We start from the raw sequence: 144,179 nt of genomic DNA, 5'->3' as shown, positions 1-144,179 counted from the left end.
GCAAAAAACCTCATGGAACTTCCGACACTATCTACTAGGTCATTTATATATATTGTGAAAAGCAATGGTCCCATAACACTCCCCCGTGGCACGCCAGAGGTTACTTTAACGTCTGTAGACGTCTCTCCATTGAGAACAACATGATGTGTTCTGTTTGCTAAAAACTCTGCAATCCAACCACACAGCTGGTCTGATATTTCGTAGGCTCTTACTTTATCAGGAACTGTATCGAACGCCCTCCGGAAATCAAGGAAAATGGCATCTACCTCGGAGCCTGTATCTAATATTTTCTGGGTCTCATGAACAAGTAAAGCGAGTTGTGTCTCACACGATCGCTGTTTCCGGAATCCATGTTGATTCCTACAGAGTAGATTCTAGGATTCCAGATACGACATGATACGTGATAAAAAACATGTTCTAAAATTCTACAATAGGTCGATGACAGAGATATAGGCCTATAGTTTTGCGCTTCTGCTCGACGACCCTTCTTGAAGACTGGGACTACCTGTGCTCTTTTCCAATCATTTGGAACCTTCCGTTCCTCTAGAGACTTGCGGTCAGTACAGCCGGCAGCTCCGCCCACGCACTGCGCTTTTACACTTTGTGTTCGCGACACTACCGCCAGCTGTATACGAGAACATAGTCATCCCATGACTTGGCGGTGTTTACGTCGCAGTGGGCGTTTTACAATAAGCTTCCTTCTCCGATCCGGCAAATTTCTCAAGTCCTTTCCCGATGCATTTCCACGCAACATTAACAAACTTTCAATTACCATATGGCAGATATCGAATGCCATTGAAATGAGGTAGGGGAGAGGGCAATACGTGGAGGACAGTGCAGCACGATGTTTCCTGGTCGGTGATTCAAGCTAGTGACTGATTTTAGGATGCTCTGAAGGAACACACGCTAGAAACCCTCATTAGCAATTTCTGGCATTTTTTACAATTGTCGTTGTTATTGTTCTTGTTGTTAGACATGAGGTTCTGTTTTGTGCAGCGTCTGTAAATTTAAGAGTTCTACACTTTGAAGTGCTGTATAATATATCAAAATTATGTTTGTAATTCTTCAGTTACAGGTTTTAGAGCGAGTAAAATTTTCTATGTTTTTGTAACTATTTATCACAACATGTGGACGGTTAAGCCGCACTTCTCTGGTCGTGCACCATCTTGTACCTTGAAACAGAAGGAGGTCTTTCACCAGAGAATATGTGATTCTTACAAATAAACTGAGTTGCTTTAATGTCTTAACAAATTTCTGTGTCTCGAAAATAGTAGTTTGTATTCGTTGCCAACTGCATCTGTTTCAAAATGTATGTTCCTTGATACTGGTTTCTGATAAGACGTCTTCTTAACTTTATTTCTCTTACTGACCGTTAGTATACAGTGGAGTAATAACGTAACAAACAGATTACTAAATGCAGCGCTGACAAGATTTTTCTCGATTACAACTCTTTATTTTATTTCAGTACCTTATTTGTGCCTAGATATATGCGCATGTTGTACGTTTGCAATAACCTTAGTTTTCCGGAGTAGTTGTTGTGGTCTTCAGTCCTGAGACTGGTTTGATGGAGCTCTCCATGCTACTCTATCCCCTGCAGGCTTCTTCATCTCCCAGTAACTACTGCAACCTACGTCTTCCTGAATCTGCTTAGTGTATTCATTTCTTGGTCTCCCTATACGAGTTTTACCCTCCACGCTGCCCTCCAGCACTAAATTTGTGATCCCTTGATGCCTCAGAACATGTCCTACCAACCGATCCCTTCTTCTAGTCAAGTTGTGCCACAAACTCCTCCCCAATCCTATTCAGTACCTCCTGATTAGTTATGTGATCTACCCATCTAATCTTCAGCATTCTTCTGTAGCACCACATTTCGAAACCTTCTATTCTCTTCTTGTCTAAACTGTTTATCGTCCATGTTTCACATCCATACATGGCTACACTCCATACAAATACTTTCAGAAACGACTTCCAGACACTTAAATCAATACTCGATGTTAACAAAGTTCTCCTCTTCAGAAACGCTTTCCTTGCCATTGCCAGTCGACGTTTTATGTCCTCTCTACTTCGACCATCATCAGTTATTTTGCTCCCCAAATAGCAAAACTCCTTTACTACTTTAAGTGTCTCATTTCCTAATCTAATTCCCTCAGCATCACCCGACTTAATTCTATTACTTTCCATTATCCTCGTTTTGCTTTTGTTGATGTTCATCTTATATCCTCCTTCCAAGACACTATCCATTCTGTTCAACTGCTCTTTCAAGTCCTTTGCTGTCTCTGACAGAATTACAATGTCATCGGCGAACCTCAATGTTTTTGTTTCTTCTCCATGGATTTTAATACCTACTCCGAATTTTTTTGTTTCCTTCACTGCTTGCTCAATATGCAGATTGAATAACATCGGGGAGAGGCTACAACCCTGTCTCACTCCCTTCCCAACCACTGGTTCCCTTTCATGCCCCTCCACCCTTATAACTGCCATCTGGTTTCTGTACAAACTGCAAATAGCCTTTCGCTCCCGGTATTTTACCCCTGCCACCTTCAGAATTTGAAAGAGAGTATTGCAGTCAACATTGTCAAAAGCTTTCTCTAAGTCTACAAATGTCAGAAACGTAGGTTTGCCTTTCCTTAATCTCTCTTCTAAGACAAGTCGTAGGATCAGTATTGCCTCACGTGTTCCAATATTTCTACGGAATCCAAACTGATCTTCCCCGAGGTCAGCTTCTACTAGTTTTTCCATTCGTCTGTGAAGAATTCGCGTTAATATTTTGCAGCCGTGAATTATTAAACTGATAGTTCGGTAATTTTCGCTTCTGTCAACACCTGCTTTCTTTGAGATTGGAATTATTATTGTATTCTTCTTTTCCGGAGTAATTTTTGCCATTTCAGAATGGCAGAAGAGAATATATTAAACTGAAATGTGTTGCAACAGGTAAGTCTCCCCAGTACGACATGTGAAGTAGTCTAATTTTTGTGGGGGACAGTCCAACGAAACCCGAACATCCGACACAAAGGAGCCGTGGAATGGTTCCATTCAAAAGCGATGACCACAAACGTTGAGACATTTACCCCACTGAGAGACCAGACGACCGACTCCTGTTTCCACGAACGCGGTCGGCTTCTGACGGATCCACAACCGCACGCTCTCTTCCACTTCCTTGTCCCGCTGGAACCGGCTCACACGCGTGTCTTTCTTCAGATCGCCAAAGGCGTGAAAATCACACGGTGAAAGATCCCAAATCGCTGAAGGGTAGCCTTCATGTAGTTAGTAGTACGGGAGCGGGCTGTAGTCTCCCCACTCCTTCCTAATCACATCTACGGTCTACATTACTCTTTTCTGAAGATTTGAGAGGAGCGAAAATTGCAATAAACTTTCTAGTTTACTTAGCTTTTCGTCTAGAGTTGCCTACAGTTCTTCTTTTCTAGGTGTCTGGATCTTGATGCTGAAAATGTCACATTTTAGGTCCTCACAGTTGGATTGACCTAAATAAATTTCAAGATTGTTGTTGCACATTGTTCGCACAAAATACAAAAATACGTCCGATCACATCAGAGGACTCCCACACTCTGCAAAAATAGCCATATCGCAAAGGGTTTACAGTTTTTCTTGACGAATGAATTTCTGGTAGTTTCTGTTACATTATTACTTTCTATTATTGCTTCCTAAATGAATCGACAAATAAACATAGTAACCAGTACAGTATTGCGTAATTAATAATAGAAATTTTAAGCGTGCCAATAGTTTGTAATTTCAAATGTTTCTGAAAAATAATTTTAACTGTACATTCAGAACTAGTACTTATGGATTATAACATCGAAAATGAAGTAAATCCTATTCATAATTTTTAGCTTGAAGTATAGCATACTGTATATAAAATTATCCGAAAGTTTTCAGAAAAGCCGGCCAGAGTGGCCGGTCGGTTCTAGGCGCTACAATCTGGAACCGCGCGACCGCTACGGTCGCAGGTTCGAACCCTGCCTCGGGCCTGGATGTGTGTGATGTCCTTAGGTTAGTTAGGTTTAAGTAGTTCTAAGTTCTAGGGGACTGATGACCTCAGAAGTTATGTCCCATAGTGCTCAGAGCCATTTTTTTTTTTTCAGAAAAGCAGCTGGGATAATACTGACCTGTCCAAAACTGGAAAAATAATACTGGTGTCGGCAACTACTGTTGAGGAAAAGCAATGCTAGAGGAGGATGTCCCGTTACAGGGCGTCAGGGGGCGACAGAGGCGATTCCGTCTGAGAGTCGCATCGCAAAGGGCAAAGCCAGCAATGGAAACGTCGCCACGTGTCTCCTGCCGAAGAAATCCGAAGCTGTTGGCACAGGAGCCAGTAAGGTAGTGATGACCACCTCTTCGACTGCAGGGCCTCTCTGCTCGTCGAGTTCCTATAGCGTGAAACAGAAATCGATGGGCAGCACTATGAAGGCGCTTTGCAAAAGCTGCGGCGCGTCACAGGCAAAACGCCCAGGGAAGCTGTCTGGCGGAATCATCCTCTTGCCCAATGAGCCCCACCCCTCTCCCAAAATAAATAATAAATAAATAAATAAAATAAAATAAAATAAAATAAAATTGGACGACAGCTACGCTTCAGTAGAAGTGTCCTATTAATATTGCCCCACGTAATGTATTAACTCTTTCGTACTGCCCTGACTTCCAAATATCGTTGGTACATCCGTCTGACTATGTCTCTGTATCCAGTACAGGAGACACAGGAATTCATTGTAAATCGTCGTCTGGAGAACTACGTGCCTAGTAAGAGGATTAAGGACGGAAATGTCCTACAATGACCCACAGTCACCACAACCACTGGTCCAATCCCAGTCTGGGCATCAAGTGCACTTACCAGCCCTGTCTTCCTAAACATTCTGCTACTCCCCCACTCGGTGGGAGGAAGGTGGAGGGGGTCAGGTTCTTGGTGACAGCATCTACATCTACATCTGCATCTATACTCTGCAAACCACTGTGAAATGCATGGCAGAGGGTACATCCCATTGTACCAGTTATCAGGATTTCTTCCCATTCCATTCACGTATGGAGTGCAGGAAAAATAATTGTTTAAATGCCTCTGTGCATACAGTTTCTATGTGAGTGATATAGAGGGGGTTGTAGTATATTCCTAGAGTCATCATTTCAAGCCGTGTCTTGAAACTTCGTTAGTAAACTTTTCAATACAATTTACGTCTGTCTTCAGGAATTCGCCACCTCACTTTCTTCAGCTCTCCCACAATTCAAACAAACCTGTGACCATTTGTGCTGTCCTCCTCTGTACACATTCAATATCCCCTGTTAGTCCTATTTGGCACAGGTCCCGCACCCTTGAGCAATATTTTAGAGCCAGTCGCACAAGTGGTTAGTAAGCAATCTCCTCTGCAGACTGACTGCGCTTCACCAGTATTCTATGAACAAACTGAAGTCTACCACCTACTTTACTCACAACTGAGCCTATGCGGTCATTTCATTTCATATCCTTGCGAAGTGCTACACCCAGGTATTTATACAAGTTAGTCAATTCCAACAGTGACTCATTGATATTACAGTCATAAAATAGTATGGTGTTTTTTGTTTTGTGAAGTGCACAGTTTTACATTTTTTAATGTTTAAAGCAAGTTGCCAATCTTTGCACCATTTTGAAATCTTATCAAGACCTGACTGAATATTTATGCAGCTTCTTTCAGACAGTACTTCATTATAGATAACTGCACCAAATGCAAAAAGGCTGAGGTTACTATTAATATTGTCTGCAAGGTCATCAATATACATCACAAACAGCAAGGGTACTGACACACTTCCCTGAGGCACACCCAAGATAACATGCTGTGCCCTTCCTGCCAAAAGTCCTCAATCCCATTAAAAATTTCACTTTATATCCCATATGATTCTACTTTTGACAATAGGGGTAGGTGTGGTACTGAGTAAAATGCTTTTCAGGAATTAAGATATACTACTTGTACCTGACAGCCTTGATCCAAAGCTTTATACATGTCATTTGAAAAAGTGCAAGTTGGGTTTCACGTGATCAATGTTTTCAGAATCTATGCTTGTTGGCATGGAGGAGGTCATTCAGTTCAAGATACCTCCTTATGTTTTGCCTCAGAAACTGTTCTACAATTCTACAACAAATCAATGTCAAGGATATTGGAGTGTAGTTTTGGGGATCATTTCTGCTACCCTTCTTGTAGATGGGTGTGACCTGTACTTTTTCCAAGAATTAGGCATGGCTTTTTGTTAGAGGGATCTATGACAGGTTAAAGTTACAAGAGGGGCCTAACTCAGCCGCAAATTCAACATAGAATCTGAGAGAGATTCCATTAGCCTCTGGAGCTTTGTTCAACCGTCAACTGCACGGCTGGGCCAGCCTCGGTACTATGAACTCACAGCACAGGCCAATAGATGGCACTGCCAGCACAGGTAGTCAGACTGCGACCTTACAACATTGGCCGTATTGCAGTAAATGAATGTGCCAGCCTACATGGAAATACGAAACATGAACCCAACAACGGAGACGCCAAGTTTTGTACCTAGGTTATATCAAAAGTATTTTCATCCCACCGAGTGCCCAGTTTGGAGGGGTCCAGCACGATTAGGGCGCAGAGATTTCATATGAGTCCCTGCTGGTGCAACCTCACTGGACCGACCTGAATATAATGTTAAACCATCTGGAAAATGCTGAGCACGCAAAGGCTGTTGCACTCTCGGTTCAAAACACCCTAAGGTTAGTAGAGATTCGTGCACCTGTGAAACGACCTATGCACGGACCGTACAACTACTACCACCGTCATACCTTAGCAAAATATGTGTCCGAGAAACCGAGGATTTTGTGGTCCTACATAAGACAGACCGCTAAGTCGCTTCCATGCAGTCACTCGTTGACCAGTCTGGTGCGGCAGATGAAGTGAAAGCCGATGATTTAAACGCGCGTTCAAGAAATCGTTCACTCGACCATCGCACAGACTGGCGTGTGGAGTGTATATTGATAAGCATTCCCGGCGTAGAGAAACAACTGAAAGGGTTGCAAACAAATAAATCGACAGGTGTGGATGGAATCCTAGTAGAATATTACTGATGTTTAAAAAAATAGAATAGTACCATAAAACTTGTGTAATCACCTCTGCTGGTGGCAAAGCTCCTGAAATGGTAAAATGGTGCATAGAAAATTTTCTCTTGTTAATAACGGAATTTCATTCCGCCATCCGGCATCCGATTCCCGTCTGACCGACGGCATTGTTGAGAGGCCAGTCACCTTTCTCAAAATTACACAGTTTGCGTAATTGCACAGCCCGGATACTTATCGAAAAGATCGGTAAAAGAGATCTCAGGGACGCTGAAATAGAAGTTTGAAAAAGTAAATGTCGATTGAACACTAGTAGCGTTCGGCTGTGGTCACCAAAGAATTCGTCGGCAACTGTACTTCGCTGCAGCCTGAAAAATTTCTAAAAAAGCAACCTTATAAATTGAGATGTGGCATTAATGGAAGAGGAAAATAGGTTGCTTGATTCAAACACCGCTCATATCATTAAATTAACGTAACTATTTAACCAAAAGTTACAGATATGTGAGCGACACTTAACATTTTATAGCCGCGCGGAATTAGCCGAGCGGTCTTAGGCGCTGCAGTCATGGACTGTGCGGCTGGTCCCGGCGGAGGTTCGAGTCCTCCCTAGGGCATGGATGTGTGTGTGTTTGTCCTTAGGATAATTTAGGTTAAGTAGTGTGTAAGCTTAGGGACTGATGACCTTAGCAAAAAAATGGCTCTGAGCACTATGGGACTTAACTTCTGAGGTCATCAGTCCCCTAGAACTTAGAACTACTTAAACCTAACTAACCTAAGGACATCACACACACCCGTGCTGGAGGCAGGATTCGAACCTGCGACTGTAGCGGTCACGTGGTTCCAGACTGAAGCGCCTAGAACCGCTCGGCCACTACCAGCCGGCCTGACCATAGCAATTAAGTCCCATAAGATTTCACACACATTTGAACATTTTATAATACAGCAATGAAAAACAAACGAGAGAGTGAGATAGCTCACAGCGCCAGCTTTTATATAATCCAAAACAAGTTACAGCGACTGCCTTCAGCTTTTACAGAGCAATATGTAAACATTTCTCTGGAACATTCTTTACCGGAACAGCAAAAACTACATCCCCAATAGTAAATCATTACCCTTTGTATTTACTTTACAGATTTATTTACACAGAGTAAATTTATTCTTAATGTATTTTAGCCCTAATTAAACGTTTGGGGCATATTCTACTAATTATTCAGAAAGCAACATTTTATTACCTTCTTGAACACTTGTTTCTTATTTTGCCTCTAGAAATACAACAAGGTTTCAACTGTGGTAAGATTGGTATACATTGTGTTACAGAGGAGTAAATAAACGTCATATTTTTATTTTCCGAGATAATTCTTAGTTACAATCTATTACAATAGAATTATTGACAAAATACGCTGTCCACTAGGCAGATCTTTTAGAGAAAACGTTCGGTACATACACTGTACACTTTGCTGTCTTTGTGTACCTGTTTCTTTAAGTTTGTTCAAATACATTTGTCTTTGTAGAAAATGTTCAGAAACTTTTAATAAATATACAGAAGTACAATATTACAGACAAAAGTTCTTTCTGAGTTTACCTCCTCTATTAATCATGTCTTTTTTTAATCCTTTTGTTTAAGAATCTTGACGCACTTGTCTGTAACTACAAAACACTGGTTGATACGTCACAAGACTTTTTCAATTTGGCGCGCTACGTTGAGCAGGAGGCGGGTCCGTTGCCTCGAGCAGTGACCTCCGGCGGCGATTCCATGAAACCCGCTGCCCGGCTGGACGCCCATCGTGGCTGAAACGGCTTCCCCGTTGATACACGAAAATCAAAGCAAAGCAGTATCAGCTCCAGAAAATTAGTTCAATATCGCAGAGCTGCGCTAGAAAAAAGTTTGGTTAGTACAACAGATTTCACTTTCATTATTGTCTTTCGTGTGTATTGTTCTTGTGAGCCAGGTCTATCTTTAGGGAACTTTATTTGTCACTAGTTTCTAGTTGGCACCACTGTGTACACATCATGGCGTATTTACAAACTACGCGAGTCGGTTTCTTGTCCGCTGAGTACGTCAACAAACTGCAGTCGATTATGGTGTTGAGTGTTCACCGTAGGCATTTTAAGAAAGTCTCTGCAGAGGCACTGCGTAGAATTGTTACATAAAAAAATTTTCACTCAGTGTATAATTGCAAAGTGTGTGTGCAGCGACAATTAAATCACGCTTTCAGACGGTGTTTGTTTATTGACGAGGTGGTTTTTTACTTGTCCATTGCCTGCCCAGTGGGATAATACTTCTTGTAAGTTCACTAAGTCACTTTTGTGTGCGGATACAGTACGTGTGTCAACGTGCGTGTGTGTGTCGAAGACAAGTCGTGTGCACAGGACTTCTCCCTGCGTTGGCGGGCATGCAGTTTACAACGGTGAGTTTTGACACTTCACGTAACACTTGTTTACTTTATACATTTTAGATTCATAACGTCACTCTCTAGAGTATCCTATTGCGATCATTGCCCACCAGTTCACGTCGCAATCTTCACTTATGAAAACACTCACAAATAAATGAGTCCCTTCTTGTTATGCACACAAGTGTGTACGTTCCCTGGATCGCGTTTACTTCTACAAATTAACTGACACAGTTTTTAAATTTGTCTTTCTTACAAGTGGCGTACTTTACATGTATAATGTGTCGCTCACGTGTCTTTGGCATGTTGTCCCTGTTTGTTACAATCCATTGCTCGTCCTCTGATGCTCACAAAATTCTTTTACCCTCTTTTTATGTTCGACCGATTGAGCACCATTACCTACGTTACCGTCATGTTACCGTGTAACCACGAAATAATCCTGTTCTAGGTACGGATCACCAAAGAGCAAAGCACAAGCAAAATCCAAACAACACAGACCGCGGTCACCGTGTTAACATATGCCTCCGAAATCGCATGTGGCAAAAATGTAAACTCCTGCTCCACATAAATTCATAACTCAAGGTCTCACATCTCTCAACATGTAAGGGATCAAGCTGATTAAATTGTGCCAGTGTACGTTTGCACAGCAGTTCTCTAATTCAAAATGGAATTCCTATCAACTTACGTGAAATAGATAATTAAGAGATTGGCATATACATAAATATTCGAATACAAAATAAAGTATCAGTTCAGTAGCACTTTGTAATGGCTTCTGTTTGACTTGTGAACTAGAAATACTATCTTTCATGCTGCTTACACACTAATATTTATTGCCTAAGTGTAGTTATTCCATGGCCTGTACATTTTCCTTTCAATAAACGATCAGCTCAATTTAGTGTGACTCTATTAGCACAGGTGTGATAAGAGAATGCATTCTGTTTGCATACAGTTCACTACCAGGTTTAACTAATATAAGGGTATCGCATATTTATGCCATAGATACTAAACCTGAAAAAAAAAAAATTTACTACAGGTGACTATTTACACTGACTATTACTGTCTCTTGTTCTATATGTATACACCTAGTTGCAGGTAGCAGTTCATCTGATTGTGTTGATACTAGTTAACAAATTATAAAAACATAATTTTGGTTCTCATTTGTCTTTTATTCATCACTTTGTCATATCTACACTTTAAATGATCTACGCAAACTATCTTCCAGAATAAACTTGCCAAACTTCTTGAGTTCATGTAACTAATGCTGAAAATATTTTCACTGACAAAATACTCAGTCCTTGAAACTTCCTGGCAGATTAAAACGGTGTGTCGGACCGAGACGCGAACTCGGGACCTTTGAAGGTGAAGGTCCCGATTTCGAGTCTCGGTCCGGCACACAGTTTTAATCTGGCAGGAAGTTTCATTTCAGCGAACACTCCGCTGCAGAGTGAAAATCTCAGTCTGGATACTCAGTCCGTATTTTCATATTTCACAGTTTTAGTGCTGTAGTGATACTTTCTCATAACATAGTCATTTTTGACAACATAACCATACTTTCATGAAAACAAACAGAAGAAAACTTCCTAACTACTACTTATATTCAGCAAATACTTAAAACTATAAAATCATTACTGCTTCTAATATCAAACAAATGTCAGTAGTTTTATGCACCTTGTAGTGCTACTTATATATGTGTGTATCATTGGTAATATTTATTTCCGCTGGCCGCCGAGGCCGAGCGGTTCTAGGCGCTTCAGTCCGGAACCGCGCTGTTGCTACGGTCGCAGGTTCGAATCCTGCCTCGGGCAGGTTAGTTAGGTTTAAGTTGCCTCGGGCAGGTTAGTTAGGTTTAAGTTGTTGTTTTTGGGGGAGGAGACCAGACAGCGAGGTCATCGGATTAGGGAAGGAAGGAAGTCGGCCGTGCCCTTTCAAAGGAACCATCCCGGCATTTGCCTGGAGAGATTTAGGGAAATCACGGAAAACCAGGATGGCCGGACGCGGGATTGAACCGTCGTCCTCCCGAATGCGAGTCCAGTGTTTAGGTTTAAGTAGTTCTAAGTTGTAGGGGGCTGATGACCTCAGATGTTAAGTCCCATACTGCTCAGAGCTTTTTTTATTATTATTAAAAAAATAATCATGTTTGATACGCCCGAGAGCTTAGTGGTTAAATAATTTTATTTATTTATTTATTTTTTCATCCGCTCTCTCGGGGGTATCAAACATGAGCGAGACTGGCGTTTGCTTTATGTAAGTATGCGGCAGATCGTTTACCACTTGTTCAAATGGCGTAACGAATTCAACCCATTTGGTTTTCAGGTGAGGTACATACATTCTAATGAGGCGGTTGAATTCTCTAAAAATCCATTTGGTAGGATTTGATTCGGGATGAAAATTACTTATCGAAATCTGCTTGATGTCATATTCTAGCAAAAAACTTTCCCGCTTTCTGCCAGTGAAATTTGGTGCGTTAACGGACAATATGTGGCGGAGTTCGCGGCAAACAGTCGCACATATTTTGTACATAAGTCGTACAAAGTGACCAAGTATTTGACTCCACTTCTTCCTTGTGGATGTGAACCAGATACGCCGATCGAAATCATTTCACCAGGTTTGTGAGTCAGAGCTACTTTAGCTTTTAGTGGTTTACTTTCCTGACACACTGTACACGTGCGTATGAAGTATGCACCCACCGGAGCAACTTTGGAATGTAACAGTACTGTGCCATCTTTCGCATGCATTTCTCGAGACCAAAGTGTTCCCATGTTATATGTGTGTGCGCGCCATACAACAAGTTCTTTAAATCTGTCTGGAATGCAAAGACACCAGGAATCAGGTTGGTTTCCTTGCCTATGAAACAATACATAATTGTGCACTTGGTAGTACCATGATAACTTACGATTAGGCTGTTTTGCGAGCATACCGTTTACTTTTGCTCATTTTGTATCTGCATCCCGTAGTGAGTCTATATGTTTGCACGTTTGTAGATAATACTGTTTATGCAGTGGATCTTTCGTTAAAAGCACGTTGAAATCGGAAGTCTGGATACAGCATCCGCTACCACCTTGCCCTTGCCACTGTTACGGACTACTTCATAGTCGTACTCCTATGGTGGGATGGTCCATCTGGCTAGGCCCTGGTGTAACAACGTACACCTCAGCGGAGAGGTCAAGGCTTGGTGGTCAAATACACTTTGATATGTTTACCTTGAATGTGGTATACTCTGTTCACCATAAGGATAAACCTTATATAAACATTACGCCACGTATTCTTCCGCGTTTGCTTGAATCTCGTTAGATTTTTTCGCGTGGAGCGGAGCCAAGCTGTGACCAGTACAGCCAAGTACGATCGTAAGGATACGTTTGATGCAGACTGAGCGATAAGGCGGGACAACAGCATTTAACTTGTACAGCACTGGTCAGCCAGCGGCCCAGCTGGTCTGCAATGGTGTGAGCAGTTGCAGTTCAGGCGTGAAAAGAGGCGGCTTCGAATGTCATTTAATTTCTGAAGAGAATGAAATAATATTCGGCAAAACTCCCAGCACTACTGCGCGCTTCTTAGGTGACCAGACGAAAACCATAAACTGTACTCGTTGTCACCTGACGTAGTACTCTTAGGTACAAACAAGAGTGATGAATATTCCTAACTTAAGCTTTTTGTGGGCGAGGTGTGCGTGATGCAAAAGCATACTGCAGGGATTTCACCGCACTATTGAATACTGAAGCCACTGAAGGTATTAATTTCAGTCAGTCGTCTGGTAATCTCTCAGCTCCGAGAAATACATTTCAGTTCTGGAACTGTCACCTGCTGTGTTGATAACAAGCCTATCAACAACAGAATGCACGAAGCCACCAAGGCGCCGCATTTTCTCCTCTTCTTTTAAGTCTTGCCGTTCAATATCCCACCAGCGTTCTGCATAGACGCGAGAAAAAGCTGCGTGCGTTAGTTCCATTGCGCCTGGCAGCTCAACTGTATTGCCATTTCTCGCGGCAAACCCCCTTAACTTGGCTCCAGATCGCTTGTGTTGCGTTCATGTTGTAATGGTACAGCGGCAAAGGTAAGAATGCCGCATTTGTATGGTGTGCTCGATGCTGTGAAAATGATTGTTTTTCACGTTTCTACGATGCTTATCTACATTTGTCGTATAAAACGATGGACATAGTCCAAATAAAGAGTATTGGGTTTTTCATTTTAGCCGTAAAAAATCAGATTGGCTGCTTCCTTAATTTGAGCAACTTTTATTAAGTCTTTCATGAAATATCGGTACTTAAGAATTTATATTGAAATGAAAACAGGAATTTCGCGTGCAGTATGTAATTAGAAAGAAGAAGACGTGCATTATTCATAAAAAATGATTAATTTTAATTACCAGATGCAGGTATTTCAAATTGAACGACAAAAAAATGAGTACGGCGAGATTTGAACGAGCGAACATTATTCACAGAATGTTGAAATGAAATGATCGTATGGCATTGTTGGCCGGGAGGCCCCACGAGGGGGAGTTCGGCCCCGCCGTATTGCAAGTCCTTTTTAGTTGACGCCACTTCGGCGGCTTGCGAGTCAGTGATGACGAAATGATGATGAACACACGACAACACCCACTCATCACGAGGCAGAGAAAATCCCTGACCCCGCTGGGAATCGAACCCGGGACCCCGTGCGTGGGAAGCGAGAATGCTACCACAAGACCACGAGCTGCCGAGTATAGATCGTTATCTACAGAATTTTATCAGTCTATTACTCTTAAGATTTCCGGTATACGACCAATGGTCGAGTTAGTGTTAGTTTCCATCGGGTTTATTCTTAATGATACATTTTAAAGGACCAAGGCCTCGTATGCTGTGGCTAAGTACGATCTCTCTCATTCTGTGAGCACGCGGCTTGAAAAAGTAATCGCCTTAATTTCACGTTTACCCTCGACGCCTTCTTCCTGAAACAGTCACGCCCTCAGACCAGAACAGGACGCGCCTGTCGCAATGAAGAAATCCTTGTGCGTGTTCAGCAGGTGGTGCAAGATATTCGGCTTTACCAGCGCCTGTTGAACTCCGCTGAATGCCTCCTGTCTTTTGTCACGCCAGTGCCATATCAAATTCTTTCTCAATAAATTCAGCTGCTGAGGGTCATTCGTAGTTGCGACTCGTGAGTATACGGTTTGGTAGTTCACAAATTTTTAGACTCAGATGAACGAGAGCGTGTGAAATAGCGTCTGCTGTATAACGGTTACGATTATGAACTAATTTATACAACTGCACCCACTGTCAATAAAAACAATATGCATAACTTGTCTGACCAAACAAACACTGTCTTTTGTGAAATTTTCTTGTTTTGTACGTAATTAAGTAGAGTTTAGGGCAAGAACGAAGTAATGTTTAAGCTTTCACTACTCTCACTCTTGTCAGCCAAATATGAATGTTGCTAGAGTTTTATCACTCACTGAGTGTCAGCTTCAGCAGGAAAACGGCACAATGTTCTTATGACATGTCCTATCCTTCCTTATTGTCCACCCAACAGTTAGTATTAATACACGTTACGCTGCACTGTAGGTAGACATTAGATAGAGAAAACTATACAGCAACATGATATTCAAAAGAACATCCGTGCGTCTGTTTTTCAGTCTCGCAAATGGCTAAATCACTCGATGATTGAAGTTTTTAGTATGATTCACAAACTTTTTCTCAATTGCAAACATTGCGAATATCAAAAGCCGGTTCTCTGCCATTGTATTTCGAAGAAAGGTTTTTATCCTATACATTGTTGAGAAACAGCGGTCAGGTTGAACTGTCGTAAGAGCAGTTGTTGGAAGTATCCTGAGTAGTTGACGTAGCTGCGGAGACGTGTGTACATCCAGTGTGTTGTCTAGCAGAAGCGGCGGCATTGCAACGGACGGCGCCATCTGCGCGTTGAAAGTCTTCTCCGCTGTACACTACTTCTAGCTCTGTTCTCAGTTGGGCCTTCGATAACCGTGGGTACGTTTCAGCAATAATGCCAAGTTCTCTCTCTCTCAGGAAAATTTGTCGAAAATAGAGGCAGTGAACCCACTTTTAGCAATTCTGACGCAACAAGATGATTCGTGAATGAAAATTTTTCATTCATACGATTTATTATGGCCTCACAAAGTTCCTACGCATCTGCCACTTTATTTTCTGATTTCCTGTTCTTTTGAATTTGTTCGCCCAAGATGGCGAAATTTCTTCAGTGGCAGTATTTGTTATTCCTGTAATTACATCTTCAAACTCCAATAAATGTAGCCTAGGGTTATTGCTTGAAGATGCCGATGTTGCAGTTTCCTGAAGAGAATGTCTGCATGTGGCGTGATGCTATGAAAAAATTCCAGCCAGAATAAGAACTCAGGATTTGCAGAGCAGGCCGTAACTTTCTCTGCACGATCAGAGAAGGTAATCTCTTATAAACACTCGATCACACTTTCCTGGTTATCTTTAACTGTGATGACTTTCCGAATGTTAAACAGCCATCTTGTAGCTCCTACGCGTGGTAGTCTAGTCTGCACAACTCTCTAGGACAGTTGTTCTGTGTGGCGACCGGGAGAAAAAAGCTGGAAAGTCGGAGAGATTAGAAAAAAATATTCTAGCAGATTTGTACATATAGATGCACCTCTTTGCAGGACCGGAATAATTGATGAGCATAGCAGCGAACATCATCATCATCATCATCATCATCATCATCATCAGCCAATTCAATCACTAAATGATGTGGCCTCTTCGAGTCGTGTATTCAGGTAGGCTTTCAGCAGTCTTCTCCAAGTGGGACGGTCTTGGGCAGTTCTCTGCCAGGTGTTACCAGCGACCTCCTCGATGTCTTTGCCCCACCTGTCTGGGGGTCTTCCTCTCGGCCTCCGGTGCTCTCTCGGACTCCACTCCAGTACCAGCTTCGTCCATCTGTCGTCTTTTCTTCTTGCGACGTGGCCAGCCCACTGCCATTTCCAGGAACCTACTGTCTCTAAGATGTCGTTAACCTTCGTCACAGGCCGGATGTCATCTGCCCTTTCCCTATCCTTTCTTATATAGCGCAGCATTGATCTTTCCATGGGTCTCTCTTTCCTTTTTCTAAATGAGTTCAGTGTCCATGTCTCGCAACCATACGTCATCACAGGAAGAATGCATTGATCAAATACTGCTTTCTTCAGATTTACTGGCATTTTTGATCTGAATACTGTCGAATTCTTCCCAAATGCTTGCCAGCCGAGCCTGATGCGTCGATAGATTTCTGGCCTTACGTCTCCCTTCATATTTATAATCTGGCCAAGGTAGACTTATTCACTGACCTAATAGACTGTCCTTGACTTTCACATCTCCAGCTGGGACCCATTTGTTGGACATTACTTTTGTTTTGGAAAGGTTCGTGTTCAAGCCAACCAGCTGCCATTCTGATGCAAGATCTGTAACTAAGTTTTGGAGCTCCGCGAAGTCTTTGGCCAGTAAGGCAATATCATCAGCAAATTTTAAGCCTTCTTCCATTAATTCTAATTCTCTTACCTTCCCAGCTCAGCTTTGACATAGCCATTTCCAATACAGCGGAGAACAGTTTTGGGGAGATGGGGTCGCCTTGCTTGACACCGCTCATGATGCGGAATTCTTGATTCGCCGATGTTAACATAAGATGAAGAACTCGTAGATTTTCCTGAGCACTTCAATGTATGCTGCTGCCACTCCTTGCTCACTCAAAGCTTGGAGGACAGCTACGTGGCTAACGGACTCAAATGCCTTTTCAAAGTCAACAAAGGCAATGCAGACAGGGAGTTGGTATTCGTTCGATCTGCTTATGACTTCAGTAACGGTCAGAATGTGGTCAATATTGCTAAAATTGCTTCGGTATCCTGCTTGTTCTATAGGTTGGGCTGAGTCTAGGGTGGAACTAATTCGGTTTAACAAGATCTTTGTGAAAATTTTGTACAAAATTGAGAGCAAGCTGATAGGACGGTAGTTTTTAATATTGTGAATACTTCCTTTCTTGTGCATCAAAATAATCTTAGCCTTGTTCCACGATAGTGGGACTGAAGCACAGTGCAGGCAGGATGTAAATACTTTTGCCAAGTGATTTACTGTTACCTCTCCTGCCACTGCTAGTATATCCTTGTCTGAACACCCTCAATGTCTCGGTTCATAACATCGACACAACCATAGTGTCGTGCGGTCACCTTTTCCTGTGTAATTCAGAATTTATCGCCTTAAATAACGTCTCAGCGTCTTGTGCGTCAGGGTTAATGGAGCTCCAAAGTCTCTCCACGACAGATCCATGACGTTGGGACCTATAAACAATCACCAATTGTTGCGCCGTAGACACATTTGTTGTTTCGTCCGCCATTACAGCCAAATAATGCGCAGTTAACATTTCTTGCGTTATTATTTCTCTGCATACACTTAGCACACAATCCAGAAGTTTCCAGAATGAAATTTTTCACTCCGTAGCGGTGTGTGTGCTGGTAGGAAAGTTGCTGGCAGATTAAAATTGTGTGCCGGACCGTTGCCTTTGGCGGGCAAGTGATCACTTTGTTGAATGTAGGAGACGAGGTAGTGGCGGAAGTGAAGCTGTGAGGATGGGGTAGCTCAGTTGGCAGGCGGCGCGCTGCGCAGCGGTCCGCACGTGTTTGTTTACTCCCTGCGAGAGGTGCTGCGTTAGTGATGGGGAGCTCGTGAATGAGTCGTTCAAATGAACGCTTCGCTCCAGTGAAGTTTGAAGTAGCCACTCAATTTCAATGAACTGGTACTTCAAACTGTTCACAGATAGCACACTGCACACTTTTTTCTAGTTCACTCATTCTCCCTTCACTTCAGTCCTCCCTCTACCGCCTGTCGACGAATCGCGCGGTGTTAGTGGGGAAGGATAGGTTTAGGAGCGGTTGGTGGTGCGAGGGGCGAGGGGAAGGCAGCGTCAGCTGCTTCCTGCAGTGCTGACATCATTACCCGTGACTATTTGTGGAGTTACACTCCGCGTCTACGGGTAGCTTGCCGTTGGCAGCGCTTGCTGACAAATGAATATTAAAGATACAAAAGAAGAGGCTGGCTGTGTGAGCACGCACAGCCATCGTGAATATAAAATACTTTGTGAGTTGGAACTGAAGCATGCGTGGAATACACGCTTGAAGGATAATCGTTCATGTAGGAATGTTTATCTCGTACACATTATTGAAGTAATTACACTAAATGTCAATTTCAGGATTGTCCTAATTAAATTTTAAAAAAATACATATATAATTATGAATAAACAGCAACCGATTTGGCGAATGTTCAGAGATTTCCGTTTAAAAACATGATTTGTTCCACTTTTTTCCTGTCAGGCGATTTCTTCTGTCAGTTATAAGGTGTCCTGTCTTCGAGAACACACTTTCACACGGCATGGAGGTTGCAATAATACACAGTCGTGTTTTTGCAAGTTCAAAGAGCGAGGGGTACTGACAGCCGTTCAGACCACCACTGAAGTGGACTGCCTTGTCTCTGTTGCAGGGGCTCTTGTAAATATTTGTCCACTTCCACTATTGCAGCAGCTCTCGGGTGTGGATTACTCTGCAGTCCGGAAAACACTTCACCAAAATCGAGCCAGAGACTAGAAGTAGATTCAGTGGTTGGAACTGAGATTTTTGCAATAGCAGTGGATGTGTTCGTCACAAATTTCTCTAATTTCACCTTTTCAGCAGAAGTTTTATCAGAAAAACCACCTAATTTGAACCGGGGATCCAATGAAGTTGCTTCTGCGAAAATGAAATTTTCCTCGATATTTCGAAATCGTCGTTTTAGGTCTTCAGCTAACTTTTCGGCCATTTGTTGCACGTCCACATGAATTTCAGTGTTATTAAGAAACCTGGAACACCACTTTATCAACGAGCGACTAAGGAGTATGACTTTAGAAGCAGTGACAACATTTTCACTTGACATTTCCTCAGTGCAGTCTTTGAAAACTTTCAACAGGTCACAGCCCTGTGTTACACTTGCAGTGTTCTCTGCAGTCAGATTTGGAAGATCCGGATAATTCAGAGTGATACCTGTCATTAGGGAATTCATAACCTCGATTATTCTTCGCAGTATATCATAGGTTGAATTCCATCTTGTAACAGTGTCCTGTTTTAGTGTCAGAACTGGCTCTTTTAACTGTTCCTGTATCTTTTACAGTTTCGTGCAGGTCTGCGAACTTCTTTTAAAAAATTCAACAATTTTTTTTTTACTTTATTCAGAATGGGTTGAACGTGCGGAAGCCCATTCTGAACAATTAAATTGAGTTTGTGTGCAAAGCAGGGGATGTGTTTCCAGGCTGTGAGTTTTATAGCTGCCACAATATTAGCAGCATTGTCGCTAACAACACACACGACTTTTTCTTGAATGCCCCATTCCCTTGTGACACGTCGCAGTTCTTCGGAGAGTTTTTCTGACGTGTGCCTTTCGTCGTATTTAAAGCACTCTAGGAGGGAAGACGCCAGCTCCAGGTCTTTAACGTAGTGTGCTGTCACCGACAAATAACTGTCATTTGTGGTTCAAGTCCACCCACCCATTGTCAGCACAACCGCTTCCGCAGAATTACTTTTGACTCTCACAATTTCTTTCATCATGGCGTACTATTGTTGCAGTAGTGTATTGGAAACGGTCTTCCGAGCTGGCATTCTGTAAGCACCATTCAGTTTACCTACAAAACTTTTGAAATGTTTGCTTTCCACTATGTTGAAGGGCAAATAATCCTTTACAATAGTCTCCAGAAGTGCAAAATCTATCTCCTGATTTCTTTTGTTCGAAAGAGGTTTCGGAAAATACATAGGTAATGTTCCGTTATTTTCTGGCACCGACTGCTGTTCGCTTCTGGCATTTGCTGATGTTGGTTCCGTATTGTCCGGCATATTTGTCCAAGAAATGTCGGAAGATGCAGGAGCAAGGGGCGCTAAGCGCCTGACTGACAATGACACTGTTGGATGCAGCACTCGAACATGACGCGCTAGATTAAATGTATTTCCTCCTTTCTATGAAATACACTTAGAACAACAGTTGCACTTTGCTTTCCCATCACCTACATCGCCGAAGAAACCCCAAATTTCACTACTTTCACGCGATCGCGAGTCGCTAGCCATTGTATTAGAGTGAACGGACACAAGAACTGCTTTCCGAATAAAATAAAGAGGGATTTTACCTGAAATCGTACGAATTCCTACAGGTGACAGTTTACGTTTTGAATTTGGAGGGATATTATTCTCAACAAAAATAAAATCTACAGGAAAACTTCTGAATAATCACTTAACGTAGGTATATGGACTTTGTGACAGTGGTAAACATACTCATTCTATTTTGGATTAAATTGTAAAATCCCCCCTGCGGGTTCGGGGGCTAGAATAGGCCCGCGGAATAGGCCCGCGGTATTCCTGCCTGTCGTAAGAGGCGACTAAAAGGAGTCTCAAATGTTTCGACCTTATGTGATGGTCCCCTCTCGGGTTTGACCTCCATCTTTCTAAATTATTCCGAAGAGCGAGCCAATTGGGGAAGGGCGCCTTACACGGTGCACTGTATCCGTTGTGCATTGAGACCTTTAGCCGGCTTTTTCGTCGTTGCAATGGTGTCCCGCTCGTTTTCCATCTCTTGGACGGGGATACGTCACTGGGTGCGATTACCACGCTGCACTCTGCAGTGTTGCTTTTAACTGCGACGACGACCTTGGACAGTTTTGCACCTAAGATCCAGCACGGTAGCCCGTCCGTTGTGGTGGGGCCGCCATGTACCCTGTTGGTTGTAGCCCCCTGACAACAGGGATCGCTCAACTGATGCCTGCGCCGTTAACTCCCCACGTATGCCAAGGAGTAGATGCCCATCTCCCTGGGGCATCAGGACTCCCGGCAATGGCCGTCCTGCCAGGTGGCCTTTGCTGTGGCTGGGTGGCGCCCGTGGGGAGGGCCCTCGGTCGGAGTAGGTGGCATCAGGGCGGATGACCCGCAATGAAGCGTGGTACATCATCTCTCGCTGGCGGCCAGCCGCCAGCAGTCTCTAAGCGTTCTCGGGCTCAATTTAATGCTCAAAAGTACGATCCGAAAACGTTCCCTTCTCTCGCCACGCCGTGGGAGGAGTGTAAGTCTCAGGATGGAGGTAATAGTTATTCGCCCCGATTCTTAGTTTGCACGAGAGCTGATGGGGAGTCTTTTCTATCCACAAAGCCTCAGTTCTTCGTCGAGCATTTAGAGGACAAGTTTGGGGAGGTGCAGGGCTTGTCCAAAATGCGCTCTGGGTCAGTACTGATACAAACGGCATCCTCCGCCCAGTCACGCAGGTTACTTGCTTGTGACAAGTTGGGGGATGTTCCCGTTACCATTACACCACATAAGAGTTTAAATATGGACCTACTTTTGCAGTCTGATGACGAGCTGCGCGCCAATTTAGAGCGTAGAGGGGTTCATTTCGTCCGGCGCGTTCATCGGGGTCCGAGGGACAATCAGGTTGCTACCGGTGCCTTCATCTTGGCCTTCGAGGGTGATACATTACCGGAGAAGGTCAAGGTGATGGTCTACCGTTGTGACGTCAAGCCCTATATCCCTCCCCCGATGCGGTGCTTTAAGTGCTGGAAGTTCGGGCATATGCCTTCCCGCTGTACTTCCAGCCTCACATGAGATTGCGGACGCACATCACATCCCAATACTCCATGTGCCCCGCCTCCCATCTGTGTCAACTGCGGAGAGCATCATTCCCCTTGCTCGCCTGACTGCAAAGTCTTTCAGAAAGAGCGCAAAATCATGGAATATAAGACCCTGGACCGGCTGACCTATACTGAGGCCAAAAGGAAGTATGACAGACTCCATCCTGTGAGAATGACATCTTCTTACGCAGCTGCTACAACTACTGTGCTAGCCCCATCAGTTTCGAGACTTCCAGCCAGCTCGATAAGCAGTACGACTCCTCCTGCCCCCTTGCCCATGGGGGGCTCTACCCAACCGGTTGCTCCTGCACCACCTACCTCAGGAGCGACCTCCTCCCACCTGTCGGGGACGTCCGTCCCCGCTTCTCAGCCGGAGAAGCGTCTAACTTGTTCGGCTACTCTCGCCCGTAAGAGTTCCCTTGGGACCCTCCCTTCCCAGGGTTCCACCAGTGGGAAGGATGACGGCCGACAGTGGCAAAAGTCCTCACCAGCGGCCGGGTGTAGGGCTTCACGATCCTCCTCCGTCCCGGAGACTGAATCGGTGAAGCCTTCCCAGCCGGTGAAACCCAAGGTTGAGCGAGAGAAGTCCAAAAGAAAGACCTCTAAGGCCAAAGAACTTGCGGTGGCACCAACCCCACCGCACCCTTCGGGCTCTGCGTCTGAGGGTGGGGTCGAGATTCTATCGTCCGCTGACGACCTTGATCTCGCCGGTCCCTCAGACGCCATGGATGCCACTCGCACGGGTACTGAATCGGTGGCAGTGAGTGAACAAGCGGCGTAAATTGCCTTCCCAGTCCTTTCACGCCTTTCTCAGCCATGGACAATATCATCCTCCAGTGGAACTGCGGCGGTTTTTTCCACCATCTAGCTGAGCTCCAACAACTTATCAGCCTTCACCCTTTCTTCTGCATTGCTCTTCAGGAAACTTGGTTTCCAGCAATGCGAACCCCCGCCCTCCGTGGCTATCGCGGTTATTATAAGAACCGGGCAGCATATGAAAGGGTGTCTGGTGGCGTCTGCCTCTATGTCCTTCACACTCTGCACAGCGAGTCTGTCCCTCTCCAAACACCTTTAGAGGCTGTCGCTGTTCGGGTGTGGACGCCACAGGCTGTTACCGTCTGCAGTCTTTACCTTCCACCGGATGGTGATGTCTCGCAGCATGTCCTGGCTGCGCTGATAGCCCAATTGCCTCCACCTTTCTTGCTATTGGGCGGCTTCAACGCCCATAACCCTCTGTGGGGTGGGTCAGTGGCAACAGGTCGAGGCGCCACCATTGAGCATTTATTGTCGCAGCTCGATCTCTCGATTTTAAATGATGGTGCTTTCACACACTTCAGTGTGGCGCATGGCACATACTCCGCCATTGACCTTTCAATCTGTAGCCCTAGCCTCTTACCGTCTGTCCAATGGAGTGTGCATGACGACCTGTGTGGTAGTGACCACTTTCCGATCTTTCTGTCACTACCACAGCGTCACTCTTCTGGGCGCCCTAGCAGATGGGCTATGAATAAGGCTGACTGGGACTTGTTCTCCTCCACTGCCGCATTGATGCGGTGGTTCAATCGGTCACCACCGGCATCGTTACTGCCGCCGAATCTGCCATTCCCCGCTCCTCTGGGTCCCCTCGGCGGCGGACTGTGCCTTGGTGGTCGCCTGAGATCGCTGCAGCGATTACAGATCGCCGGCGGGCGCTACAGCGTCACAAGCGACATCCCTGCATTGAACACCTCATCACCTTCAAACGGCTGCGTGCGCGGGCCCGCCGCCTTATCCGCCAAAGCAAGCAGCAGTGCTGGGAGCGGTATGTGTCCACCATTGGCCTCCATGTCACTCCATCGCAGGTCTGGGCCAAGATTCGACGCGTCTACGGCTATCGGACACCTGTCAGCGTCCCTGCGCTCTCACTGAATGGAGCCGTTTGTACTGACTCCGACGTCATTGCCAACCACTTAGCAGAGCATTTTGCTATGAGTTCCGCTTCTGCGAATTACCCCCAGACCTTCCGCTCCATTAAAGAGCGGATGGAACGTCGGAGCCTTTCTTTTCGCACCCAAACTTCTGAATCCTACAACGCTCCATTCAGTGAGTGGGAATTCCGCAGTGCCCTTGCCGCTTGCCCTGATACCGCTCCCGGGCCAGATAGCATCCACTGTCAGATGCTGAAACACCTTTCAGTGGACTGCAAGCGACGCCTCCTCGACCTGTACAACCGTCTCTGGGTCGAGGGTGAGTTTCCGTCGCAATGGCGGGAGAGCATTGTCATCCCCGTTTTGAAACCGGGCAAGAGCCCTTTGGAGGTGGACAGCTACCGCCCCATTAGCCTCACCAACGTTCTTTGCAAGCTTCTCGAACGGATGGTGAGCCGGCGCTTGCATTGGGTACTGGAGTCTCGGGGCCTTCTGGCTCCGTCCCAGGGTGGGTTCCGTAAAGGCCGCTCCGCCGCCGACCATCTGGTGAGCCTGGAGTCGGCCATCCGTACTGCGTTTGCCCGCCGTCAGCACCTGGTCGCTGTCTTTTTCGACATGCGGAAGGCGTACGATACGACTTGGCGTCATCACATCCTTTCTACGCTTCATGGATGGGGTCTTCGGGGCCCTCTGCCGATCTTTATCCGCAATTTCCTGTCGTATCGTACCTTCCGCGTGCAAGTCGCAGCCTCGTATAGTTCCTCCCACGTCCAGGAGAACGGTGTGCCACAGGGTTCTGTTTTAAGTGTCTGCCTGTTTTAATAGCCATTAACGGGCTCGCTGCGGCCGTGGGAAATTCTGTCTCCGCTTCCCTGTATGCTGACGACTTCTGCCTTTACTACAGCTCTATTGGCATTGCAGCTGCTGAACGTCAGCTACAGGGCGCAATCCGCAAGGCGCAGTCTTGGGCTGCAGCGCATGGTTTTCAGTTTTCGGCTGCCAAGACCCGCGTTATGCATTTCTGCCGGCGCCGAACGGTCCTTCCTGAGCCGCGGCTTTCTCTTGACAACGAACTTCTTGCTGTGGTGGAGACCCACAGGTTTTTGGGGGTGGTTTTCGATGCCCGGTTGACTTGGCTGCCTCATATCCGGCAGCTTAAACAGACGTGTTGGCGGCATCTAAACGCTCTGAGATGCTTGAGCCACACCCGCTGGGGCGCCGACCGATCTACCCTGTTGCGGCTCTACCAGGCGTTAATCCAGTCCCGTCTGGATTATGGGAGCCTGGCTTATGGCTCAGCATCCCCATCTGCGTTGCGGGTGCTGGACCCAATTCTCCACAGCGGGATACGCCTTGCCACTGGTGCTTTCCGCACCAGCCCTGTGGACAGCGTACTAGTGGAGGCAGGTGTCCCTCCACTGCGGTTACGACGCCAACGTTTGCTGGCCGCTGATGCTGCCCATGTTTTAAGCTTGCCCGGGCATCCAAACTATCGTCTCCTGTTCCCGCGATCGGTCGTCCATCTGCCAGAACGTCGGCCCCGGTCTGGTTGTACAATCGCGGTCCGCGTCAAAGAGCTTCTCTCCGGGCTTCGGGTTTTCACTGTTCCACCTCCTTTCCGGGCCACTTTGCATACACCCCCATGGTGTGTTCCTCGCCCTTGCCTTCGGCTGGACTTGGCACAGGGCCCGAAGGACTCAGTCCCTCCAGAGGCCTTCCGCCGCCGCTTTTATTCCATCCTGGCCATTGTTTACACTGACGGTTCGATGGTTGCTGGTCGTGTCGGATATGCGCTCACTGTAGGGGACCATTCCGAACAACGTTCCTTGCAGGATGACTGCAGCGTTTACACTGCTGAGCTGGTCGCCATCTTTCGTGCCCTAGAGTATATCTGTTCCTGCTCAGGTGAGTCCTTCGTTCTCTGTAGCGATTCCCTGAGCGGTTTACGAGCTCTCGACCAGTGTTTCCCTCGTTCTCGTCTGGTGATGGCTATCCAAGAGTCCCTGCATACTCTTGCCCGTTGCGGCCGCTCTGTGGTCTTTGTGTGGACCCCCGGTCATGTCGGTATCCCGGGCAATGAACATGTTGACCGCCTGGCGAAAGAGGCCACGAGTAAAGCATCTCTGGATGTTGGCCTCCCAGAGACTGATTTGCAAGCAGTCCTCCGCCGAAAAGTTTTTGCGCTTTGGGACGCTGAATGGCGCGATCGGATCACGCCCAATAAACTCCGTGCCATTAAGGAGACGATGACTGTGTGGCGGTCATCCGTGCGAGCCAACCGCAGGGACTCAGTCATCCTTTGTCGGCTCCGCATTGGCCACTCCCGGCTGACACACAGTTATTTACTGCGCCGGGAGGACCCTCCTCTATGTCGCTGCGGGGCGGCTTTGACAGTGGTCCACATTTTAACGCCTGCCCCCTATTAGCTGTGGTCAGGCAGACATTTGCGCTGCCTGATACGCTCCCTGCCCTTTTATCTGATGACCCTGTTATGGCTGGCTTAGTTTTACGTTTTATTCGGGCAGGGGGTTTTTATCGTTTACTCTGAGTGTTTGTTCTGTTCTTTTGTGTCGATTCTGGCCATCGGCCTACGATTTTACGCTGAGTTTTTAATGTGTTCTCGGTGGTTGGCTTTTCATCTCTATGGTCGGCCAACCACCGTCAAACTCTGTGTGATTTTAATTTGTTTTGTCTGATCTCTGTAGGAGTATTTCTTGTCCTGTGTCGTCTGACGCCTTTCCTGCTGTTCGTTTTTATTCTCTTTGGGTGGTTTTAATTTTTTGGAAAAAGGGACCGATGGCCGTCGCAGTCTGGTCCCTTTAATCCCTGAAACCAACCAACCAACCAAATTGTAAAAGGAACATGAAATTGGACTGCATTTCGTTGGTAGCCCTAGTTTTCAGTACATGAATAAGTTTTCACTTGGCAGATAAAGAGTTTTTTGGGCGCTTCATGAGAAAATGTCGAGCAAGATTAAATGTAATACCTTCTTTATATGTGACAGGCTTCTATGTTTATCATTCTTTTGTTCCCTTCGACCGTGCTCTATTTAAGTTAACTCAGACGCTGTAAGAGCATAAAACGTTGCGTGCACGTTACTGCATAGTTCGGCCATCTGTTGATAAAATTATGAAGTGTTACGAAGCTTTATTGTACGAGCGAGGCGAAGCGAAGCGAGCGTAGCCGCGGCTGAGCGGCGAACTGGGCAACTTGGCCAGCCTTCCGTACTTCACGAATGAACTACCTCATTTGAACGCTTCGCGGCAAAGAGTGAAATGAGTGAAGCAGTTCACGGGAATGAACGAGTTCGATCCATGTCTATAGTGCGCTCCCTGTTGTGACATAGAGCTCCTACTAGATGTGGCGTTCGGTACCGACAGGCGACGGTGAAAATCACGTTCGACGATTCCTACGCGCGTCCAGAGGCTTATGAAATGGAACGGTTTGTGAGAGACATGCATGTCGATCCCCACGAGCTGATAGGCATACACGTGTCTGTCACTTCCAGTGTAGTCTGCCTCGAGAAGGAACGACCTAGTGCGTCGTTCCAGCAAAGCTGCCGCCTCCGCCGCTGTGACGGTAACGTGAGCTCGGTAACCGTGGACAAGGCGGGTGTGGGTGTGCGTGTCCGAACTGCCGTTCCAACGCCCGGCGGCGCTCCTTACTGACGCGCTGCGGCCATATGGAACAGTCACCACTAACAAGGGAACCTCCCCATCGCGCCCCCACTCTGATGTAGTTATAAGTTGGCACAGTGGATAGGCCTTGAAAAACTGAACACATGTGTGGAACTATGAAAAAAATAAGCAAAATATACAAACTGAGTAGTCCGTGTTCAACATAGGCAACATCAAGGACAGTATGAGCTCAGGAGCGCCGTGGTCCCGTGGTTAGCGTGAGCAGCTGCGGAACGAGAGGTCCTCGGTTCAAGTCTTCTTTCTCTTTTTTCGCAAAGTTATGATCTGTCCGTTCGTTCATTGACGTCTCTGTTCACTGTAATAAGTTTAGTGTCTGTGTTTTGCGATTAGTAGACGAAAGGACGTGCCTCTCCAATGAGAACTGAAAACATTTGATCGCAAGGTCATAGGTCAACCGATTCCTCCACAGGAAAACACTTCCGATATATTCTATATGACACTGGTGACGGCGTGTGCGTCACATGACAGCAATATGTTGTCGACCCACCTAACTTGCACACTTGGCGAATGGGTAAAAAGATTCTTCTACCTTGCCAGATTTAGGTTTTCTTGTGGATACATAATACGGCGCAGTTACCTCGCATCGGACGGACGGACAGAAAATAGTTGTCTGAAAATAAAAAATTAAACTTTTCCCTCGAGCCGGCCGGTTCTAAGCGCTACAGTCTGGAACCTCGCGACTGCTACGGTCGCAGGTTCGAATCCTGTCTCGGGCATGGATGTGTGTGATGTCGTTAGGTTAGTTTGGTTTAAGTAGTTCTAGGGCTGATGACCTCACAAGTTAAGTCCCATAGTGCTCAGAGCCATTTGAACCATTTTCACTCGAGGGAAGACTTGAACGAAGGACCTCTCGTTCCGCAGCTGCTCACGCTAAACACGGGACCACGGCGCTCCTGAGCTCAGACTATCCTCGATGTTACCTATCTTGCGCACGGACTACTCAGTTTGTATATTTTGCTTATTTTTTTCACAGTTCCACACAACTTCTTCCTGTTTTCTCGATCGATCTGTGTTCCGTTTTTCAAGGCCTATCCACTGTGCCAACTTATAACTAAATCTGAGGGGGGTGCGATGGCCCGCATCTCGTGGTCGTGCGGTAGCGTTCTCGCTTCCCACGCCCGGGTTCCCGGGTTCGATTCCCGGCGGGGTCAGGGATTTTCTCTGCCTCGTGATGGCTGGGTGTTGTGTGCTGTCCTTAGGTTAGTTAGGTTTAAGTAGTTCTAAGTTCTAGGGGACTTATGACCACAGCAGTTGAGTCCCATAGTGCTCAGAGCCATTTGAACCATTTTTTTGGGGTGCGATGGGGCGGTTCCCTTGTAAGGTACACGGAAGAGAAGTGGAACACCTTCGAAAACTGTCGCGTGCTAAGTGGCGTCCGACAGGTACGCAACGAACTGCGCAAACACGTGCCGGCTGTGGACAGGAAGGCCACGTGCGCTCCAGCTGCCTCCGGCGCCGCCTCGTCCAGGTGCCACGTACGGAACCGGTGCAGACAGCTGTGGCGACCGCATTGCCGATTACGTACCTGGGAGCGGTGCGGCCGGTGTGCACGGATGTATCTTTACAAGCGGAATCTACCAACACCGCCGTTCCCGTGACTGAAACACCTCAGGACAGAGACCAGGTGTTGGAGCACAACGGCCGTAACGGCGCCCCGTGGCCGAGCCCTCCCCCGCTCGGTGACGGGGCTGCTGAAATGGAGGCGGAAGACGCTCCAGACACCGTCGACACTCTCGGCCGCACGGAACCGGCGCCCCCACACGGGGAGAGCCGCAGAAGGGGCGCGGGGAAGCGACCTGCCGCAAGGGAAGGGTATCCGAGCGGCCTTACTATCACCGAGAGGCCGTCATCCGCATCTGCTCACTCCGCATTTACACGTCCCAATCCTACTGTATGTGTAACGTATCACTATGTTTACGACGTTTCTCATCGAGCCGTATACTAGCTATGCAGTGTCCTTTTCATTTTGTTGTTAGTGTCCACTTGTCATCCCATTACGTCATAATTTTAAAAAGGTAGTTAGTTTCATTGGTCACTTACGGACGAAGGAGAGGCAACTTATTTTGATAGGTTATTGCGGTGGATGGAGAACGTGACCGCTGTTGTCCATTGGCTCTTGTGTTATGTACCGCGATTGCTGGCCACCGTCGAATGAGGAGTTTACTGCTGTTTACCAACTGCTGGACGTCAGCAGTTACTCGCCGGCAGCGCTCGTGCCTCGTGTTGACAGCGCGGTCTGTTGGGTTTTTTGGTTTGTTTTGGGGAAGGAGACCAAACAGCGAGGTTATCGGTCTCATCGGATTAGGGAAGGACGGGGAAGGAAATCGGCCGTGCCCTTTGAAAGGAACCATCCCGGCATTTACCTGGAGCGATTTAGGGAAATCACGGAAAACCTAAATCAGGATGGCCGGACGCGGGATTGAACCGTCGTCCTCCCGAAGGTCTGTTGGGCTCTGATTGCTGGCAGCCGAGTCCATCCTCCCTGTTCATGTTGTTAGGGTGTTTAAGTATTTCCATGGCCTCTCTGATTTTGCGTTTCGTCATAATTAGCTGCTTGGCCAACACACAGGCTTCGCTGAATATTATTTCTTTTCCGCAGTCTCGGTGATGTTCTGCCACTGCGACTTGTTGTGTTGCCCTAGACGAATATAACGCTCGTGCTCCCGAATGCGCGTTGCTAATGGCCTACAAGTCTCGCCGATGGATGCCTCTCCACATTCGCATTCCACCTTGTAAACGCCTGCAGTGTGTAATGCATCCACCTTGTCCTTGGTGGAGCCTAGCACGTCCTGGATCCTGCGACCACTATAGAAGACAGGCTGCACCCCAACGCGGCGAAGGTGTTTGCCTATTCGGTCAGTAACGTTTTTCACATAAGATAAGCGCACTGTTGGCTGCAGTTTGTCTATTTCTTGCTTATGTTTCTTATTTGTGTTCGTCGATGAGGCTGTGTTTATCGACTTACGGCTGTAGCCATTGGTTACAAACATTTTGCGTAGCCTTTTAAGCTCAGGTGTGATGTTTTGAGCATCACTTAGTCGCTGCGCACGGATTGCCAAATAACGGATGGCAGAGTTCTTCTGCGCTGGGTGGTGGTAGGATTGGGCGTGCAGTGCCCCAGTCTGCCCCACGTTTGAAACGTCCCCTTTCAACAATTATACATGGCTGTGCTTAAACTGACACACAATATTTTTTTTGGCGCAACGCAATCTGACTTTCAATAATCCCTACAAAAGAATGGCCCTGACTAACATTAACCTATACCTTTCACAAATCACTTACCTCACAAAAATCTTCGTTACTCGAACTACTGCAATACAGCGAGCGCCACTACTGCCAGCTAAATAAGAGATCCTAACTACTGAAGGCACTAACTACAGATAGGCATAGTTAGCAAATGAAAGATTTTGATAGAGAACAAACATTGTATTTACCTTAATAGGCATAATATATATAGCAGTTCATGACATCCAGTCTTACAAATTTCAAAACTCCGCCATTTCTCTCCCCACATCCACCACTGCTGGCGGCTCACCTCCAACTGCGCAACGCTACGCGCTGTTCACATCCAGCTGCCCAACACTACAATGGCAGACAACAATGCAAACTAGCCACAGACTGCACACAGCACAGCCAGTGATTTTCATACAGAGCGCTACGTGGCGTTACCAATATGAAAACCTAAACAGCCTACTTACATAGCCCCCATGGTCATCACAAAAAATTTTGCAAATTGTTTTGGGCAGTGGCCAGTAATGATTTTATAAAATTTTTCATAATTACAATAAAAAAGATATCAAATGCACACACTTATTGATACAATGTTGGTCAAAAGCTAAAATTTTCTCACAGTCCATAAAGACAGTCCTGATCACTCATCACAGTAAAATTGTAGTGTTTTTTTTTCCCTCAAAGTCTGAGTAGTAAAAGAGAATGCACACGGAAGTAGTGAATTTCCATGCAGTCTTGAAGAAGTAGTGTTGTCTTTCCAACGGAAGGACAGTGCTGACTCTTGACATGCAGACAGGTAATGGGCCACAACAGAGCAAACCCACAGCAGAGTCAGTCGAAGTTTTGAAGAATATTGGTAGGTAGGTCATCACAGAGCAGACCCACTGCAGTCCTGGTAGAGATTATGGTATTGGTGGGCCAACAGAGGTGCAGACCCACTGCGGTCCTTGTAGAAATAATGGTATTGGTGGGCCATCAAAGATGCAGAGCCACTGTAGTCCTTGTAGAGACTGCTATCAACCATCTATTGCGACTGTGCAGGTGCACAATCACCATCGAAGAGTCTTGCGGACAATATAGCAAGTCCATAAACCACCACTTGTGTATCCTCCTTCCTTTCCGGGCTGCATACCTTCCCTTTCCGCATCCTTCCCCATCCCCCATCTTCGCCCCCCCCCCTCACCTCTGGCTCTTTCCTTCCCTTCCCTTTCTCCCCCTCTGGGAGTATGGTTTGTGCCTACGTCCAGAGACGGACGCTCGAATCTGTTCCAAATTCTTTGCTTTCTGCGCTTGCAAGTCTTCGTCCATCCTCTGTCCTTCTCTTTTCCGTACTTCTTCTCTTTGCCCTTTTCTCCGCTGCGGCGTTTGAGACCCCTCTTCTTTCCCTTCCCTTTCTCTTTTTTCCTCCCTGTGCGTGTCTGAAGGCCGACCCACACATTTTTGTGCGTAGCCGGTGACGGGGTAACGCGTAATTCCCCGCCCCAGGTAGACAGGTAGGACACGTACGTACCCCCTGGTAACGGCCAGGCCCAGGGAGGGGTGATTACCCGAGCTGATACCTTCCGAAAGTGCCGATTGGTCCCTCCGTCCGTTTGTCGGGAGGTGTGACCTGAGGTGTGAACAATCACCTAAGGCGGGAGTGCCCTCAGAGAGGGCCCCCACAAGGGAGGAGCGCGCCATCGGAGACGCCGGTAATCGTGGGGGATTCTTCCGCAATGGTTTCCTCACCTTCCACTATGTCTGCTCACAAGCGTAAGTTCACTGAGTCTCAGCCACAGTCAGTTCTTCCATCGTTGCCACAGTCCCTTGTTGTTTCTCGGTCTGACGAAGGTCACGACTTCTCCACGGTCAACCCTTTCATTATTCAGAAAGGTGTCGACGCAATTGCAGGTCCTGTAAAGTCTTGTTCCAGATTACGGAATGGCACCTTGTTGTTAGAAACAGTCAGTGCCCTCCAGGCACAAAAATTGCTGCGTACTTCACTGCTCCACACCTTCCCTGTCCGGATTGAAGCGCACCGCACTTTAAATTCCTCGCTTGGAGTCGTTTATACACGCTCCCCGATGGATTGTCTGACGAAGAAATTCAGCACTACCTGTCTGATCAGGGCGTAACGGCTGTTCATAGAGTTATGAAAAGGGTTGGCATGAACATCATTCCAACCTGCACTGTCTTCTTGACTTTTGACAAAGTTCAACTCCCATCGAAAATCAAAGCAGGCTATGAGATAATTTCCGTTCGCCCTTACGTCCCAAAGCCTATGCGTTGCTATCGGTGTCAGCGGTTCAATCACACCAGCCAGTCCTCTTCCAATCCGGCCAAATGTGTTACGTGTGGCAAGGATGCCCATGAGGGTGCTGGTCCACCTCCATCCCCTCGCTGCATCAACTGTATGGGTGACCACGCTGCTTCCTCTCGAGATTGCCCCATTTTTAAAGACGAAAAGCTCATCCAGGAAATAAGAGTGAAGGAAAAGGTGTCGACCTTTGCTGCTCGAAAATTATTCGCCAGTCGACAGCCCACCGTGCCTCAGACAGGAAAATACAGCTGCTCCTCGGCCAACAAAGGAGGCGGCCACGCAGACTTGCGACCTCACCTTTAGTACCACGGTCGTCAGATCGGCCAGCGCAAAGATCGCCCATTCAACCTCACCACTTTCGCCTGCCCACTCTACGGCTCACCCTTCATCGGGTTCTGCTAAATCTCGAGCCCAAAAGTCAGACATCAAGGCTTCGAAAAAAGAGCATACTCGTGAAGATTTTTTACGTACCCCAACTTCACAACCATCGGTTCCTCCTTCATCTAAACATATTTCCAAGAAGGCTAATAAGAAACCCAGTTCATCTCCTTCTCCACCAAGGCGTGTCCCATCTACAGCACCACCTGGCGGAAATCGCCCTCGGCCGTCTACTGTGTCGCCGAGACGCACTGCTGGCGGCCGATCAACCGGCCGATCGCTGGTGGCAGGAGCTGCTCCTGACCAACCTATGGATCAGGATCTTCTGCCTTCGGCTGAATGCCATTCCATGCTGTCGGTCGCAAGCTCTGAGCAGTCGTTGAGTTGACGGCAACCTTGGTCACATTCCTCCCTTTTCTGTTCACCCTACGTCCATTATCCACTGGAATATCCGCGGCATTCGAGCCAATCGGGATGAATTGTCGATCCTCTTACGATCCTACTCGCCGGTCATCTTCTGTCTTCAGGAAACAAAGCTGCGTCCCCATGACCACTTTGTTCTCCCCCATTTTCAGTCCGTCCAATTTGATCTCCCCTCTGTTGAAGGCACTCCAGCCCATGGAGGACTCATGATTCTTCTCCATGATACTCTCCATTATCACCCAATCCACTTAAACACTTCCTTCCAAGCTGTCGCTGTCCGTCTTTCCCTTTCTGGATATAACTTTTCTCTTTGTACTGTGTACATTCCATCGTCCACACCAATGGCACGAGCTGATCTCCTTCATCTTCTTGGTCAGCTTCCACCCCCCTATTTGCTGGTTGGGGACTTCAATGCCCACCACCCACTTTGGGGATCTCCACGTCCTTGTCCACGTGGCTCACTATTGCTAGACGTCTTCCACCAAGCGGATGTAGTTTGCCTCAACACTGGGGTCCCTATATTTTTGTCTGCCTCCACGACAAATTTCTCTCATTTGGACCTTTCGGTCGGTACTGTTCCGCTAGCTCGGCGCTTCGAATGGTTCGCCCTTGACGATACACACTCGAGTGACCACTTTCCATGTGTCCTTAGACTGCAGCCTCAACTGCCATATATGCGCCCGCGACGCTGGAAGTTTGCCCAAGCCGATTGGACACTTTTTTCGTCTCTAGCGACATTTGATGACCGTCACTTTCCCAGCGTCGACGATGAGGTCACACATATTACCGACGTTATTCTTACAGCTGCGGAACGTTCAATACCACGCACCTCCGAATTGCCCCGGCGCCCCCCAGTTCCTTGGTGGAACGAGGCGTGCCGTGACGCAATACGTTTAGAGGCGACGTGCTCTCCGCGTTTTCCGCCACCATCCTACTTTGGCCAACTGTATCCGCTATAAGCAGTGCCGTGCGCGATGCCGTCGCGTCATCCGCGATAGCAAGAAGGCAAGCTGGAAATTCTTTATTAGCTCATTTAACACCTTCACTCCCTCCTCGGAAGTTCGGAGTCGGCTTCGACGGTTATCAGGCCCGCCTAGTTTCTCCCCGGTCTCTGGGCTTTCTGTCGCGCATGATACATTAGTGGACCCCGTCGCAATTTGTAACTCATTGGGTCAACACGTTGCTGAGATTTCGAGCTCTTCAAATTACCCGCCAGCGTTTCTCCCGAAGAAACGTGCAGCGGAAGTGCGACCTCTTGCTTTCTCCTCTCAAAATCGCGAAAGCTACAATACTGTTTTCTCCATGCGGTAACTCCAACATACACTCTCTTCTTCTCGCTCCTCCGCCCCATGACCGGATGGTATCCACGTCCAAATGTTGCTGCATTTATCAACCCATAGTCTGCGTTACCTCCTTCGCCTTTATAATCGAATTTGGACCGACAGTACTTTTCCCAGACGATGGCGGGAAGCTATCGTCGTTCCTGTTCCGAAACCTGGAAAGGACAAACATCTCCCCTCTAGCTATCGCCCCATTTCTCTCACGAGTAGTGTATGTAAGGTTTTGGAGCGTATGGTGAATTGCCGTTTAGCTTGGTGGCTGGAGTCCCGAAGTCTTTTAACACCTGCCCAATGCGGATTCCGAAAGCATCGTTCTGCAGTTGACCATCTTGTTGCTATCTCCACTTATATCGTGAACAATTTTCTCCGGAAACGCCAAACAGTAGCAATATTTTTTGATCTGGAGAGAGCATACGATACCTGTTGGAGGACAGGCATCCTCCGCACACTGTTCTCTTGGGGCTTTCGAGGCCGACTGCCCCTTTTTCTTCGCGAATTTATGGCAGAGCGCACATTTAGAGTGCGGGTAAACACCACTCTCTCCCGTACTTTCTCCCAAGTAAACGGGGTACCCCAGGGCTCCGTGCTGAGTGTTGTACTGTTTGCCATTGCCATAAATCCAATTATGGATTGTCTCCTTCCTGATGTCTCGGGCTCCCTCTTTGTGGAAGATTTTGCGATCTACTACAGCTCTCAACGGACCAGCCTTCTTGAACGACGTCTTCAAGGCTGCCTCGATCGCCTCCACTCTTGGAGCATCGAAACAGGCTTCCGCTTTTCTCCCAGTAAGACCGTTTGTGTTAATTTTTGGCGTCGTCAGGAGTTTCTTCCACCCTCCTTACATCTAGGACCTGTCAACCTTCCGTTTTCGGACGTCGCTAAATTCTTGGGTCTTATGTTTGACAGAAAACTGTGCTGGTCCTCCCACGTTTCCTATCTTTCGGCTCGCTGTCTACGATCCCTCAACACCCTCTGTGTCGTGAATGGTACCTCCTGGGGAGCGGACCGAGCGGTCCTTCTCCGCCTCTATCGCGCCTTAGTGCACTCGATATTGGACTATGGAAGCATAGTTTACTCCTCTGCTCGGCCGTCTATTCTTCGTCGTCTCGACTCTATCCACCACTGTGGATTACGTTTAGTGTCTGGAGCTTTGTACACCAGCCGTGTGGAAAGCCTTTATGCTGAGACTGCTGAACCTCCGCTGTCCAATCGGCGAGCAGTCCTTCTGAGTCGTTATGCTAGCCATCTGTCTTCCATGGCTGCTAATCCAGCCCATGACATTTTTTTCGAGGCCCCTTTGATGTAGGGTATGCAGGCCGCCCCTCCTCCCTACTACCACCGGGAGTCCGCTTCCGTCAACTGCTCCATTCTCTTTCCTTCCGCTTTCCTAAAACCTTCTTGACAACTTGGGGTACAGCACCGCCTTGGCTCCGTGCCCGGATCTGCCTGCTCCGTGACCTTTGTCGATTTCCCAAGGATGGCACCCCTTCACTTGTTTATCGTTGGGCATTTGCTGCTCTATGTGCACAAATGATGGAAGCCACATTTATTTACACCGATGGCTCGAAAACATCGTTAGGTGTAGGGAGTGCCTATATTGTTGGCGACACCCCAAATCGATTTCGGCTTCCCGACCAGTGTTCAGTTTATACTGCGGAGCTTTACGCTGTTCTCCAGGCTGTCCACTACATCCGCCGCCATCACCGGATACAGTACGTTATCTGCTCAGATTCTCTCAGCTCTCTCCTCAGTCTCCAAGCTCTTTACCCTGTGCACCCTCTGGTCCACCGGATTCAGGACTGTGTGCGCTTGCTCCACCTGGGGGGCGTCTCGGTGGCGTTCCTCTGGCTTCCAGGACACGTTGGAATCTGTGGAAATGAGGCGGCCGATATAGCGGCCAAGGCTGCATTCTCTCTTCTTCGGCCAGCTATTCAATCGATTCCCTTCGCCTATCTACTGAGCGTTTTATGTCGTCGAGTTGTTCTTTTAGGGGCCGCCCATTGGTCGACACTTCCCCATAATAAATTGCGGGACGTGAAAGCTCTTCCTTGTGCTTGGAGCTCTTCCTCCCGAACGCGTCGTCGGGAGGAGGTAATTTTAACTAGACTCCGGATAGGGCACTGTCTTTTTAGCCATCGACATGTTTTAAGCGGCGATCCTCCCCCACTCTGTCCCCACTGCTCTCACGGTAAGACACCTTTTAATTGAGTGCCCCTATTTTACTCCGTTACGCGCCCGTCTACAGCTGTCGCCTGATATATCGTCCATTTTAGCAGATGACACGCGCTCGGCCGATCGCGTTCTCGAGTTCATTAGTGCCAGTGAAATGGCGTCAGTCATTTGAAGCTTTTTTTGGGGACAACCAACCCCTTTCTGAAGTGGATTTTTAAGCCATCCTTCTGCTTTTACTTTCTCCAATTTTTTGAGTTTCGTTCCCATTTCTGCTGGTTTCCATTTTTCGGTTTTTACTGTTTCCTAAGTCACGGACCAGGCGCTAATGACCATAGCAGTTTTGCGCCCTAAAACAAACAAACAAAAAAAAACACTTGTGTACTCACAAAACTTTTTGGAATGTCCTTAGAACCAGCAATTCTGTTATCCAGTCCCTTGCTGAATTATCAACACACGTGCAAACACTAACAGTCCCTACTTCTCACATATTGTCCACATATTATGACCAACAGAAACTTGTGCAGGGAAATGTAACTTACAAGTTGCTTAATTTGATGAACTGGTGTCAGTTACAATTTTATAACATAAGAATACAATAACAAAGGTACAAAATACATCATTAAAGAACATAATAGTACAGATAACATTTGTAGTAAAACAGGCTTTACAAAAGAATAGAAATAAACATCTACATCAGTGTTACAGGAATTATGACATAAGTAAATATATAAAATAATGAGAATAGTTTTCGAAACATTAATTTCACACATGAGCATTGAAACAGAACAGAATTAATAATGTGTAAAACATCTTCACAAAGAAAATGACATATTATAAATGCGAATTATATTTGAGGATAACAGTATTCCTCATCATAGTGAATGTAACTTAGTACTAGAAAAATTCTACAACATAAATCTTATTAGCCAAACACATAAAGACAGGAAAAAGACAAATACACAAGGATACATAAACACATAGCAGAATAACACAGGAGAAAAGGAGAGGGTTTGTTTTCAGTGTAACATTTGGTACTGCAGTCCAACCCAAAACTTCATTCCATAGATCTTCCGTCTTATTTCAATATTTGTTCCCCCCCCCCCCCAAAAAAAAAAAAATCCTATACGAGCATGCTTTCTGTATTCTGTTCACATCCTCTTTCAAAAATAGTTTTTCTCCACTGTGCACTACTTTTTTGGCGAAACCATTTTCGTATAGCTTCTCAATGCATTTCTTCCAATTCATCATAGTTAGTTTCTTATATAGTCTACCCCCTCTTAAACTAACTTAAATCTACTGAGCTCAGATGCTAAACTAAGGGACGAGGCAATGCAGCAGCACAAAACAATTAACACAAACAGCAATGACAAAAAATTCAAATTGGCAAAGCAAGCTGCAGTATATATAAATTATCAAAGCAATTGCAATATTACAACTAATATAAGGCAATGTGCAGCAAACAAGAAAAATAAATCCGTAGTAAAACTGGCTTAATAGAGTAATACAAAGTGAAATTCAGTAACATTATGCCTGGCAAACAGCAGCAGCAAATGAAATAACTTATACCTAAACATGACAAAGCTCAAGCAGAAAAAATAGCACACTAAAGACAACAATGCAGATAAGGGAAATGTATAATCACATCTTAATGTCTACATAATCAAAATGGTGCACCACAAAAACTAATTCTACAAAAAATTACCAACTACTTGAAAAGAAAATTATATATGCAGTTACTGTTATTAGTCCCTTCTTATTGTTCTTTCCATTCCAAGAGCTCCTTTTTCGAAGAATGTGGATCATAAAATAATTATTTAATAGATCTGTTGACAGAAAGTGTTCACATTAGCAAATGCATTTAAGTTTATTTTATAAAACCAATGCTGCAACACAGCTGGAAACTAGATATCAAATGAAATAAGCAACTATGAAAAGCAAAGCATAAAAATATCATTCAACAGTCATGTGACATTCCATAAGTTAGTAGAAATTCTCTCAACTCTCGTAGAAAGACGCTTGTCATAATCGGGTGTGCAGATGTAAGTATCTTTCCAAGTAATGAGCGTGTCGTATTTGCGATGCTTTCTACAAAGGAATGTCAATAGTGAGGATAATGGCCTCCTTTTTTTCCAACCTGTGCCTCTGAAAGGCACTCACTAATGGCTTTTTCTCCAGGCGACTGGCACACCTGGGCACCACCTGGGTCACTTAGCTTCCTTACCGAAATATTTACGACAGCAGTTTGCGCTACAGTGACAGTCTCATATAAAAAAAAATTTCAGAGGTCGAGAATTTGCGTTACGAATGTGTAGAAACAAAATCCAATAAATATAACAGCATCCAAAAACGTTTTGCCGGCATTGTAATACATTCACGCATTTACATACATTTCATAACTCTTAAAGTACGATTCTTGGTTTCCAACAACCTTTTTCACAAACCGGAGTCCCTAACCAGTGCTCATTATTCCTTACCTTATTACACATATACATATTCGTCGACACTACTTCAATATTTCATCATAACAAATACGTAGCATAATCAAATTCCTCATATAGCATCAGCTTATTGATCATAAACATACCTCAACAGCATAATACACATTGTCATCGTAATAATAACATCATAACACCTCAGTCAAATCTCAAAATCGTCGTAGCTTCCTCCAATAATATCAAAACCTAAAGAAAATTCTCTGGTCATTTCAATAGTGTCATCTACCTCAAACGTACTTTAAAAATCATGATCCCATACCAAATACATCATTCAAAGCTCTCATAGTATCACAATGGTTCCAAAAAAATATGAACAGTTCCCAAAGTATAGACAAAATACAATTTTATAAATGTGAAGTTATCCAACTGTGTAATTACATAAACATCTGTCACTGATGTAGTAAAAAGATGTTTGTTGCTCTGTCAAATAATCAGATAGCTGTGTAATTTATGTGTTAGAGAAATATGGTACCGATGTGTAAAGCGGTATAAACAAATACCATATTAGCTAGGGCTCCTTGTGCTTGCCAAACACATGGCACACAAAGTAAGCGTGTACCCCCCTGACGATTAATTTAATTATACCGTCAGGTGTTACACATTACAGCAATGGAATGAAATGTATTACGGAAAACCTTTGTATCATTGTACTTCAAATATCTTTAAAAATAAATGTTTTAAGTACAAAATTAATCACTCAAATACGTGTACTGTAGCGCTAAACTGTGCGTCTTGTTGTAAGATAATCTCTGTGGAAGTGTCGTAGTTATCGTCCTCCGAAAGCTAAGTTCTGCAGAAGTCAATGTACTTACCTCATGATAAACAAAAGTGAAATGCTTTGCGTATAGATATTTGAGTTATTACGCTTATTGCCATGATGAAGAAAGTACTGTGCTGTAACGTATTGTTGTGCTACGGAAAAGGCTGTCTCCTTAAAGCTATACCACAAAGTTACTATTAAACATGTTTTACTTTCCAGAAGAATTCAGAAAAACTGTGCAGATATAAAGGAGATACAGCACAAAAGCAACAATGTAAATTGTGTTACACATTAGTAGCATCGTGATATAACTGTGTAGCTGTCAAAGAAACCAAATGCTAAGTTATCTTTAATCCCACAGAAAGTACTTCAAATAAAGAATGTCTTTTCAAGTAAACTAAAATGTTGCATGAAAATCTCATTAGCAGTGCCGGTATATGTTCTAAGTATGTGAGCCTTATAGTCGTTACGTAATCGTGCAACTAACAAGCAAGAATGTACACACACAATAACACTGTGTCGTCTGTTCACAATAACAATGCATTCGTAATTTCTGTTTAAATAAGTTCTCTTGGTTCTTGACTGGATATTTAACTTCAAACATTGTTGCATGTTAACGGATTCTAAGTCTGACAAAGCGTACTAGTAATATAAAGTGAAAAGTTATATGGCAAAGACAAAGTTAAAAAGCAGATTATTTTTCAATAAACGGTTTTACATGTGACATGTGGTGTAAACCTTTACTCTTCCTAGTACGCAGAGTTTCAACTTCAACACAATTATCACGTGGTATACGTCGGATTCTGTAAGGTCCTTTTTGTCTGCTGCAGATTTTATATTTTTAAGAGCCAAATCAATTATGTCTTTGTGTCGAAGTTTACGTGTATTCGGGAAAGGTACAAGCTCTCTGATTCTGTTCGGTGGTTCTTCATTCTTCAGTACAAGAGTAGGTGGTAAAGCAGTGGAATCATGAGGCATTTCATTCAGCACGTTTTGAAATAAGTGTAAATATCTGTCCCAATGCTGATGCCTTCTGTGACAAAGTCTGCAAAGCTTATTGATTTCTTTCATAATCCGTTCGGAGGGGTTACAATATGGTGAGTACAATGAAATAAAAACAGGTTTGATTTTATGATTCCGAAGCATGCGTGACCAAACAGCAGATCTGAATTGCGGTCCATTATCTGAAATGACTTTAGCAACGTGGCCAACTTCACGTAAGAAATTTTTAACTAAGGCGTTGGATACAGACCGTCCAGTGGCTTTACGTAACGGAGTGAAAGAAACAAATTTTGAAGTAAGTTCAACAGCGACTAGAACGTACGAAACTCCATTCGATGTTCTGACAAGGGGTCCCAAGAGATCAACAGCAGCAAATTCTTTTAATTTAGAAGGAATGATAGGAAACAATGGAGCACGATGTGACATAGTAGATGGTTTCGCCTTTTGACAAAGTTTACAAATAGACAAGACTCTTCGAATTCTCTTTTCCATATTGTTAAAATAACAAGTCGTTCGAAGAATATGATAACATTTTCGTGGACCAAAATGTGCGTAGCTGAAATGAATGTACCAAATGAGCTTATTAACAAAATCGTCTGGAATGCAAAGTACCCATAGCTTGTCGTCAACAGTGCAACGTTTGAAGAGTATGTTGTTTCTAACAAGATAATAATGCCGAATCTGAGTGTGTGTCTTTTCATACCATTTACCTTTGATGTCTCTCCAAATCGGATCTTTATCTTGTTCATGAGCAATGTCCTTTAAAGATGTGGTGATGAAGTTTTCAAAGGCGACTTTCTGAATGTAAAGAATACTGAAATTTTTCTCGAGGTTGCCTTCTGTGTTACTTTTCTCAAGTCCAGCCGGTGCGTGTGACAGTGCGTCCGCAACAATGTTCTCCTTGCCGGGAATGTAGACTATTGTGAAGTGGAATTCTTGCAGAAACAATGCCCAACGTTTTAACCTGTCATTATTTAATTTTGAAGACATAAGAAATTGTAATGCACGATGATCACTGTATACTTTTACGTGCTTACCAGAAAGAAAGAAACGGAATTTGTTAAATGCCCAAACGATAGCTAAAGCTTCTAATTCAGTAATGGAATAATTTTTTTCAGATTTTGTTAGCACTCGGCTAGCAAAAGCAATGGTTTTCTGAACAGTAGTGTCATTTTCTGTGGCTTCTTGAAATAAATGGGCACCAAGACCGACTTAAGAAGAATCCGTGCTAAGGCAGAAATCTTGTGACAGATCTGGATGAGCTAGTATTGGCGCGTTAAGTTGCGATTCTTTCAAAGAATTGAATTCCAACTGTGCTTGTTCGTCCCAGTTCCAAATAGTATTTTTTCCAGTGAGAGAACAAAGTTTTGGTGTAACTAGAATTTGCATATTCAGTAAACGACGGTAAAAATTTACGAGACCTAGAAAACTGCGGTCTTGTTTTTTTTTTTGTGGATGGAACTGGAATGGCTCTGATTGCTTCTAACTTTTCAGGATCCGGCTGAATGCCTTCAGATGAAATAATATGTCCCAAAAACTTCACCTTTGTCCTACCGAATTCAGACTTTTCCAAGTTAACTGTAATTCCAGATTCTGCAAAAATACGTAACAAACTGTTGAGTATGCGATTATGTTGTTCCGATGAGGCTTCTGCTATCAGAATATCGTCCACATATAAGGTGATGTGACGTTTTAAGAACTCAGGTAATATGGAATTTAGCCCGCAAATGAATGCTGCCGAAGAAATGTTCAAACCAAAAGGAAGTTTCCGAAACTGATAACAAACGCCGAAACAAAGGAAAGCTGTGTATTTTCTACATTCTGGATGAAGTTCGATGTGATAAAAGCTGGATCTGAGATCAATGGAAGACAACACACTTGAACCATTAAAATTTTGAAGAAGTTCTTCCAACGTTTGCGACCTGTCTGTTTCACGAATAATGATAGTATTGATTTGTCTCGAATCTAAGACAAGCCTGATCGATCCATTTTTCTTCTCAACAACATGTAATGGATTGTTGTATGAGCTTACTGCAGGCTCAATAATGCCCTCGTCAAGCATAGATTGTATTTCTGTTCTAACACGGTCCCTATAATGTGCTGGAATTACGTATGGTCTAACACAAAATTTAGTATGCTCACGAACACGAAATTGGTATTGAAATCCCTTGATTGTTCCTGTTTTGTGAGTAAAAACTGTGGAATGTGCTTGTAAAATCTCAAAAAGGTCCTGCCTATCACTGTCATTACAATTGTCAATTGTTTGAATTTTATTCTGAATTAACTCATTAGTGATTGTTAGTGTCTAGTTCCGTAGAAAATTCCGAACTGTTGTCTAACAGAAGGTAAAGCCGATTAATTTCCTCGTCATGGTTTGAGAGCCAATCTTCAAATTTCAAAGCTATTGACTTACCTTCTTTCTCTAAACTTATTTCAGCATCGTGAAAGTTTAAGATTGCTTTGTATTCATTCAAAAAGTCTACTCCCAGTATAATTTCCGTCGACAATAGTGGAACAATAAGAAAGTTCTTAGAGAAGCTGTGGCTTCGACAAAAGAATTCTAAGTTGGTTTGTTGGCGTACATCTACACTTTTTCCAAAGATTGCACCTTGTGATTTAATCTTATGTAACGGAAGTGTGGGGCAATCGTTCGATTGGTTGCATTTGCTAAAGGCTGTTTCAGTAATTACTGAAATGGAACTGCCAGAGTCAAGTACTGCCGTAAATTTTACGTCATTTACTGTAATGTGAATCACAGGATATGCAATGTTATGATGTTTTACGTCGTGTTCCTGGAGTAAGATGTCCCTAATGTCTTCCATTTTTACGTAATTACTAGCTACGGCAGCTGCGTCGTCAGTTTCATAAGTACGTTTTGTGGCTGCCAGCGGTATGAGTCATTGCCTATTGTGTCTTTGTTGGCGCGCGTCGTTATTGGGATTTGGAGACCTAACTTCTACAAATTCACCTTGTCGAGAGAGCCCTGCTCTGTTTGAATCCCGCCAGTTCTGATGCAATTCAGGTCTGTCGTTACGATCATATCGTCTGTCGTCATGTCGGTAGATTCCATAGTTTCTTTCTTGTCGGTCACGTGGTGGAGAATTTCTCACTGAATCGAAACTACGCGCTGGACCGTTGCATCTAAAGTTATTCTGTCTCCCTTGATAATAATTATTTTGGTTCCCATATTGTCTGTTTCTCTGATTGTCTCTGTGATAGTCATTACCGCGGAGAGGTGATCTTTCCGTGTAGTTATTACTACTGTGCCAACGGTTGTCATACAGGTGGTGTCTGTTTTGGTCACGATTTGTGTTGTGAGAATAGCCTCGTCGTGTCCAGTTATTATTTATTTCATCGCGGAATTGTGACGGATCTGACCTGTAATTGTTGTGCTCCTGTTTTCGCGTTCCGCGATTCTCAGTGTCAATTTCTAATTCTTGTAAGAGTCCCTGAAAAGCTTCAATGTCGTCTTTGCAACGTCCTGCCAAAATAATATGTCGTAAATGTTCAGGTAATTTGATTAAGCAAATGCGGATGAGTTCTGAGGGGCTGTATGGGTTTGACAGGTACTGATTCTTGTGCAACATGTCTGCAAAATATTTCACAAGACTGGAAAATTCAAATTGTTCGAAAAGTTTCATCATTGTGATGCTATGTTTTACTCGGTCTTGTGTAGCTTGTCACCAATACGCTGAGAGGAAGGCATGATAAAATTCTCCTTCACTGTGACAATCATGAATGACCGATCGCATTCTTACAGCTGGTTCATTCTCCAAGTAGCCACACATAAATTCTAACCTGTGCTCCAATGCCCAGTTGGGAGGAAAACAATGAGAGAATTGATGGAGCCACGCTTGTGGATGAATGTCGTTGTCAGAATTCTTAAATGTTTTGAATTTACGTGAAGTAATGAACAGCTTATAGTCAAAATCATCGTGTCGGCGAGTCGCACATCGCTCATTGTTACTTCGTTTCGGCGGTTCCATCTCAAAATCCAATGCGCCTTGCCAATTTCTTTCATAATTTCCGAAGTGTCCTGTGTTATTATTTTGTGGTTGTTCCGTATTTCTATGTCCCTCTTCCCGTACTGGAGCGCGAGTGTCCTCTGAAATATGTAATTCTTGTATTACTTGTGCCAACTGATCTTGTATTTCCCAGATTTCTCTTTTGTACCGTGTATTGATTTGATTTTGTTTGAAATTTCTAATTTGTTCATACTCTTCAGTGTCAGTGAAAGCTACAGGTCTTGTGTCATTCAGATCTTCATCTACCTTTGTAGATAAGTTAGTGAACTGATGTGAAAGTTCGGCTACTTTATCCGTTAGTGAAATTATTTGCTCTGTGTGTTTTTCTGAGCCAAGTTTCAGAGTGTCCATTTGTGTTGAAATCGTATCTACTGTGCCCTTTAAGTTTTCCTGAGTTTTTGCAAGTTGCGTAACCGAATCGGTAGATGCAACTGAGTCAATTTTAGCTTGCAAGGTGTCGTGATTTTCATGAACAATAGTTTGCAGTTCTTCTATGGCTGCTTCGTGATTCTGTAATGCATTTTCATGACGCGAAAAAATAGGTTGGAAATGCTCACAAATTTGTGTTTTTACGTCATTACAGACTTTTTGACATTTCGATTCAATGTTATGTAACTCAGTAGTTAATTCTTCACATGTTTGTTCAAGTGTGTTGTCTAACTTCCGAAGATTTTGTTCCATTGTGTCTAACTTTTGAAGATTTTGTTCCATTTGTTTCTGATTTTGTTCAAGCGTTGTGTGTAACTTTTGTAGCCTTTGTCCCATTTGTTGCATTAACTGTAATAACAGTGCACTGGTGTCTGAAACATGTTCCTCAGTGCTATTCGGCAGTGCATTTGAAGCGGTAATATTAGCATTTTGAAAAGCAGAAAATGTGTCTTGATTTATTTGAGAAAACGGTGAGTATTTGCAAGATTGTGTCGTGTCATTTCGGAATCGTGAGTCGAGCTGTTGCTTCGATCGATAATGCTTCCCTGTTCACTAATTGTTTCACTGCCTACACCATTATTTGCAGCTCGCTCCATTTCCCTATGCACAATTACCAAATTACTACTTTGAACATTAGTTAATTCATTACATGGTGGCGCTAACACACTGCTTTCGTCTTCACTGCCATTTCTCAGTTTCCTTTGGAGCCTAGTATTACGTTTTTCACACGCCATTATTGTCACAATATTTCAGACGACAACACATAAGAACACAATTTAAAGAGCAAAAATAAGAGAACACATTATCATAGCACTGAAAATAATATCTAGTTAATTGCAAGCGCAGCTGCGAAATACTTGGTGCAAATTTACATGCATGCCACAACTGTTTTACTGTACAACAATGAAAGACTGCAACTACAAAGGAGATTCTCTCTACAATTACGCGCTAGCAATAAAATCTACACTAATTACACAAACTAGAAGAAAAAATCAGAAGATTCCAGTGAGGTATCCTCGGCTAAGGGTCGACATATGAAACGTCCCCTTTGAACAATTATACATGGCTGTGCTTAAACTGACACATAATATTTTTTTAGCGCAACGGAATCTGACTTTCAATAATCCCTACAAAAGAATGGCCCTGACTAACATTCACCTATACCTTTCACAAATCATTTACCTCACAAAAATCTTCGTTACTCGAACTACTGCAATACAGCGAGCGCCACTACTGCCAGCTAAATAAGAGATTCTAACTATTGAAGGCACTAACTACAGATAGGCATAGTTAGCAAATGAAAGATTTTGATAGAGAACAAACATTGTATTTACCTTAATAGGCATAATATATATAGCAGTTCATGACATCCAGTCTTACAAATTTCAAAACTCCGCCATTTCTCTCCCCACATCCACCACTGCTGGCGGCTCACCTCCAACTGCGCAACGCTACGCGCTGTTCACATCCAGCTGCCCAACACTACAATGGCAGACAACAATGCAAACTAGCCACAGACTGCACACAGCACTGCCAGTGATTTTCATACAGAACGCTACGTGGCGTTACCAATATGAAAACGTAAACAGCCTACTTACACGTTCTCCTGTACACTTCGACGTCTAGAAATTCTTTTCTACTTCCAGCGCGAACTGTATCTTCCCGTGCATATTGTTCAAATATTCGTGAAACTTGTGTATCTCCGTTTCACCATGAGGCCATACACCGAACGTGTCGTCCACGTATCTGAACCAGCAACGTGGGCGTAAAGGAGCTGAACCGAGGGCCGTTGCTTCAAAGGCTTCCATGCGTATGTCGGCTGCCAGCGGAGACAGGGGAGACCCCATTGCTACGCCGTCTGTCTGCTGGTAGTATTTTCCTTGCCATTTGAAGTACGATGACGTCAGGCACAACTCCACCAGGTCGGATATGCCTGGCGGGACACGCTCCTGAAGGATGTGGAAGGTTTCATCTTCTGGCACCTTCGTAAATAGTGATTTCACGTCAAAGCTGACCATGATGTCCGTAGGTAAAATTGTTTCCCCCTTTAGGCGTTCTATAAAGTGTGTCGAGTTCTTCACATAAGAGTCCGTCTTGCCAATATACGTCTTACTTTGCAGGCTAGGTACTTTGCCAAATTGTAAGTAGGCGAACTGATTCCATTCACTATTGGCCTCAAAGGGCAACTTTCCTTATGTATCTTTGGAACATTGTAAATTCTAGGAGAGACACCGCAATAACCTATCAAAATAAGTTCCCTCTCCTTCTTCCTTGAGTGACCAATGAAACTAACTACGTTTTTAAAATTATGACGTAATGGCATGCGCAGTGAACAGTAATAACAAAATAAAAAGGACACTGCATAGCTAAAACGCACCATTAGACCCAGAAGAAGGCCGCTGCAGTCGTGGCCGAAACGTTAGTTTTTTCTCCAGCAGCACTACTAGTGTATTCATTACGACGCGGTACCAAACCCAGAAAACTATTATGTCGACTGACTCTGGCCGCGGAAGCCTACGCAATTATAATAGTTACTCATGTTTCTGTTTACTTGTGTACGTGGCCCATGATTATTTTGCGACCACTGATTACTGCGGCCTTGACTGCTGATGCTATTGTATCGGTTCCAGTTTCGATGATTATGATAGCCGGCGTAGCGCCGGTTATTATTCCGCCTCTGGCTTTGAAAGAATGCCTGTTCGCTTTGTGGACCACCCACCGTTGCTGCCATTCTGGCTTGGTGTCCGGACTGCGGCCGCGTCCCTTGTTATTCGCAGACTGCGAGCCGTTGTTGGCAGTGCTGCATGTTGCACCTTCTTGTGTGAGGTCCACGGTGTCGAGCACTCACAAGAAGGGCTCAAGGTGAAAATCAGGGACTGTTTGTAATGTACAGACGGTAGCAGAGCCACGATGGGGAAGGTGTAGGCACATTTACTTGGTCCAAGCCTTTTTGACACAAATTTATTATTTAACAATAATTGGTTATACATCCAAATTAATACAATTAACAGTTTAAAAGGAAATTTTAGCAGTAATTTTTTTTTAAACATTCTCTAGAAGAACATGCACCCCACTGTGAAACATTACATAAAGGTACTCTTAGTAAAGGATATATTATATCGTACAACAGTGCAACATGTACAAACATTAACAAATACACCAGAAAATATTGAACTTTTGATTTCTACCACATATAAATCAAACCTTAAAGAAATCCACTTTGGCAAGAGTGCAACAAATTCCCTACTGCCTGCTTAAAAAGTGGCAATGATAATGTTTTTTTGTTACCTCCTGACTTCACTTAAGCTTGCGTAAACCCTACAGAAATGTCAGTCATGTGACATCAGTTCACTTTTCGTGACAAATACACAAAATTTCTGAATTATTTTATATCAGTCAAGTAAGCTACAAGACAGAGATAACATTAACGACTGGTGACATGAGTAAACACTGGCAAGTTTTCACTTTCACGACGGTTGTGTTATCTAGCAAATCTTCACTTAAATACTCGCCCCCTCCCACGTGTTCCAAAATCAGTTCAGTCAGTCTCGAGAAGAAACACAACTTAATACACAAATATGGTAATATCAAGAAATAGATGGGTTTATCGCAAGCAATATTAGTAGAATTAAGAAATTTGCAATTTAAACGCACCAATTTTAACAAAGTCTAATGTAATTATAATTTGGACAGAACTTTCAAAAAATGATCGATGATACTGGATACCGTGCCATACACTATGAAACAAATTAAGAATTATTCACAGTAGACACCTGGCACATGATGATATTCTCTGAAGTATTTCAAATCACAAAATGTTGGCTACAAGTACCAGCCCCACAATAAAGTAACGATCATGAAATATAATAAAGGTATATGAAGAAAATTTCGGCCTTAGCCAGGTGACGAGAACCACACCAATGCAGTATCCTGTTACACTCGAGTGCTAGGCCCGACAAACAACAGCTGGCCACGGAGAACCTCGCTAGGCGAGCGAGCATTCCGTCCTGCCCACATCACACTCGTCGCAGTCCTTACTCGGCAGCCACCAGTTGACTCCCCGCCGCCATATACCGACCGAGTGCTCCTCCCAAAACCGTTGTTTCGCCCACCAGCGCCGACAGCGCTCAGCGATCACGCCCCCTGTCGCTGCGGCGAAAACAAGTGAAATGATCTCGCCGGGAAAACAATGAGCTGAGCCGTGACACAGCTCACTGTTATTAAATTTCCCCTTATGTACACAGGCAAATTTCCCTTCAAGATGTGTAATACATCATTGTGTGGGACCGACTCGTCCCAGTATCTCGTTTAATGCACACACATCAAAAAAGTTTTGCATCACCCTAGTTCCCAGAACTCCTGAAGATGGACGTTGACTGTGGATATTGTATCACAGACACAGTCCCTTTGTTCAGAGATGTCACTAAACCCGCCCAAAGATGTAAACAACCATGCATGAGCAGCGCCTATTAGACGGAGGGAGTCCGACAGCCGATCAGTTCCAGGAAGGAGGTACACGGCTCGTGTTGTCTGTAGTTCAGCCGTGCCTAGACGGTCAATACCGCCGTTCGATCGCGCCCACATTGTTACTTCGTGCCAGGAAGGGCTCTCAACAAGGGAAGTGTCCAGGCTTCGGACACGGAGGAGATACAGAGAGACAGGAACTGTCGACGACATGCCTCGCTCACGCCGCCCTAGGGCTACTACTGCAGTGGATGACCGCTACCTACGGATTATGGCTCGGAGGAACTCTGACAGCAACGCCACCGTGTTGAATAATGTTCGCGCAGCCACAGGACGTCGCTTTACAACACAAACTGTTTGCAATGGCTGCATAACGCGCAAATTCACTCCTGACGTCCACGGCGAGACCCATCTTTTCAACCACGACACAGTGCAGCGCGGTACAGGTGGGCTCAACAACATGCCGAATGCACCGCTCCGGATTGGCATCACGTTCCCTTCACCGATGAGTCTCGCATATGCCTTCAACCAGACAATCGTCGGAGACGTGTTAGGAGGCAACCCGGTCAGGCTGAACGTCTCAGACACACTGTCCAGCGAGTGCAGCAAGGTGGAGCTTCCCTGCTGTTTTAGGGTGTCATTATGTGTGGCCGATGTGTGCCGCTGGTGGTTATGGAAGGCGCCGGTAACGGCTGTATGATACGCGAATGCCATCCTGCGACCGATAGTGCAACCGTATCGGCAGCATATTGGCGAGGCATTCGTCTTCATGGTCGACAATTCGCGCCCCCATCGTGCACATCTTGTGAATGACTTCCTTCAGCATAAAGAGATCGTTCGACTATAGTGACGATCATGTTCTCCAGACGTGAACCCTATCGAACGTGCCTGGTATAGATAAGGGCTGTCCCGGGTTCGATTCCCGGCGGGGTCAGGGATTTTCTCTGCCTCGTGATGGCTGGGTGTTGTGTGATGTCCTTAGGTTAGTTAGGTTTAAGTAGTTCTAAGTTCTAGGGGACTGATGACCATAGATGTTAAGTCCCATAGTGCTCAGAGCCATTTTAGATAAGGGCTGTTTATGGGCGATGTGACCCACCAACCATTCCGACTCGTAGAATTTTTTGTTCCAGCAACACGTTGGCTGCACCAATATATTATTGATATTTTAAAAAATGAAATGGTATTATAATTTTTTTAATCACTTCTTCAGATGGTAAAGTTCCTGAAATGGTAGAATGATGCATAGCAAAATTTTTCTTGTTGATAATGAAATTGCATTGCCCCATCCTGCGTCAGACTCCCATCAGCCCGACGAGAACGTTCACCGACGGCATTGTTGAGAGGTCAGCGACCGTTCTCAAACTTAACGCAGCTTGCCCGTATACTGACAGGAAAGATCGGTAAAAGAGATCTCAGAGACGCTGAAGTAAAAGTTTGATAACGTAAATGCCGATTGAACACAATATCGTTCGGCTGTGGCTACCAAACAATTCGTCGGCGACTCTCCTTTGGTGCACCCTGAAAAAGTTGTAAAATGCAGCGTAATAAATTTACATGTGGCATTAATGGAAGAGGAAAATAATATGGTAGATTCAAAGACAGCTGATGTCATTAAACTGACGTAATTATTTAATCAAAAGTTACAGATACGTGACCGATACTTACACTATGTGACAGCCATCGAAAACAAGCGAGAAGGCGAGATAGCTCACAGATCCTGCTGTTATATAGTCGAAAACAAATTATCGCGACTGCGTTGAACGTGCTTTACAGAGCAATATATGAACATTTCTCTGGAATATTTTTTATCGGAACAGCACAAAATACATCCCCTATGTTAAATCGTGACCGTTTCTCCTCACTTTACCGATTTATTTACACAGGGAAAATTTATTCTTAATGTATGGGATGAGAAGTTCCGCCTTGTCTTGTTCCACCCATACATGTTTCAGCACTTTTGTGCTATCGTCAGGCCGGCCGAAGTGGCCGTGCGGTTCTAGGCGCTGCAGTCTGGAACCACGAGACCGCTACGGTCGCAGGTTCGAATCCTGCCTCGGGCATGGATGTGTGCGATGTCGTTAGGTTAGTTAGGTTTAACTAGTTTAGGGGAGTGATGAGCTCAGAAGTTGATCAGAGCCATTTGAACCATTTTTTTGCTATCGCCAGTCGGTTCTATTTTTTATTTTTAGTTGTAAATTTGTTATTAACTTATTAACATTTGTGTTGTTTACAACTCAATTGGCGAAAAGTGGGTGTAATCATTAGTTAATACACCTTACAAGATGATACTGTCCGTTTATTTTCGTAGTTCTTCTGCTACACAATATACAACTTGTCATCTGCAAACAGCAAAACGTAATTTATTTTTCTGTTTGTTATGCATTTACGAACGGAAATACGACTGTATCACGTTTTCTGTCTGTAACTTACAGTTTTGAAGTTGTGGTGCGTTCTCCTGTGTTGTTGGCGAATTAAGTAGGCTTACTTCTTTGCCTACGTTCGCGTGGCAATGCACTTTTTCCGCTTACTCAAAACATAGGCGGAGTTTCCGCTGCCATTACGTTTTGTTGTGGCTGTGTGGCGTTCATTTGTTTCGTAGTGTGTTTTGCTATGTGAGGCGCGCGAGTTTGAATTGTATTTGGCGTCAGTGGTGTGTGGTTTGTGTGGGTTTGCATGTGTGTGATGTGTGTGTTGAGTACTGGGGCAGAGAGAGAGAGAGAGAGAGAGAGAGAGAGAGAGACAGAGAAAGTTTTCTTCATTAGTAGTTTTGGTGTGTGGTATGGGTGTTATTTGTATAGTTCTTTTATTGTGGCGAAGAGCGTTTTGTTCCACAGTGATGTGTATTCATTGAGTACTTTCTTTTCTTGCGCTATTAATTTTTGGATGTGATGGTTTTCTTGTGTAGTTAATTTTTGGTATAGGCTGCTGCTAGTTTTTAGGATGTCAGGATCAGTTTCAATTTTTGTTGGGTGGTGGTTGTGTGCTACCAGGTGGTCTGCAAATGTTGAGTGTGTGCTATTGCTTTTCAGTGCTCTGAGGTGTTCATTATACCTAGCTCTGAAGGTCCTACACGTTTGGCCCACATATACTGATTCACAGCAGTTGCAACTAAGTTGGTAGATACCGGACTGACTGTATTTGTCAGTGTTTGGTGGTATTTCTTCCGAGTCTGCTGTGTATTATGTTGTTGGTCCTGTATGCTATGTTGAGTCCTTGTTTCTTTGGTATATTACCCACCCTGTGTGTGACTTTGTTGTTGTAAGTCATTATGTACCGTTTGTTGCTTACTGTCCATTTTCTTAGCAAGCACGGAGAACAAGAAGAACTGCACCACAAGATGATTATTCTTAATGTATTTTGCCCTTAATTAAACGTTTGTGGGCTTATTCTACTAATTATTCGGAAAGTAACACTTAACGATTTCGATTTTTCAAAGAGTATTCTACTGCAACGGCCCTATACCTAGCGTGCATTTATCATGAATATCTCGCTCAGCAGAGAGTCCCCAAGTGCCTGGAAAAAGGCGCAGAGCGCTCGTGTGCGGAAGGGCGGCAAAAGAACGGAGTTGCAAGATTACAGACCAATATCCCTAACATCAGTTTGCTGCAGAACCCTCGAACATATCCTCAGTTCGAATATAATAAATTTTGTTGAGAGCGAGAAGTTTATGACCACGAATCAGCGTGGTTTCAGAAAGCATCGCTGGTGCGAAACTGAGCTCTCGCTTCCCGCGCACGAGGTCCCGGGTTCGATTTCCGGCGGGGTCAGGGATTTTCACCTTCCTCGAGATGACTGGGTGTTGTTGTGTCGCCTTCATCATCATCATCATCATCATCATCATCATTCATCCCCATTACGGTCGGAGGAAGGCAACGGCAAACCACCTCCGCTAGGACCTTGCCTAGTACAGCGGTGCGGGTCTCCCCCATCGTCCCCTACGCTCTGTCAAGGAGTATGGGACTTCATCATCATACTGAGATCTACGGATGAAGGGGAACAGGAAGATTCGATATTTGTAGATTCCCGGAAAGTATCTGACACGGTGCCCCACTGAAGACTGTTAACGAAGGTAGGAACATACGGAATAGGTTGCCAGGTGTGTGAGTGACTCGAAGACTTCTCAAGTTGTAAAACCTAGTATGTTGTCCTCAACGTGCAGTGTTCATCAGAGGCAAGGGTAGTCGGGAGTGGCACAGGGAAGTGTGACAGGACCGCTGATGTTCTGCGAATGTACATAAATGATGTGGCGTACAGGGTGGGCGGCAGTCTGCGGTTGTTCTCTTATGATGCCGTGGTGTACGGAAAGGTGTCGAAGACGAGTGACTGTAGGAATATACCAACCGACGTGATGAATGGCAGCTATCTGTAAATGTGGGAAAATGTAGCAAGAACAAACCTGTACTGTACAAATACAGGGTGTTACAAAAAGGTACGGCCAAACTTTCAGGAAACATTCCTCACACACAAAGAAAGAAAATATGTTATGTGGACATGTGTCCGGAAACGCTTAATTTCCATGTTAGAGCTCATTTTAGTTTCGTCAGTATGTACTGTACTTCCTCGATTCACCGCCAGGTGGCCCAATTGAAGGAAGGTAATGTTGACTTCGGTGCTTGTGTTGACATGCGACTCATTGCTCTACAGTACTAGCATCGAGCACATCAGTACGTAGCATCAACAGGTTAGTGTTCATCACGAACGTGGTTTTGCAGTCAGTGCGATGTTTACAAATGCGGAGTTGGCAGATGCCCGTTTGATGTACGGATTAGCACGGGGCAATAGCCGTGGCGCGGTACGTTTGTATCGAGACAGATTTCCAGAACGAAGATGTCCCGACAGGAAGACGTTCGAAGCAATTGATCGGCGTCTTAGGGAGCACGGAACATTCCAGCCTATGACTCGCGACTGGGGAAGACCTAGAACGACGAGGACACCTGCAATGGACGAGGCAGTTCTTCGTGCGGTTGACGATAACCCTAATGTCAGCGCCAGAGAAGTTGCTGCTGTACAAGGTAACGTTGATTACGTCACTGTATGGAGAGTGCTACGGGAGAACCAGTTGTTTCTGTACCATGTACAGCGTGTGCAGGCACTATCAGCAGGTGATTGGCCTCCACGGGTACACTTCTGCGAATGGTTCATCCAATTTCATTTTATTTCAGTGCAAATGTTCTCTATACGGATGAGGCTTCATTCCAACGTGATCAAATTGTAAAATTTCACAATCAGCATGTGTGGGCTGACGAGAATCCGCACGCAATTGTGCAATCACGTCATCAACAAAGATTTTCTGTGAACGTTTGCGCAGGCATTGTTGGTGATGTCTCGATTGGGCCCCACGTTCTTCCACCTACGCTCAATGGAGCACGTTATCGTGATTTCGTACGGGATACTCTACCTGTCCTGCTAGAACATGTGCCTTTACAAGTACGACACAACATGTGGTTCATGCGCGATGGAGCTGCTGCACGTTTCAGTCGAAGTGTTCGTACGCTTCTCAACAACAGATTCAGTGACCGATGGATTGGTAGAGGCGGACCAATTCCGTGGCCTCCACGCTCTCCTGACCTCAACCCTCTTGACTTTCATTTATGGGGGCATTTGAAAGCTCTTGTCTACGCAACCCCGGTACCAAATGTAGAGACTCTTCGTGCTCGTATTGTGGACGGCTGTGATACAATACGCCATTCTCCAGGGCTGCATCAGCGCATCAGGGATTCCATGCGACGGAGGGTGGATGCATGTATCCTCGCTAACGGAGAACATTTTGAACATTTCCTGTAACAAAGTGTTTGAAGTCACGCTGGTACGTTCTGTTGCTGTGTGTTTCCATTCCATGATTAATGTGATTTGAAGAGAAGTAATAAAATGAGCTGTAACATGGAAAGGAAGCGTTTCCGGACACATGTCACGTAACATCTTTTCTTTATTTGCGTGTGAGGAATGTTTCCTGAAAGTTTGGCCGTTCCTTTTTGTAACACCCTGTATATATTTTCCCGCAGCAGCGGCAAAGCTTGCTGTACAGTTAAGCTGTTGCCACAGGGACCGAGGCAACCGGCGCTGGCGTCGTCGCGGAGGGGAGATCTTGACAGCAAGAGCCACAGCGGCTACGTCACACGGTACCAGCTGGCTAACGTGACTTCTGGGCTCGCAGAAAAATGGACAGGAATAAAATCCCTCCGTTACCAAAACGAAAACGCACCTGTCTTCCCCAGTCCATATCGTGGTCATATTGTTCTGCCTGTAGTAAGTATAAATAAAAACTTCTACACTGAAGCGCCAAAGAAACTGGTACAGGCATGCGTATTGAAAGACAGAGATATGTAAACATGCAGAATACGGCGCTGCAGTCGGTAACACCTGTATAAGACAATAAGCGCCTGGCGCAGTTGTCAGATCGCTTACTGCTGCTACGATGGCAGGTTATCAAAATTTAAGTGAGTTCGATTGTCGTGTTATAGCTCAGCGCACGAGCGATGGAACACAGCACCTCCGAGGTAGCGTTGAAGGGGGGATTTTCCCGTACGACCATTTCACGAATGTACCGTGAATACCAGGAATCCGGTAAAACACCTCCGACACCGCTGCGGTTTCCGGTAGCCTAGTGGTCAGCATGACGGATTGCCGTCCTACGGGCCCGGGTTCGATTCCCGGCTGGGTTGGCGGTTTTCTCCGCTCAGGGACTAGGTGTTGCGCTGTCTTCATCATCATTTCATCCCCATCCGGCGCGCAGGTTGCCCAGTGTGGCATCGAATGTAATAGGGCCTGCACCGAGGCGGCCGGACCTGCCCCGCAAGGGGCCTCCCGGCCACTGACGCCGAACGTTCATTTCATTTTTACCGCTGCGGACGGAGAGAGATCCTGCGAGAACGGGACCAACGACGATTGCAGAGAATCGTTCAACATGACAAGTGCAACCATTCCACAAATTGCTGCAGATATCAATGCCGGGCCATCGACAAGTGTCAGCGTAGGAACCATTTAACGAAACACCATCGACATGGACTTCAGCAGCCGAAGGCCCACTCGTGTACTCTTGATGACCACACGACACAAAGCTTTACGCCTCGCCTGCCGACACACATTGGTCTGTTGATGACTGTTCGCAGGAGTCTCGTTTCAAATTGTATCGAGCGCATGGACGAATACGGATATGGAGACAGACTCATGAATTCCTGGATTCTGCAGATCGGCAGAGGACTGTTCAAACTGGTGTGGGGCGTGTGCAGTTGGAGTGATACGCGACCTCTGATACATCGAGATACGCCTCTGACAGGTGACACGTACGTGAGCATCCTGTCTCATCATGTGCCTCCGTTCGTGTCCATTGCACATACCGGAGGACTTGGGCAATTCCAGCAGGACAATGCGAAACTCCTCTTATGAGTTCGAACACTTCCGCTGGCCACCTAACTCCCCAGACATGAACGTTATTGAGCGTACCTGGGATGCCTTGCAACGTGCTGTTCAGAAGAGATGTCCATCATCTCGTACTCTTACGGATTTCTGGACAGCCCCGCAGGATTCATGGTGTCATTCCCACGAGCACAAAAGCAGACATTAGTTCATTGCATGCCACGTCGTGTTGCGGCACTTCTGCGTGCTCGCAGGAACACTACGTGATATTAGGCATGTGTACGAGTTTCTTTGGCTCTTCGGTGGATATACACTACTGTCCATTAAAATTGCTACACCAAGAAGAAATGCAGGTGATAAACGGGTATTCATTGACAAACATGCCATGCGGCTGATTTTCGCGTTCCTTCCTTATGCGTCCTATTGGACAAGGCTCACGTTTGCATAAATTGCAGCCCTTTGATTGGGACTGGTAATATTAGCCAACAGTTCTTCTTTGGCCGCCTCTTTAATACACGATGTAATAACATTAGAGACGATTTGAACGCTCGTTACTCCGCAAATACCTCCTCTTCCTCATATTCTGCACATTTTCTTGCAATGCTAGACGATTATCCATCACTTCCGGAAATCGAAGTATATCAGCAATTATACAAAGTTAACTGACTGACACTGGCAACTAAGATCATACGAACAGAAACGAGGTATATCACTTCACGCCGATCTACACCTCTAGACAGATAACGGGCAACAGCTTTTGGGTGCCCCTGTAGGCCTGTGGCAGCGTTCTTCCGGGAAAGGCCACTTCCCCCACCAAAAGCGCTGCTCGCTCTTGAGTTTACAGACAGACTATAACGGGCAACAGCTTTTGGGTGCCCCTGTAGGCCTGTGGCAGCGTTCTTCCGGGAAAGGCCACTTCCCCCACCAAAAGCGCTGCTCGCTCTTGAGTTTACAGACAGACTATTATACCTGCGACGGTCGTTCGCTGCAGTACGGGAAGCCAGGATCCGTTTACCTTAAGGCTTTCCTCTTTCTTGTTCAAACCGCGTGTTTTTGTATTTCTACAGCTTCTCTGAACAAGCGCGTGTGATAGTGGTTCTCTACAGCCAGAACTTCCGTGTCGGCGAATTTTATTACGTGGTCGGTCTCATTCAGTGCGTGTTCTGCCACGGCGGATTTCTCCACCTGCCCCAACCTGCAATGTCGCTTATGCTCCTTGATCCTGGTGTTAATGGATCGTCCAGTCATCCCGACATAAACTTTTCCGCATGTGCATGGTATGCGGTATATTCCCGACATTGCAAGTGGGTCTCTTTTCTCCTTCGCCGATCTAAGACACTCTTTATCTTCCTTGTCGGTTTGAAAATCGTCTTTACGCCATGTTTACGCAATATACGGCCGATTCTGTCCGTCACTCTGGGAATGTATGGCAGAAAGGCCGTACCCGACGGAAACAGCCAGGATACTGCGCCGAGCAAAACCGCCAGCTTGCAACCTGAAGAAAGAAGAGATCCAAGCCATTAAGAATCTCAACGCCGACAAGAGTATATTGGTACTGCCTGCCGATAAGGGGAATGCGACCGTCGTAATAAAGACCGAAGATTATGAGCAAAAGATCCGAGACCTATTAGATCCGACGACGTACCGAAAACTAAGCGCAGATCCGACGCAACGTATCACACGGAATACGAATCGATTGATCAAGGTGTCTTCTCTGCCGGCGGACATACAGAGAAACCTGCGCAACACAGAAGCCCTACCACCTCGGCTGTATGGATTACCCAAGATCCATAAGAACAACGTTCCACTGAGACCGACCGTTAGCGCTCCTGGATCACCGACATATAAACTGGCAAAACACTTGGCCTCTCTGCTCCAACCACACGTGGGGAAGACCGACACATACATTAAGGACTCAGGACATTTCATCGAGAAGCTGAAGAAACTGAAACTTGCACCAAACGACATCCTGGTCAGCTTTGATGTTGTTTCGTTATTTACGAAAGTGCCACTCAGTGACGCTCTGGAGCACATCGGTTCCATTTTCCCGCTAGACATCAGAAAGCTCTTCCATGCATGTCTCACCACGAGCTATTTCACGTGGAATGGCGACTTCTACGAACAGCTGGAAGGCGTCGCCATGGGTAGTCCTCTCAGTCCAGTGGTGGCCAACTTCTTCATGGAACAATTCGAAGCACAGGCACTGGACTCGGCGACTTGCAAACCTAAGGTGTGGTACAGGTACGTCGATGATACTTTCGTGGTGTGGAGCCATGGTGAAGAACAGCTCGGTGACTTCCTAAGACACTTGAACAGCCTCCATGCCAACATAACATTTACCACGGAAGTAGAAAAGGACAAGAAACTGCCATTTCTAGATGTGCTGGTCACAAGGGACGGCGAAAACCTGGGACACAGCGTGTATCGAAAACCGACTCACACGTACCGATACCTGCACAAACTGTCAAACCACCACCCGAGCCAGAAAAGAGGCATGATTAGTACGCTCGTAACGAGAGCAGGACGAATATGTGAGCCGCAACACCTCAAACGAGAAATGCAACACCTGGAAACTGTCCTGAGGAGCAATGGGTACTCCACAAATTATATTAGAAGTGTAACTGAGCCAAACACTCGGCGAAGTAAGGAACCAGAAAAAGAAATGTCGGGTACGGCCTTTCTGCCATACATTCCCAGAGTGACGGACAGAATCGGCCGTATATTGCGTAAACATGGCGTAAAGACGATTTTCAAACCGACAAGGAAGATCAAAGAGTGTCTTAGATCGGCGAAGGAGAAAAGAGACCCACTTGGAATGTCGGGAATATACCGTATACCTTGCACATGCGGAAAAGTTTATGTCGGGATGACTGGACGATCCATTAACACCAGGATCAAGGAGCATAAGCGACATTGCAGGTTGGGGCAGGTGGAGAAATCCGCCGTGGCAGAACACGCACTGAATGAGACCGACCACGTAATAAAATTCGCCGACACGGAAGTTCTGGCTGTAGAGAACCACTATCACACGCGCTTGTTCAGAGAAGCTGTAGAAATACAAAAACACGCGGTTTGAACAAGAAAGAGGAAAGCCTTAAGGTAAACGGATCCTGGCTTCCCGTACTGCAGCGAACGACCGTCGCAGGTAGCAAGAGGAGAACCGCACCGGAAATGACCGCGGAGAAGCCCTCGGACGTTGGCGCGCCAGGTACATATAGTCTGCGCCCGCGAGCTCGGCTCCAGTTCACCACCGGCAATGGAGGGTGAAGCTTTGACAATGCCAGCCACTCGTGCTGGCGAAACGTCAGAAAAATCATTAGATGAACGTCGGCCGAAGAACCCGAGACAGAAGCCAATAGGCAGTTTGTCAGCAAGTGGCCACGAAAGCCTCAACAATTTTGTAACCTTGCATTACTGAGCAACTGTTTCACCAGGTATCCAGTCTAGCTTACCAAATTCCCAACCAGACTAACATTAATTATAATCTATTAATAGCCATACGACAACCGGTGATATATATATATATATATATATATATATATATATATAAAGAGAATTTAAATAAAAAGAAATAAATCAGTTTATATTTGGACATTTATTTTAACATTGATCATTGAAATTTCAGCATATTAAACTTGATTCATAACTAAACTGGTGCCTTATTTAGGATTGTGAAAATGTGAGTTTGTAATCTTACGGAACACATCAAATATGGAGCCAAGATTGGGAGACTGCATACAACACTGCATTCATAAAATAACACACGAAGAACGTTGAAACATATGCAAGAGGAAATTAACCACAACCAACCGATTCAATTTTCACCCAAAGAAGTTACGTTCGTAGCGCAATCCTGTCCGTCATGAAATTCCCATACACTGGTATACTAAATTCATACTAACTCTCTGTGAAATCTTCCTGAAAAGAATAGCTAAGGGCTACTTTGATGCTTACACCACATACTTCACGTGGTCAACTTGGTTTACACAAAGAGTGTAACTCCACAATAATTTTGATAAGTAAAATAAATTACATCGAAACGCAATTTACAAAAGAAAAACCTCAGACTGGTTTCTATCGTCTTACTATTAATCTGATGGGTTAAACAATTGTATAAGCACGTGGTACTGATCTCACAAAGTACACCCCACGTGGGTTGAACATAAAGAAAAGTTGCTATATTGAAAAATATTGTCAAGACGAGACGTTATAATCTCACGCACGTTCGCATTTAAGATTGATGATCTTAGTTAGAGTTACGGATCATCAACACGTGGTTCCACTTTACTCACAAAGTAGTGACAAAGCAACTACTGGAAGATATTCTGAACTTCACAGTCGAATTACACTGCGTTGCAATTTAAGCTAACATAAGATATTTTAGATCTAAACGTGAAACAATGGTGATTAAATTTTCAGTTAGGCTGAGCTTAAGAAATCCATTGTCCTAAGGACTTAGCAGACATACGCTTAGCCGGAGATCTTACAACTTCAGACGCTCGCCGCAGACAGACTGCCGTGGGCCCCTACCGAGGGTGCTTCACAGATACAAACGGAAGTGACCAGAGAGGCAGCTTCCTATACCAACATGACAAGGGACGGACAGGACCATACCGAGAATAGAAACATCTTTGCTTTTAGAAAGCGTAGCTACCTGTTCCGACGTTGGTCCTACTGTTCTCTAGCAGACGGGCTTGTCTGCTACCATCGAGCGTGCAACTAGAAATACATTTGCTCATTCGTCCTTTCGCACAGAAGGGAAGGGGTATGACAGTATCTTATCATATACACTATATAAAAGAAAGCGCATGTAGGTTCCGTATGAGACTGTGTGACATGAATTACATATAAACTGTGTTATAAAGTGTAGTAGTGTGACACATCGTTCTTGATTATGTGTAAAAGTAACACGTTCCACTGCTCAGTCTCCTCCCAGATAGAGTCAGAAACGCCACAGTAAATTTAGAAGTGGAATGTATGCTGTAAATGACAACAGATTTAAGAAATTAACATGAAAGGAATCCAACAGAGACCTTTCAATAGAAGAGGCGCTCCTGAAGATTATGCCGCCCAGTCACTAATAGAAGTCCTGTCTCCCACATCATGACCTCATCCGAAGAAGTCTGCATCATAGTGTAGGACCACCGAACTGTTGAAGTATCCGTTGAATGTAGCATTTTGTATTGCAAGAAAACTCTGTTAATCTGTGCATCAGGTGATGCTTGCCTAGTCAACGACAGTTGTAAATTATCCAATACTCCTGTGGCAAAGAAATGTGTTAAAGTAAAGCTTTTATTTATTAGTGTAATCAAGTGACGTAATATTTCATCAGTTACATTTCCTACGTGCCACTTCACTGAGCGAAAGAACCCACAAGTATGGCCGGACGAAACTAGTTTCTACCGATCGGAACACTGATGTTTACATAACATCAAATATTACAGAAATTATTTCCAACAACATCAAATCTTACAGAAATTATTTCTGTTAGTTTGATTTGAAAGTTTCAAATCCTATTCTAAAACACGAAGGTGGAAAAAACGATCTGGATACAGCAGGACACGAACCCCTACCCGCTTTTTCGAAACGCAGCGCCTCTGTCAATTACGCCACACGGAAGTTATACAATGAGCGGACGTGTAGCAGGGTCATTCACTAATTAAAGAGACAAATTAGTCTTGGAGAACAACTGTTAGTAGGACAAGTTTGGTGTTTTTCTGGCTTTAAGTTGGCATCACTGGGATGAGCCCCAATCAGCCGATGTATCAATATTGTTTTGTTTACAACTTCAAAAACGCATTTCAAGATGGCGAGTCCAGTTGAAACGTGCACATTAGTTGACCAACGTTCTGTTATTCGTTGCCCGGCCGGAGTGGCCGAGCGGTTCTAGGCGCTACAGTCTGGAACCGCGCGACCGCTACGGTCGCAGGTTCGAATCCTGCCTCGGGCATGGATGTGTGTGATGTCCTTAGGTTAGTTAGGTTTAAGTAGTTCTAAGTTCTAGGGGACTGATGACCTCAGCAGTTAAGTCCCATAGTGCTCAGAGCCATTTGAAACATTTTTTGTTATTCGTTTTTTATTTCCTGAAGGCGACAAACTGTTGAATGTCTAATGATTATGGTGAAGGTTGCATGGATCGAGCAACGTTTTACAAGTGGTTAGAGCATTTCAAAAATGGTCGTGACTCAGTGACTGACGGACACCGTTCTGGCCGACCAGTTGCAGAGTCAGCTCCCTCACTTGAAAGTGGAATTGATGACATTATTCGCGTGTCGACCGCCGTGTGACTGCGGAAATGATAGTTGATAAGGGTCAAGTTAGTACTTGTACAGTTCACGACATTATCTGTAACAGGCTGAAGTACGGAATAACATGTGTAAGATGGGTCCAAAAGTATTTGATGCGGCTACACAAGGAAACAAGGGTCAGAATGCGTACAGAGCTGAAGGAACGTTATGAAAGAGAAGGTGAGCACTTCCTCAACAAAATTTTAACTTGTGATGAAACTAGCGTTCACTATTAATGAGCCAGAATCAAAAAGACAAAGCGTGAAGTCGAAGCACACCAACTCACCCGTCAAGAAAAAATTGAAAACCCAAGCATCAGCAGGAAACGTCATGTTGACGGTGTTTTGGGATGCCGAATGTCCAGTTTTTTTTTTATTATCTCCTAGAGCAACGTACAATGAAGAGCCAACACTACTCGGATTTGCTTTTAACGAGGTGAAGCCAGCCATGAGAGAGAGAGACGTCGTGGATCTGAGGAGAGATGCGATTCTCCGGCAAGACGACGCACGTCCTCATATTGCTCAACTAACTCGTGAAACCGTCGACAAAATGGACTGGGAAGTACTGCCTCATCCCCCTTACAGTCCTGATTTAGCACCTAGTGATTTCTATTTGTTTCGTGCACTGAAGGAGGCATTACGTGCGAATGGGTTCCAGGACCACGACGACGTGAAAAAGTTTATGGGAAATTGGTTCAGACATCGAGGTAAACAGTTCTTTGCAGCTGGAATAGAAAAGCTTGTAGCCATTTGGAATAAGTGCATAAATGTTCGAAGGTATTATGTTGAAAAGTAGAAAAAGTGTTGTTTTGTAAAAATAAACGCATTTATTTCTCCAGACCTATTTATCTCCTTAATTATTGAATGAACGTCGTATTTTACGTTACGGTCTCATGAAGCCTTTAGTCGCCGATGTGTTATTATCTGGCATTTAACTGTGACAAACCCTAACAAGAACGACACGTTTCTGACAAATCTCCAATGTGCTGTTGCCTTAAAACGGCGTAGCTCCATAAGACACTCACTATAACACGAGAAAACGAATTACGAAATCTCTTTAACCAACGGCATAATGTTTCCCTGACTGACTGATTCAGCCCAAACCGCTAAGGGTAGAAATTTGAAATTTGGAGACCGTGTGGATCTTGTACTGTAGATGTCGTTTGACAATGGATTGTCCGATGTTCCACTTCTAACAGCGTCCGATAGGGGATGCAGGGGTTTTTGAAAGTACGAAGTGAAGTCTGAAGCGAGAACTACGGAAACTGGTATTCGGTTTCTTAGAAAAGCATAAAAATCGAATTTCTGCATTTTTGGAAATTCAACGACTAAGGGGATAAAATAGTGGGTTAAAATTCTTTTGAAAATAAATGATTACTAAAGAACTACTAAAGGAATTTTAAGGCTACATCTATGACAGTTGATGTTGGACTTCTTGGGAACAATTTTTTTAAAAAATACGTGTTTCAGTGTTTTTGGGAATTCAAACCATAAGGGAGTGCAGCAGGGGATGAAACTTATTAAGAAAAAATTTATTGCATTAAAAACTTTAAAGGTAAATGTATGGAAATTGGTACTTCAGTTCTCGGTTAGATATAAAGAAATATTTGTTAGGGGATGAAAATTGCTATATGGAAATATCTGCACATGAAATGAAAATACATGATTAACGAAAACTTTGGACTCCAGCTTTTTGGTCGGAAGTACATTCGGAAAATAGCATGCTTAATAGCCATGGAAAGTTTAGAAGCTGTCGCAATTTATGAACAACGGAAAAATTCGATTAAATAAAAACAAAAATATGTTTATGCAGGCCATACCGTCTACGCGAGCGCAGCAGAGCGCGCGCTAAGCTGGTAAGCCGTACTGTACGTGTCACGCTGCCGAAACATCGCGGAATTTGCTTTGTGTTTCGTGCGGCGAGTTGACGCATGAACGTGAAATAGCAGGAAGTGACGTCGCAAAACTCGCAGAGCGTGCAGTTTAGCTAACTTGTGCTGCGTCAGGACGGCTAGCCTCGTTGTCACAAAAGGAGGACGTCAGAAATGCCAAGAGTGCAGCTGAATCCCTGGGTTTTTACGCAGAACATTCTCTTATTTTTCGACCTGTTCGCATAATTGCGTCGAAGTGAACGTCCTCACATTTTCGTCCTCAACTGACAACATCCGTTAACAGCGATTAAGGAAAGCCGATTTCACGTACCCTTGTATGGCCTTATTCTCACAATTTTCTATAATTTAAACGTGTTAAACATGGTTTGGCTGAAAAGTCTTGATGACATGGATATAAACAAAACTTAAACAAGAATAATCGAGCGTAGCCGAATCAAACCACGTGATGGCGAAGCAGTTACGTTGGGCAGTAACACACTACAGGTAGCAGAAGAGTAATGCTAATTGCATAGGCAAATACAGGGTGTTTGTGAATTAGTTATACACTGAAGAAACTGGTACACCTGCCGACGCAGCAGTGCCGCAACACGACGCGGCACGGACTCGGCTAATGTCTGAAGTAGTGCTGGAGGGAACTGACACCACGAATCCTGCAGGGCTGTCCGTAAATCCGTAGGAGTACGAGGGACTCGAGATCTCTTCTGAACAGCACTTTGCAAGGCATCCCAGATAGGATCAATAATGTTCACGTCTCGGGAGTTCGGTGGACAGCGGAAGTGTTTAAACTAAGAAGAGTGTTCCTGGAGCAATCCTGGACCTGTGAGGTGCCGCATTGTCCTGCTGGAATTGCCCGAGTGCGTCGGAAAGCACAATCGACACCAATGGACGCAAGTGATCAGGCAGGATGGTTACGTACGTGTCGCCTGTCAGAGTCGTGTCCAGGCGTATCGGGCAGACGCCCCTCACCACTGTAGAGCCTCCACCAGCTTGAACACTCCCCTGCCGACATGCAGGGTCCGTGGATTGATGAGGTTGTCTCCATACCGGGACACGTCCATCCGCTCGATACAGTTTGAAACGGGACGTCGGAGCAGGCAACGTGTTTTCAGTCATCGACCGTCCAATGTCGGTGTTGACGGACCCAGGCGAGGCGTAAAGCTTTGTCTCGTGCAGTCATCGAGGGTACACGAGTGGCCTTCGTCTCCGAAAGCCCACACCGATGATGTTCGTTTGAATTGTTCGGACGCTGACACTTGTTGATGGCCCAGCACTGAAATCTACTAAAATTTGCGGCACGGTTGCACTTGTGTCACGTTGAACGATTCTCTTCAGTTGTCGTTGCCCCGTTCTTGCAGGATCTCTTTTCGGTCTCAGCGATGTCGGGGATTTGATGTTTTACCGGATATCTGATATTCACGGTACACTCGTGAAATATGTTTGATACAGCATCGACCGCACTATATCTTCAACGCTTTAGTTCCCGCTGTTCTCTCTTGGGGGAATACGCGAATGAGTTATTCCGTGCGCAGTGTCGTCTACGGCCTCAGGAATCCAAGTCAGTCGTGTAGTTGAGAGACAGTTCAGGACTACATACCGCAAGCCACCACCTCGGTACCTGGCACAGCCGTTTCCTCAGAACTGGCTGTGAAGCACGGAGGACGCCGGCCCACCGTCGGGTGTGTGCCTCCGACGCAGGCGTGGGTAGATCTCGAGACTTGGCAGGGTAGAACTGAATATGCCTGGTGGGACAGTGTGGAAGATGTTAGGCAAACGCCTGCCATTCAGACCCTGCAAAATGGAACCACTGCAAGCTTTGAGAGAAAGTGAGAAAGAAAAACCGAGCGACGTGACGCAGCGGTTAGCGCACTGGACTCGCATTCGGGAGTCTGACGATCTCGATTTCGATTTTCCGTGATTTCCCTAAACCGCTTCATGAAAATGTCGGGCACGGATGTGTGTGATGTCCTTAGGTTAGTTAGGTTTAAGTAGTTTTAAGTTCTAGGGGACTGATGACCTCAGATGTTAAGTCCCATAGTGCTCAGAGCCATTTGAACCATTTCACTCATAAGCTCGCTGTTTGGTCCCCTTCCGCAACGCAGTAACCAACCGAGAAACTAAAACGAGCTGAGTTTCGCGTAGAAATGTCGAACAAACTGCAGACTGAAGATCATTTCCTTAATTAACTTGTGTTCAGTTACGAAGCCACGTTTCGTAGTTGCGGTAATGTGAGTTGACATAAGGTACAGATATGGCGTGAACAGAAGCCACGTCACGTAATCGAACTTGTACGGGGGTCGCCTAAGGCGAATCTATCTTGTGCTGTGAGCTGCAACTAGATTTACGGTTCTTATTTTTTTCCCAATGTGCCTGGACACGCCTGAACAATATCTAATCTCGGGACCCTTTGGTACGTGGTATTCGAGATGCTGTTTTTGCTCTCGCCGAGTGTGGTCGTTCAGCGACGTCTGTGTGGACCGCGGGCCGCATCGGCATTCCAGGAAACGAACGTGTCGATCGGTCGGCCAAGCAGGCCACCGCTTCGCCACCCCTGGAGATCGGTCTCGCGGAAAGAGACCTCCGGTCAGCCCTACATCGGAAGGTCCGCGATGTCTGGAGCTCTGAACGGTCTGTCTCGAACACGCCAAATAAGCTCCGCACGGTCGAGTCGTCCACGGCCGTACGGGACTCGTCCTTGAGGGCCACGCGTAAGACTCAGTTGCTCCCTGCCGTCTCCGAACTGGACACACGCGGTTGACCCACAGCTGTCTCCTTCGTCGTGAGAACCAGCCCGAGTGTCGCTGTGATGCAGGGCTGACAGTGGTCCATCTTCTGGCGGACTGGCCCCTTGTGACAGTCCTTTAATTTACCAGCTGCACTTCCTTTAATTCTAGGTGGCGATGCCTCTATAGCTGACTCGTTGTTGTTGTGGTCTTCAGTTCTGAGACTGGTTTGATGCAGCTCTCCATGCTACTCTATCCTGTGCAAGCTTCTTCATCTCCCAGTACCTACTGCAACCTACATCCTTCTGAATCTGCTTAGTGTATTGATCTCTTGGTCTCCCTCTACGATTTTTACCCTCCACGCTGCCCTCCAATGCTAAATTTGTGATCCCTTGATGTCTCAAAACATGTCCTACCAACCGGTCCCTTCTTCTTGTCAAGTTGTGCCACAAACTCCTCTTCTCCCCAATTCTATTCAATACCTCCTCATGTGATCTACCCATCTAATCTTCACCATTCTTCTGTAGCACCACATTTCGAAAGGTTCTATTCTCTTCTTGTCCAAACTATTTATTATCCATGTTTCACTTCCATACCTCGCTACACTCCATACAAATACTTTCACAAACGACTTCCTGACACTTAAATCTATACTCGATGTTAACAAATTTCTCTTCTTCAGAAACGATTTCCTTGCCATTGCCAGTCTACATTTTATATCCTCTCTACTTCGACCATCATCAGTTATTTTACTCCCTAAATAGCAAAACTCCTTTACTACTTTAAGTGTCTCATTTCCTAATCTAATCCCCTCAGCATCACCCGATTTAATTTGACTACATTCCATTATCCTCGTTTTGCTTTTGTTGATGTTCATCTTATATCCTCCTTTCAAGACACTGTCCATTCCGTTCAACTGCTCTTCCAAGTCCTTTGCTGTCTCTGACAGAATTACAATGTCATCGGCGAACCTCAAAGTTTTTACTTCTTCTCCATGAATTTTAATACCTACTCCGAATTTTTCTTTTGTTTCCTTTACTGCTTGCTCAATATACAGATTGAATAACATCGGGGAGAGGCTACAACCCTGTCTCACTCCTTTCCCAACCACTGCTTCCCTTTCATGCCCCTCGACTCTTATAACTGCCATCTGGTTTCTGTACAAATTGTAAATGGCCTTTCGCTCCCTGTATTTTACCCCTGCCACCTTCATAATTTGAATAAGAGTATTCCAGTTAACGTTGTCAAAAGCTTTCTCCAAGTCTACAAATGCTAGAAACGTAGGTTTGCCTTTTCTTAATCTTTCTTCTAAGATAAGTCGTAAGGTTAGTATTGCCTCACGTGTTCCAACATTTCTACGGAATCCAAACTGATCTTCCCCGAGGTCCGCTTCTACCAGTTTTTCCATTCGTCTGTAAAGAATTCGCGTTAGTATTTTGCAGCTGTGACTTATTAAACTGATAGTTCGGTAATTTTCACATCTGTCAACACCTGCTTTCTTTGGTATTGGAATTATTATATTCTTCTTGAAGTCTGTGGGTATTTCGCCTGTCTCATACATCTTGCTCACCAGATGGTAGAGTTTTGTCATGACTGGCTCTCCCAAGGCCATCAGTAGTTCTAATGGAATGTTGTCTACTCCCGGGGCCTTGTTTCGACTCAGGTCTTTCAGTGCTCTGTCAAACTCTTCACGCAGTATCTTATCTCCCATTTCATCTTCAGCTACATCCTCTTCCATTTCCATAATATTGTCCTCAAGTACATCGCCCTTGTATAAACCCTCTATATACTCCTTCCACCTTTCGGCCTTCCCTTCTTTGCTTAGAACTGGGTTTCCATCTGAGCTCTTGATATTCATACAAGTGGTATAGCTGACTCAGTTTTACGTTTTATCCGTGCAGCTGGGTTTCATCACTCGCTCTAGTCTGGACGCTTTCGCACGATTTCTCAGGCGACACCGATTCCAGCGACTTTTAATTGTGACGTGGATACCAAAATAGTGTCTTTTATGGTAACAGGTTGTGTTGGTACGTCTATCAGCGCTTTCCAGCTGGAGGTTCTTCGTTTGTAGTTGAGTGGTTGACCTTTTACCTGATCCATCAACCACAGTAGTCTGTTTTACTCTAGTCAACTATTTGCTCTGCTCCTTTTAAGTGTCCTCTATTTTGTGTTATTGCGGTGTTCATTTTAGTTCTGTACCCCTTGGTGTTCACTCCCTCTGGGTGCAGAGGTTACGCTTTTACTGTATAGCCGTTTTACAAATATGTCTGTTTCGAACTGGGGACTGATGACCTCGATGTTTAGCCCCCATCAAACCCCAAAACCAACCAACCAACAATATCGAATGCCTCAATTAAAACAAGACATTGAAACGTGGGACTTAGGGAGAGCAGGAAAAGGGTGTAGACGGGGCGTAATCAGTTACCGTTGGTTTCACTGTAAACACTTGCACATTATTTAAGGAAACAATTTTTTAAATACAATCATTTTTTTAAAAAATCGACTTTAACAGAAGCTACACTGACGGCTGAAGGCGTTGTTACGAACAATTCAAATTATCTGTCGGCTGAAGGCCACAAGCAGTAGGAATAAATTAAACAAATATTATTTTTAAACAATTGAAGCAATCAGACCAAATAAAAAAAAGGAGATTGATCCACGGATAGTGCTCCAAGGATCGACCTGAGGAAAGTTCCTACAGCTGCGTGAGTGGTGAGACAGGCAGCCAAGAGGTATGCTCAGCTAACAGGATGGCAACTCAGACCAGGGACAGTTTAAACGCCGCTCAATCCTCTTACCAATAATAATTCAAGCGAGGGCGAAGTGACACGCAGCACTGCATCTTCAGAATCCGGTGTTTGAAACATCGAAAGGCAGAAGGAACCACTAGAAGCAAGGTAGACAAAAGACAGCACAGTCCACAGCGCAATCGAGGCGGCTTTCGAACCACACGCCGTGCCGGACAGCGTCGGCAAGACGAGGAAAAGCACACTGCCGCAAAAATACTGTAACCTCCAGGGCGGGTAACTGGGGCGTTAGCGGCCACTGGGCAGTAACATACCGCTGGTCGCACTTCACCAAATAATAACACGAAATTCAAAAATACGTAGCAGGCAGTAGAGGGCAGCTAATAGATTCCGCCAACTCGACACGCTCCACTAGCTGCTGTTCGTCTCACGGCGACCCTCGGGCGGCAATGCACGAACAAACTGCGTGATCAGCAGACAGTGGAGGTTTCACTACTGGGTTAGTGTTCACTCGGCTCGACGTGCTGGCTCCGGTGGACAGCGAGGTCGCTGTCTGACGCCGCAGCTGCAGCCCCTCCGTCCGGCAGTGGCTGCGTGCCGCCAGCGGTCCCGGCACGTCCTCTCTGCTACTGCGTCCTAACCCAACTACCGACACATGCGACCCGGAAAACACTTCACCTTCTTCCAAAGATAGTACGGGTACTAGATATTGATAAACGCTGCTGCTGCCACTCGCAGACAGACAACGCTAGCAAACGTAGTGGCGCTGATACACAGAAGACGAAAACGAGACGCCACGATGCCAACCTACCAACGGCGCCAACGTGAGCCGCACACGGCTCAGATATGGACAAGTGATTTATTTTTCAGCAAAGTGAGGCGCCGCCACGTTATTTACCGGGTGATCAAAAATTCAGTATAAATTTGAACATCACTGAATAATGTAGATAGAGGTACAAATTGACACACATGCTTGGAATGACATGCGGTGTTATTAGAACCAAAAAAATACAAAAGTTCACAAAAATGTCCGACAGATGGCGCTTCATCTGATCAGAATAGCAATAATTAGCATAACAAAGTAAGACAAAGCAAAGATGATGTTTTTTACAGGAAATGCTCAATATGTCCACCATCATTCCTCAACAATATTTGTAGTCGAGGAATAATGTTGTGAACAGCACTGTAAAGCATGTCCGTCGTTATGGTGAGGCATTGGCGTCGGATGTCATCTTTCAGCATCCCTAGAGATGTCGGTCGATCACGATACACTTTCGACTTCAGGTAACCCCAAAGCCAATAATCGCACGGACAGAGGTCTGGGGACCTGGGAGGCCAAGCGTGACGAAAGTGGCGGCTGAGCACACGGTTATCATCAAACGACGCGCGCAAGAGATCTTTCACGCATCTAGCAATATGGGGTGGTTCTAATAAAACCCCATGTCATTCCAAGCATATGTGTCAATTTTTACCTCTGTATCTACATTATTCCGTGGTTTATTAACTTCTCAATTTTATACTGACTTTTTGTTTACCTGGTACTACCGTGAAGTTACCACGTATCTGCGACTTGAATTGAACGTGATCGAACAATATCGTGGCCGCCACGATCACCTCATTTAACCCTAATGGGCCTCTGTGTGTGTCAGGTGACATTCAAGTAGGAGTGTCTGATCCGTCGCTTCTGGGAAATGGATGACCAAGTGGATGCCACCATAGATCACGACTTGCTTCTTAGGATTAGGCAGGACTAATTACAGGTGGGACGTTTGTCGTGTTGCGAAAGGTAGCCACGTACGAAATTTGTAAATAAAGCTTTAAGATGTCCTGCATCAGTGTTGTGCCAAACATTTCTCTAAGTTATTGCGCTCTTTCTCAATATAGGTTACTTTTGTATAACTAATTTATAAACATCCTGTATGTGACGAGTGTAGAGGGAGAGACTGTGTAAAATGCAGAGGGACAGTAAGGAGAAACGCGTTTCTGAATAAGAGAAGTTTATTTACACCGAAAATAAATATATATGTACGTAAATCGTTTTCTGAAGTGGTGGTGTAAGAAAGGAAAACGTGGACGGTAAAGACTGCAGACGAGAGGGCAGTGGTAGTTTATGGAACGTCGCGTTTGAGAAGAATGTTGTTAATAGATGTAAGAGTTAATGAATGAAGCAGTGAATCGAACTGAGCAGAAAAGAGATTTATGGCACAGCCTGAGTAACAATAAGTAACAATAAGTTTCTGTCATTGAGGAATCGTCCGTTTCGCATTGGCAGGAAGTGGTGGGGACAGGGCAGGGAGATTGGGGGAGGGAGGGGGGAGGTAAACAGTGTGGAGGGGGACTCAGGCTTGGCTTGGCTACACTGTATCCAGATCGATGAAATGGATTCCTGGTATTTAAGTACCCCAATTTGTTACCAAAAACTCCGTCAAACCGGTTGAGTCCCGATGTTTCTACCGCTAGAATCACGAAGTCACTTACATAGGGCTGGCCGAATAACACTTACTTCTTGCTTCACGGCGACTCCCACTTCACTCGTCGCGCACATCACTGCCTGCCCACATGTGTTACGAGGCCGTGCTCAAAAGTGAAGCCTCCTAATGTTGTACATGACAGCCCTTAAAGCTTGTCAAATAAAACGAACTTTTCACCGACTGCGACACGTTCGCGTATACTGTCAAATGTTTTTTATTCCAGTCTTTGATCACAATATGAATTCTTTAGACGATGACCGATTTCAGTCCGTAATGACCATCCTCAGATCTTTTTTAAACCACGACTTAAAAAAAAAATACCTGAGGATGGTCATCACGGACTGAAACTGGTCATCGTCTAAAGAATTCATATTGTGATCAAAGACGGGAATAAAAAACATAAAACGAACTTTATTAACATCCTGCATCTTTATAATCCACGTCCACAGATTTATTTCCAACATGGTCACCATGGCGACGAGCACATTTCTCCCAACGAGAGACCAGTTTGCCGATACCGTCAATGTAGAATGTCTGACTTTGTTAGCGGAGCCGCAACCTCACCTCTGCCTTCACCGCTTCATCACTACCAAAGCGAAGTCCCGGAAGGTGTTCTGTAAGTTATGGAAACAGACGAAAGTCGGATGGAGCCATTTCGTGACTGTGTAGAGAGTGATAGATGACAGTGAAGAAGAGGCGTTGAACTGTCGCTGACACCGCAGAGCTCGTTTTGGTCTCGCACTGTCGTCCATTTGTGGGCGAATATTTGGAATTCCAAACTCGATTACGGCACCCAGTTTCTCACGCACCGGCATAGCTAACGCTGCACGGCGCCATGTCACGGAGCCCCTGGCGGCAGACGGCTGCAGCTTGCGTCAGCGAAGAGACAGCGTCACGGAGTGGGTTTCGGGTTTCGTTGAATAGGTCAGGTCTCCACTGACCACTATACACAGGAGGCGGCTACACGGGTAGCAGGGGCTGTGTGGCGTGGACTGGGCGGTTTTTCAGGTTACGAGGTCTCGGGAAAACACGAGAAGGGCTTCAGTCACAAACGGTGCAGGCCGAACACAGAAAGAATGTAGATACAGGAACCATTGGTATAACAGTTGTAAATTGTCGTAGCTGTGTTGGGAAAGTACCAGAGCTCCAAGCGCTAATAGAAAGCACTGATGCTCAAAACGTTATAGGCACTGAAAGCTGGCTAAAGCCGGATATAATCTCAGCCGAAATTTTTGTGAAGAACGTAACGGTGTTCCGAAAGTATAGGCTGAACACGGCTGGCGGTGGCGTGTTTGTTGCGGTTAGAAGTAGTTTAACTTGTTGCGAAATTGAAGTAGATACTTCCTGTGAGTTAGTATGGGCAGAGGTCATTGTTGGCAACCGGAAAAAAATAATAATTGGATCCTTTTACCGACCTCCCAATTCAGATGATACAGTTGCTGAGAGGTTCGAAGAAAACCTGAGTTTGATTTCAAACACGTACCCGAGTAATACGATAATAGTTGGTGGTAACTTTAATTACCCTCGATATGTTGCCGAAAATACATGTTTAATTCCGGAGGTACGCATAAAATATCATCCGAAATTGTGCTAAACGCATTCTCTGAAAATTATTTCGAGTAGTCAGTTCATGAGCCCACGCGAATAGTAAACGGTTGTGAAAACACACTCGACCTCTTAGCAACAAATAATCCTGAGTTAGTAACGGGCATCAAAACCGATTCAGGGATTAGTGAACACAGGTTTGTCGTACCGAGATTGGATATTGTAATCCCCAAATTCTCCAAAAATAAGCAAAAAATATACCTATTCAAAAAGGCAGATGAAAATTCACTTGACACCTTCCTGAGAGACAATCTTCACTCATTCCAAGTTAAGAATGTAAGTATAGACCAGATGTGGCTTAAATTCAGAGAAATAGTATCGGTAGCAGTTAAGAGGTTTATACCAAATAAACTAACAAACGACGGAGCTGATCCTGCGTGGAACACAAAAATGCTTAAACACTGTTGCAGAAACAACGAAACAAACAGGCCAAATTTAAACGGGCGCAAAATCCCCAAGATTGGCGATCTTTTACAGAAGGTCGAAATTTAGCGCGGACTTCAATGCGAGATGCTTATAAGTTTCCACAACGAAACTTTACATCGTAACGTGGCAGTAAATCCAAAGAGATTCTGGTCGTATGTGAAGTATGTTAGCGGCAAGAAACAATCAGTGCATTCTCTGCGGGATAGCAATGGAGATACTATCGAAGACAGTGCTGCCAAAGCAGAGTTACTGAACACAGCCTTCCGAAGTGCCTTCACAAAAGATGACGAAGTAAATATTTCAGAATTCGAATCCAGAACAGCTGCCAACATGAGTAACGTAGAAGTAAATATCCTCGGAGTAGTGAAGCAACTCAAATCACTTAATAAAAGCAAGTCTTCTGGTCCAGACTGTATACCAATTAGGTTCCTTTTGGAGTATGCTGATGCATTAGCTCCATACTTAATAATCATATACAACCGTTCGCTGGACGAAAGATGCGTATCCAAAGACTGGAAAGTTGCACAGGTCACACCAATACGCAAGAAAGGTAGTAGGAGTAATCCACTAAATTACAGGCCCATATCGTTAACGTCGCAGGATTTTAGAACATATATTGTGTTCGAACATGATGAATTACCTCGAAGAAAACGGTCTATTGACACACGGTCAATATGGGTTTAGAAAACATCTATCCTGTGAAACACAACTAGCTCTTTATTCACATGAAGTGCTGAGTGCTATTGACAAGGGATTTCAGATCGATTCCGTATTCCTGGATTTGCGGAAGGCTTTTGACACTGTACCACACAAGCGGCTCGTAGTGAAATTGCGTGCTTATGGAATATCGTCTCAGTTATGTGACTGGATTTGTGATTTCCTGTCAGAGGTGTCACACTTCGTATTAATTGACGGTAAGCAATCGAGTAAAACAGAAGTGATGCCTGGCGTTCCCCAAGGTAGTGTTACAGGCCCTTTGCTGTTCCTTATCTATGTAAACTATTTGGGAGACAATCTGAGCAGCCGTCTTAGGTTGTTTGCAATTGATGCTGTCGTTTATCGACTAATAAAGTCATTAGAAGATCAAACCAAATTGCAAAACGATTTATAAAAAATATCTGAATGGTGCGAAAAGTGGCAATTGGCCCTAAATAACGAAAAGTGTGAGGTCATCCACATGAGTGCTAAAAGGAGCTCGTGAAACTTCGGTTAGACGATAAATGAGTCTAATCTAAAAGCCGTTAATTCAACTAAATACCTAGGTATTACGATTAAGAACAACTTAAATTGGAAGGAACACACAGAAAATGTTATGGCGAAGGATAACCAGAGACTGGGTTTTATTGGCAGGAAACTTAGAAAATGCAACGCGCCTACTGAGGAGACTGCCTACACTACGCTTGTCCGTCCTCTTTTAGAATCCTTACCAGATAGGACTGACGGAATACATCAAAAAAGTTCAAAGAAGGGCAACACGTTTTGTACTGTCGCGAAATATGGCAGAGTGTGTCACAGAAATGATACAGGATTTTGGATGGAGATCATTAAAAGAAAGGCGTTTTTCGTTGCGGCGGAAACGTGTCACGAAATTCCAATCAACAACTTTCTCCTCCGACTGCAAAAATATTTTTTTGACACCGACCTACAAAGGAAGAAACGATCACCACGATAAAATTAAGGAAAGATATAAGAGTTCGTTCTTTCCGCGCGCTATGCGAGATTGGAATAATAGAGAATTTTGAAGGTGGTTTGATGAACCCTCTGCCAGGCACTTAAATGTGATTTGCAGAGTATCGAATAGACGTAGATGTAGAGTAATACACACTGAAGCCCCAAAGAAACTGGTATTAGCATTCGTATTCAGATAGAGAGATATGTAAACAGGCAGAATGCGTCGCTACCGTCGGCATCGACTATATAGACGACAACAAGTGTCTGGCGCAGTTGTTAGATCGTTTATCAAGTTTCAAGTGAGTTTGAACGTGGTGTTGCAGTCGGTGCACTAGCCATGTGACACAGCACCTGCGAGGTAGCCACGGAGTGGGGATTTTCTCGTACGACCGTTTCACGAGAGTACCGTGAATATCAGGAATCCGATAAAACCTCAAACCTCCGACATTGCTGCGGCCGGAAAACGATCCTACGAGAACGGGACCGACGACGATTGAAGAGAATCGTTCAGACTGACAGAAGTGCAACCCTTTCGCAAATTGGTGCGGATTTCAGTACTGGGCCATCAACAAGTGTCAGTGTGCGAACCATTCAGCGAAACACCATCGATATGGGCTTTCGAAGGACCACTCGTGTACCGTTCGCGACTTCATAGCACAAAGCTTTACGCCTCGCCTGGGCCCGTCAACACCGACATTGGACTGTTGATCACTGGAAACGTGTTGCCTGGTCGGACGAGTCTCGTCTGAAATTGTATCGAGCGGATGGATGTGTAAGGGTATAGTGACCGCTTCATGAATACATGCACCGTGCATGTCGGCAGGGACTGTTCAAGCTGGTGCAGGCTCTTTAATGGTGTGGGGCGTGTGCAGTTGGAGTGTTATGGGGCCCCTAATACGTGTAGATACAACTGCGACGGCTGACACGTACGTAAGCATCCTGTCTGATCAGCTGCATCTATTTATTTCCATTGTGGATTCCGACGGAGTTGGGCAATTCCAGCATGACAATGCGACACCCCACACGTCCAGAATTGCTACAGAGTTTCTCCAGGAACCCTCTTCTGAGGTTAAACGCTTCAGCTGGCCACCAAACTCCCCAGAGATGAACATTATTGAGCATATCTGGGATGCCTTGCAACGTGCTGTTTTGAAAGGGATCTCCACCGCCTCGTACTCTTTACGGATTTATAGAAACCGCTGCGGGATTCATGGTGTCAGTTCCCTCCAGCACTATTCCAGATGTTAGTGGACTCCATGCGGCACTTCTGCGTGCTCGCGGGGGCTCTACACGGTATTAGGCAGGTGCCTACGTGTAACACCTCACCCGAAATTTTGATGTTCAGTATTTCGCATAATTACTGGCCGAATTTAAAAATTAAAAATGCTCTCATAATGGACTCATTAAGAGAGATATTGCTGCGTCTGAATTTTAACGCATTAAGACAACTCTTACAGATGTGATGAGGCAGTGTGTTTGTGTTGACGTGGTCAAAGTGATGTTTCGCAAATAGGCGAACTCTGTTCATCCAGAAACTGCGAATCAGAGCACCCAGTGACTTCCAACGACCTTTACAAACAATTTCAGACTTTTACGAAACTTTCTATCCCCGACATTCTGCAGAGAGTGATGAAAGGAAAAAGAGTTTGTCGCTTATTACATTTTCGTTGTACTTACAGTAAAACTTTAACATGAGGTGTGACCTTTTTAATTTATTACTTCTTTAGTAATGATTATATTTCAACGAGACTTTGCTTGCAGCGTGGCTTAGCTGTCCTTTTATGGAACCCCCAATGTTATATCTGACCTTCGTACACCACGCACGAGATTTTGATATTCTCTAACTCGCTATAGCCAAACTATTTAGTCCCACAGAAGAAAATGAACAGGACTCGTTGTACAAATATTTAATATATTTGAACTTTGTACTGGAACACGTTTCTGCTGGAGTCCACGGTTTTCCAGTTAGCCAAGGGAAGCGAACAAAAGTGGCCTCCAGCCGCTCTCTTACCCTCGCACTCAGGTCTTGATTTCTAGTGTGTTGATCATGGAGCTGCCTCCGACCACTGTACAAAAATTTGCGACTGTACGAATTATTTCTCTTATTCGACCACTTTGGGAGATACGATACTGCGTAACGAGTTTGACAGAGCACTGAAAGACCTGAGTCGAAACAAGGCCCCGGGAGTAGACAACATTCCATTAGAACTGACGATCTTGGGAGAGCCAGTCCTGACAAAACTCTACCATCTGGTGAGCAAGATGTGTGAGGTGAAATACCCTCAGACTTCAAGAAGAATATAATAATTCCAATGCCAAAGAAAGCAGGTGTGACAGATGTGAAAATTACCGAATTAATAAGTCACAGCTGCAAAATACTAACGCGAATTCTTTACAGGGGAATGGAAAAACTGGTAGAAGCCGACCTCGGGGAAGATCAGTTTGGATTCCGTAGAAAAGTTGGAACACGTGAGGCAATACTGACCCTACGACTTATCTTAGAAGAAAGATTAAAGAAAGGCAAACGTACATTTCTGGCATTTGTAGACTTGGAGAAGGCTGTTGAAAATGTTGACTGGAATACTCTCTTTCAAATTCTAAAGGTGGCAGGGGTACAATACAGGGAGCGAAAGGCTATTTACAATTTGTACAGAAACCAGATGGCAGTTATAAGAGTCGAGGGGAATGAAAGGGAAGCAGTGGTTGGGAAGGGAGTGAGACAGGGTTGTAGCCTCTCCCCGATGTTATTCAATCTGTATATTGAGCAAGCAGTAAAGGAAACAAAAGAAAAATTCGGAGTAGGTATTAAAATCCATGGAGAAGAAATAAAAGCTTTGAGGTTCGCCGATGACATTGTAATTCTGTCAGAGACAGCAAAGGACTTGGAAGAGCAGTTGAACGGAATGGATAGTGTCTTGAAAGGAGGATATAAGATGAACATCAACAAAAGCAAAACGAGGATAATAGATTGTAGTCGAATTAAGTCGGGTGATGCTGAGGGAATTAGATTAGGAAATGAGACACTTAAAGTTGTATAGGAGTTTTGCTATTTGGGGAGCAAAATAACTGATGATGGTCGAAGTAGAGAGGATATGGTAAGGAAAGCGTTTCTGAAGAAGAGAAATTTGTTAACATCAAGTAGAGATTTAAGTGTCAGGAAGGCGTTTCTGAAAGTATTTGTATGGAGTGTAGCCATGTATGGACGTGAAACATAGACGATAAATAGTTTGGACAAGAAGAGAATAGAAGCTTTCGAAATGAGGTGCTACAGAAGAATGCTGAAGATTAGATGGGTAGATCACATAACTAATGAGGAGGTATTGAATAGAATTGGGGAGAAGAGGAGCTTGTGGCACGACTTGACAAGAAGAAGGGACCAGTTGGTAGGACATGTTCTGAGGCATCGAGGGATCACCAATTTAGTATTGGAGGGCACCGTGGAGGGTAAAAATCGTAGAGGGAGACCAAGAGATGAATACACTAAGCAGATTCAGAAGGATGTAGGTTGCAGTAGGTACTGGGAGATGAAGAAGCTTGCACAGGATAGAGTAGCAATGAGAGCTGCATCAAACAGTCTCAGGACTGAAGACCACAACAGCAAACATAACAACAACGACAACATAAATTTTACCCAACAATTTTCTTCATTTTAACGGCATTAGACACACAGTCACATCATTGTATTCGCAGGCGTGCTGACTGGCAAACTGAAGATTAACTTTGGATCCAATTATCAACGATATTAGGTTCAGCGTAAGGTTTACAGAATTCGGTTTTTTTTTTCATTACCCTCACAGACACGTTTAAATTAATACTGTTAACGAAATATCCGGCTATGGTTCAAATGGCTCTGAGCACTATGGGACTCAACTGCTGAGGTCATTAGTCCCCTAGAACTTAGAACTAGTTAAACCTAACTAACCTAAGGACATCACAAACATCCATGCCCGAGGCAGGATTCGAACCTGCGACAGTAGCGGTCTTGCGGTTCCAGACTGCAGCGCCTTTAACCGCACGGCCACTTCCGCCGGCCGAAATATCCGGCTATGCTGGTCGCGTAACAGCCCAATGAATAGAGACCAAAAATGGTCGAATATCGGGAATAGTTCGTGTAGTTTGAAATTTTTGTACAGCGGTAGGAAGGAGTGACAGGAAGAACGTACTAGAAATCCCGGCTTTTGCGGGAAGAGGTGCGTGTGATTGTAACATTTGGACGTTTTTCTTAACTGGAAAGCCTCGGCCTCCAGCGAAGAAGTGTTCCAGTACAAAATTTAACTATAGTAAATTTCCTAGAGAAGGGTGCTGTTCATTTTTGCGGTAGTACTAGTAGTTTGCGCGCTGCGAGCAAGAGAACATGAAAATCTCGCGCGTGGCTATTGGAGGCCAGAAACTACATTGCGGGTTGCATGAAACGCCATCGGCAGGGGCAACGGAATCACGCTCTCTTCTACTAGCTGCAGTTGTAGAATTGTGTCAGTCTGCGACACGTGACTGAGGAGATTTGACGTCGCAAAAATTGAGAGGCGTGCAAAATTTGCACGTTACGCAGTTTATATCCATCGTTTGTTTCGCAGTGAGAGCAGTCGGCGACTTTCAACAAACCTTGAGCGAAGTTTGAAATGTTCCACAACCATTTTGTCGCTTTCAAGTTTAAACTGTTACACATCCGTTCATGTAAAGTGATCAGACGTTTGGAGCTATTGTATACATGGGAGTTGCATTATTTGTGTAATGGGCGGTTTACTGGTTGTCGCCGGGACGCAGTTCTGCTCTCGGGAACGTGTTCCGCAAGTCTCCGGAGGCCGGACTGAATCGCGGGAGAGAATTTAGAATTATTCTCGTATCGGAAATCGGTGTGGCGCTAATTAGAAGCGAAACTGACACGTCCGACCGAGGAGAACAATGGGTCGCGCGACGCTCGACCACGCGCTAATCGACTAATCGATATTTCGCCCCGCTGCGCTGCTTTGCGCTGCTCCGCGGTCGCAGGAACGGTAATCTCGATCCGCCGGGGGCGGGGCGCCGACGACTGCAGCCGCCGCGTGTGGCGTAGCGGCAGCGTGTGGGCCGGCAGCGGCGGGCGGCCGCGCCTCAGCACCTCAGCAACGCTGGACGGGGCTGCGTCTCGAACCGTGCCGGCTGCAGCTCGTACGACAATTAAAAGCGGAAGATTGTGATCGGCGCCTTCGAAATACAGGAATGTGGATGAAAGTTGCTCCTGCAAGCTGGTCTTCAGCGACGAACCAACGTTTCGCTGATCTGGAACGGTTAATCACCACAAGGTGGGGGCACTCAAAATATTCCCAACATTGCGGCTCACGGGGATTCACGTAACAGTGTTTTCTTTCTGTGTTACAGACCAAGTTGTATGGGCCGTTTCTCTTCCTTGAGATCACTGTGACGCGTACCTCTTACTTTGATACACCGCGTGATCAAGAAGTCAGTATAAATTTAAAAACTGAATACATCACGGAATAATGTAGATAGAGAGGTACAAATTGACACACATGCTTCGAATGACATGGGGTTTTATTAGAACAAAAAAAAAAAATACTAAAGTTCAAAAAATGGCGCTTCATCTGATCCGAAAAGCAATAATTAGCATAACAAAGTAAGACAAAGCAAAGATGATGTTCTTTACAGGAAATGCTCAATATGTCCACCATCATTCTCCAACAATAGCTGTAGTCGAGGAATAATGTTGTGAAGAGCACTGTAAAGCATGTCCGGAGTTACGGTGAGGCATTGACGTCGGATGTTGTCTTTCAGCATCCCTAGAGATGTCGGTCGATCACGATACGCTTGCGACTTCAGGTAACCCCAAAGCCAATAATCGCACGGACTGAGGGCTGGGGACCTGGGAGGCCAAGCATGACGAATGTGGCGGCTGAGCACACGATCATCACCAAACGACGCGCGCAAGAGATCTTTCACGCGTCTAGCAATATGGGGTGGAGCGCCATCCTGCATAAACATCGTACGTTCCAGCAGGTGTTTATCAGCCAGGCTGGGGATGATGCGATTCTGTAACATATCGGCGTACCTCTCACCCGTCACGGTAGCAATTACAAAACCAGAATCACGCATTTCCTCGAAGAAAAAATGCCCGATAACGGTAGATGTGGTAAATCCAACCCATACCGTGACTTTCTCGTCGTGCAGTGGAGTTTCCGCGACAGTTCTGGGATTCTCGGTAGCCCAAATTCTGCTGCTGTGGGCGTTGACAGACCCTCGGAGCGTGAAATGAGCTTCGTCTGTCCACAACAATCGTCATCTTCCGCCATCTTTTGAAACACCCACACTGCAAATACTCTCCGATTCACTAAATCGCCAGGTAACAGTTCATGATGCCGATGGATTTTGTACGGATAGCATCGGAGGGTACACCTCAGTGCAAACCAAAGAGTAGTGTATGGAATGCCGGTGCGACGTGCGACTGCACGAGCGCTGACTTCCCCGTGCATAGACGAACCCTCCGCAGTCTCCATTTCTTCCTGAACTGTCTCAGTAGCATTACGCCTTGTGGTCGGTCAGCCACTACGGGGTCTATCGTCTAAACAACCCGTGGCTTTGAACTTCGAAATCATTCTCACCACAGCTGCATTTGTCAACACACCTTTACCCGTTCGAATCCCCTTCCTATGGCGATAGGATCGTAACTCTCAACTAGGACATTCCCCATTCTGATAAGGCAGCTTCACTAAAAGCGCCTTTTCCGGTAACGTCAACATGCTGCGACTGCTGGCGCATCTGATTCTGTCTCTCTCATTACAGCTCCTTTTATACACGATTGTCATGCGCAGTCACTGACGTTTTGCTGTCCAGCGCCATCTGTCGGAGATTTTGTGAACGTTGTTTTTTTTTGTTCTAATAAAACCTCACGTCATTCCAAGCATGTGTGTCAATTTTTACCTCTCTATCTACATTATTCTGTGGTTTATTAAGTTTTCAAATTTATACTGACTTTTTGATCACCCTGTACAACAGTTGTGTTTGTTTCCACAAGTGGCTGTTGACTCTGAGAATTTCATCTTCCAGCGGTGACGATGGTACGCCTGTGTTCCCCCGCCCCCCCCCCCCCCCCCAGGTGGGCAGTGCTAACACCTCGCGACTTCCTCCTCTGGGGAAACATCAAGGACCGTGTTTACGTATCGCGACTGACAAGAACGCGGGAGCAGCTCAAAGAACGTATCGATACTGCTGTGAAGATTTCAAAATATCACGCCACTCGGAAGATGTTGGTACAGAAAGTATGCAACGTAGTTCAGGACGTGTGTGCAAAGCTGGCCAGTTTACGGCTCAGTTCACGCGTCAGTCACACCGGGTGGTTTCAACTAAACTGCGGCTACTCACAGACGTCTAGTGTGGGCTGTGATTATCGTATGACAGCGAAACTTTGGAAACACTAATGCGTTAATGCGTGTGAGCGTGGGGTTGACCTGCTATTCTGTTATTCTGCGCGATTAATCTGAGATGTACCCTTTACCCTGTGGCTCCTGCAAGATGCAGTTTCCACCCCCACACTGCTAAAGAAGTCAGACAGACGCTCCTAACGTTCTAAAGAGAAATGCCTGAAAAATTTTCAGCGATAAATACACTCATGGAAATGGAAAAAAGAACACATTGACACCGGTGTGTCAGACCCACCATACTTGCTACGGACACTGCGAGAGGGCTGTACAAGCAATGATCACACGCACGGCACAGCGGACACACCAGGAACCGCGGTGTTGGCCGTCGAATGGCGCTAGCTGCGCAGCATTTGTGCACCGCCGCCGTCAGTGTCAGCCAGTTTGCCGTGGCATACGGAGCTCCATCGCAGTCTTTAACACTGGTAGCATGCCGCGACAGCGTGGACGTGAACCGTATGTGCAGTTTACGGACTTTGGGCGAGGGCGTATAGTGGGCATGCGGGAGGCCGGGTGGACGTACCGCCGAATTGCTCAACACGTGGGACGTGAGGTCTCCACAGTACATCGATGTTGTCGCCAGTGGTCGGCGGAAGGTGCACGTGCCCGTCGACCTGGGACCGGACCGCAGCGGCGCACGGATGCACGCCAAGACCGTAGGATCCTACGCAGTGCCGTAGGGGACCGCACCGCCACTTCCCAGCAAATTAGGGACACTGTTGCTCCTGGGGTATCGGCGAGGACCATTCGCAACCGTCTCCACGAAGCTGGGCTACGGTCCCGCACACCGTTAGGCCGTCTTCCGCTCACGCCCCAACATCGTGCAGCCCGCCTCCAGTGGTGTCGCGACAGGCGTGAATGGAGGGACGAATGGAGACGTGTCGTCTTCAGCGATGAGAGTCGCTTCTGCCTTGGTGCCAATGATGGTCGTATGCGTGTTTGGCGCCGTGCAGGTGAGCGCCACAATCAGGACTGCATACGACCGAGGCACACAGGGCCAACACCCGGCATCATGGTGTGGGGAGCAATCTCCTACACTGGCCGTACACCACTGGTGATCGTCGAGGGGACACTGAATAGTGCACGGTACATCCAAACCGTCATCGAACCCATCGTACTACCATTCCTAGACCGGCAAGGGAACTTGCTGTTCCAACAGGACAATGCACGTCCGCATGTATCCCGTGCCACCCAACGTGCTCTAGAAGGTGTAAGTCAACTACCCTGGCCAGCAAGATCTCCGGATCTGTCCCCCGGCAAGGGAACTTGCTGTTCCAACAGGACAATGCACGTCCGCATGTATCCCGTGCCACCCAACGTGCTCTAGAAGGTGTAAGTCAACTACCCTGGCCAGCAAGATCTCCGGATCTGTCCCCCATTGAGCATGTTTGGGACTGGATGAAGCGTCGTCTCACGCGGTCTGCACGTCCAGCACGAACGCTGGTCCAACTGAGGCGCCAGGTGGAAATGGCATGGCAAGCCGTTCCACAGGACTACATCCAGCATCTCTACGATCGTCTCCATGGGAGAATAGCAGCCTGCATTGCTGCGAAAGGTGGATATACACTGTACTAGTGCCGACATTGTGCATGCTCTGTTGCCTGTGTCTATGTGCCTGTGGTTCTGTCAGTGTGATCATGTGATGTATCTGACCCCAGGAATGTGTCAATAAAGTTTCCCCTTCCTGGGACAATGAATTCACGGTGTTCTTATTTCAATTTCCAGGAGTGTATCTTCTGGAGTCGTCCGCTGTAAGGAAATGACACAAAAATTCACAAAATTTCTTACGTAACTAATGGGATACTTGGGTACTGGAGTAGTGCTAGTTAGTGTAAGAAAAACATGAAACTAACGAAAATTATTATTTATTTTGCAAATTATTATTTATTTTGTAAAAATTCTGAGAAATCACAATGGCACTTTCAGTTATGAACTGAACAAGCTATATCCTGGTTCTTTTCGGAATGTGAAGTTACCTCTCAAGGATAGGATTCGCTAATGAAATTCCTATACAAAGTTTAATATTGTTATTGACTTGGCAGAATGGCTGAGAGGCGCGCCTACTCAACTCAAATAATTATCCGTTAGAATGTTGCTACGTACGGTCGAGGCTGTCGCGAGTGAAATGCAGTGTAGTGTACTGTTGTGGAGGAAATATGGGGCTCCCAATAGCTGTAGCGCACAATACCGTAAGCTGCGATGACTGCTGTCTGCGCCGCTCGCTGCTGACAAATAAGATAACTCTCGTTCTATCTGGATTGACCTTCGCCAATTAAACCCTCCCTACGCCTCGATGAAGTCGAGGATTCCTATTCGCCTCTAGTCTAACTATTGGGGTCAGATAACCAGTCCACCGCGATGCCAGTCAAAAATTCGCTCGCAGGCGTTTAACTATAACTCTGTCCATTCACACCACACAATAAGTGTGTCGGCCAACACAGTGAACGACGCTTAATCGCAAGGACTCAATATAGAGTTTCATTTCGATTCGCTCTCGACAGAGGAGCTCTCCGAGTGAAGTACTGAGGAGAGACCTGTTCCTCGCTCCAAGAGGGACAACAGAACGGCGCCTCTCCACGCCAGACGTGAAGGGGTATATCTTTCGGTCTCTTCCATTAGTCCTTCAGCTCAAGGCGTCAGAAATATCGTCTGCGAATCAGCATTGCTCTTCTAAAACGGGAGAATGACGTTTCGTTTAAGGCGACCAGTCCAGAAATCTGTAGTATTGGCGTTTGGCGTTTGATGTCTGCCTTGAAAATCTCTGAAACTGCATGCTATGTGTAAAGAATGCGTAGGTTGGATGCTCCCCACAATGTTGCGGAATTTGTTTTTAAGCCAAACACGGGGTCGTTCCCCCTTTCACTCGGGCACACGCTGTCTGCTCCACAAGTGGCCGAGGTTGACTCGTCCTCTGAAGGGACCGGCCTCCTGGTGTGTGGTCTGCCTCTCTCGAACTAAAAGCTCCTGTGACCGTCGTGTCTGGAATGTATGTGTGTACGCCAGCCTCGAGTATTTCAACCCCAGTGTGCACTTCTTATTTGCATATCGTTTACATGAATTCATACAACATTGACTTTATCTTAACGAATTCGAGTTCGAATGAAGCGTGTTGATGTGCGGAATATGATTGTGAGGGCGGAATATGTAAGCAATGAAGGTCAGGAGACCAGGACGTCTTACATGCGGAACAAATTTACACTGGGAAAAAAAAATTGTTCTAATTTTCGTCACCAGGTGCAAATTTGGCGCTGCGGATCAAAGAGCGACATATAGAAATTTGTTTCCGTGTGTAATGGATTGGGAACAGGTTGTGAGAAGAGAAAGTCGAACAAGTGAGAAAAGCCTAACGTCGATTTTATTATTAACCACCAGTTTGTTCAATTCGAGCACCGGGGACGTCGACGAGACGCTAGATGTGCACCTGGTGGCCAAAATCGGAACCAAATTTTCTGCAGTGCAGATCGGTTCCGCATCAATGCGTCAGCGTGTCTGCAGAGTTTCGCTGCCGTATGGCAGTTACATCGCACACCGGACCTTTGAAGGTCTGCTGCCGACTCGTGTAGGAAATATTTAAATACTTAATTACTTTAGAAGCGCCCTCGGTAGTTAGCGAATGAGGCGAAATTTAGAGTGAATATGTCTTCTGTGCACGTAGCTACGCTATGTGATCAAAAGTACCCCCCAAAAAACATACGTTTTTCACATTAGGTGCATTGTGCTGCCACCTGCTGCCAGGTAGTCCATATCAGGGACCTTAGTAGTCATTGGACATTGTGAGAGAGCAGAATGGGGCGCTCCGCGGAACTCAAGGGCTTCGGACGTGGTCGGGTGATTGGGTGTCACGTGTGTCTGTACGCGAGATTTCCACACTCCTAAACATCCCTAGGGTCACTGTTTCCGATGTGATAGTGAAGTGCAAACCTGAAGGGATACTACAGCACAAAAGCGTAGAGGCCGACCTCGTCTGTTGACTGACAGAGATCGCCGACAGTTGAAGAGGGTCGTAATGTGTAATAGGCAGGCATCTATCCAGACCATCACACAGGAATTCCAAACTGCATCAAGATCCACTGCAAGTACTATGACACTTAGGCAGGAGGTGAGAAAACTTGGATTTCACGGTCGAGCGACTGCTCATAAGCCACACATCACGCTCGGTGTAAGGAGCGCAAACATTGGACGATTGAACAGTGCAAAAATGATGTGTGGAATGACTAATCATAGTACACAATGTGGCGATCCGATGGCAGGGTTTGGGTATGGCGAATGCCCGGTGAAGATCATCTGCCATCGTGTGTTGTGTTCAAATGTGTGTGAAATCTTATGGGACTTAACTCTAAGGTCATCAGTCCCTAAGCTTACACGCTACTTAACCTAAATTATCCTAAGGACAAACACACACACCCATGCCCGAGGGAGGACTCGAACCTCCGCCAGGACCAGCCGCACAGTCCATGACTACAGCGCCTGAAACCGCTCGGCTAATCCCGCGCGGCGTGTGTAGTGCCAACAGCAAAATTCGGAGGCGGTGGTGTTACTGTGTGGTCGTGTTTTTCATGGAGGGGGCTTGCGCCTCTTGTTGTTCTGCGTGGCATTATCACAGCACACGCCTACATTGATGTTTTAAGCACCTTCTCGGTTCCCACTGTTGAAGAGCAATTCGAGGATGGAGATCGCATCTTTCAACACGATCGAGCACCTGTTCACGATGCACGGGCTGTGGCGGAGTGGTTACACCGACAATGACATCCCTGTAATGGACTGGTCTGTACAGAGTCCTGACCTGAATCCTACAGAACACCTTTGGGATGTTTTGGAACGCCGACTTCGTGCCAGGCCTCACCGAACGACATCGATACCTCGCCTCGGTGCAGCACTCCGTGAAGACAGGGCTGGCATTCCCCAAGAAACCTTCCAGCACCTGACTGAACGAATTCCTGCGGGAGTGGAAGCTGTCAACAAGGCCAAGGGTGGGCCAACACCCTATTCAATTCCGGCATTACCGATGGAAGACGCGACGAACTTGTAAGTCATTTTCAACCAGGTTTCCGGATAGTTTTGATCACATAGTGTATTAAATAGTTTCAGGGAGAGCATAAGGGAACAATTGACAGTGAAGTAGTGAAGGCAGCAGAGGATAAAGTAGATAAAAAGACGAGGGCTAGTAGAAATACATGGGTAACAGAAGTGATACTGAATTTAAGGGCAAAATACAAAAATGCAGCAAGTGAAGCAGGCAAAAAGGAATACAAACGTCTCGAAAATGAGATGGACAGGAAATGCAAAATGGCTAAGCAGGGATGGCTAGAGGACAAATGTAAGAATGTAGAGGCTTATCTCACGAGGGGTAAGATAGATACTGCCTACAGGAAAATTAGAGAGACCTTTGGACAAAAGAGAACCACTTGCATGAATATCAAGAGCTCAGATGGAAACCCAGTTCTAAACAAAGAAGGGAAAGCAGAAAGGTGGAAGGAGTATGTAGAGGGTCTATACAGGGGCGATGTTCTTGAGGACACTATTATGGAAATGGAAGAGGAGGTAGATGAAGATGAAATGGGAGATATGATACTGCGTGAAGAGTTTGACAGCGCACTGAAAGATCTAAGTCGAAACAAGGCCCTGGGAGTAGACAACATTCCATTAGAAATACTGACGGCCTTGGGAGAGCCAGTCCTGACAAAACTCTACCATCTGGTGAGCAAGATGTATGAGACAGGCGAAATTCCCTCATAATTCAAGAAGAATATAATAATTCCAATCCCAAAGAAAGCAGGTGTTGACAGATGTGAAAATTACCGAACTATCAGTTTAATAAGTCACAGCTGCAAAATACTAACGCGAATTCTTTACAGACGAATGGAAAAACTGGTAGAAGCCGACCTCGGGGAAGATCAGTTTGGATTCCGTAGAAATGTTGGAACACTTGAGGCAATACTGACCCTACGACTTATCTTAGATGAAAGATTAAGAAAAGGCAAACCTACGTTTCTAGTATTTGTAGACTTAGAGAAAGCTTTTGACAATGTTGACTGGAATACTCTCTTCCAAATGGTGGCGGGGGTATAATACAGGGAGCGAAAGGCTATTTACAATTTGTACAGAAACCAGATGGCAGTTGTAAGAGTCAAGGGGTATGAAGGGGAAGCAGTGGTTGGGAAGGGAGTGAGACAGTGTTGTAGCCTCTCCCCGATGTTATTCAATCTGTATATTGAGCAAGCAGTAAAGGAAACAAAAGAAAAGTTGGGAGTAGGTATTAAAATCCATGGAGAAGTAATAAAAACTTTGATGTTCGCCGATGACATTGCAGTTGTGAGAGACAGCAAAGGACTTGGAAGAGCAGTTGAACAGAATGGACAGTGTCTTGAAAGCAGGGTATAAGATAAACATCACCGAAAGCAAAACGAGGATAATGGAATGTAGTCGAATTAAGTCGGGTGATGCTGAGGGAATTAGATTAGGAAATGAGACACTTGAAGTAGTAAAGGAGTTTTGCTATTTGGGGAGCAAAATAACTGATGATGGTCGAAGTAGAGAGGATATAAAATATTGACTGGCAATGGCAAGGAAAGCGTGTCTGAAGAAGAGAAATTTGTTAACTTCGAGTATAGATTTAAGTGTCAGGAAGTCGTTTCTGAAAGTATTTGTATGGAGTGTAGCCATGTATGGAAGTGAAACATGGACGATAAATAGTTTGGACAAGAACAGAATAGAAGCTTTCGAAATGTGTTGCTACAGAAGAATGCTGAAGATTAGATGGGTAGATCACATAACTAATGAGGAGGTATTGAATAGGATAGGGGAGAAGAGAAGTTTGTGGCACAACTTGACAAGAAGAAGGGACCAGTTGGTAGGACATGTTCTGAGGCATTAAGGGATCACCAATTTAGTACTGGAGGGCAGCGTCGAGGGTAAAAATCGTAGAGGGAGACCAAGAGATGAATACACTAAGCAGATTCAGAAGGATGTAGGCTGCAGTAGGTACTGGGAAATGAAGAAACGTGCAGAGGATAGAGTAGCATGGAGAGCTGCATCGAACCAGTCTCAGGACTGAAGACCACAACAACAACAGTGTATAAAATGATGTAACAATTGAGTGGCGTATTTGAACTTAGCTGGTCAGTAGTAGTATTCGGATGGTAGCCTTTTCTTACGTGGAGGGGCAGTACATTAGGCGGATTCGTGACTTCTGCAGCTGATGCTTAGAACGCGCCCGTCGCTCCCACTGTTAAGCGAACTACATTTATTCTTGACGTCGCCCGAGTCTGCTTTGTCTCCGAGAATGGAGCAATACCTTCTCAAGTGTCCAGAGCTCTCGCAGCGAAGAGGGCGGAAGATTTTTCAATAAAACTGCAGGCCGACATCCGGGACTGTCAGATTAGAGCCTCATTAGGCCAGAGAGAATATTGCTTTCACAAAACTGCTCGTCGTTGCTTTCGGACTGCCTGCGTCCGGACTTTCCCCGCTTCTTGGCAGCCGCTTTCGCGGAAATCTGTCAAGAGGCGCTCACCGTCCCTGAGACCGGGGCGGAGATTAAGGCTACGAGCGGCCGACATTTCATTCCTGCTGCACCTAGTGGACGGGTGGCCCTTGAGATAAATGAGTACGAGTCACAGTTTCCTTAACCTCCACACCGAATTAAAGAGCACAGAAATTGAATAATACAGAAAAACGACGCACCGCGAAGCATTTCTCCGAATGGAATGGAAATCCTTAAATGTGATGTACATGTGCAGACAAACGATTACAGTCACAGAAAAATTGGATGATTTGTTCAAGAGATCGAGGTCCCCAAACTGAGCAAGTCTGTCCCTTGTGCAAGCAGTTTTTCGGCTTGGCATTGATTGCTTGGATGTACTTCTGAGAGATACCGTGCCAAGTTCTGCCAAACTGGGGCGTTAGTTCGTCAAAATCGCCATTAGGCTGGGGACCCCTGCCCGCAATGCTCCAGACGTTCTGTTAGGTCCGCCGGCCTCGCTGGCCTACGTGGGGTGTGGCGAGCGCGAAGGCGGCGACGTGTGCGGCCCTGAGTAATGACAGGTGTGAGGTCACCCACGTCGTTGTGGTCTTCAGTCCAGAGACTGCTCTGAGGCAGCTCTCCATGCTACTCTATCCTGTGCAAGCTTCTTCATCTCCCAGTACCTACTGCAGCCTACATCCTTCTGAATCTGCTCAGTGTATTCATCTCCCGGTCTCCCTCTACGATTTTTACCCCACACGCTTCCCTCCAGTACTAAATGGGTGATCGCTTGATATCTCAGAGTATCTCCTACCAACCGATCCCTTCTTCTAGTCAAGGTGTGCCACAGACTCCTCTTCTCCCCACTTCTCTTCAGTACCTCCTCATCAGTTACGTGATCTACCCATCTAATCTTCACCATTTTTCTGTAGCAACGCATTTCTAAAACTTCTATACACCATACAAATACTTTAAAAAAAGGCTTTCTGACACTTAAATCTATACTCGATCCACATGAGTGCTAGAAGGAATCCGTTAAAGTTCGGTTATAGGATAAATCAGGAATCTAAATGCCGTAAATTAATACCTAGGAATTACAATTACGAACAACGGAAATTGGAAGGAACATTTTGTATCCCGCCTGGAAGGCGGCGCATGGTTAGGAGCAGAAAAAGGTAATACACATCGGTACTGCTATTGAGTAAAAGTGGTTTACTGGTGCAAGGAAAAAAAATAAAAATAAAATAAAAGAAAAGAAAAAAAAAGTTAATTCATGGTTATATAACTTGCAATGAGGTGCAATGCTGAGACCCGTGGTATGTAGAGCAAAGATGAAGCAAAGTGTCCCGGCCGTCCGCTCTTCATCAAAATGGGGAGAACCAGGAGCGGAGCTCGTAGATCTGCACAGCACCGACTGGAGGGCGCTGTCGTCGCTGTCTGTCGTAGTGCCAACCTAATAACTTTAATACGCCGTGGCATCGTTGGTATCGATACCGCAGAACACATAGGGAATGCTGTGGGGAAGGCTAACGAAAGACTGCGTTTTATTGGCGCGACACTTAGAAAATGTAACAGATCTACGCTACACTAGTCCGTCCTCTCGTAAAACACTGCTACGCGTTGTGGGGCCCTTACCAGACAGGGCTGACGGAGTGTATCGACAAAGTTCAAAGAAGGGCAGCACGTTTTGTATTATCGTGAAACAGGAGAGAGATTGGCACTGAAATGATTCAGCATTTGGGGTGGATATCAGTAAAACAAAGGCGTTTTTCGTTGCGGAGTGCCGGCCAGGGTGGCCGAGCGGTTCTAGGCGCTACAGTCTGGAACCGCGCGACCGCTACGATCGCAGGTTCGAATCCTGCCTCGGGCATGGATGTGTGTGATGTCCATAGGTTAGTTAGGCTTAAGTAGTTCTAAGTTCTAGGGGATTGATGACCTTAGAAGTTAAGCCCCGTAGTGCTCAGAGCCATTTGAACCCTTTTTCGTTGTGGAGCAATCTTCTCGCGAAATTTCAATCACCAACTATCCCTTGCAAATGCGAAAATATTTTGTTGACACAGAACTACATAGGGAGAAACGATCACCATAATAAAATAAGGGAAATCAGAGCTCGCACGGAAAGATATAGGTGTTCGTTTCTTCCGCCCGCTGTACGACATTGGATTAATAGAGAACTATTGTGAAGGTGGTTCGATGAACCCTCTGCCAGGCCCTTAAACATGATTTGCCGAGTATCCATGTAGATGTGTCACATACGTAGGGGCAGTTGTGAACTGTGAAGCTGGCGGTTTACGGAATATAGTGATCGCAGTTTTTGATATTCGATTCCTTAAATAGGTACTCAGAAGGTTAATTTGGATTTACTTGTTTTACGAGAACTTATTATTTAAGGCTTGCTGTCAACAGTGACCTCGGAGTGGGCTTGGCTCAAGATGGAAAACTCGGATTGTACGTATCTGGATCGGAAAGAGATTGCGTACGTCGCGTTTCAGTCCATCAGAAGCAAGCTGAAATGTTATTATTTGGAGTATCCGTGAGAGTTAAAAGATTGTATGGATCGGAAAGTATACAGAAGAACGTAAATGACGATTACGCAAATTGCGGACTTTTACTGTGCAGGCAGTGACTCAAATTCTGCTTGACGTCCTGTGCAGCCGTAACTGAAAACTTTTTTCGTCAAAAGTGGACATTCGCAGAGTATTACACGAGCATTCTAAACATTGACATACGTATTTATTTTACATATTAGTTCGTAGTGGAAACCTTAAAGCGTTTACTAAGGAGTGATTTCATTGTGTGTGTGTGTGTGTGTGTGTGTGTGTGTGTGTGTGTGTGTAAGTTGTCTTGCCAATTGTAACCAGTACGGACTTGATGCCTTAATGTCTACTTAAAAAGTGCCAGTGACTGCTGTGTTTCGATTTTAATGTAAGATTTGGTCGGAATTGTTTGGAAAGAGGCAAAGGATAATATTTCATACATTGTTGGCGCTGCGTATATTCTTGCACGCTCGTAATGCGGCTTACATATACGCCAACGACAATCAAAGTTTCTACACATACGAAAATATTAGTAAAAATGGGTGCAGCTTTGCTTGGAGTGGTTTAATTACGTTATCCAAACTCGCGGCTAGCTCAAAGATAATAGGAACTATTACTGTTATTGAACGACAAAATTAATTGTTGCGAAGAGAGAGGCGATATAACCGCCAACGTAGCGTAAGAGCTTGTACTCAGGATAAATAATTTCATTGATATGACACTGTCTTCAGTTTGGTTAAGCATTTACTTGACAGAAATAAATGTAATTGCAAACTCGAAGATATCGTGCAGCAAACATAAGGCTTGTTGCCTACTGCAGTTGAACTTATCTATGTGATTCCGTAAAAATTCTGACAAAATAAATTTTGCAAATATTAATGCTTGAAAATTATTATCAGGATTGAAAGTATATATTATGTTACCTTTAGGGCGAAGCCCAATATGTAATATTTTAATCAAATTCCACGTAGTGCCCGCCTGTGCGCTATTATGACAAAAGAAACCCAGGTGGGCAGTATCCTACAGAATTCGCTTTAAATAATTATTTTCGCTTAAATATTTCCACAGGGAGGTAGAGGCTTCGAGTGGGAACAGGAGAAATTCACTTCTTAGCTTATATTGTAACAGGAAACACGTACTCACCAACCTTAGTCATGCTAGGCCCTTTTTTCGTCCTGCTGGAAGTAACGCTCCCAGCCCCGAAACGTCTCTCCGGTGCGTGGCGTGGCGGCGTGGGGTATTCCTGTAGTAACTACAGATAACTCTCACCAGTCACTGTGAAAAAAAAAAAAAAAAAAAAAGAGGGGGGGGGCACAGTAAGTGCAATTGTGGCGGTGAGTTGAACTATTTAACTTAAAATGGGCCTCACCGCTCCAAAGAACCTTGTGTGGGAATTGTTTGTCCTGTGCGGTTCTTGCGCGATACCGCTCTCAAAATTCCATTCTCCGGTCGGAGCGTCGAGTAATCTGGGAGTAAAACGTTTCGACTGGAAGTACTTGGAAATGCGATGTGCGGTCCATTTTGGAACCCCTCCTCGAAGAGCCGCCTGCCGGGCAGACAGCTGAAACATTTCGATGACTCCTCTTTCTCTCGTGGGGTGGTGCACGATCGCGGTCTTCTGCAACGGTTCTCGTGGGCGTTCTTGGACACTTCCTTCTTTCTCAAGCTTGTCTCGCAGACGAGTAATTGGGAGCCGCATCGGTGCTACGTGTCACCCGTCAAAGTCGTATGTAGACGTATCGTGGATCGCATATCACTCCACCTGCACACTCCCCCGCACCATTAAGTCTTGTACAGACGGAGACATTTCTTGCGCCATGACTGGCGTAGCGAGTATTGTTCGCGCAAACAAAGTTGACACTCGGCGCAGAGGCTGATGGGAGCGACTGTAGATGGGAAATGCCTTTACGGTTTCTCCCATCAGCCACCGCGCCGAGTGCCACGCGTGATTAGCCGAGCGGTCTAGGACTGTGCGGCTGGTCCCGACGGAGGTTCGAGTCCTCCCTCGGGGATGGGTGTGTGTGTTTGTCCTTAGGATAGTTTAGGTTAAGTGGTGTGTAAGCTTAGGGACTGATTGATGACCTTAGCAGTTAAGTCCCATAAGGTTTCACACACATTTGAACATTTTTGAATCGCGCCGAGTGTCAACTTCGTTTGCGCGTGTAGCACATTGCCTCGTGTGAACAGTTACCTTGCTGCCATCTGGTGGCGTGCCACCGCATTGCCAGTAAATGGCATGCAACCGAACGAAGCTATACTCCGCGCCATATGGCTGCCATTTGAGTGGATACGTCTTTGTTTTTGCTATCGGTAGTGGTCTCAGGAAGCTATAGAAATTCCTATTGAGCCATACAGATACAAAGCATGTCTTTATGACACAAAATCAACCACACACCATAACAAACACACTAGGAACTACTCACTCGACAAAATAGTTGATTCATCGAAGGGAGCTAGGTGTCCGTCTCATTCTGACATTATAGCGAAGATGAAAAGTTTACACAGGACGTTCGTGTTAGAATTTAATAAAATAGAAGCTTCTACAAAGAGTGGTATGGGATTTGCTGACGTGTCCGAAGCAACGATGTGATATTTTAAGAAACTTTTTTAAAGAAAGGAACTTGCAGCGCAGAATTCGCACAAGAAAGCGCGGACTACAATAAAAACAATAACGCCACAGTAAGTAATTTCTTACCTTTCAGTTTCGTCTCCAGTTAGTACAGTAAGTGAAAAAAATTAACTGATAACTGGGTTGTCTCGGCGAACTTCACGTTATACTAACAAATGTGCAATGAATATGAATATCTCACTTGTCTGATGCGTTTACTTTATAGTTAGAAGATTGTGGGTTTGAACCCCACTAATATCCATATTTTTTCTCATTTGTTACTTAAAATAAATACGTTGTGAAACTGAGTTGGTGGCCCATGATCTTGCACAGTATCTCGTATTGGCCATAAGTATCCGATCGTAAGAAATATGAAGTACACACTACAAGCTGTGTACAACCGCTATCGTTATTTTTCAGGACTATTGTCTAGTCACTGAGTGCCCATAGTCTCACACTGATGTTAGTGAGGATTTCTTAATTATAGACAGCAGAAAACAGGGACTTTGAGAAAGGTCCATAAAATACGCCGTAGGGGCAACGGAAAAGAGGAAGAGTCCTCACAATGAAGAAGAAAATGCTATTCTGAAAAGAGCTGACAATATACTGACTAGCATAAATAAACCAAAAACTGCTCCAACTGATGTAACTGCTTCTCTGCAGCAAATAAAAAGTAAAGCTCTCGTGATATCTAACACACACTGTGCTGTACAAGAGGAAGACTTGGGCAATACTGAGTAATAAGACTATTTATTTGTTTATTTTGAGTAACAGAACTGTTTATTTCTTTATTTGAGTAGCAAGACTGTTTCTTCGTTTAAGTAAATTTTTTTATTTTCATTGAAATGTAACTGCTCAATATCTATAAGTTGAATGCAGTGCTTTATCTTGATTGTGGATTGTAATTATAGCAAACCGAAATTACAAAATATATTACTAATACCAACCAAGTTAATTTATAAGTATCATACAGTCTCCTGCATACAACATCAACTTTTTAATCATAATTTACATTACTTATTTTCCAGATTTGTTACTGTATCAGCCCTGAAGTATTTTACAGATTCCCACTGCCATTGTACATACCCAGCAGTGCTGAAATATTCCTGAAGAGCATCCCTCACTTTCCCAGCTTATTTAAGTGACTTGTGTTCACATAATCTTCCTCTGCCCCTCAGATTATTTTGCTGCCATAATGATGACAGTGATTTGTGCCGTCTTTCTTTTCCAGTTGTCCAACATATTTCTTCCCACATGCGTCCAATAAAAAATTTTCTAGCATACAAATCGACAATGTGATTTTCTCTACAGTTTTAACAGATAGCTCCATTTTCTGAAGGAGAATTCTGGACCTCTTGCTCAATATTCCTAAATAATTTTTACAAGTTCTTCTTGCCCTGCTCAAACTAAAATTAAATATTTTCCGTTGCTGTGTGAGAGTTTCTCTTATATGGCTTCATCATATGCTCTGATAAGTGAAAAGCATCACCAGCGGCAACTATAAAAGGCACTGAAGGTTGAGTTCCTCATAACATCTCTGGTGTAGGAACGTTCACTAAATTTTCGGCACCAGTAAGAATTTCACAGAGGGAACTATTCCGGAACACTCCTCCATCAGTAAGCCTCCCATTGCAGCCCCCACCCAAACGTGTAAATGTAGACTGTGCATCAGCGAGTGCCAGTAACACAATGCTGTCACATCCGTTGTAATTGTGGCAGTACGATCACATACATCTTGGTGGTCGGAATTACACATGCTTCCTGTCCACCCAGACACCAAGACATTTTAAAAGAACTGTTTTGATGTATATTTCCATTCACTTTCTGTTGATGGCATCTGAAAGACAGAAAATGTGATGTGAATGTGTTATTGTAACTTTCATAAACATGAACTGAAGAATAAGTATGATCTTAAAGTCTGGAATCACTATGTTTCAGACACATTTTCCCCTAATAACTGAAAATGATTGATTATGAAGCGTACTAATTTTGTCTGAAAATTCCTCAGATAGGGGAGAATCAGTTTTGGCCTGTAAATTGTAAGGTTCAATTATTAACATAAACTTTTACAATATAAGGCTACTTTGTGAATGTAATTGCCAAACTATAGAAATATGTGATAATGCCTGGAACAGCTGAAGTTTGGATCAGAGATACATCCTTCCACCAAAATATTTTTTGGAAATTGTTAAGAATGCCATTTTAAAGAATTTGTTGCTATTTCTGATGAATTTATCTGAATAAAGGGAGTGCTAGGGGTTTACCTACTAACGAAACGTAACAAATAAAACTACATCAGAAAGTTGTGGCAGAGACATCCAGAATACACTCACACCCCGAAAAATGTTTCTTGCTGAGAGTAACACATCTGGTCAAAATCGTTCCCTTATTGTACTTTTCAGCTTATTTAAGTGTGTTATTACATCAACTTATTTTGGTCATCATCTCACGAAATTTAACAAAATCACCGCACCTTCATGTATGATTCCTTGAAGCAGTGGTAAATTGCGTCACAATTTTCAGCAATAATTGATGATATAATGCTTAGAGGTATTCTGAATGAAAACATTAGTCTTCCGTAGCTTTCTCCAGTAGCTGGAAACCTGTGTTAGAACTAACCTAAAAAAATTATGGAATTAGTTACAGCTTACAAGTATGCACTATACGTACTGAAGCCTAGTAATACGAGGCCTTTATAAACGTAGCTATTCACCTCTCTGACGCTGAGATACAGTCTCGCAATATTGTGTTTTGCTTCGTTATTCCTGGACCTACTGAATGAAGCAGTGTCGAAAATTCCGGCTCGCCCGGTTTCAGAAAATATTAGTATGGTTTCCTATCCTCAAACCTCAGTTCATCGTGTAATAAAGATAATGAAGATAGACCTTGACTGTGGATATTGTACCACAGACACAGTCCCTTTGTCTGTTCAGAGATGTCACTAAACCCGCTAAAAGATGTAAACAACCATGCATGAGCAGCGCCTATTAGACGGAGGGAGTCCGACAGCCGATCAGTTCCAGTCATTCCACCAGGAAGGAGGTACACAGCTCGTGTTGTCTGTAGTTCAGCCATGCTTAGACGGTCAATACCGCCGTTCGGTCGCGTCCTCATTGTTACTTCGTGCCAGGAAGGGCTCTCAAAAAGGGAAGTGTGCTGGCGTGTCGAAGTGAACCAAAGCGATGTTGTTCGGACATGGAGGAGATACAGAGAGACAGGGACTGTCGATGACATGCCTCGCTCAGGCCGCCCAAGGGCTACTATTGCAGTGGATGACCGCTACTTTCGGATTATGACTCGGAGGAACCCTGACAGCAAAACCACCATGTTGAATAACGCTTTTCGTGCAGCCACAGGACGTCGTGTTACGACTCAAACTGTGCGCAATAGGCTGCACGATGCGCAACTTCACTCCCGACGTCCACGGCGAGGTCCATCTTTTCAACCACGACAGCGCGGTACAGATGGGCTCAACAACATGCCGAATGGACCGCTCAGGATTGGCATCACGTTTTCACCCACGATTGTCGCATATGCCTTCAACCAGACAATCGTCGGAGACGTGTTAGGAGGCAACTCGGTCAGGCTGAACACCTTAGACACACTGTCCAACGAGTGCAGCAAGGTGGAGGTTCCCTGCTGTTTTAGGGTGTCATTATGTGTGGCCGATGTGTGCCGCTGGTGGTTATGGAAGGCGCCGGTAACGGCTGTATGATACGCGAATGCCATCCTGCGACCGATAGTGCAACCATATCGGCAGCATATTGGCGAGGCATTCGTCTTCATGGACGACAATTCGCACCTCCATCGTGCACATCTTGTGAATGACTTCCTTCAGGATAACGGCATCGCTCGACTAGTGGCCAGCATGTTCTCCAGACTTGAATCCTAACGAACATGCCTGGAATACATTGAAAAGTGCTGTTTATGGACGACGTGATCCACCGACCACTGAGGGATTTACGCCGAACCGCAGTTGAGGAGTGGAACAATCTGGACCAACAGTGCCTCGATAAACTTGTGGATATTATGCCACGACGAATACAGGCATGCATCAATGGAAGAAGACGTGCTACTGGGTATTAAAGGTACCGGTGTGTACAGCAAGCTGGGCCGCCACCTCTGAAGGTCTTGCTGTTTTGTGGTACAACATGCAATGTTTTCATGAGCAGTAAAAACGGCGGAAATGATGTTTATGTTAATCTCTATTCCAATTTTCTGTACAGGTTCCAGAAGTCAAGGAACCGAGGTGATGCAAAACTTTTTTTGACGTTTGTATTATGCCAAAGTAAATTTCTTCGTCGACGTCGACGAGATATTACTGCAGTAATGACTGCGTAAGCGTCAACTGCCACCCTCAGTTCGTCATCAGTCGTTTTCTAAAACTGCAGTCGTTGTGTGCACAAACGCAGCCGCCAGATGCTGTGCTATGTCTTGGAACAGGAAGTTGTACCGTCTTATTGCACCATTAGTGGCGCAAGATGCCGTCGTTTGTATGGGGCTTTCAGAGCCTCCTCCAACTTGAACAGTCCCCTGCTGACATGCAAGGTCCATGTATTCGTGAGGTTGTCACTATACCCGTACACCACCATCCGCTCGATACAATCTGAAACGAGATTCGTCCGACCAGGCAACATGTCTCCAGTCAACAAGAGCCAAATGTGGGCGTTGACGGGTCCTGACAAGGTGTAAAGCTTTATGTCGTGGAGTCATCGAGGGTACACGAGTGGGTCTTCGGCTCAGAAAGCCCATATCGATGATGTTTCGTTGAATGGTTCGCACGCTAACACTTGTCGATGGCCCAACTTTGAAATCTGCAGCAATTTGCGTAAGGATTGCACTTTTGTCACGTTGAACGATTCTCTTCAGTCGTCGTTTGTCCCGTTGTTGCAGAATCTTTTACCGGCTGATTTGATGTTTTACCGGATTCCTGATACTCACAGACACTCGCCACCTCGCTACCTCGGAGGCGCTGTGTCCCACCGCTCGTGCGCCGGCTACAACACTACTTAGATGTTGACAACCTGCCACTGTGGCAGCGGTAACCGACCCAACAGCCGCGCCAGACACTCGCCCTGTACAGTACGGACGTTCTCGGTCGCAGCGCCGTATTCTACCTTGAGACGCCCGCTAACCCCGCTGGGCAGAACAGGTGATTAGGATTGTGGAAAGGGCCAAGTAAGGTGTCTGTCAGTTTGACCTCAAAATTCTAATTTATTGTAATTTAATAACACATTTACAACCAAAACGGCACATAGCCGAACTTTTACAACTACGAGTTACAAACTCCAAATCTTTCACGGCTGCAGGCCTCCAAACAAGAAATCTTAAAAATCGACAAGGTAAATTTCAAGTGAACGAAGATACGCAGTTAAAATTACAAGTAAAGTGGGTAGACAAGATGCAAGACAACTGGCTGAAATTTTCAAGATTTTAAAATAAATTACCATAACCTTTCAAAGGCAGAAAGCCGCAATGTTTTTGCTTGAAGGGTAATTTTAAGAATAAGGTTTTAAGCCCACAACTGATTTTGCAAAATTCAAACATACCTTAAACCTTTAAGGGCAGAAGGTCGCAATATTTAAGCTTGAAAGGTAATTTTAAGAATAATGTTCCAAGCGGCTGAAGGCCCTGAATTTTCCAAAATTGAAAAAAAAAAAATACTGTAACCATAAGCCTTAAGTTTTAAGTGGCTGAAACCGCACTAAAAGAAAATACAACAGAACGACAATAAACTTTCAGCAAATATCCACTTGCCAGAACTCAAACTTACTTATACACGGCTGAGACCTTTAATGTACATAAAACACAGTAAAACCAAGAATTTTTTAAATCATTGGCTATGATAGATTATAAACAGACAAACACTAGTGAGAAAGACAATAAAGACAACGGCACTCAGAAGCCTCCAGGGGGTCGGTGTGCCCTGGTTCACTTAGGTGAGACAGGTGGTGGGCCCAAGTACACTCGATCCGTCGGTAACCCAACCGAGCGACAGCCACGGACCGAGCGACAAAACGAGTTGCTTGCCACCAATCGCTACGTGAGAACTCAAACACCAAAGTGCTACAGACGTAATTATCCACAACCAAAGACGTATATGTATTAAGCTGTCAAAACTACACACCGTGTTGGCCAGCAACAACAGGTGAGGAAAGGACATTGCCTGAAAGTACGTCAGTGGTCAGAGCAGGTAACTGGAACACTAACGGCCACAAGGCAGAAAATTCCACTGGTGCACTCGAATTTTAGTCAACCAATATAGTTAATTCCACTGCATGGCGGCTAAATTTCAGCAATACAGACATTCGGTGTTGCTCACAGGAAAAACTGCCCAACAGCGAACCACGGAAGCGAACGACACAACATGAACGGTCGTGGCTTCGGTACTTAACACACCACTCAACTCTGACGTCCTGGGCCGGTGAAGCACGAAGCTCGTAGCGACCGGACAGCTAGCTCCTCCACACAGGCTCCGACACTGCGCAGGGACCGCCAGCGGACCCAGCCGACTGCACCGCACGGGCGTGTCCTCCCTGGTCCGCACCATCCGACCGACTGCCCTCGGAATGCCGACATCATCTAAAACAGCCGTCAGTGGAAATAATGCCAACGACACACACAGAACCTGACAAACACTTGCACGAAGACCGGAACGATACCCAACAGCAACTAAGCACGCGCGAAGACAAATCGGGAGTCGATGCGCACACACACACACACACACACACACACACACACACACACACACACACACACACACAGCCGACTCATGAACGATCGGCGAGCCAAAACGCGTCGTCTGGTAAGACGACCGACCGACGATCCACCGAGACCGTGGCCCGGCTCAAGTGACGCGTAGCGGCAATGGTCGGGCGAGCCACGCCGACGCAGACCTCACTGCTGCTCCAACCCGACTGCAAAATAGTGCGCGTCATTTACGACGGCGGCCGAGTTTAGGTACGTTCTACGCATATGACGTCACAAAACACAGTCACCCAATGAACAGAGAACGACGTTGCCAGAGCTCGACTACAGTGCAGAGCACGGACGAGTGTCTTCAGTTTTAGAAACGTTCAGTCATATAAAGTAATTGAACAAAGCAATGTCTTGATAGCAGACTTTCTTTTATAGAAAGTTTGGAAAAAGCATTCTTTATACCAATTGCTTCATTTTCTATTAATTAATTAAACCAAAGAAGCAATAAGCCTCCTAATTCAGGCGATAGCAAGGAAAGATGTTTGTATCATTCTCACGAACCGCTTTTTCGCAATAAAGAACAGCGGTAATTGTTTATTTCCTATTGTACTTCGACATTGTACTTCGTAACGCGAATAATTTTGCGTGATATGTTAAGAGTCCTGCAGAAGCTCTTTCGAATGACGAGCTGCGTTAGCGTATTGGTGAAGATGTTTGGCTGCTAACCGAAAGGTTCCGAGTTCAAACATTGTTCGGTGCTTAATGTTTTCTTTATTTAAAAGCTATATCGAAGTGTCTTACTTCCTGAGTTATTCTTTTGAATGCAATTTTTTGAAATTTCTAGTGCTTTGTCTCATCATAATAAGTTTTCGGTTTTTCTAATATTGTCCTCCAATATTTCTTTTCAGAGCAATTAAAAACAAGGAAAAGGCACACATACCATATTCATCTTATCTGTTTTGTTTGTATATCTTCTCTTCCGCAGTCGCTGTTATACTATTCATATTTAGATATATTCTTTGCGACAGTATTAAAAGTATTATTTAGAGCAGATTTTCGACTCGTACGTTGCCTAGCTACTTGATTGTCTGACGCAATTCTTTGCTTCGCTACTTTGGCAACATCATCATATTCAATGTTTTCGTCAACTGATCAATTTTTTGGCAAGTATTTGCTGTCCGTTGTGACAAACACAAATTGTTTGTGCACTGCACCTCACTAACAATATATTTTAGTTTCTAAGTTTTATTACGTCCACAATTCAGTTTTGTGTACTTCGCCAATTTTAGTTTAATCAGAACTTTTTAGAAAAAAGCGAAATGACTGTGGTATAAATCAAACTTTTATTACGGTCGCAAAAGACGGAATATTTGTCAATATTACGTACGACCGGTACTTAAATTAAATGAGATATTATTATACAGTAATTTTTATATGGAATTTAGGTATCTTGTCCACATTTCATTCTCAACATTGTAGTAACTAAAATCGACCATAGGGAAGGTATACGCTATCGACTTTTACCTCTGCAAACTCTTCAATATTTCGTGCAACGGTTTATTACATTTAATGCTGCACAATAACTGCGTTGAACATCGAAACAAAATTAAGTCGTTTATGGGGGGAAGGTATCAGTCAAGAAGATGTGTAAAAATCAAATTTTTGGGCCAAATAGTTTTTTTGGAATCGAATGATGAGTGTGTCAAAGCAATCAGAACACGATGTGTCAGCACAGGCGAGCAGTGCAGTGATGACAAAATTGCGCACGGTGCTGTAGCTACCAAAGGGTTACCGCGGCCGTGGTGGCTTTACTTCATAAACTGCGCGCTCCCCTTAAACGTAAGTTTGCGAGCTATACTATACTATGGCGCTGCTTCTCTCGGGACGTGCGTCATTTGCAACTGGCAACGCAGCAATCTCCCGCGTCTGAGGAAGGGGGCGAGGGTGGAGGGGGGGGGGGGGGAGAGGAGGAGGCCATGCGCGAGCCGCCAAGATAAAAGAACTGAAGTGGCGCATTGCAACTCCCCGACTGGCAGGTCCGGACTGGCAGCCCGAACTTGCGACCCGAACTCCCTTACGACAGACAACGACCGGGAAGTAATAGCAGTCGAGCAAATATACTACGAGAGGGGATATATCGATACGAGCTGCTAGCGCCGCTCACGGTCAGGCAGGGCAGCAACTCAATGACACCAGTAATGTAAATTAACGTAGTGAGCTGGAAGAGCGTTGAAAACAGGGTGTAAAATACACGAGCCACTGATGGCTGATACATGTTTGCATATCTTCGTATTTGGCTATGCATGGCTATACGTTTCTTTGGCACTTAAATGTAAGTTATTAATTACCGATCTTTTACAAAAAAAGTTTAATAAATGTAGTTTAAAATTTAAAAAATAAGATTAAACTGTTTTTCATATTTGTGTATTTTATGGTTCTCGGAAATACCAGGAAAACGCGAACCATCGTTTAAAAAAATCGTTCCTTCATTAGCGTATTAAAGGTGTTAGGAAAAATTCGGAGTCGATTTTGTGGAGAATGTTGGAGAGTTGCGTCGAACTCCTTGCACTGATCGATATTTGAGTGCTGGTTCCCGTAGCGTAGATACAAAAATTACGAGAACTCCAAGTGGTGTGCTGTCTCATTGTATGTGACTTGCGCGTGACGTTACGGGAGCTCCGAGGCGACAGAACGAAGGGACATTTCACTTAGGTCCCTGAACGAACTCCATCACTCCCGGGCTTTTATCTTTGCCCAGGATGCATCGGTAACAGACGGTGGGCTCCAGTCCTGTGCAGCCCTCCTTTGACCGTCGTAAACTGGCTTGCCGTGCGAACTGTTCCGACCAGAATTTCAGGAAGGAAGATCGAAACATGAGCTGATGGTTGATGTGCGTGGCGGGCGATAGCGGCTGTCCAGGTGGAGGGATGTGACCGGCGGCATGCGGCCGTCGACACGCCTCCAGCACACCGTAAGTTACATAATCCGCAGCTGACACACCACACGGCTCTGCTGGCTCTCGCGATAGCAGTCGAGATAGTCTGCAGCGTGCCTCATCGCGCTGCCCTAATTTCCTACACTACCGCACGTTGATAGTCTACATAAACACTCGGAGCAGCACTTGGAGCGACAGAAATACGTCAGCAGCCTCAGTGTATATTCGTTGTGACAGACTCCACGTGTCAGTTGGAAGTCCGCTTCGAGCGTCTTCGAGCCGCAGCCTTAGTTTTGCCCACAGCACAGATGCAGAGGGAGTTTGTGCTGTCGGTATTTGTTCTATACTAGTGGTTCCAAACCTTTCTTAGACCATTACCCCTGAGTGCCGTCACTAGCCAGTACCCCCCCCCCCCAAACCCCCGCGCCTGCCCTCTGTTGCCTGTTGCCTCCCTCCCCCACTCCCCCCCCTCCATTATCACCAACGTTAGTACCTGAGTACCATGCAGAATGGAAGACTTTTCTTGGGGCATTTGTGCCACTGTAGAGTCTTGTGCCGTGGGAACCAAGGGAGAGGGTGTGGTTTGGTGCCAAGTATCCACTTTCTACAACACAAGTGCACACTTGTGTTAAAAGGACTCTTTGTTCATACGAACAAGACGCTACACTACTGGCCATTAAAATTGCTACACCAAGAAGAAATGCAGATGATAAACGGGTATTTATTGGGCAAATATATTATACTAGAACTGAAATGTGATTACATTTTCACGCAATTTGGGTGCATAGATTCTGAGGAATCAGTACCCAGAACAACCACCTCTGGCCGTAATAATGGCCTTGATACGCCTGGGCATTGAGTCAAACTTGGATGGCGTGTACAGGTACAGCTGCCCATGCAGCTTCAATGCGATACCACAGTTCATCAAGAGTAGTGACTGGCATATTGTGACGAGCCAGTTGCTTGGCCACCATTGACCAGACGTTTTCAGTTGCTGAGAGATCTGCAGAATGTGCTGCCACGGCAGCAGTCGAACATTCTCTGTATCCAGAAAGGCCCGTACAGGACGTGCAACATGCGGTCGTGCATTATCGTGCTGAAATGGAGGGTTTCGCAGGGATCGAATGAAGGGTAGACCTGCGGGTCGTAACATATCTGAAATGTAACGTCCACTGTTCAAAGTGCCGTCAGTGCGAACAAGAGGTGACCGAGACGTATAACCAGTGGCACCCCATACCATCACGCCGGGTGAGACGCCTGTATCGCGATGACGAATACACGCTTCCAATGTGCGTTCACCGCGATGTCTCCAAACACGGATGCGACCATCATGATGCTGTAAACAGAACCTGCATTCATCCGAAAAAATGACGTTTTGCCATTCGTGCACCCAGGTTCGTCGTTGAGTACAGCATTGCAGGCGCTCCTGTCTGTGATACAGCGTCAAGGGTAACCGCAGCCATGGTCTCCGAGCTGATAGTCCACGCTACTGCAAACGTCGTCGAACTCTTCGTGCAGATGGTTGTTGTCTTGCGAACGTCCCCATCTGTTGACTCAGCGATCGAGACGTGGCTGCACGATCCGTTACGCCATGTGGATAAGATGCCTGTCATCTCGACTGCTAGTGATACGAGGCCGTTGGGATCCAGCACGGCGTTCCGTATTACACTCCTGAACCCACCAATTCCATATTCTGCTGACAGTCATTGGATCTCGACCAAAGTGAGCAGCAATGTCGGGTTCAAGCGCACCGCACTTTAAATTCCTCGCGTGGAGTCGTTTACACACGCTCCCTCAACGGATTGTCTGACGAGGAAAATCAGCACTACCTGTCTGACCAGAGCGTAACGGCTGTTCATAGAGCTATGAAAAGGGTTGACACGAACATCGTTCCAACCCGTACTGTTTTCTTGACATTTGACAGAGTTAAACTCCCATCGAACATCAAAGTGGGCTATGAGATAATTTCCGTTCGCCCCTATGTCCCAAACCCTACGCGTTGCTATCGGTGCCAGCGGTTCAATCACACCAGCGAGTCCTGTTCCGACCCGGCCAAATGTGTTACGTGTGGCAATGATGCTCATGAGGGTGCTTGTCCACCTCCATCCCCTCGTTGCATCAACTGTATGGGTAACCACGCTGCTTCCTCTCGAGAGGAAAAGCTCATTCAGGAAATCAGAGTGAAGGAGAAGGTGTCGACCTTTGCTGCTCGAAAATTATTCGCAAGTCGAAAGCCCACTGTGCCTCAGACAGGAAAATACAGCACTGTCCTTGCCTCTCCTCGGCCAACAAAGGAGGCGGCCACGCAGACTTGCCACCTCACCTTTAGTGCCACAGTCGTCAGATCGACCAGCGCAAAGATCGCCCTTTCAACCTCACCACTTTCGCTTGCCCACTCTATGGCTCACCCTTCATCGGGTTCTGCTAAATCTCGATCCCAAAAGTCAGACACCCGCACTTCCAAAAAAGAGCATACTCGTGAGATTTGTTACGTACCCCAACTTCACAACCATCGGTTCCTCCTTCATCTAAACATCATATTTCCAAGAAGGCTAATAAGAAACCCAGTTCATCTCCTTCTCCGCCAAGGCGCGTCCCATCTACAGCACCGCCTAGCGGTAACGGCCTCGGCCGTCTTCTGTGTCGCCGAGGCGCACTGCTGGCGGCCGATCAACCGGCCGATCGATGGTGGCAGGAGCTGCTCCTGAACAACCTATGGATCAGGATCTTTTGCCTTCGGCTGAGTGCCGATCCACGCTGTCGGTCGCAAGCTCTGAGCAGTCGTTGACGGCCACGCAGACTTGCCACCTCACCTTTAGTGCCACAGTCTTCAGATCGACCAGCGCAAAGATCGCCCTTTCAACCTCACCACTTTCGCTTGCCCACTCTATGGCTCACCCTTCATCGGGTTCTGCTAAATCTCGATCCCAAAAGTCAGACACCCGCACTTCCAAAAAAGAGCATACTCGTGAGATTTGTTACGTACCCCAACTTCACAACCATCGGTTCCTCCTTCATCTAAACATCATATTTCCAAGAAGGCTAATAAGAAACCCAGTTCATCTCCTTCTCCGCCAAGGCGCGTCCCATCTACAGCACCGCCTAGCGGTAACGGCCTCGGCCGTCTTCTGTGTCGCCGAGGCGCACTGCTGGCGGCCGATCAACCGGCCGATCGATGGTGGCAGGAGCTGCTCCTGAACAACCTATGGATCAGGATCTTTTGCCTTCGGCTGAGTGCCGATCCACGCTGTCGGTCGCAAGCTCTGAGCAGTCGTTGACGGCCACCTTGGTCACATTCTTCCATTTTCTGTCCACCCTATGTCCATTATCCATTGGAATATCCGCGGCATTCGAGCCAATCGGGATGAATTGACGATCCTCCTACGATCCTACTCGCCCGTCATCTTCTGTCTTCAGGAAACAAAGCTGTGTCCCCACGACCGCTTTGTCTTCCCCCATTTTCAGTCAGTCCGATTTGATCTCCCCTCTGTTGAAGGCACTCCAGCCCATGTAGGACTCATGATTCTTCTCCATGATACTCTGCATTATCACCCAATCCCATTAAACACTTCCTTCCAAGCAGTCGCTGTCCGTCTTTCCCTTTCTGGATACACCTTCTCTCTTTGTACTGTATACAGTCCCTCGTCCACATCAATGGCACGAGCTGATCTCCTTCATCTTCTTGGTCAGCTTCCACTCCCCTACTTGCTGGTTGGGGACTTCAAGGCCCACCACCCACTTTGGGGATCTCCACATCCTTGTCCACGTGGCTCACTATTCCTAGACGTCTTCCACCAAGCGGATCTAGTTTGCCTCAACACTGGGGACTCTACATTTTTGTCTGCCTCCACGACAAATTTCTCTCATTTGGACCTTTCGGTCGGTACTGTTCCGCTAGCTCGGCGCTTCGAATGGTTCGCTCTTGATGATACACACTCGAGTGACCACTTTCCATGTGTCCTTAGACTGCAGCCACAACTGCCATATATGCGCCCGAGACGCTGGAAGTTTGCCCAAGCCGATTGGACACTTTTTTCGTCTCTAGCGACATTCGATGACCGTCACTTTCCTAGCGTCGACGATGAGGTCACACATATTACCGACGTTATTCTTACAGCTGCGGAACGTTCAATACCACGCACCTCCGAATTGCCCCGGCGCCCCCCAGTTCCTTGGTGGAACGAGGCATGCCGTGACGCAATACGTTTAGAGGCGACGTGCTCTTCGCGTTTCCCGCCACCATCCTACTTTGGCCAACTGTATCCGCTATAGGCAGTCCCGTGCGCGATGCCGTCGCGTCATCGGCGATAGCAAGAAGGCAAGCTGGAAATTCTTTACTAGCTCGTTTAACACCTTCACTCCCTCCTCGGAAGTTCGGAGTCGGATTCGACGGTTATCTGGCGCGCCTACTTTCTCCCCGGTCTCTGGGCTCACTGTCGCGCATGATACGTTAGTGGACCCCGTCGCAATTTCTAACTCATTCGGTCAACACTTTGCTGACATTTCGAGCTTTTCAATTACCCGCCAGCGTTTCTCCCGAAGAAACGTGCAGCGGAAGTGCAACCTCTTGGTTTCTCCTCTCAAAATCGCGAAAGCTATAATACTGTTTTCTCCATGCGGGAACTCCAACATGCACTCTCTTCTTCTCGCTCCTCCGCCCCATGACCGGATAGTATCCACATCCAAATGTTGCTGCATTTATCAACCCATAGTCTGCATTACCTCCTTCGCCTTTATAATCTAATTTGGACCGACAGTACTTTTCCCAGACGATGGCGGGAAGCTATCGTCGTTCCTGTTCCGAAACCTGGAAAGGACAAACATCTCCCCTCTAGCTATCGGCCCCATTTCCCTCACGAGTAGTGTATGTAAGGAGTATGGTGAATTGCCGTTTAGCTTGGTGGCTGGAGTCCCGCAGTCTTTTAACACCTGCCCAGTGCGGTTTCCGAAAGCATCGTTCTGCAGTTGACCATCTTGTTGCTCTCTCCACTTATATCATGAACAATTTTCTCCGGAAACGCCAAACAGTAGCAATATCTTTTGATGTGGAGAGAGCATACGATACCTGTTGGAGGACAGGCATCCTCCGCAAACTGTTCTCTTGGGGCTTTCGAGGTCGGCTGCCACTATTTCTTCGCGAATTTATGGCAGAGCGCACATTTAGAGTGCGGGTGAACACTACTCTCTCCCGTACTTTCTCCCAAGAAAACGGGGTACCCCAGGGCTCCGTGCTGAGTGTTGTACTGTTTGCCAATGCCATAAATCCAATTATGGATTGTCTCCTTCCCGATGTCTCGGGCTCCCTCTTTGTGGACGATTTTGCGATCTAGTACAGCTCTCAACGGACCAGCCTTCTTGAACGACGTCTTCAAGGCTGCCTCGATCGCCTCCACTCTTGGAGCATCGAAACAGGCTTCCGCTTTTCTCCCAGTAAGACCGTTTGTGTTAATTTTTGGCGTCGTCAGGAGTTTCTTCCACCCTCCTTACATCTAGGACCTGTCAACCTTCCGTTTTCGGACGTCGCTAAATTCTTGGGTCTTATGTTTGACAGAAAACTGTGCTGGTCCTCCCACGTTTCCTATCTTTCGGCTCGCTGTCTGCGATCCCTCAACACCCTCCGTGTCCTGAATGGTACCTCCTGGGGAGCGGACCGAGTGGTCCTTCTCCGCCTCTATCGCGCCTTAGTGCGCTCGAAATTGTACTATGGAAGCGTAGTTTACTCCTCTGCTCGGCCGTCTATTCTTCGTCGTCTCTATCCACCACTGTGGATTACGTTTAGTGTCTGGAGCTTTTTACACCAGCCCTGTGAAAAGCCTTTATGCTGAGACTGCTGGACCTCCGCTGTCCAGTCGGCGAGCAGTCCTTCTGAGTCGTTATGCTAGCCATCTGTCTTCCATGCCTGCTAATCCGGCCCATGACATTTTTTTCGACGCCTCCTTGGATTTAGGGTATGCAGGCCGCCCTTCCTCCCTACTACCACCGGGAGTCCGCTTCCGTCAACTGCTACGTTTTCTATCCTTCCGCTTTCCTAAAACCTTCTTGACAACTCGGGTTACAGCACTGCCTTGGCTCCGTCCACGGACCTGCCTGCCCCGTGACCTTTGTCAGTTTCCCAAGGATGGTACCCCTTCACTTGTTTATCGTCGGGTATTTGCTGCTCTCTGTGCACAAATGAAGGAAGCCGCAGTTATTTACACTGATGGTTCGAAAACATCGTTAGGTGTAGGGAGTGCCTATGTTGTTGGCGACACCCCAAATCGATTTCGGCTTCCCGACCAGTGTTCGGTTTATACTGCGGATCTTTACGCTGTTCTCCAGGCTGTCCACTACATCCGCCGCCATCAGCGGATACAGTATGTTATCTGTTCAGGTTCTCTCAGCTCGCTCCCCAGTCTCCAAGCTCTCTACCCTGTCCACCCTCTGGTCCACTGGGTTCAGGACTGCCTCCACTTGCTGCACTTGGGGGGCGCCTCTGTGGATCCCAGGACACGTTGGTATCTATGGAAATGAGGCGGCCGATGTAGCGGCCAAGGCAGCAGTCTCTCTTCTTCGCACGATTCTCTTCGCCGATCTACGGCGCGTTTTATGTCGTCGTGTTGTTCTTTTATGGCACGCACATTGGTCGACACTTCCCAATAATAAATTGCGGGACGTGAAAGCTCTTCCCTGTGCTTGGAGCTCTTCCTGCGGAACGCGTCGTCGGGAGGAGGTAATTTTAAGTAGACTCCGGATAGGGCACTGTCTTTTTAGCCATCGACATCTTTTAAGCGGCGATCCTCCCCCACTCTGTCCCCACTGCTCTCACGGTAAGACACCTTTTAATTGAGTGCCCCTATTTTACTCCGTTACGCGCCCGTCTACAGCTGTCGCCTGATACATCGTCCATTTTAGCAGATGACACGTGCTCGGCCGATCGCGTTCTCGAGTTTATTAGTGGCAGTGAGATGACGTCAGTCATTTGAAGCCCCTTTCTGTAGTGGATTTTTAAGCTTTCCTTCTGCTTTTAGTTTCTCCAATTTTTTGAGTTTCGTTCCCATTTCTGCTGGTGTCCATTTTCGTTTTTTACTGTTTCCTAAGTCACAGACCGGGCGCTAATGACCATAGCAGTTTAGCGCCCCAAAACAAAAAAAAAAAAAAAACAAAAAAAATTCTCTTCCTTACACGAGGCATCACAACAACGTTTCACCAGGCAACACCGGTCAACTGCTGTTTTTGTATGAGAAATCGGTTGGAAACTTTCCTCATGTCAGCACGTTGAAGGTGTCGCCACCGGCGCCAACCTTGTGTGAATGCTCTGGAAAGCTAATCATTTGCATATCACAGCATCTTCTTCCTGTCGGTTAAATTTCGATTCTGTAGCACGTCATCTTCGTGGTGTAGCAATTTTAATGGCCAGTAGTGTACTTACCATTAACCAAGTTGTTGTGGTACAAGATCTTCTGGAATAGTCCACGTTAGCCTCACTGCTGTTGAAGTCCCACTATAAACACTACACTCTTGTAGCCAGTGATGTAAACTGACAGACGCGAATTGGAATAGTGTCCGAGCTGTGACTGCGACTCACTCTGACTTGCCTGGGCTCTCCAGCCCGCGACAGACATCTAAATACTGGCGGTCGAGAGGGCGTTGCGGCACGTTGCTCGGCAGTCAGTCTCTGGCCCTTTCCCTGACAGGTGCGGCTCATCCAGCGTCTGTTATCGATCTTCTTGCAATCTCTTTGCCGACCAGTGCGCTGGCGACAGCTTACACCAGCAGCGATGAAAGATGAATGATATGTAGTTTGTGATTGGGGGGGGGGGCGCGATGTTAGAATGAGTGAAGAACGACTTCGTGACGCATCACGACTGCTGCCTGGAGCTCCTCCTCAGGTAAGAAAGCCAACTACCCACAGCGCCGTAGACGCTTTTTACGAGACGTACTTGACCTCCGTTACTCCTGTCCATTGAGGCACTTGTTTGAGCAGCACAGTGCAGCCACATTTAAAATAAAACAAGTTAAAATGTGTGCACTATGCCTACTGTTTGTAAATGACTTGATAGCTGCAATCCTTACTTCTGAATGGGCAGAAGTTGGAAGACTTCAGGCTATTAATGCTTTGTGTCTGACCACAGCCACTAACAGTAATACTAATATTGTGTACAGCACTATAGTAACTCTTATGTAGTTACTGCTCTGACGTGCTGTCTATTAATTCATTTAAGTGAGTAATGAAGCAATTTCTCGACTACTGCAGGTACTGCCCACAACTTGGAGAAGACATATTCTTGAGATATTCTCGCAGATGTGTCTCTTTTATCATCGATGATGTATGGAACAAAGCACACCACGTGTGTGTAGTGAGTGGCCTGTGTGAGTAACCTCCAACGCATTAAAGTTACTAATCGAGAAAAAAAATTGTTGATAACTTACAAAATCAGTATCAGAGTCTTAAAAATTGTGATAATAGTAATGATCGCTTGAAAATAATTTAGTTTCGTGTCTGAAACAGAATCGAATTGTTTAGTTTTTACCCCTCAGAAAATTTCATTTTACCCCTCAGTGGGTGATTACTAGAGGTCTGCATTATCTCCGATTTTTACCGGCGAGTCCCGCTCGACCCTCTGGCTCTCGGGAGTACAGTGTGCGGCCGAGCGTCCTCTTCCGCCGGCTGTCGGCAGCCGATCGCCAGCGCTCGGCCGAGTGCGCCAAACGCTCGGCCGGTCGCCAGTAACCGGTGGACTGAGTGCCAGCGAGCGGCGCTCCGTCACACTCCTTGAGATCAGAGACCACCGCTTCACGTTAACCACTCACTTATTTCTTTTACAAATGTCTTTCGTTGTTTACTACCAGTTCTGTTACCTAAACAATACACTTGTATATGTTACATTTGATGTTTGTTAATATGTTGCAGACTACTGGAGTTTCGCCTTTGAGGTTATCATGTATTCCAGTAATTGTAACGTTAAAAACTGTAGTGCCTTTATTTAGTATTTTGTTCCGTTCGGTAGACAAACGGGAACACAGTGGACTATGTGTAGCCTATCTCCAAACTCGGCCACGTATACGTTGTACTAACATTGAATGCAGGATCGGGAAGGAATGACGGAGTTCAAAGTAATACTCACGAAATTTTGTTGCACAAACGTTAATTTCTGAACAAATTATGACCTGTAAATAACGTTACAAGTGAATCATGACTATACATTCGTTCTTCGTCATTGGTGCTCCCTGATACACAGGCGTCATTTGTGTTCCTGGAGCTATTACTACAGCTGGCGGTTTGAACTTCTTCCTGTGAAGTCAATGAAAGTGGAACCATACGTTTATAGAGTTTGAGGAATGTTTCCTTCCTTGTGATTACGTGGCATGTTGTGAATACTTACGTAATTGTGATGGATCAATAAGAGATCATCCACCTTGTCTGATACCAGGCACGATCTTTTGCTGGACAGCAGGTGACCGGCCTGGCTACAATTTCTCTCGCTGGCAGCACTGGTGGCAGGAATACAGAGAACTCTTCTCGCTACTACCGACCGCCTTGGAAATAACCCCGCGTGCGTTTTCCACCACTGCAAAATTTGTCCATCGGCACAGCTACAGTCGGATTTGGGGAGCGAAAGGTACCTGTCGAGTTCATCGGTAGTAACTGTGTGTCCATCTTCGTCGTCCTCATCCCAACTCCAGTCCATCCTGGACATTTTCATGGGAAGAACGTGGTCACTGTTTGCTTGAATGGACTCTAAACATGAATGAAAACATCCGTAAGATATTCCTGTCACCTTCCAATATGCATACACCGTAGTTAGAATTACTGGTTACTAAACGACTATATTTACGGTGACATTTTATATATATATATATATCGCACAAATTACATCAAAACGCATTGTGGAATGTTTAAGCTGCGAAACCATTCCCAAATATCACATTGTAGACGTAATAAATGTTGATCTAACGAAAGATGGCAGATTAGACAAACAAACATACGTTTACTAATTGGTTTCAGTGAATGAACCTTACCATTTACGGGCAGTTCCGAGTACAATCGTACTCGCATACGCGGCTTGCTTTTCGTCTGCTGTGAGTTTCTTCAAATGACGCCGTGATGGGCATAGAACCGTGGCAACGTAATGGATAGCCTCAATTTTGCACTTCTCTGTGATGAAGTATGCTGCCATGAGCTGAAAAGGAAACCCAATATACATAACTGCACTCTGATAATTCAGCAGTTGTATAAAGGATCGTAACCTGTAGAAAGTGTTCTTACCTCGTTGTCACTGTCTGTTGGTTCACAGTGATGTAACAGACTCTTGTACCACGGCGGCACACGTTCCAGCGTTGTTACCTTTGCAGTTTCCAAATCCAAACTCGCTTCTTTAAAGGGGGTTAGAAAAGCGACAACGTCTCGTACGCACCCTTGTTGGAAGGTTTCTAAGAGTGTCGATTGCCCCCGGGATTCTAGCAGATCTCGAATATCGTCGATTTGACTTATGACGGAATTGAGCATTAACAGTATACTGTTCCACCGAGTTACAGCTTCTTGCTTCACAGAGTGCCGCAGACGCCCCGAGTGACCCGATTTCTTCAAATAGCCTACTATAGCTCTCGCTGATAGTAGACACGACAGGATTTCAGGGGCTTCGTCTTCTAAAAACGTCTCTTGAAATGTGTGACGAAGCGCAGTCATCAAGCAGTGATCAAAGCAAGGCAAACGGTCGTAAGATTCAAGTGCCTTCTTCATATTAGCTCCTCGGTCGGTGACAAAGTAACATTTCGTAAGACCTTTCTTGATAATTCCTAACTCAAGCATCCGCTCTTCGATTTCGTGCCGTATGTTCTCTCCTGTCTTAGCTACGTCCGGAAACTCGGTTGTTATCAAAACAAGCATCTCCAGCTGCCACTCATCATTCACATAATGCGACGTCACAGTCAAAAAATTTCTCTTCTTGTAGTTATCAGACCACAGATCAGCGTCTAAAGCGCACATTTTGTTCTTTAAGGCACATATTACCTTGGGCACCATTGTCACCCGTATTTTGTCTGCCTTTTCTTTAATATGCCGCGATACAGTGGTACGGTGCGGAAGAACATCTTCTGTACTGACTTCGCCGTAAGTGGCGCCAACATTAATGAGCTCCTGCGAATAATTCTTGAAGCCAATCTTACTACAAGTATTTAACGGTAGCAAATCTATTCTACTCATATCGACCAACCTATCAACAACTTTCTTTATGCTACTTGGTACTGCAAGTGGCCGGTGGACTTCTGCCCCGCATTTACTTTTGCAGTGCCGAATCATACATGTTGTGCTTGACTGGTACTAAAGTACGGTATCACATGTGGTACATTACACGAAACCAGCAGAAGCCTGCGTGACAGGATCCACTAGAAGTGCAAACGATTTCCAAGCTTCACTTTTCGCCTCCTCTTCCGACATGTCTTTCTTCTTCAGGACTAATGAGCCGCTTCTAATTCTCTCCATAATACTTCTCTTCGTTTCACGAATGCAACGTTTACGACCTATACTCGATTTATCCATAACGCTGTCTGCGCTGCTCAAGGCCAGGTCGTCAACTGCGTTTACACACGGTTTGTAATGCGATTCGGCACTGTAGCGCGCGCGGCGGTTGTACTGTCACCGGCCGAGATTGTGAGTACGCTCGAGCGTCCGGCAGTGCTCGACCGTCCAACCGATAACCGAGAGGTGGAGCACAACCGGCCACACGGCGCATTAGACGGCCACAGCCGTATCGCAGCGTGGGTCTTTCCCAGCCGTCGAGCAGCGGCACGAAATGGGAAATGCTCGAGCGGTTGTTTTCATCGAGATGCACAGCTCTAGTGATTACTCCCACATTAGGAACCACTGTTCTATATGGAGCTTCAGGATGAACTCTAAATATTTCTGCTGCGGATCACTTTTCGATGAAGTTTGAAACAATGTCCGTAACGCGAGCTAAAGTTCAAAGACTGGAGTTCGTGGACAGGTCGACTTCTATGAAATGCAGTTTTTAGCAGCCTGAAAAAGAAAATCGCTCGGAAATATTAATTTGCGACCATGGCTAGGAACATAGAATTTGAGGAGGTAGCAATGTAGGTTAATTCGAATAAAACGCTCCATATGACATACTTCCAATTTCTATAGGTTACGCAGTTACAGGAGTTGGAGTGAAACCGAAACAGGTACTAACAGAAGGAGACGCTTCTACATTTATTGGGCACCACCATGAAAAAATATTTTTTTTTTCAAGAAAGTAACCATTTATTCGCTTAAAAATGTATAAGGATACAAGAAATCACAACAAATTACAAAAATATATATTAATCACAAAACCTTTTCTGCCATTCGACGAACTGGGATTACTATCTACGAAGACAAACATTAGAAACAAAAGTACTTTCACCGACAAAGTAATTGTTCGTCGTATTTGAAGAGAAATATGATATCGAACGCATGTCACTCCTATTTTGTATCAAACTCGTTAAATTGAAATTTCTAACATCCGCAGTTTCACATAAAGTAAATAAAGAAAACATGCGATATTAAACTACGTAATTTGTATCACTGTAATCCTAAACTTAACGACGAAAGTAACTTCGGCTTGACGAGTTACTAGCAAGCAACATAGATCGATGAAAGTTGAACGTCAGATCGAAAAAACGGGTACAATATAACCTGAAGCGACAGAGAAACTGTTATAGGCACGCGTATTCAGATATAGAGGTATGGAAAGAGGCAGAATATGGCGCTGCAGTCGGCAACCCAATATAAGACAACAAGTGTCTGGCGTAGTTGTTAGATTGGTTACTGCTGCTTCAGTGGCAGGTTATGAAGATTTAAGTGAGTTTGAACAGGGTGGTATGGACGGCGCACGACCGATGAGCCACAGCATCTCCGAGGTAGCGATGAGGTGGCGATTTTCCCGTACGAAAATTACACGAGTGTGCCGTGAATATCAGGAATCTGGTAAAACATCAAATCTACGACATTGCTGCGGCTGGAAAAAGATCCTGCGAGAACGGGACCAGCGACGACTGAACAGAATCGTTCAACGTGACAGAAGTGCAACCTTTCCGCAAATTGTTGCAGATTTCAATGCTGGACCATCAACAAGTGTCAGTGTGCGAACAGTTGAACGAAACATGGGCTTTCAGAGTCGAAGGCCCACTCGTGTAAACTTGATGACTGCACGACAACGATGTCGTTGGAAACATGTTGCGTGGTCTCGTTTCAAATTGTATCGAGCGGACGGACGTATACGGGCACTGAGACAACTTCAGTAGTCTGTGGGCTCTGTACGTCAGCGGGGGACTCTTCAAGCAGGTGGCGGCTCCGTCACGCTGTGGGGTGTCGCAGATACGGCTGCGACAGGTGACACGACGTAAGCACCGTGTCTGATCACCTGCATCCGTTCATGTCCGTTGTGGATTCCGATGGAGTTCGGCAATTCCAGCAGGACAATGCCACACCCAACACGTCCAGAATTGCTACAGAGTGGCTCTGTCTGCGATGCCTTGCAATTTGGTTATCGAATAAATCATAGCTTCTTTTGCTGATGGCCGAAGAAGCTCTCAATTTAAATGTGCATTCAGCATACAGGTAAGTAATGATAATAAAAGTTTGACGTGGCTAAGTAAAATATTTTGGGCGACAGAATTAATTTAATTACACTACACGCAGTAGACGAGCTCTGAACTTGCCCTTTGGAGATACGCTATCGCTATAGTTTTATAGTTATTCAAATGAAACTTATCACATCTTTATGGTTATAGCGGATCTCCATTCTACTTAAATATAAACATCCTAGCCTTATTTATTAACCTACTTAATCTATCTTGCTTCCTTAATTTTTAAGACAAAAACCAGAAAATCATGAATTTCCACTAAAATTTTAATTTGTGAAATCCAAAGTACTGTTTCTATTAAATAATTATGTAAAAGGAATCTAAATATAAATTTTTAAGTTTCTAGCTCTTTTCTGTTGCGCCAATGATTTTTACAGAAAAACGTCCAAATTTCGAAAATGGTTAAAGTTATCGAACTGATATTCAACACATATTAGTTTAGTATTACTCCTGACATGCTAGAAACATTTTCGGTTATTTACTTGATTTTTAAAGTATTGCGCAACATTTATGACGTCAGAGCTAGTTACAGCGGACTGGCTGGCACACAATGGAAAGACTGATGTGAATTTATTACGGCGTGAGTAGGCTGCTTCCCCACATGCTGTTCAGAAGAGATCCCCACCCTCTCGTACTCTTACGGATTTATGGACAGCGCTGCAAGATTCATGGCGTCAGTTCCGCCCAGCACTACTTGAGACTTCAGTCGAGTCCATTCACGCCGTGTTGCGGCACTTCTGTGTGCTCGCGGGGGCCCTACACCATATTAGGCATCTACATCTACATTCATACTCCGCAAGCCACCCAACGGTGTGTGGGGCAGGGCACTTTACGTGCCACTGTCATTACCTCCCTTTCCTGTTCCAGTCGCGTATGGTTCGCGGGAAGAACGACTGCCGGAAAGCCTCCGTGCGCGCTCGAATCTCTCTAATTTTACATTCGTGATCTCCTGGGGAGGTATAAGTAGGGGGAAGCAGTATATTCGATACCTCATCCAGAAACGCACCCTCTCGAAACCTGGACAGCAAGCTACACCGCGATGCAGAGCGCCTCTCTTGCAGTGTCTGCCACTTGAGTTTGCTAAACATCTCCGTAACGCTATCTCGCTTACCAAATAACCCTGTAACGAAACGCGCCGTTCTTCTTTGGATCTTCTCTATCTCCTCCGTCAACCCGACGTGGTACGGATCCCACACTGATGAGCAATATTCAAGTATAGGTCGAACGAGTGTTTTGTAAGCCACCTCCTTTGTTGATGGACTACATTTTCTAAGGACTCTCCCAATGAATGTCAACCTGGTACCCGCCTTACCAACAATTAATTTTATATGCTCATTCCACTTCAAATCGTTCCGCACGCACACTCCCAGATATTTTACAGAAGTAACTGCCACCAGTGTTTGTTCCGCTATCATATAATCATGCAATAAACGATCCTTCTTTCTATGTATTCGCAATACATTACATTTGTCTATGTTAAGGGTCAGTTGCCACTCCCTCCACCAAGTGCCTGTCAGCTGCAGATCTTCCTGCATTTCGCTGCAATTTTCTAATGCTGTAGCTTCTCTGTATACTACAGCATCATCCGCGAAAAGCCGCATGGAACTTCCGACACTATCTACTAGGTCATTTATAAGTATTGTGAAAAGCGATGGTCCCATAACAATCCCCTGTGGCACGCCAGAGGTTACTTCAACGTCTGTAGACCTCTGTCCATTGAGAACAACATGCTGTGTTCTGTTTGCTAAAAACTCTTCAATCCAGCCACACAGCTGGTCTGATATTCCGTAGGCTCTTACTTTGTTTATCAGGCGACAGTGCGAAACTGTATCGAACGCCTTCCGAAAGTCAAGGAAAATGGCATCTACCTGGGAGGTATCTAATATTTTCTGGGTCTCATGAACTAGTAAAGCGAGTTGGGTCTCACACGATCTCTGTTTCCGGAATCAATGTTGATTCCTACAGAGTAGATTCTGGGTTTCCAGAAATGACATGATACGCGAGCAAAAAACGTGTTCTATAATTCTACAACAGATCGATGCCAGAGATAGAGGTCTATAGTTTTGCGCATCTGCTCGACAACCCTTCTTGAAGACTGGGACTACCTGTGCTCTTTTCCAATCATTTGGAACCTTCCGTTCCTCTGGAAACTTGCGGTGCACGGCTGTTAGAAGGGAGGCAAGTTCTTTCGCGTACTATGTGTAGAATCGAACTGGTATCCCGTCAGGTCCAATGGACTTTCCTCTCTTGAGTGATTTCAGTTGCTTTTCTATTCCTTGGACACTTATTTCGATGTCAGCCATTTTTTCGTTCGTGCGGTGATTTAGAGAAGGAACTGCAGTGCGGTCTTCCTCTGTGAAACAGCTTTGGAAAAAGGTGTTTAGTATTTCAGCTTTACGCGTGTCATCCTCTGTTTCAATGCCATCATCATCCCGGAGTGTCTGCATATGCTGTTTCGAGCCACTTACTGATTTAACGTAAGACCAGAGGTTCCTAGGATTTTCTGTCAAGTCAGTACATAGAATTTTACTTTCGAATTCACTGAACGATTCACGCATAGCCCTCCTTACGCTAATATTGACATCGTTTCGCTTCTGTTTGTCTGAGAGGTTTTGGCTGCGTTTAAACTTGCAGTGAAGCTCTCTTTGCTTTCGCATTAGTTTCCTAACTTTGTTGTTGAACCACGGTGGGTTTTTCCCGTCCCTCACAGTTTTACTCGGCACGTACCTGTCTAAAACGCATTTTACGATTGCCTTGAACATTTTGCATGTGTACCAGTTTCTTTGGTTCTTGAGTGTGGTATAGAAGGTAACTGGAAGAAATACCCAATGAGACAAGCATAAACAGCACTTTAAATCAACGAGATTAGCTATAATGGAGTCACCGCGATTGAAGATGGTCCCCTGTACGTTATAAAAGGCAGGACACGGTTCGTAAGTAGTGCGTGTGACCACCACAGGGGGCAAGGCGTGCTCCGCGGTGTGGTCCCTTGCCGAAAGAGTGGGGAATAGTATGGTGTATTGGAATCTTGAATAAAATTATTTCCGTTTAGCCAGCCGCAGATCCGTAAAAGTATATAAGCCTGCAGGCTTTCGTGGCCGTTGTCACTGAAGTTAAAGTCTTCTGGATTATTAGGCCTCGTCATGTTTCTTCTAAAATGTTCGACTTTTCGACCCCTCTGCTGGGATCTTCCTCAGCATCTTTTGGTGTGCACTACTGCTAGAACACTGTCAGAGACGAGTGTGGCGTCCGCTTATGAAGGGGGAATTTTCTGGCGTTCGTGCTGGAGAAGTGATAGTTGTTGTTGTTGTGGTCTTCAGTCCTGCGACTGGTTTGATGCAGCTCTCCATGCTACTCTATCCTGTGCAAGCTTCTTCATCTCCCAGTACCTACTGCAACCTACATCCTTCTGAATCTGCTTAGTGTATTGATCTCTTGGTCTCCCTCTACGATTTTTACCCTCTACGCTGCCCTCCAATGCTACATGTGTGATCCCTTGATGCCTCAGGCAAATGCCGGGATGGTTCCTCTGAAAGGGCACGGCCGACTTCCTTCCCACTCCTTCCCTAATCCGATGAGACCGATGACCACGCTGTCTGGTCTCCTTCCCCGAAACCAACCAACCAACCTTGATGCCTCAGAACGTGTCCTACCAACCGGTCCCTTCTTCTAGTCAAGTTGTGCCACAAACTCCTCTTGTCCCCAATTCTATTCAATACCTCCTCATTAGTTATGTGATCTACCCATCTAATCTTCAGCATTCTTCTGTAGCACCACATTTCGAAAGCTTCTATTCTCTTCTTGTCCAAACTATTTATCGTCCATGAATTCATACAGCTACCATTGGTGGGCCATAACGTCGAACATTTTAGAAGAAACATGACGTGGGCTATTAACCCAGAAGATTTTAACTTCATCCGTAAAAGTGTTACAACGTTGCAATTCCCCTTCAAAATTTCCTGCCATTTGTGTATTCTTGCCTACTTTCTCATAACCACCAATGAAAAATTTGACATCCCGAGGCACTTTTAATCACAACCGCTCCACCGAGTTTCAATATTCGCACACGTCATCACGTGTTCTGTCAGATAAAAAATTAATATAACCGCTGGAGTCCGCAGAAAATTTAAACTTACCGCGCGCCTCGCCAGAAACGCCACGGTAAATGATTCCCCAGTACAATTGCCTACTGCATACGACAGGCATTGTTTACGATGCAGATATACCAGTCGTCCTTACCTGTAGGAGAATTAGATTATCAGCTAGCTCACTGCCGTATATTAGAATCCGTCGTCCGTCATAAATTACGTTGTCAAGGAAACTGAGTTACTGCTCTCTCATTCGTTCGTGTCTGTATTTATTTATTGCAGGCTTATTTCTTTATAGGCTTGTCTTTATCGATGTACCCATACTTGAGCGCCGAAAACAAATAACTCTTTTTCTGATTTCGTTTCATTGTAGGCCACCTTATACAACAGTACAGAATGTATTCTACATGACAATAATTTTGGGGCGTAGTCTTTGTTAATTCATTCGAGATCCACTGAAGACGATATTTAACAAGTTAACTGCTTTGCCCATAAACACACCAACATGTGCGTACATACTCTCAAAGCCACTGTGAAGTGCATGTGTGTTTCTTCCCGTTCCATTTACTTGTGGAGCATGGGAAGTATGATTGTCTGAAAACCTCTGTGCGTGCAGTAACTAAACTCACGATCCGTGTGGGAGCAGCGAAGCGCTGCGTGTTGTAGTGTATTCCAAGAGCCGTCATTTAAAGCCGCGTCTTGAAACTCTGTTGATACACTTCATCTGTCTTTAAAAGTGTGCCAGTTCAGATTCTTCAGCAGTTCTCTGACACTCTCCCGTGGATCAAAGGAATCTGTGAGTAGGAGTGATGGCCAAATATCAATATCGCGATATTTACAAAAAAAACATCGATATGTTGTGGCGGTATTTCGCCCTGCTATCTATCTATATTTCGAAATCGATATGGCAATATCGAGAGTCTATTTTCGGAAAATATGTGAAACTGTTCTTTTGAGATTGTAACAGAATAGGGTGACCAGACGTCCGGATTAATCCGGGCATGTCCTCCTTTTTAGATCTTTGTCCGGCGTCCGGGCCGATTTTTACAGTGTCGGCTTTTGCGGAAAGTTGAGCGTAATACAGTTACATTTACAATTCGTCCCGTTCAATTGCTCTTTTCGTAAATACTTAAACTATTGGCACAGCCTTCGTGATAAACACGCACGAAGCCGACGTTAGTAGGTGGCACCAGGATCGTCGATGTTATCGTTGATCGACCTACAAGCGAATGCAAATATCGATTATTTAAAATTTTCGTTTCGTATCTTCCCTTGGCTTCCTGTAGCGCACGTGCGATTTGTGAGTGTAATTTTTAACCGAGTGAGTTACGTAAAATATTTGGCTACGCCTAAACGAAAGTGTACATTTTCTGATGTCCTTTCCTGCAAATATCCGGCTTTCAAGAAAGGGAGAAACGAATTTGAAGCAGAATGTAAGATATGTGGAGTTGGAACGTACGTCTCAGTGGCCAATAAAGGTAAGAAATAACTCGACAGGTTAACTGTCACGGTTTTATTTCATTGTTTCATAGTCATTCAATTTATTCGTATTCGGAATGTTAAAGTGCAGTTTACATGTCGTCAGCTGCTGCTCGAATTGTAGATGTTGGTAGCGGTGCGTCGAATAAAGGGAGACGGATGGTCTTACGTTTTTCGGTTTGTAAACAATTCCGTGTTGTTGACATAACAAAACAATTGGCGCCGCACTGTCACCACAGTCAATGTTTTTAATTCTCTTTGTATTGCTCAGTTAACCACCACCTGGCCATCAGTAACAATTAACTACTAGTTTTACCGGTAATTCCCGGCAGTCACGTGACTTGTCCAAAGCTGACGGGTGCTATCCTCATCTGCAGTTGACCCGTTCGATGTGTCCTCTTTTTTTCTTCCTCTGTCCCCCGTTTTGAAGCTGTTTGTCCTCCTTTTTAAAGAATTGCATCTGGTCTGCTATTAGGGTCATTGCAAATTTTGGCGATATACATCTGAGTAAATTAGCTTACCACGCCTACTTTCATCCTCTGCTTTCGTATGGCATCATATTCTGGGGTAACTCATCATTGAGTAAAAGAGTGTTCATTGCACAAAAGCGTGTAATCAGAATAATTGCTGGAGATCATCCAAGATCATCCTGCAGACACTTATTTAAAGAGCTAGACATCGTCATTGTAGCCTTACAATATATATATATATATATATATATATATATATATATATATATATATATATATATATATATTCACTTATGAAATTTGTTGTTAACAATCCGAACGAATTCAAAAGTAATAGCAGTGTTCATGGCTACAACACTAGGAGAAAGGATGGTCTTCACTACTCAAGGTTAAATCTAACTTTGGCTCAGTAGGGGGTGAATTATGCTGGTCACTTACCTAATAGCATCGAAAGTCTGACAGATAGCCATATAGCATTTAAAAGGAAATTAAAAGAGTTTCTTAATGACAACTCCTTCTACTCATTAGATGAATTTTTGGATATAGTAAGTGGGTAATTTCCCAACCCCCACAAAAAATATTGTCATGTAATATTTTGTCTAATGTAATATCTTGTATAGACACCTTTTATTGTCCGCAGCTCGTGGTCGTGCGGTAGCGTTCTCGCTTCCCACGCCCGGGTTCCCGGGTTCGATTCCCGGCGGGGTCAGGGATTTTCTCTGCCTCGTGATGACTGGGTGTTGTGTGCAGTCCTTACGTTAGTTAGGTTTAAGTAGTTCTAAGTTCTAGGGGACTGATGATCATAGATGTTAAGTCCCATAGTGCTCAGAGCCAGACACCTTTTATTAACCTGACACGTTTCACATCATTACGAAGTCTCGTATTCATGATGTATGGAACAAGTACTAATTTATCTAATCTCTACCCTGTAATAGAACCTAATTTCACTCCCGCTGTATGAAGGAGTCGTACTACTTTTTCACCTATCATCACGTCCCGTCTTTCTCTTCGACTCTATGAAGCAAGTTTCATTGCAGTGAGAGCTGGCGGTGTGAATGGAGTAACAAGATTTCTGATATGAAGAAATAGCATACCAGTTGCGTTAAGTCAGTTTTTAAAGTAAATAGTGTGCTGTTTCTTCACATCGGCACTCTTCAAACACAATTGCTGAAAATGATGAACAAAGCTTTAAATGATAAGACTGGTCATTGCGATGGCTGGAGACGTGTGGGGCGAAACGCTGACGTCATCGGCGATCGGCGCTACCAGTAGAAACTGCAACGTTTAGCTTCACCACGCAATTTTGAGACTGCAGCTGCTAGATCTCTGGCGTTCGGAGAAACGAGGAAACAGGGAATCGATATGAAGTGTTCCGGACAAAGGCGATATGTGACGAAATGGAGCGACGGGCACCTTCTGTTGTCCCACTTACATGTAGTCACCACTGTTAGCAAACTGCTTATCGCCAAGCGTGAACGTGCAACGTTTTTCTTTCAGTTCTTGCTCTAAAGGGGATAGGCAGGCTGCTAGCTTGTTGATGTTCAGGATATCTAATAATAAATCAATACATAAATAAGCAGCTCTAAAACCGGCAGTATATTTACAATGTGTAGCCGATATTTTTATAGGCAGGTACGTTGATAAATTTTCCGTCGATATATCGAGATTTCCTCGATATATCGAGAGCCAATTATGATATTTTTTAAATATTTATATACCGGAGTTCCGATATGTTTAAAAACATCAACAGTCCTTCCAATGACCATTCTTGCTACCCTTCTCTGTAGATGTTCAACGTCCTATGTTAGCCCTGTCTGGTACGGTCCCACACACTTGAGAAATATTCTAGGATGAGTAGCACAACTGTTTTGTGAGCAGTTTCCTTTGCAGACTGACTACATTTTCCTAGTATCCCACAAATGAACCGATATACGTACGACTCACTTCATGCGATCCTTCCAATTCACATTCCTACCAACTGGTACAGCCAGATACTTGCTGTACTTTATGGCCACCTCTTTAAAAAAATGTTGTGGTCTACTCAGCTACGGAAAAAAATTGTTTCTAATCACTTCTTCTAGCAGATTCCATAGGTGTTTTAAATTTAACCCAAAAATGTAGACGCCACTTTCCCGAATGAATGTCGTGTTTAATATTTCTAGGCGTAGAGGCTTATTTACACATTAGTACCTGTTGTAGAATTATGATGTGATTAAAAGTCAACAATAATGCACAAAATTTGCATTTTTTAATGTTTTGTGGTAGTCATCAAGCGCACGTTATTGAAAGTGCGTTGATATTGCTAAATGTGTTCTAGAAGTTATTTCCAGGTTCTGGACTCTACTTAACACATCAGTACTTCTTGAAAAAGTATCTTGTTCATGTAAGTGTGAAAGAACCAAAGATTTTTAATTTTTTTAAATTATTGTTTTAATTTTTTTTTGGGGGGGGGGTCTTAAACTACCATCCCTTGGCAATGTGCGTTATGGAAAATGCGTTCGTATTGCTAGGGTTAATACTATGGTCGTAAGGTACTATATATATGTTTTCCCCAGTGCAAAATTTTACATTTCTTATCACTTAAAGCAAGTTGCCAGTTTTTGTACCACCTTTAATGATGGAATAAATACGCAGCTTTTCTCAGACGGTACTTCATTATACATGGTGATTCCCTGATGAACTTATAAACTTCTAGGATGGTGGAGTAGGCTGAATGTATCAATTCGTGTTGTATGAACTGGTTATCATCCATTGAGTGCCACATTTCATAAAAATACCTCCAGAAAAACCTTCATAAGGCTTCGATCTATATTAAATGCTAACAAATTACTCTTTTTCTGAGACATTCTTCTTGCTTCGGCCATTATTTTGTCTGCCAAACAGCGAAACTCATCTGCTACTTTTACTGTTAATTTGCTGTTAATTTAAGTCATTGTTCAACAATAGTCACATCTGTTAGCACCCTTTTTTTCTGGGGTTCTAACTTTTTTTTGACGTCTGTGTGTATTTAGCCCTTGTCAAATATCTTTCGTACAAGTTAGAAAAGTTTTATCACGGCTGGCTCTCCACCACCGATCTGAGTAATTCTGAGGCAATGTCGTCTACTCCTGGTTACTTCTTTCCACTTAGGTCCTTCAGTGCTCTGCCAAATTCTTCTCGCAGTATCATGTCTCACACTTCATGTTCGTTTACTTGCTCTTCCCTTTCCATAAGACTGTCTTTGAGTTCAGCCCTCTCGCAAAGATGCAGGTGCACTTAGAATGTTATGGAATAGGCGAGTATTATAGAATACCGTAGTTCGCAATGTTACTGAAATTACACCCTAAGGGGCGAAACTATGCGAATTAAAGAATAAAAGAGTTGTGGACAGTTATGTATTGCCTGATTTTTTGGCTACGGTTACAATTGGTTATGTATAGTTAACTTGTGAAGTTCCAAGATGGCAGGTCCGGCGGTATGTATGTGCCGGTCTTACGTGGCTACAGCGGGCAACTTTTGCCGCCGCTTTCAACTGTGATTGTAATATTCTGTGGTAACTGTCTGTCTTTTTTATTATGACCTGTATTATTCACGCGTGGTACAAAAAACATGACATTTGATGATAGCACTGTTGTTGAAAATTTAGAAGTTGTCACGTGCGTCTATGTAACTTTTGCCATTGTGATGAAGATAGTATTAGAGCTATCGAAACCTGGTTAATGTGTTTTTAAAAAAGTTGTGTGCAACCGGTTGGCTGACTGTTACATTTTATACAATATGGAATGATAGGTACTCAACGAAATTTATATAATATTCCATAAAACCTATCGTTATTGTTCAGGAGCTGAGAACGAAGATAAGATTTGTGATTTATGCCAATAGAGGAATGTAGACCGAATCACGTCTACAAATAAACAAATAATTGTTTCAGGACTTTGTTTTGATGTTAATAAACGTAACGAATTTATCGAGCCAAATTATTATTTTTTCTGTTTCGATACTGATAAGTAACTTAAATTGAGAGCCGTCTCAGAACTGTATTTTGTGGACATAAATATGCATGATTATCTGCACTTTTACAACTGTATTCCATGTTTCCGGAACATTGCTTAATGCCTTCCAAGTGCAACTACGAGTATCTTCGTAAACTTTTTTTCAGTGATAAATATTTCATATGATATGAAGGGAAATACGAATAGTTATTGCCAAATAGCTGAATTTTATGATGAAGTGTGTTTCATAGGTAAGAATGAGCGCAGTTTGGAGATACAACTAGAAAAGGAAATGGTATTAGATAATACTCGAACTTCAACAATGAACAGGGAGTTTCTGGTGCCCCTACCGATGTCGTTTATGCGACCTGAAATGTTACGTGTGGCCTTCAAAAAGCACGCGCGAAATTTTCATGTTTTGTCACCCGCTGCACGTAAAATGTTAGTCCTATAGAAAAAGTGAACGGGACGATTTGTAGCAACTTTTGCGGCTAAATTTTATACTGAACACGTTTCGCTGGACGCCGTAGTTTTCGAATTATTCAAGGAAAATGTAGAAAAGTGATGTTCAAACGCACCGTCACTCTCACACCCAGCGCCCACCGGTCAGGGTTTCTGGTTTGTTCTTCACGGTACTCCCTCCTGCCAAATTTGCGACTGCACGAATTGTTTTCCACATTCCCCCTATTTTGGTCTTTCATTGAGTGGCCTTATTGAGCGACCGACTTAGTCGAACACTTACAAATTGTAAAATTAACGTTTGTGTAAATCTTGTCAAACAACATAAAATAAACAATTACATCGTTGTATTCGTCAGGCCTGACTACAAAACTACTGTCCTTATAAGGGTTAAGTTTGGATCGAATTATGAACGTAATTAGTTTCGGCGTAAAGTTTACAAAAGTCATTTTTGTTCATTACGCTCGGGGGCACCCTTAATTTGATGACGTTAAAGAAATATCCAACTATGCTGGTGGCATGGCAGCGAAATGAATAGAGACCAAAGAAAAGGTCGAATATCGGGAGTAGTTCGTGTTGTCGGAAATTTTTGTACACTCGTAGAAGGGTGTGCTGCAAACAACGTGCTAGAAGTCCTGGTTAGTGAGGGATGAGGGAGGGGGGGGGGGAGAGGGTGGAGATGCGCTTGAATAACTCGAAAACCATGCCTGTATCCCAGTATACAATTTAACTACATTAAATTTCGTACTAAAATTCATGTATCTGTAGGGATAATAATTTGCGCATAGCGAGCGAGAGAATATGAAAATGTCGCATGTTTCTTTTGAAGGCTAACACTGCGGGTTGCAATAAACGACATCGGTAGGGGCAGCTGGACCGCTCCTTGTATCCAGTAACGTTCGCGAAGACTGGGAGAGCTGTCTGGCGGTAGATTCGCCAGTACGGTGCTTGGACGCCATTATCGGAGTTTCCGTCGCCCCTCTTCGTGCGTTGTGGAGAAGTGGAGAGGCCTTACATCACCGTAGCCGTAAGGACGAGGGGGCGGGAGGGGGGGGTGTTTTGGAATGGCGCCTACGACAGGCGCGCCTCCCGAGATGCGATAGTGGGCCGGTCGACGCGCGGAACAATGGTCGTCGTCTCCAGCCCGGCTGGTGGCTGCTGGCTGGTGGCCGCATCGCCTGAGCGCCCTGGCTGCCGAGTGCTGGAGGATTTAATCCTCACCTCGAAAACATCGAACTGTGCCTGCAAAAGGCGGTGACACATTTCTTCCAATGACAGATGAGTCGGCGAAGACTATATTTTGGCTGTTCAGGAAACAACCCAACTGCCATTGGCATTCTGCAAATACCTGCAATGCTGTCGTTTTTTCATCCAAAGGAACGCAAAGGAATCACTGATGCCATACATATCACTAATCTATTAAAACACCCAGTACCATTTGCAGTTTACTTAACTGGCAGCTTCCAGACCCTGGCATATAGGCTGCCCTACATAAAAAGCATGTTATGTGGGAGCAGTGGCAGTGTGCCAAACCAACCAGCTTGCCAGAACAGCCTAACTATGGGGGGCAAAAATGGTTGTCCAGACCCTGACATGTAGGCTGCCCTGCATGACAGGTATGTCGTGGCAGTAGTATTCACCAGGTTTATTGAACTGTATTTCAGAGGCTACATGTGCTCATGAGCGTGGCTGGGGACAGTTGAGACAGATGGAGGAGACAATGAGCCATAGCGAGTAGGAGGAGGAGGAAATGGACAGAGAGGGGAAGGAGGGGGATTGTGTGAGTCAGGTGGAAGGTGCAGAGTGGTAATTGGAAGGTGGAAAAGGTAGGAGGTGAAGAAGGAAAGAGAGGGGAGATATGTTCAAAGAGGGGGGTAGAGGAAATGGACAGAGACAGGAGGGAGGTTTGTTTGTTGTTGTCTTCAGTCCTGAGACTGGTTTGAAGCAGCTCTCCATGCTACTCTATCCTGTGCAAGCTTCTTCATCTCCCAGTACCTACTGCAACCTACATCCTTCTGAATCTGCTTAGTGTATTGATCTCTTGGTCTCCCTCTACCATTTTTACCCTCCACGCTGCCCTCCAATGCTAAATTTGTGATCCCTTGATGCCCCAAAACATGTCCTACCAACCGATCCCTTCTTCTAGTCGTGCCACAAACTTCTCTTCTCCCCAATCCTATTCAATACCTCCTCATTAGTTATGTGATCTACCCATCTAATCTTCACCATTCTTCTGTAGCACCAAATTTCGAAGGCTTCTATTCTCTTCTTGTCCAAACTATTTATCGTCCATGTTTCACTTCCATACATGGCTACACTCAATACAACTTTCAGAAACGACTTCCTGACACTTAAATCTATACTCGATGTTAACAAATTTCTCTTCTTCAGAAACGCTTTCCTTGCCATTGCCAGTCTACATTTTATATCCTCTCTACTTTGACCATCATCAGTTATTTTGCTCCCCAAATAGCAAAACTCCTTTACTACTTTAAGTGTCTCATTTCCTAATCTAATTCCCTCAGCATCACCCAATTTAATTCGACTACATTCCATTATCCTCGTTTTGTTTTTGTTGATGTTCATCTTATATCCTCCTTTCAAGACACTGTCCTTTCCGCTCAACTGCTCTTCCAAATCCTTTGCTGTCTCTGACAGAATTACAGTGTCCTCGGCGAACCTCAAAGTTTCTTATTTTAATACCTACTTCGAATTGTTCTTTTGTTTCCGTCACTGCTTGCTCAATATACACATTGAATAACATTGGGGAGAGGCTACAACCCTGTCCCACTCCCTTCCCACCCATTGCTTCCCTTTCATACCCCCAAACTCTCATAACTGCCATCTGGTTTCTGTACAAATTGTAAATAGTCTTTCGCTCCCTGTATTTTACCCCTGCCACCTTTAGAATTTGAAAGAGAGTATTCCAGTTAACATTGTCAAAAGCTTTCTCTAAGTCTACAAATGCTAGAAACGTAGGTTTGCCTTTCCTTAATCTTCCTTCTAAGATAAGTCGTAGGGTCAGTATTGCCTCACGTGTTCCAACATTTCTACGGAATCCAAACTGATCCTCACCGAGGTCGGCTTTTTCCATTCGTCTGTAAAGAATACGCGTTAGTATTTTGCAGCTGTGACTTATTAAACTGATAGTTCGGTAATTCTCACATCTGTCAACACCTGCTTTCTTTGGGATTGGAATTATTATATTCTTCTTGAAGTCTGAGGGTACTTCGCCTGTCTCATACATCTTGCTCACCAGATGGTAGAGTTTTGTCAGGACTGGCTCTCCCACGGCCGTCAGTAGTTCCAATGGAATGTTGTCTACTCCTTTGGCCTTGTTTCGACTCAGGTCTTTGAGTTCTCTGTCAAACTCTTCACGCAGTATCGTATCTCCCATTTCATCTTCATCTACATCCTCTTCCATTTCCATACTATTGTCCTCAAGTCATCGCTCTTGTATAGATCCACTATATACTCCTTCCACCTTTCTGCTTTCCCTTCTTTGCTTAGAACTGGGTTTCCATCTGAGCTCTTCATATTCATACAAGTGGCTCTCTTTTCTCCAAAGGTCTCTTTAATTTTCCTGTTGGCAGTATCTATCTGACCCCTAGTGAGATAAGCGTCTACATCCTTACATTTGTCCTCTAGCCATCCCTGCTTAGCTTTTTTCACTTCCTGTCGATCTCATTTTTGAGTTGTTTGTATTCCTTTTTGCCTGCTTCATTTACTGCATTTTCATATTTTCTCCTTTCATCAATTAAATTCAATATTTCTTCTGTTACCCAAGGATTTCTACTAGCCCTCGTCTTTTTACCTACTTGATCCTCTGCTGCCTTCACTACTTCATCCCTCAGAGCTACCCATTCTTCTTCTACTGTATTTCTTTCCCCCGCTCCTGTCAATTGTTGCCTTATGCTCTGCCCGAAACTCTCTACAACCTCTGGTTCTTTCAGTTTATCCAGGTCCCATCTCCTTAAATTCCCACCTTTTTGCAGTTTCTTCAGTTTTAATCTACAGTTCATAACCGATTGATTGTGGTCAGCGTCTACATCTGCCCCCAGAAATGTCTTACAATTTAAAACCTGGTTCCTAAATCTCTGTCTTACCATTATATAATCTATCTGATACGTTCTAGTATCTCCAGGATTCTTCCATGTATACAACCTTCTTCTATGATTCTTGAACCAAGTGTTAGCTATGATTAAGTTATACTCTGTGCAAAATTCTACCAGACGGCTTTCATTTCTCTCCCCCAATCCATATTCACGCACTATGTTTCCCTCTCTCCCTTTTCCTACTCTCGAATTCCAGTCACCCATGACTATTAAATTTTCGTCTCCCTTCACTACCTGAATAATTTCTTTTATCTCATCATACATTGCATCAATTTCTTTATCATCTGTAGAGCTAGTTGGAATATAAACTTGTACTACTGTAGTAGGCATGGGCTTCGTGTCTATCTTGGCCACAATAATGCGTTCACTATGCTGTTGGTAGTAGCTTACCCACACTCCTATTTTTTTATTCGTTATTAAACCTACTCCTACAGTATCCCTATTTTATTTTGTATTTATCACCCTGTACTCACCTGACCAAAAGTCTTGTTCCTCCTGCCACCGAACTTCACTAATTCCCACTATATCTAAGTTTAACCTATCCATTTCCCTTTTTAAATTTTCTAACCTACCTGCCCGATTAAGGGATCTGACATTCCACGCTCCGATCCGTAGAACGCCAGTTTTTTTTTCTCCTGATGACGATGTCCTCTTGAGTAGTCCCCGCCCGGAGATCCGAATGGGGGATTATTTTACCTCCGGAATATTTTATCCAAGAGGACGCCATCATCATTTAAGCATACAGTAAAGCTGCATGCCCTCGGGAAAAATTACGGCTGTAGTTTCCCCTTGCTTTCAGCCGTTTGCAGTACCAGCACAGCAAGGCCGTTTTGGTTAGTGTTGCAAGGCCAGATCAGTCAATCATCCAGACTGTTGCCCTTGCAACTACTGAAAAGGCTGCTGCCCCTCTTCAGGAACCACACGTTTGTCTGGCCTCTCAACAGATACCCTTCCGTTATGGTTGCATCTACGGTACGGCCATCTGTATCGCTGAGACACGGAAGCCTCCCCACCAACGGCAAGGTCCATGGTTCATGGGGGTAGGGACAGGAGGGAGGAGTAGACAAAGAGACAGAGGGAGTGGGGAGGTGGAAATAGAGCTAGGAGGAGGAAGAGGTGTACAGAGAGAGGGGGAGGAGGTGGTGTATTTGCTATGCATGTTGAACGCATATGTGGGCAAAGCTGCAGGGTTCAAATGGTTCAAATGGCTGTGAGCACTATGGGACTTAACATCTATGGTCATCAGTCCCCTAGAACTTAGAACTACTTAAACCTAACTAACCTAAGGACATCACACAACACCCAGTCATTACGAAAGCTGCAGGGAAATGTGTATAGTGTCTTATAATTATTGACCAGATTTTCAAATTTAAAATGCTGCCACAATCTACTTGTTAAGAGGTATAATGTTTAAGAAAAATTTAGGAAAGTTGTAGTAAGTTCTGTGGGACGAAACTGCTGAGGTCATCGGTCCCTGGGCTTACGCACTACTTAACACTAACTTATGCTAAGGACAACACACACACATGCCCGAGGGAGGACTCGAACCTCCGATGGAGGGATCTGCGCTAACTGTGGCGAGACGCCCTAGACCGCGGCGACTACCCCATGCAGCAATGTTTAAGACAAAAGTTTAACACAGTAAGACATGTAGGGAAGTTGGAAACTGTGTCTGTGTCTCCAGGCACCATATCTCAGCATGCAAAGTACCCAGAATGTATTCGTCCTGTATTTGAACACGAGAACACTTAGACGGGAAAGGCCTCAGACACGGCCAACTGATGTGGTTCGCTTTTGAGAAAAACACCTCTAAAATTCGTGATGCGCAATCGATTCAGAATTGGCAGTATGGATAGACAGTTGAAAACTGAACATATTTGGTCATCAAATGTGGTGTCTGCAGACGCATATTTTCACACAAATCGGGGAAAGAAACTTTGGACTTTTGTATGTCCACCCTTTTAGAAGGACGTCTCTGGGACGACGGCCATTTACTATCGTGACAAGAAATGAAAACACCTACAGCCGTCTTTATGATTTTATGGGATGGTTGGAGTGCTGACACGTGAGTTTCAGATTATCAGCGAGTCCAGTGATGCTTGCAACCGATGTGTTATGCATGGGGATCGTATCAACCTGTACCGCATCAAAACAGCCTGAAGATGACGCAATGAAGCGTCGAAACTACTAGCGACAAAATAAAATCAAATCATGAGGAAGGCTGTAGGTGTTTTTATTTGTTGTCAAGAAACTTTATAGGTGGTTTTCTCAAAAGCGTGAGGGAGTTGAGCTAAAATATCATACAGTCTTCCATGTTAGGTTGTACGCAGTCAACGTGCAAATTGCGAGCCTAATAAGTTGGCCGTGTAAGTGCTGTCGTGTTCAGATACAGGACGAATGCAGTCTGGGTACTTCGCATGCTGAGATTTGGTGCCTGGAGACACACACAGTTTCCAGCTTTGGTACATGCCTTTCCATACTAAACTTTCGTCTTAAACATTGCCACGCGTTGTACGCACAAGGCAGATGCCATTCGGCAAGGGCACCACCACTGGTGTAGCGATCGAGCAATGTGACACCGGAGCAGCGAATCTGTGTTCTATTGTCAAACGCATTCTTCAGGGTTCTTAATGTGTATGTTTTTCCTTATCGGAACTGGTAGGAGTATGAGGCTTAATGCACAGTACAATGACTGAGCGTAGGGAGTTAAAAAGTCTGGGCTACAGTAGCCGAAAAGCCTCTGATGAGCGACGTACTGTTGTAACGAGTACTGAGTGACACTCGAGGTACTGGAGAGAGGCGGCGCCACTGGAGACGACTCGCTTGGGGGGGCTGACCGCGCTGTGCACGGTGGCGATGTGGATGCAGTACTCGGCATCACACCGTAAAGTACGAGTGAGCAGGTTTCAGTCTGTGCAGGTGTTTGCCACAGTTACGATGTAGTTCACTTATTGTGCTCAAGGAAACGGTAAACGCAGAAGGATGTGAACATACTGTGCAAAATTCTGTAGTGCGTAGAGTATACCAATAGTCTGAAGAATATGACTGTGTCAGCATGCCGTCGAGCATCATCTGTGAGGCAGTGGTTTGTGGACAGCGACACTGCACAAGCTGTTTGGCCAGCCCAGAGCGCCGACCTGAACCCAACGGGACACCTCCGGTAGAAGTCAGAATGTAGACCTCACTCCACACCGCAGCGTCGAACATCGGTATCTTCTCTGCTGTCCCGTCACGAGAGTGGGATGCCATCACCTCTGAAACAATCAGAACCTCGGCGAGGATTCAAAGTGTGTTAAATGGTGAAGCGTGGACTTTGCCATTTTTGCTGTGGCCGCCTACTTGATACATTGTAGCGCCTACTGCATCGGCACCCCATTTCGCGTCCAACCGACACGGGATGCCTGCATCGCAGGGCGTATATTCACCAGGAAAACCTACGTCGTGTGTGTTGTCAACACAAATATTTACTGGCGGCCACTTCACAACACAACCACCGACGCCGCCAGGGACCGCTACCCGTCTAGCTCAGGAACTACTTTCCTACGCAACGCACGTGATCGCAAATAGTTCCGGCAGATACATCCGCGAAACGGGCTTTGTAGGGCGGCGCACTGCCGGCAAAGGGCTGTTCGACCCACCGCTCGGACGTACGCAGATGTGCCACAGTGACAGCCACGGCCAGGAGTCTCTTGTGGCTGGCCGATCTCTTGCAGATGGACGCGGTGTAGTCTTGACATTGTAGAAGAGACGGGTCTTTCTATTGTTATTTGTGACGATGCGCAGTTGGGATCGAGTCTGTTGTTCTTTAGAAGACTGTACTATTCTTTCGTTTTGGTGAGTCCAGTAAGTGTTTCCCTCTTTTCTGTTCTGCTTGCGCAGATACTTAAATATTAAGCCCCACAAATAGCTGTCTGGACAGTTTAGATACTGTACAGGGCGACCATAATTAAAGATCCAGTGTAGAAACGCAGTAGAAAGAGAACCACTCCCCAAAATGACGTCAAATTTCAAAAGCACACGATTGACGCAGGCGGAAACATTGTGAAGAACAAACATTTAACGAAAATTTTACCAACAGATGGCGCTTTAAGCGTCTTGACGTAAATGGGGTCGGCTACAAATGACAGATGAAATCGAGAAACAGCATTTCCCTTCCACAACAGATCGAACCGCCTCGGGGCTAAAGTTCTGCGAATGCGTTGCCCAATGCGTGCCTTCAGTTGAGCTGCGAACAGGGCATCTTTCAAACAGCCAGCCGTAAGTGACGCGGATTGAGGTGTTTCGGACGACCAGACCGTAGGGAAATGACGGCTGGTAGTCCTAGCGCTCCCGAAATGCCTCTGCAGGAGCCACCTCGCATCAAAATGATCCCACCCGCACATCCGAGCTGTCGAGTGCTCGGAATGACGTTGACGCGCAACAACACGCCATTGGCGGTACAGATAACGGGACTCGCAGGACTGGCCTCATCAGAAAGAAACACGACCGTGCGGTAAGCGGTGCCGTCAACACGCACCACGGAGTCACCTTTCCAGAATGGACTGGTACCAGTTGGTCTGCGTGCACATGTTCCGTTGCCCATATTCTGCAGTTCTGCGTATTCGTATGTCCTTGGAGATGGATGTAGCCTTCGGTTGGTCACAATGGGCTATTCACTGCCCACTCCCATGTGAGCAAGAAATTCCAGAGGGAACGTTTGTCAGCTGGACACGGTTCATTTTGTACGGATAGCAGTGCAGGCCGTTTCGCCGTGCTCCCAGGACTGTCCACCATTCGGGCAACTCCACGTATACTGCGCGTTCCCACACCACCGCTCGACCCCTCCTGCAGTGCTGTGGCCACAATTCGGATCAACTGCGTTCCGCCCTTTGCCACACTGCACCTCGAAAGAACTCGCGTCTTCGAATTTTCTAATCATTTTCTTCATACCCTTAGGAGACATCGGACCAATGTTTTTTGCCTGGCGCTTGTACAGAACTACTGGCGCACAGCCAATGTTCTTGTTAAAGAACTTCAGCCAGCAGCACGCGCTCCTGCGTGGAGAGGACCATGCTGGGCTGGGCTGGGCGTCGCGTCTCCGACACAAACTGAGGTTCATGATGACGATGATGATTTTATTAATGTTATTATTATTGGTTTGTGGGCCGCGCCCGTACAAAGTCCCACTTTTCACACAATCCAGTCTAGCCGGTGTCACGGATGATGAGGATGATGATGAATATCATATGATGAGAACAACATAAACTGGTATAACGGATCTTTTACGTTAGGATACAATTATTTTATTTTTTGTTAGATGTTTTCGTTAAATAGCTGAATAAATTGTAATTAGGAATAATTTAATTAAGCAGAGTAGAAAAGATAAAGTCAAAGAGATGTTCCTTGGGCGGACATTGTCGTAATGTAACGTCATTGCGTTGTTAAAACAAGTCGTTTGTGTTCTGTTCTGCTGTTCAAAAATGGCTCTGAGCACTATGGGACTTAACATCTATGGTCATCAGTCCCCTAGAACTCAGAACTACTAACTAACTAACCTAGGGATATCACACACATCCATGCCCGAGGCAGGATTCGAACCTGCGACCGTAGCGGTCACGCGGGTCCAGATTGAAGCGCCTACAACCGCACGGCCACACCGGCCGGCCTTCTGCTGTTCGGTCGTGCGCGTATCTGAAAGGAATTAATTCGGGGACTAGAATAAACTTTCACATAATAGTTACGATTCGATGTTCCGACAAAAGGGGTTAACGTCAGTGTTAATTTGAATTGCGGGCGAGAGGATTAGTTTTGACAGATACGTGAAAACGGACTAACGGAAGTTGTTCGGATATCATCCTTGAACGTGACTTTTTATTTAATTAACGGTTGCGGGCTCATTAAAAGCTATTATCTCAAGATTAGGATCACTCCCTCTTTCCTCCTAGATAGTGACATTTACGTCATAAGAAAAAGGATTATTAATAAAAGTGATGTTAAATGACAATTACGTGTTATTCCGTTAGTGTGGAACCGACGTAATATCTGTGAAATGACATTGATACATAATTTGTGTTAAATACTGAACTGAGATAGGAAGTACATTGAAATTAGTGAACATTTGATACTCAGACTATAGAAGCAGAAGCGCTTAGGGTTTCACGTCTCTAAAATGGCAAAATAGGTACGAACTTTAACTCAATAGTCGACATTATGTATTGCAAAGACATTAGCATTTCATACTTATTTTGACGACGCGCTGTTAAATAAAGGAACGTTGAGTCTCTGTACGAGTAATAAAATTAAATCTAAAAACATAATTAATAACGGCGAACTCCGCTTTAACAAACTGTATTGCGTGTCGTCATCCGGCAATAACTGCTCAACCCTGGAGACTTGGGTGGTGAAATTGGAAGTCGGGCATATAAAACAAACTTAAAAATCCATTCAAGCTACAGTGGAGACGGCACAACACGACGTGGACAGTTATACCGGGCAGAGAACCGAGCGAGGTGGCGCAGTGGCTACACACTGGACTCGCATTCGGAAGGACGACGGTTCAATCCCGCGTCCGGCCATCCCGATTTAGGTTTTCCGTGATTTCCCTAAATCGCTCCAGGCAAATGCCGGGATGGTTCCTTTGAAAGGGCACGGCCGACTTCCTTCCCCGTCCTTCCCTAATCCGATGAGACCGATGACCTCGCTGTCAGGTCTCCTTCCCCAAAACCAACCAACTGGGCAGAGAAAATCCCAAAGCCGACCGGGAATCGAACCCAGGTCCGCCGCCCTGATCGAGAGGCAACAACACTAGCCATTAGACCACGAGGTACGGACGGAAACCGAGGAACAGCGTATTCGGACGCATGCAGCACAGTTTCCTTACTTTATTGTCACGATGTTTCGCCGCCCGTGACGTGGCTCTCTTTGTACAGTATTTAATTAGGGACACCGTGTGCGTTGTATACGTCACCTTGCTTTGTGTCAGTGTCGCACGTTAATAGAAGCAGTAGCGAAGGTTGCCACTCGTAAGCAAAGTGTGCGTTTCCTTTGTTTCAGGTGAGTCTCCGCAACGTCAGAGGCGACTGACTGCGCCTCCCAGCCCGTGTGTCCTGCACCGGTGAGTAGTGAGTACACGCGTGTGGCCGGTTGTACTTCGGAGCGGCGGCGGAACGGACGCAGCGGCAGTAGCGGTCCGGTAGTCGAAACACACGTAATTCTCGGCCAACTGCGTTACCGGACTGGCATGCTTTCAGTAAGGAAAACAGTACCAAATAATGAGAACGTGCCACTCCGCTTGGTGTAGCAGACCGTCCTACGAAATCCAAACAAAATTAAAACAGCAACTACTGTCAACGCCTTCTCAGACGAAAGTGTGAGGGCGTGTTGAAAACTAATGCCTCCGAATTTTTTACGTGAGACCTCTTAACGGGCGGCGTTCATGAAAAACACACACTACATATGTTTTTGGATGGGGTCCGCCTTTAGCAAAACACACTTTTATTTTGTATCCCAAACACGTTTCACTGCAGTTGCAGCATCTACAATGCGTTTTTTATTTTATGGCTGTTGAACATAAAGAATGTTCTTTACTGTTTATATACATGTCAATATTAGTTTTTAAATCGTATTTACAGATTTGAAGAGCACACAAAACTATGTATTCATACCTTTTTACCACATTTTTGTTGGTAGGTGGAACTTGCGGTTACAGAGCTATGTTTTAAAATTTGGCCGCACCTAAAAAGAAAAGAACATAAATATGCTATAGCGAGTGGACTGTAAATGTGCTGAGTACGTGACGTCACTGTCCACGTGGACAGCCAAGTGGTCTCTCTTTGTCGTTCGAGCGGTCTGCTTTTACTTTGCCCTGACGTCACACCGGTGCATAGTGCTGCCACTAATCGTGTTGGCAGAGACAATTTTTTATGGCCAGTCCGGCTACTTTAAAGACTTTTAGCATCCTCTCACTATAAAATATTTTTCTGTTTAGGTGCTGGAAAATTGTAAAAGATTGCACTGTAACCAGTTTCACCTACCAGCAATTTTCCAAAATGAGTGGCACGCGCCTCGGTTACCTTTGGCTCGCCACAGTATTAACGATATTCTCTGAATACTAAATTTTGACTCGGAGCGATGGCTATGGCAATAATCTTTTAACGTTGTGAGCGTATAGGGTGATTGTAATTAAAAACTGCTGTAGGTGTAACAGCACTGCTCAGAATGATGTCAAATTGCAACGGAATATTATCGGATAAGGGGGAAAACGTAGGCCAGAAGAAAAATGAATAGTTACAAAATGCAGCAATGGATGGCACTGTAAGCATCATAATTTAATAGTGGTCGACTGCAAATGACAAATGAATCATACAACAATACCTAAGTGTACGTCTGACGTTGAACAAACTGTACTACTCAGTTTGCATGGGTGTACAGGTCAAATACCGTCACGTAACCCCATCCACCACGGGAAGGTCAAATCACATCAGGTGGGAAATACTGCTCATCGATGTGGGATCCGTACCAGA

The sequence above is a fragment of the Schistocerca nitens genome, chromosome 12 (assembly GCF_023898315.1).
Source record: "Schistocerca nitens isolate TAMUIC-IGC-003100 chromosome 12, iqSchNite1.1, whole genome shotgun sequence".
In the NCBI taxonomy this organism is placed as follows: domain Eukaryota; kingdom Metazoa; phylum Arthropoda; class Insecta; order Orthoptera; family Acrididae; genus Schistocerca; species Schistocerca nitens.
Note: the sequence above shows the minus strand (reverse complement) of the source record.